The sequence below is a fragment of the Oncorhynchus masou genome, chromosome 2 (assembly GCF_036934945.1).
Source record: "Oncorhynchus masou masou isolate Uvic2021 chromosome 2, UVic_Omas_1.1, whole genome shotgun sequence".
NCBI lineage: Eukaryota > Metazoa > Chordata > Actinopteri > Salmoniformes > Salmonidae > Oncorhynchus > Oncorhynchus masou.
The window spans coordinates 30,137,082-30,281,260 of record NC_088213.1 but is presented as its reverse complement, the minus strand read 5'-3'; the positions used below and the strand labels follow the sequence as shown (position 1 = coordinate 30,281,260).

At 43.4% G+C, this 144,179-nt stretch overlaps 5 protein-coding genes and 1 long non-coding RNA gene across 8 annotated transcripts; 2 read left to right on the top strand and 4 right to left on the bottom strand.

Moving 5' to 3' along the window:
* Window positions 1-25,577: 25,577 nt before the first annotated feature.
* Window positions 25,578-29,763, top strand: LOC135553925 (uncharacterized). The gene is made up of 2 exons (XR_010457643.1): window positions 25,578-25,835; window positions 29,202-29,763. It is a non-coding gene; the product is annotated as an uncharacterized LOC135553925 (long non-coding RNA).
* A 2,493-nt stretch (window positions 29,764-32,256) lies between these two features.
* LOC135558431 (protein phosphatase 1 regulatory subunit 3E) lies at window positions 32,257-37,992 on the bottom strand. Its single transcript, XM_064992231.1, has one exon. The coding sequence runs from the start codon at window positions 37,858-37,860 to the stop codon at window positions 36,937-36,939; it is 924 nt and encodes a 307-aa protein (XP_064848303.1). The 5' UTR covers window positions 37,861-37,992; the 3' UTR covers window positions 32,257-36,936.
* A 4,500-nt stretch (window positions 37,993-42,492) lies between these two features.
* On the bottom strand, window positions 42,493-56,731 carry LOC135558439 (ATM interactor-like). The gene is made up of 4 exons (XM_064992244.1): window positions 56,396-56,731; window positions 49,663-49,788; window positions 49,092-49,291; window positions 42,493-47,579 (listed from the first exon to the last, which is right to left on the bottom strand). The coding sequence occupies exons 1-4, from the start codon at window positions 56,624-56,626 to the stop codon at window positions 45,803-45,805; spliced, it is 2,334 nt and encodes a 777-aa protein (XP_064848316.1). The 5' UTR covers window positions 56,627-56,731; the 3' UTR covers window positions 42,493-45,802.
* A 279-nt stretch (window positions 56,732-57,010) lies between these two features.
* LOC135558407 (centromere protein N-like) lies at window positions 57,011-60,562 on the bottom strand. The gene is made up of 10 exons (XM_064992191.1): window positions 60,176-60,562; window positions 59,938-59,983; window positions 59,782-59,841; window positions 59,540-59,613; window positions 59,227-59,400; window positions 59,009-59,110; window positions 58,848-58,902; window positions 58,599-58,708; window positions 58,382-58,505; window positions 57,011-57,310 (listed from the first exon to the last, which is right to left on the bottom strand). The coding sequence occupies exons 1-10, from the start codon at window positions 60,344-60,346 to the stop codon at window positions 57,222-57,224; spliced, it is 1,005 nt and encodes a 334-aa protein (XP_064848263.1). The 5' UTR covers window positions 60,347-60,562; the 3' UTR covers window positions 57,011-57,221.
* A 333-nt stretch (window positions 60,563-60,895) lies between these two features.
* Window positions 60,896-65,710, top strand: LOC135558415 (COX assembly mitochondrial protein 2 homolog). Of its 3 annotated transcripts, XM_064992211.1 has the most exons (5): window positions 60,896-61,269; window positions 61,740-61,797; window positions 61,912-62,023; window positions 65,077-65,148; window positions 65,247-65,710. In XM_064992211.1, the coding sequence occupies exons 3-5, from the start codon at window positions 61,943-61,945 to the stop codon at window positions 65,328-65,330; spliced, it is 237 nt and encodes a 78-aa protein (XP_064848283.1). In that variant the 5' UTR covers window positions 60,896-61,269; window positions 61,740-61,797; window positions 61,912-61,942; the 3' UTR covers window positions 65,331-65,710. The 3 variants fall into 3 exon arrangements, with proteins under 3 accessions (XP_064848283.1, XP_064848273.1, XP_064848292.1); XM_064992201.1 differs by lacking the exon at window positions 61,740-61,797 and having other exon boundaries at window positions 60,926-61,269; XM_064992220.1 differs by lacking the exons at window positions 60,896-61,269; window positions 61,740-61,797 and adding an exon at window positions 61,594-61,631.
* A 929-nt stretch (window positions 65,711-66,639) lies between these two features.
* Window positions 66,640-115,384, bottom strand: LOC135558399 (chromodomain Y-like protein 2). Its single transcript, XM_064992180.1, has 7 exons — window positions 115,116-115,384; window positions 102,335-103,004; window positions 86,476-86,693; window positions 75,386-75,558; window positions 74,721-74,931; window positions 74,424-74,567; window positions 66,640-69,941 (listed from the first exon to the last, which is right to left on the bottom strand). The coding sequence occupies exons 1-7, from the start codon at window positions 115,137-115,139 to the stop codon at window positions 69,783-69,785; spliced, it is 1,599 nt and encodes a 532-aa protein (XP_064848252.1). The 5' UTR covers window positions 115,140-115,384; the 3' UTR covers window positions 66,640-69,782.
* Window positions 115,385-144,179: the final 28,795 nt, after the last annotated feature.

Below are 144,179 nucleotides of genomic sequence, written 5' to 3'. Positions count from 1 at the left end.
GACAGGGATGGTGGAAAGCATCTGCCGCTGATTCCAAAGGTTGCAAGTTTGAATGTAGCGATAGAAAGTTGACGTTTGGAATAACTTCAAAATGTTAGATTTGTGAAACAAGGATGGATGTCTAACTCTGACGTGAGACTGTGAGAGCTGGTAGCTGTTTCATTGCTATTTCATGAGAACTGTCATTGTCTATCAACAATGACAAGCCACCACGGTCTGACATTCTGGATGGAAAATTACTGAGAATAATAGCAGACAATATTGTCACTCCTATTTGCCACTAGAGAGTGTGTGCCCTCAAGGCTTGGAGGGAAGCTAAAGTCATTCCGCTACCCAAGAATAGTAAAGCCCCCTTTACTGGCTCAAATAGTCGATCAATCAGCCTGTTACCAACCCTTCGTAAAAAATTGTGTTTGACCAGATACAATGCTATTTCACAGTAAACAAATTGACAACAGAATTTCAGCATGCTTATAGGAAAGGACACTAAACAAGCACAGCATTTAAACAAATGACTGATGATTGGCTGAGAGAAATTGATGATAAAATGATTGTGGGGGCTGTCTCGGTAGACTTCAGTGCAGCTTTTAACATTAGCGATCATAGTCTGCTGCTGGGAAAACGTATGTGTTATGGCTTTACACACCCTGCTATTATGTGGATAAAGAGTTACTTGTCTAACAGAACACAGAGGGTGTTCTTTAATGGACGTCTCTCAAATATAATCCAGTTAGAATCAGGAATTCTCCAGGGTAGCTGTTTAGGCAAATGCTTTTTTCAATTTTTACTAACGACATGCCACTGACATTGAGTAAAGCCAGAGTGTCTATGTAAGCGGATGACTCAACACTATACACGTCAGCTACTACAGTGACTGAAATGACTGCAACATTCAACAAAGACCTGCAGTTAGTTTCAGAGTGGGTGGCAAGGAATAAGTTAGCCCTAAATATTTCTAAAACAAAAAGCATTGTATTTGGAACAAAACCCTAAACCTTAACTAAATCTTGTAATAAATCATGTGTAAACTGAGCAAGTTAAGATGACTAAACTGCTTGGAGTAACACTAGATTGTAAACTGTCATGGTCAGAACATATTGATGCAGTAGTAGCTAAGATGGGGAGAAGTCTGTCTATAATAAAGTGATGCTCTGCCTTCTTAACAACAATATCAACAAGGCAAGTCCTACAGGCCCTAGTTTTGTCGCACCTGTCGAACTGTTCAGTCGCGTGGTCAGGTGCAACAAAAAAGGACTTAGGAAAATTGCAATTGGCTCAGAACAGGGCAGCACGGCTGGCCTTTGGATGTACACAGAGAGCTAATATTAATACTATGCATGTCAATCTCTCCTCGCTGAAAGTGGAGGAGAGATTGACTTCATTACTACTTTTATTTATAAGTATTGACATGTTGAATGACAGGCAGGCACCGAGCTGTCTGTCTAAACTACTGGCACACAGCTCGGACACCCATGCATACCCCACAAGACATGCCACAAGGGGTCTCTTCACAGTCCCCAAGTCCAGGACAGACTATGGGAGGCGCACAGTACTACAAAGAGCCATGACTACGTGGAACTGTATTCCACATCAGGTAACTGACGCAGGCAGTAAAATTAGATTTCAAAAACAGATTAAAAAAACACCTTATGGAACAGCGGGGACTGTGAAGCAACACAAACATTGGTACAGACACACACACACACACACACGATAACATACGCACTATATGTACACATAGATTTAGTACTGTAGATATGTGGTAGTGGTGGAGTAGGGGCCTGAGGGCACACTGTGTGTTGTGAAATCTGTGAAAGTATTGTAATGTTTTAAAAATTGTATAAACTGCCTTAATTTTGCTGGACCCCAGGAAGAGTAGCTGCTGCTTTTGCGGATCCATAATAAATACAAATACAAACTGTTCTGAGTGCTCTGGACCTCAAGGGAACATGGGTCTCACATATCACTGCCTTCCAGCATAGGAGTGATACCAATAACACATGCAAACACATAAACACACACACACACAATGCAATGAAATGCATGCATACACACGCACACACGTGCGCACCGTCAAACATTCTCACACGCTAAGTCACAGTAATTTCCATGTTCTTCACGCACTGTTAGTGATCAGCGCATGATGAATAATTTCATGAGCATCAAGATGGAGGAGGGAATAAAGATATGAGTGTCCGTGGTGACAGCAGTCATGTTTCGCTGAGTCACTCACGCCTCATGTTCCCAGACATCAGATGGGGGAGTGCACTGGAGATTATGTCATCAACAAGATCTAGACTAAAGCAGACGTCTCAGACTCACACGTGCGCACACACACGTGCGCACACACACTCACACACACGTGCGCACACACAAACACCACAGGAGACGTATAGCGTCACACCAGATGGTGTGCTCTGTTACAGTATGCAGAATACAGCAGGCAACGCCAACACAGCAAGCAGATAACTGCAGAGAACTGGAACACAGCAGAGCCCAATGCCTAGTCTGCAACATCAGCACAGAGAGGGAGAGCAAGGTTATCTGTGTGATCTGTTATAGTCACACACTCAGACAAACATGGTCACACTGTCTCACCTTCACACCAACACACACCTATGCCTTGACCTTAGTGACATTTCATCACTGCACAGCAACTGAGGAGTCAGAGTAACACACCGAAAAACATGATGATAAACTGTTGTCGTTGTACACTTTCAAATCAAATCAACCAAATCAAATTGTATTTGTCACTTGCGCCGAATACAACAGGTGTAGATTGTGAAAGGATTTCTTACAAGCCCTTAACCAACAATGCAGTTCAAGAAATAGAGTTAAGAAAATATTTACTAAATAAATTAAGTAACTAAGTAAAAAATTAAATAACAATAACAAGGCTACCGGTACTGAGTAAATGTGCAGTGATACAGGTTAGTAGAGGTAATTTGTACATGCAGGTAGGAGTAAAGTGACTGCATAGATAATAAACAGCAAGTAACAGCAGTGTAAAAACAAAGGGGGGGGTGTAAATAGTCCGGGTGGCCATTTGATGAATTGTTCAGGAGTCTTATGGCTTGTTAAGAAGCTGTTAAGTAGCCATACCAGGCGGTGATGCAACTGGTCAGGATGCTTTCGATTGTGCAGCTGTAGAACTTTTTGAAGATCTAGGGACCCATGCCAAATCTTTCCAATCTCCAGAGGGGGAAAAGGTGTTGTTGTGCCTTCTTCAAGACTGTCTTGATGTGTTTGGACCATGATAGTTTGTTGGTGTTGTGGACACCAAGGAACTTGAAACGCTCGACCCGTTCCACTACAGCCCCGTCGATGTGAATGGGGGCGTGTTCGGCCCTCCTTTTCCTGTAGTCCACGTTCAGCTCCTTTGTCTTGCTCACATTGCCCTGGTACCACACTGCCAGGTCTCTGACCTCCTCCATATAGGCTCTCTCATCATTGTCGGTGATCAGGCCTACCACTGTTGTGTCGTCAGCAAACTTAATGATGGTGTTGGAGTCGTGCTTGGCCACTCAGTCGTGGGTGAACAGGGAGTACAGAAGGGGACTAATTACACACCCTGAGGGGCCCCAGTGTTGAGGATCAGCGTGGCGGATGTGTTGTTGCCAACCCTTACCACCTGGGGGCGGCCCGTCATGAAGTCCAGGATCCAGTTGCAGAGGGAGGTATTTAGTTCCAGGGTCCTTAGCTTAGTGATAAGCTTTGTGGAAACTATGGTGTTGAACGCTTAACTGTAGTCAATGAACAGCATTCTCACATACAGTACCAGTCAAAAGTTTGGACACCTACTCATTCAAGGGTTTTTCTTTATTTGACTATTTTATACATATTTTATACATACATAATAATAGTGGATAAAAATCAAAACTATGAAATAACACATATGGAATCATGTAGTAACCAAAAAAGTGTTAAACAAATCAAAATATATTTTATATTTGAGATTCTTCAAATTAGCCACCCTTTGCCTTGATGACAGCTTTGCACTCTTGGCATTCTCCCTCTCTCTCTCTCTCTCTCTCTCTCTCTCTCTCTTACTCTCTCTCTTTCTCTCTCTGTCCCTCAGTGTTGGTAGAACTCTCCTGTGTACCCAGACATCAGCAGACGTTGTAAATAACTGGGCCTGGCACACTGCACTAGAGGAACAGTGCTGGAGTCACACTCATAAATAATGAATTGATCCAGACAATTCTCACATCCTCCTGGTCCTTCCAGACACACGTATGCCTGCTCATAGGTACGTAGTTGAGTGCACTTATACACGTACTGACCACTTTCGTATTGAGCGAGTCACTAGTACTTTCTGCTTTAGTATTTGCTTGTAAGCAGGAACCAGGAGGATAGAATTGTGTTCAGATTTGCCAAATGGAGGGCGAGGGAGAGCTTTGTATGCGTCTCTGTGTGTGGATTAAAGGTGGTCTAGAGGTTTTTTCCCTCTGATTGCACATGTGACATGCTGGTAGAAATGAGGGAAAAAAAGATGTTTGCGGTCCCCGGCCGCTAGGAGGTCCGCTTCTGGATGAACATTTTCTTGTTTGCTTATGGTCTTAAACAGCTCATTGAGTGTGGTCTTAGTGCCAGCATGGGTTTACGGTGGTAAATAGACGGCAATGAAAAATATAGATGAAAACTTTCTTGGTAGATAGTGTGGTGTACAGCTTATCATGAGGTACTCTACCTCAGCAATACCTCAAGACTTCCTTAATATTAGACATCTCACACCAGCTGCCATTGACAAATAGACACACACCCCCACCCCTCTCTTACCAGACGTAGCTGTTCTGTCCTGCCGATGCACAGAAAACCCAGCCAAATGTGTATTATCCATATTGTCGTTCAGCCACGACTCTGTGAAACTTAAGATACTACAGTTTTTAATGTCCTGTTGGTAGGAGAGTCTTGAACAGATATCATCCAGTTTATTCTCCAGTGATTGCACGTTGGCCAATAGAATGGATGGTAGAGGCGGGTTACCCACTCGCCGACCAATTCTATCCCCGGCCCATGTATTTCCATCTTTTCTTCACGCGAATGACGGGGCCTGGTCTTGGAGAAGCAGTATATCCTTCGCGTCGGACTCTTTAAAGAAACATTCTTCTTCCAGTTCGAGGTGAGTAATCGCTGTTCTGATAGCCATAAACTCCTTTTGGTCATAAGAGACGGTAGCAACAACATTATGTACAAAATAAGTTACAAACAATGCGGAAAAACACACAAAATAGCACAGTTGGTTAGGAGCCCGTAAAACAGCAGCCATCCCCTCCGGCGCCATTCTGTAATCTTTTTGGCAGTCTAAGAAAGCGCTGGTCTTCACATCCTATCTGAATAAGTAATATAACATTCTCCTTGGGGTATTCCATTGTGGTGCCTGTGGCTGAAGGATAATTCTAGGTATAGGGATAACCTTTGCCAGCCTGGGTGAGGGATGATGACGTCACTGATCTCTCCTTTGATTAACTTATCCTCTGATGGTCTCTAACTCCTCATGGTCTCGCTCTGGATAGGAGTGCGTGTTTGTGTGTGTGTACAGTCATATGTGCATGTACGTGTGTGCATGTGTACATGCATGCATCATGCACCCGTGTATACGTCCACTCAACTACGTACCTATGTGCAGGCGTACGTTTGTCTGGAAGGACCAGGAGGATGTGAGAATAGTCTGGATCAATTCATTATTTATGAGTGTGACTCCAGCACTGTTCCTCCAGTGCAGTGTGCCAGGCCCAGTTATTTACAACGTCTGCTGATGTCTGGGTACACAGCCGCACTGGAGAGTTCAACCAACCCTGAGGGATAGAGAGAAAAAGAGAGATAGAGAAAGAGAGAGAGAGAGAGCTGTAACAAAGAACAAAGCAAAAATATATACATGATCAATTACAAATCTTAGAATCAGCTATTAAAGATTACCAGAACCCAGTGGATTCTCCAATTATCTTGAATGAACTACAGGACAATATACAAACCCCCCAACCCAAAAAGGCCTGTGGTGTTGATGGTATCCTACATGAAGTTATGTAATATACAGACCACAAATTCCAATTGGCTATATTTAAACTCTTTAACATCATCCTCAGACCTGGCATCTTCCCCGATATTTGTAACTAAGGACTGATAACCCCAATCCACAAAAGGGGACACAAATTTGACCCATACCGTGGGATATGCGACAACAGCAACCATGGGAAAATCCTCTGCATTATCATTAGCAGCAGACTTGTACATTTCCTCAGTGAAAACAATGTACTGAGAAAATGCCAAATTGGCTTTTTACCAAATTACCATATGACAGACCACATATTCGCTCTTCACACCCTAATTGACAAACAAACACACCAAAACAAAGGCAAAGTCTTCTTATGCTTTGTTGATTTCAAAAAAGCCTTTTGCCTCAATTTGGCATGAGGGTCTGGTATAAATTGATGGAAAATGGTGTTGGGGGTAAAACATACGACATTATAAAATCCATGTACACAAACAACAAGTGTGTAGTTAAAATTGGCAAAAGACACACATTTCTTTCCACAGAGCCGTGGGGTGTGACAGGGATGCAGCTTGAGCCCCACCCTCTTCAACCTATATTGGCGAGGGCACTAGAACAGTCTGCAGCACCTGGCCTCACCCTACTAGAATCCCTACTAGAATCTGAAGTCAAATGTCTACTATTTGCTTCTACCAAGGAGGGCCTACAGCAGCACCTAGATCTTCTGCGCAGATTCTGTCAGACCTGGGCCCCGACAGTAAATCTCAGTAAGAAAATAATAGGTCCAGTTGACAGACCACAAATACAAATTCCACACAAAAAAACGATACATATCTCGGCGTAAACATCAGTGCCACAGGTAACTTCCACAAAGCTGAGAACGATCTTAGAGCCAAGGCAAGAAGGGCATTCTATGCCATCAAAAGGAACATAAATTTCAACATACCAATTAGGATTTGGCTAAAAATACTACCCACTTCCCACAATAATTCACAAAATGGGAAAAACACCAAATTGAGACTCTGCATGCAGAATTCTGCAAAGATATCCTCTGTGTACAACATAAAACACCAAATAATGCATGCAGAGCAGAATTAGGCCGATATCCGCTAATTAAATCCAGAAAAGAGCCATTAAATTCTACAATCACCTAAAAGGAAGAAATTCTCAAACCTTCCATAACAAAGCCATCACCTACAGAGAGATGAACCTGGAGAAGAGTCCCCTAAGCAAGCTGGTCCTGGGGCTTTGTTCACATACACAAACAGACCCCACAGAGCCCCAGGACAGCAACACAATTAGACCCAACCAAATCATGAGAAAACAAAAAGAGAATTACTTGACACATTGGAAAGAATTAACAAAAAAACAGAGCAAACGAGAATGCTATTTGGCCCTAAACAGAGAGTACACAGTGGCAGAATACCTGACCACTGTTACTGACCCAAACTTAAGGAAAGCTTTGACTATGTACAGAGAGCATAGCCTTGCTATTGAGAAAGGCTGCAGGAGGCAGTCCTGGCTCTCAAGAGAAGACAGGCTATGTGCACACTTCCAACAAAATGAGGTGGAAACTGAGCTGCACTTCCTAACCTCCTGCTAAATGTATGACCATACATTTTTACATTTACATTTAAGTCATTTAGCAGACGCTCTTATCCAGAGCGACTTACAAATTGGTGAATTCACCTTCTGACATCCAGTGGAACAGCCACTTTACAATAGTGCATCTAAATCATTTAAGCGGGGGGGGTGAGAAGGATTACTTATCCTATCCTAGGTATTCCTTGAAGAGGTGGGGTTTCAGGTGTCTCCGGAAGGTGGTGATTGACTCCGCTGTCCTGGCGTCGTGAGGGAGTTTGTTCCACCATTGGGGGGCCAGAGCAGCGAACAGTTTTGACTGGGCTGAGCGGGAACTGTACTTCCTCAGTGGTAGGGAGGCGAGCAGGCCAGAGGTGGATGAACGCAGTGCTCTTGTTTGGGTGTAGGGCCTGATCAGAGCCTGGAGGTACTGCGGTGCCGTTCCCCTCACAGCTCCGTAGGCAACCACCATGGTCTTGTAGCGGATGCGAGCTTCAACTGGAAGCTAGTGGAGAGAGCGGAGGAGCGGGGTGACGTGAGAGAACTTGGGAAGGTTGAACACCAGACGGGCTGCGGCGTTCTGGATGAGTTGTAGGGGTTTAATGGCACAGGCAGGGAGCCCAGCCAACAGCGAGTTGCAGTAATCCAGACGGGAGATGACAAGTGCCTGGATTAGGACCTGCGCCGCTTCCTGTGTGAGGCAGGGTCGTACTCTGCGGATGTTGTAGAGCATGAACCTACAGGAACGGGCCACCGCCATGATGTTAGTTGAGAACGACAGGGTGTTGTCCAGGATCATGCCAAGGATCTTAGCGCTCTGGGAGGAGGTCACAATGGAGTTGTCAACCGTGATGGCAAGATCATGGAACGGGCAGTCCTTCCCCGGGAGGAAGAGCAGCTCCGTCTTGCCGAGGTTCAGCTTGAGGTGGTGATCCGTCATCCACACTGATATGTCTGCCAGACATGCAGAGATGCGATTCGCCACCTGGTCATCAGAAGGGGGAAAGGAGAAGATTAATTGTGTGTCGTCTGCATAGCAATGATAGGAGAGACCATGTGAGGTTATGACAGAGCCAAGTGACTTGGTGTATAGCGAGAATAGGAGAGGGCCTAGAACAGAGCCCTGGGGGACACCAGTGGTGAGAGCGCGTGGCGAGGAGACAGATTCTCGCCACGCCACCTGGTAGGAGCGACCTGTCAGGTAGGACGCAATCCAAGCGTGGGCCGCGCCGGAGATGCCCAACTCGGAGAGGGTGGAGAGGAGGATCTGATGGTTCACAGTATCGAAGGCAGCCGATAGGTCTAGAAGGATGAGAGCAGAGGAGAGAGAGTTAGCTTTAGCAGTGCGGAGCGCCTCCGTGATACAGAGAAGAGCAGTCTCAGTTGAATGACTAGTCTTGAAACCTGACTGATTTGGATCAAGAAGGTCATTCTGAGAGAGATAGCGGGAGAGCTGGCCAAGGACGGCACGTTCAAGAGTTTTGGAGAGAAAAGAAAGAAGGGATACTGGTCTGTAGTTGTTGACATCGGAGGGATCGAGTGTAGGTTTTTTCAGAAGGGGTGCAACTCTCGCTCTCTTGAAGACGGAAGGGACGTAGCCAGCGGTCAGGGATGAGTTGATGGTCGAGGTGAGGTAAGGGAGAAGGTCTCCGGAAATGGTCTGGAGAAGAGAGGAGGGGATAGGGTCAAGCGGGCAGGTTGTTGGGCGGCCGGCCGTCACAAGAAGCGAGATTTCATCTGGAGAGAGAGGGGAGAAAGAGGTCAGAGCACAGGGTAGGGCAGTGTGAGCAGAACCAGCGGTGTCGTTTGACTTAGCAAACGAGGATCGGATGTCGTCGACCTTCTTTTCAAAATGGTTGACGAAGTCATCTGCAGAGAGGGAGGAGGGGGGAGGGGGAGGAGGATTCAGGAGGGAGGAGAAGGTGGCAAAGAGCTTCCTAGGGTTAGAGGCAGATGCTTGGAATTTAGAGTGGTAGAAAGTGGCTTTAGCAGCAGAGACAGAGGAGGAAAATGTAGAGAGGAGGGAGTGAAAGGATGCCAGGTCCGCAGGGAGGCGAGTTTTTCTCCATTTCCGCTCGGCTGCCCGGAGCCCTGTTCTGTGAGCTCGCAATGAGTCGTCGAGCCACGGAGCGGGAGGGGAGGACCGAGCCGGCCTGGAGGATAGGGGACATAGAGAGTCAAAGGATGCAGAAAGGGAAGAGAGGAGGGTTGAGGAGGCAGAATCAGGAGATAGGTTGGAGAAGGTATGAGCAGAGGGAAGAGATGATAGGATGGAAGAGGAGAGAGTAGCGGGGGAGAGAGAGCGAAGGTTGGGATGGCGCGATACCATCCGAGTAGGGGCAGTGTGGGAAGTGTTGGATGAGAGCGAGAGGGAAAAGGATACAAGGTAGTGGTCGGAGACTTGGAGGGGAGTTGCAATGAGGTTAGTGGAAGAACAGCATCTAGTAAAGATGAGGTTGAGCGTATTGCCTGCCTTGTGAGTAGGGGGGGAAGGTGAGAGGGTGAGGTCAAAAGAGGAGAGGAGTGGAAAGAAGGAGGCAGAGAGGAATGAGTCAAAGGTAGACGTGGGGAGGTTAAAGTCGCCCAGGACTGTGAGAGGTGAGCCGTCCTCAGGAAAGGAGCTTATCAAGGCATCAAGCTCATTGATGAACTCTCCGAGGGAACCTGGAGGGCGATAAATGATAAGGATGTTAAGCTTGAAAGGGCTGGTAACTGTGACAGCATGGAATTCAAAGGAGGCGATAGACAGATGGGTAAGGGGAGAAAGAGAGAATGACCACTTGGGAGAGATGAGGATCCCGGTGCCACCACCCCGCTGACCAGAAGCTCTCGGGGTGTGCGAGAACACGTGGGCGGACGAAGAGAGAGCAGTAGGAGTAGCAGTGTTATCTGTGGTGATCGATGTTTCCGTCAGTGCCAAGAAGTCGAGGGACTGGAGGGAGGCATAGGCTGAGATGAACTCTGCCTTGTTGGCCGCAGATTGGCAGTTCCAGAGGCTACCGGAGACCTGGAACTCCACGTGGGTCGTGCGCGCTGGGACCACCAGATTAGGTGGCCGCGGCCACGCGGTGTGGAGCGTTTGTATGGTCTGTGCAGAGAGGAGAGAACAGGGATAGATAGACACATAGTTGACAGGCTACAGAAGAGGCTACGCTAATGCAAAGGAGATTGGAATGACAAGTGGACTACACGTCTCGAATGTTCAGAAAGTTAAGCTTACGTAGCAAGAATCTTATTGACTAAAATGATTGAAATGATACAGAACTGCTGGAGTAGGCTAGCTGGCAGTGGCTGCGTTGTTGACTTTGTAGGCTAGCTGGCAGTGGCTGCGTTGTTGACACTACACTAATCAAGTCGTTCCGTCGAGTGTAATAGTTTCTACAGTGCTGCTATTCGGGGGCTAGCTGGCTAGCTAGCAGTGTTGATTGCGTTACGTTACGTTAAAAGAACGACAATAGCTGGCTAGCTAACCTAGAAAATCGCTCTAGACTACACAATTGTCTTAGATACAAAGACGGCTATGTAGCTAGCTAGCTACGATCAAACAAATCAAACCGTTGTACTGTAATGAAGTGAAATGAAAATGTGATACTACCTGTGGAGCGAAGCGGAATGTTGACCGGGTAGTTGAAGTTCTATTCGGTAGAGGTTGGCTAGCTGTTGGCTAGCTAGCTAGCAGTATCTCCTACGTTAAGGACGACAAATAGCTGGCTAGCTAACCTCGGTAAATTAAGATAATCACTCTAAGTCTACACACTCTAAACTACACAATTATCTTGGATACGAAGACAGCAAAGACAACTATGTAGCTAGCTAACACTACACTAATCGAGTCGTTCAGTTGAGTGTAATAGTTTCTACAGTGCTGGTGGACGGTGGACGTTAGCTAGCTGCTTAGCTAGCTGCTGGGCAGATAGCAGTGTAGACTACGTTAGGACGACGAAATACGATAATTACGCAATTATCTTTGATACAAAGACGGCTATGTAGCTAGCTAAGAAGAAATTGCTAAGATTAGACAAATCAAACCGTTGTACTATAATGAAATGTAATGAAAATGTAATATTAGAGACACGTTTCCCTCAGATTACACACAGATTACACACAGATTAGCTTGGCTTTCAAAGACTTTATAAAGGCAGGCCAGGATGGATATAGGTCTATAACAGTTTGGGTCTAGAGTGTCACCCCCTTTGAAGAGGGGATGACCGCGGCAGCTTTCCAATCTTTAGGGATCTCGGACAAAACGAAAGAGAGGTTGAACAAACAGGTAATAGGGGTTGCAACAGTGGCGGTGGATAATTTTAGAAAGAGAGGGTCCAGATTGTCTAGCCCAGCTGATTTTTACAGGTCCAGGTTTTGCAGCTCTTTCAGAACATCTGCGATCTGGATTTGGGTGAAGGAGAAGCTGGGGAGGCTCGTGCAAGTAGCTGCGGGGTGTGCGGAGCCAGGAGGAAAGCATGGCCAGCCGTAGAGAAATTATTATTGAAATTTTAGATTATCATGGATTTATCGGTGGTGACCGTGTTGCCTAGCCTCAGTGCAGTGGGCAGCTGGGAGGAGGTGTTCTTGTTCTCCATGGACTTTACAGTGTCCCAAAACGTTTTAGAGTTAGAGCTACAGGATGCAAATTTCTGTTTGGAACAGCTAGCCTTTGCTTTCCTGACTGACTGTGTGTATTGGTTCCTGACTTCCCTGAATAGTTGTATATCGCGGGAACTATTCGATGCTATTGCAGTCCGCCACAGGATGTTTTTGTGGAGTGAACCAAGGGCGATATCTGTTCTTAGTTCTACATTTTTTGAAAGGGGCATGCTTATTTAAGATGGTTAGGAAATAGTAAGTCCATCTGTCATTAAAAGAGTTGAGGTTTCTAGTACTACTTTCCCTGTACCATTTAACAGAATCAGCTGACACTGTGATCTCTTGCACAAATAATCAGTCTAAGAGTGAATAATTAAAGGAATTGTACAGTACAATCCCAAGGAAATGACTGATGTAAAGCAAGCAAAATGTCTCTCTCTATTGCTCTCTCGCTCAGAGACTGAAATAATAGAGTGAACGGGAGGAAGGAGGGCAGATGATTTGGTAGTGGAAATAGAATAAAAGAGAGAGGGGAATAGAGGGATAGATGGGAGGAAGCAGCCAGAGGTGTCCATAGAGATTGAATGGTTTATAGTGGGTGGCGTAAAAAAGCTGCCAGTAAGGAGCATGAGGAGAGGGATCAACAGTATCACTGAGAAAAAGGAGTGTGAGGGTGAGTGATAGAAAGAGAAGAATGATGGAGAATGAGGGGAGAGAAAGGGATGCAGGAGAAATTATGGTGAACAATGTGGAAAGAGAGAGGGAGAGAGTGACAAACAGAGATGGAGGAGGAATGATTGAGAAGAGGGGAGAGAGGTAGGGAAACATGATGAGATGGATTGAACTCCCAGTGAAAAGTGATGGGAGGACGGAAAATGTGAGGACAAAGAATAGATCATTCTGGGATAAAGAATATGAATAGATGTAATAGTGTCCACTCTCAAAGTGTGACAGATAAGGCAGGACCACAACTCCAGAACTGTGATGTCAAGCTAATCCAAAGAAATCATGAGAGCATCTCACCATTTTGAGCATTTCACTCAAAATGACATTTGTGGGATATCCACAGGACTTTCCTTTAATCACACAACACAGCATTCAACTATGCCAAAACTATGTTCATTTCCAAAATACATGGACTTTAGCCCTCTGAACCTCTGAACATTTTATTTGTCAGAAAGATAATCCTTTGGATACAGTAATATAAATGTTCACCTATGTTGATGCACAGATGTCATATTGCATTATCCAAAGGATTATCTTTGTGACAAATAAAAGGGACACACAGTGGTTCATCCTTTAAAAGTTGTGTCATACTGCTGCAGCATTCTGTGGCACGTCATTTAATTTTCAGTCATTTTTTCTGTTACTGCAAGTTATTGCTAGTTTGACCACCAGAGGGCATCTTTCAGAAGCATTTGATAGTATTCCGTATTGGCATTACCAGAGAATTCAAAACCTTTTTTAGTAATAACATAGTAAATGGGAATGATTTTAAGAAATTTGGCTTAATTAATTTGCTGAATATTATGGTGTTTCTATTCAAAGAAAAACGAAACCCTCTTGGTTTCCGTTAGGATGGAATGGAAAATATGGCGTTGTACAACATGACGGTCGGGAGTAGGCTACAGGATTGGAGGATTCTAAATTGTTTGCCTTCATTAGACACCTTTGTTCCAATATTTCTGTAAATCAGTGAAATTTATTCCCATAGAAATTTGTTATGGATCCATAACTAAATCAACATCTGCATTTTGAAATAATATTTTTTTATCATTATTTTATGAACGAAATGTGTTTGTTTGTTTATTAGGCTACTGTGCAGTCTACAATACATACTGTAGTAAACATGGGAAAGTGCTTGTTTCCCTACATAAGGGAGAGCAGGCCCTATCTGTACTACAGAATGTGAGGCACGCAGGAGACCGGGGTTCAAATCCCCATTGGGGAGAAAGGAGTAGGCTGTCCTTCTAAATTAGAATTTGTTCTTAACTGGTTCCATATGTGTTATTTCATAGTTGTGCTGTCTTCACTATCATTCTACAAGGTAGAAAATAGTAAAAATATAGAAAAATCCTGGAATGAGTAGGTGTGTCCAAACGTTTGACTGGTACTTGCTGGAACCGAAATTATGGCGCTGTACAACGTGACGAACGGCAGTACAGTATTGGGCTATTTAGCTAAAGAATCCCAGCAGGGCATGAGGAAGGACTAGGCTGTCCTTGTAAATAAGAATTTATTCTTAACTGATTTGCTTAGTTAAATAAAGGTTACACTAAGAGCATAACATTTCTGCACCCAAATTTTCAGAGTGAAAATTAAGTGAAAATAAAAAACTCATTGATTTATCAAGACCAGTCCCCATGCTTGCCTCAGAGCAGCACATAACGGTGCTAAAATAGTTGTAGGCTTTTGCTTCTAACTTTTATATGCTCTTTAGCAGCATTTAACAGCATTTACTAAACACTAGTGAGACTCATTTTGCCTATGGTAGGCCTACAGTATATCGAAAAATATTTTTTTCAATGACTTGACTCTCTGCCAATAATTACATTCAGAAGATTGGAGGACTCTGCATTAATATCTAATGGGCATTTTTAGGATTTGTGAGAATATCTGAGAATATCTAAGTTTTTTTTATATAATTCTAAATGAATTTATAATAATAATAATTGCTTTGTTTAAAAATTAACAATATTTTGGAGATTTCGTTTTCATTTAACCTCTTACATCTATGGGGGCGCTATTTCATTTTTGGATGAAAAACGTTCCCGTTTTAAACAAGATATTTTGTCACAAAAAGATGCTCGACTATGCATATAATTGATACCATTCGAAAGAAAACACTCTGACGTGTCCAGAAATACCAAGATATTCTCTGTGCGTGCCCTAGAACGTGAGCTTCAGGCAAAACCAAGATGAGATGGCATCCAGGAAATGACAAGGATTTTTGAGGCTCTGTTTTCCATTGTCTCCTTATATGGCTGTGAATGCGAGAGGAATGAGCCTGCCCTTTCTGTCGTTTCCCCAAGGTGTCTGCAGCATTGTGACGTATTTGTAGGCAGATCATTGGAGGATTGACCATAAGAGACCACATTTACCAGGTGTCCACCCGGTGTCCTGCGCCGAATTTGGTGCGCAAAAGTCACCTGCCAGTATTTTTCCATGCGATACAGAGAGGAAAGCAAGCTTCCACGAACTGCATATCAATGAAGAGATATGTGAAAAAACACCTTGAGGATTGATTCCAAACAACGTTTGCCATGTTTCGGTCGATATTATGTAGTTAATCCGGAAAAAGTTTTACGTTGTAGGTGACTGAATTTTCGGTTCGTTTCGGTAGCCAGACGCAATGTAGAAAACGGAACGATTTCTCCTACACACAGACGCTTTCAGGAAAAACTGCGCATTTGGTATGTAACTGAGAGTCTCCTCATTGAAAACATCAGAAGCTCTTCAAAGGTAAATGATTTTATTTATTTGGTTATCTGGTTTTTGTGAAAATGTTGCGTGCTAAATGCTACTCAAAATGCTATGCTAGCTTTGCATACTCTTACACAAATTAGTCAATTTCTATGGTTCAAAAGCATATTTTGAAAATCTGAGATGACAGTGTTGTTAAGAAAAGGCTAAGCTTGAGAGCAGACGCATTATTTTCATTTTATTTGCGATTTTCAGAAATCGTTAACGTTGCGTTATGCTAATGAGCCTGAGGCTTTAGTCACAAACCCGGATCCGGGATGGGGAGTTTCAAGAAGTTAACCTAGAGTGAGCGGGAAAAAGGCAATTCTTGAGCATGGAGTGAGACATTCTCACTCATTTGTAAATAAAGCCTGTTTGTAATTTAGAATTATTTCTGGAGAAACCTAAATTGATTATTTAGCAGATATCACTTGCTTATATTCATGACGATGATGAGTGATTGGCAAAGGCAATCTGTAATCTGCTAGCATCACGGCACAACATCAACATCGCTCTAACTACAGTCAGAAGACAGTCGAAGAAACTTGTGTGGACTTATGGAAAGGCTCGGTAAGAATTTTTTTATACAGTGCCTTGCGAAAGTATTTGGCCCCCTTGAACTTTGCGACCTTTTGCCACATTTCAGGCTTCAAACATAAAGATATAAAACTGTATTTTTTGTGAAGAATCAACAACAAGTGGGACACAATCATGAAGTGGAACGACATTTATTGGATATTTCAAACTTTTTTAACAAATCAAAAACTGAAAAATTGGTCCCACTTGTTGTTGATTCTTCACAAAAAAATACAGTTTTATATCTTTATGTTTGAAGCCTGAAATGTGGCAAAAGGTCGCAAAGTTCAAGGGGGCCGAATACTTTCGCACGGCACTGTAGATAGACAACACTCAGTATAAGACCCAGATGCAGACAGTTCGAATCACAGATGTTTATTTTCAAAACAGGGGGCAGGCAAACGAAAGGTCAAGGGCAAGCAGAGGTCAGTAATCCAGGGCAGAGGTCAGTAATCCAGGGCAGAGTTCAGTAATCCAGGGCAGAGGTCAGTAATCCAGGGCAGAGTCAGTAAAGTACAGAACGGCAGGCAGGCAGGCTCAGGGTCAGGGCAAGCAGAGGTCAGTAATCCAGGGCAGAGTCAGTAAAGTACAGAACGGCAGGCAGGCTCAGGGTCAGGGCAGGCAGAGGTCAGTAATCCAGGGCAGAGTCAGTAAGGTACAGAACGGCAGGCAGGCTCAGGGTCAGGGCAAGCAGAGGTCAGTAATCCAGGGCAGAGTCGGTAAGGTACAGAACGGCAGGCAGGCAGGCTCAGGGTCAGGGCAAGCAGAGGTCAGTAATCCAGGGCAGAGTCGGTAAGGTACAGAACGGCAGGCTCAGGGTCAGGGCAGGCAGAGGTCAGTAATCCAGGGCAGAGTCGGTAAGGTACAGAACGGCAGGCAGGGTCAGGGCAGGCAGAGGTCAGTAATCCAGGGCAGAGTCGGTAAGGTACAGAACGGCAGGCAGGGTCAGGTCAGGCAGAGGTCAGTAATCCAGGGCAGAGTCAGTAAGGTACAGAACGGCAGGCAGGGTCAGGGCAGGCAGAGGTCAGTAATCCAGGGCAGAGTCAGTAAAGTACAGAACGGCAGGCAGGGTCAGGACAGGCAAAATGGTCAAAACCGGAAGAACTAGAAAACAGGGACAAGCGCGAACAGGATTATTGGGAAAAACACATTGGTAGAATTTACGAGACAAGACAAACTGGCAACAGACAAACAGAAAACACAGGTATAGATGCACAGGGGATAATAGGGAAAATGGGCGACACCTTTAGCAGGGTGGAGACAAGCACAGGACAGGTGAACCAGATCAGGGTGAGACAGACATAATATGACATTTGAAATGTCTTTATTCTTTTGGAACTTGTGTGAGTGTAATATTTACAATTCACTTTTTATTGTTTATTTCACTTGTTTGTCCATTTCACTTGCTTTGGCAATGTAAACATATTTTTCCAATGGCAATAAAGCCCCTTGAATTAAAATGAATTGAGAGCGAGAGAGAGAGAGAGAGAGAGAGAGAGAGAGAGAGAGAGAGAAGAGAGAGAGAGAGAGAGAGAGAGAGAGAGAGAGAGAGGGGGGCGAGGTTGGGAGTCACGAATAGTGAAAAAGAGAGAGAAAACAAACATGCAGCCGATTACAAAGAAACAGGAGAAAAACAAATAAAAGTTATAAGATGCTCAAGGGGAAGAACTAACTGACTAGTGCCATAATTTACTGATGAGGGAGAAGGAGAGTGAGGGGGAGATAGTCAGCGCAATATATCCTGGTGCAATATTTACAGCCAGGCTGCTGGGGTTAGAGGTGAAGACAGCATAATTACTTGAGGCTAAACAGGTCCCAGACTCGCAGTGAAGGGTGTGTGTGTGTGTGTGTGTGTGTGTGTGTGTGTGTGTGTGTGTGTGTGTGTGTGTGTGTGTGTGTGTGTGTGTGTGTGTGTGTGTGTGTGTGTGTGTGTGTGTGTGTGTGTGTGTGTGTGTGTGTGTGTGTGTGTGTGTGTTGGTCGAGACAGGAGGAATACGAGGTAGTGGTAAAGTCATGGTACCACAATGTCTATTGCTCTAATCCAGTTCTCCACAACAACAGTCTACATAGTTAACCGTCTACACACAGAGCCAGGCAAACTTTGACATTAGCAGATGACAGAGGATTCATAGCCACACCACAGACCTAATATGTTTGGACCTGTTACGTGTCCTGACTTTGCAAGTGTTTGTGTTATATTAGTAGAATTGTGTCTCGTTGTTATTGCTTGAATGAGAGAGTATTACTGACTCACACAAATCACACAAGGACAGTTATCAAAGGCATTTCCTCTGGTATGAAACAATTTCCTTTCCTCTGGTATGAAACCATTTCCTTTCCTCTGGTATGAAACCATATCCTTTCCATCTCACAACACTGACCCTGGATTTCACACTAAAGGACATTCTGTGATTTTTTAACTCTGAATGTGGTGTTGACAACACCAGAGCTGTGAGTTTGATTTCCACATGGGCCACTGTTACTTCAGATGAAAAACATCTAAATGGCCACAAGATGAAAAAACTATTGATGATTGCAATGACAAGCCTGCTTCCTCATGTCTTGTTGTTCTCATTACAGGGGAGTTTTCACTGGCTTCAGAACTGGGCCTATCCATAAATAGAGTACTGGAATTGAATCCTGTTGAGGGGAGGATGCCTGGAATCACTAAAGGCTTAGAGTACAATGGGAACAGGAAGTACGTGTGCTCCCCTCCTCACTGAATAAGTGTGTGTGTGTGTGCGTGTGTGTGTGTGTGTGTGTGTGTGTGTGTGTGTGTGTGTGTGTGTGTGTGTGTGTGTGTGTGTGTGTGTGTGTGTGTGTGTGTGTGTGTGTGTGTGTGTGTGTGTGTGTGTGTGTGTGTGTGTGTGTGTGTGCAAGCATTATGTCTGATTGCCATGTTAGGTAACAGAGCCTGTGGTGCAGCCGAGGGAGTTACCTGTGTGTGTGTGTGTGTGTGTGTGTGTGTGTGTGTGTGTGTGTGTGTGTGTGTGTGTGTGTGTGTGTGTGTGTGTGTGTGTGTGTGTGTGTGTGTGTGTGTGTGTGTGTGTGTGTGTGTGTGTGTGTGTGTGTGTGGAGGGGGGGGGACAATAATGGAGCTCTACACAGAGGGCAGGCAGACACTCCCACTTCCCAAATAAACACCCTGACTCACTCCTCGTGATACACTTGCCTTTACAGTAGAATTATAGGAATATACAATTACTTTCAACACTATTTTACATATTGCTTAGCTGACATTCATAAATAAAGAGTGTGCTTGTTCACATCTGGCAGCTATGACACTAAATATAGTGAGTCACCTCTTGCACCTTGAATGACTGTGGTAAACTGATGAGGTTTACTGTAAACACTTTGGGGTATTAAAACAAATACTACATTTACCAATGAAGGAAAATACTTAAATGAGATGTCAGAGGCTGAGCAATAGCACAACCAATCACAATTACCAAGCTGTGAACCTTGAGGGGAAGGAGGGATGACGAGACCAGACGGAGAGGGGGTGTGAGAATGATTCAGTTTGACTGCCGTCAATCCTTATACCCATCTGTCTGTGTGTGTGTGTGTGTGTGTGTGTGTGTGTGTGTGTGTGTGTGTGTGTGTGTGTGTGTGTGTGTGTGTGTGTGTGTGTGTGTGTGTGTGTGTGTGTGTGTGTGTGTGTGTGGTTGCGGTGAGATGGCGAGACACAGAGGGGGCATCATTAGGAATGGTTAGAGAACAGCTGAGGATACCTCGTCAGTTGTACAACTGAATGCTTTCAACAGAAATGTGTCTTCCGCATTTAACACAACCCTTCTGAATCAGGAGACAGACATGCAAAGCTACTGAGAGATACTGAGCACGAAGAGGTTGAATGAGACATACAGTACATAATTGCAGTCTATTTAAAGATGGTCAGCTAGCTCAATGAGCACTCTGTAAACCAACATGTGCTTCCAAGGTCCTCTACGGACCAACTAACACATGAATGAACATCTGCTAGAGTAGCTACCATATGCACCATTCACTGAGCCTGACAAGCTTGCATGACACATACATAACCACAATGATACGAACTGAATTAGATTACCTCAACAAAACGGTGTGTCCAAATCATGTCTTGAACAGCAGACTGCCAACATACACTATACAAACAAAAGTATGTGGACACCCCTTCAAATGAGTGGATCCGGCTATTTCAGCCACACCCGTTGCTGACAGGTGTATAAAATCGAGCCCACAGCCATGCAATCTCCATAGACTAACATTTGCAGTAGAATGGCATTACTGAAGTGCTCAGTGACTTTCAACATGGCACCGTCATAGGATGCCATTGTTCCAACAAGTTTCTGCCCTGCTAGAGCTGCCCCGGGCAACTGTAAGTGCTTTTATTGTGAAGTGGAAATGTCTAGAAGCAACAACGGCTCAGCCACCAAGTGGTAGGCCACACAAGCTCACAGAACGGAACTGCCGGGTGCTGAATTGCGTAGCACACAAAAATCATCTGTCCTCGGTTGCAACACTCACTACAGAGTTCCAAACTGCCTCTAGAAGCAACGTCAGCACAAGAACTGTTCGTCGGGAGCTTCATGAACTGGGTTTCCATGGCCGAGCATCCACACACAAGCCTAAGATCACCTTGCGCAATGCCAAGCGTCGGCTGGAGTGGTGTAAAGCTTGCCGCCATTGGAGCAGTGGAAACGTGTTCTCTGGAGTGATGAATCACGCTTCACCATCTGGCAGTCCGACGGACGAATCTGGGTTTGACAGATGCCAGGAGAACGCTACCTGCCAGAATGCATAGTGCCAACTGTAAAGTTTGGTGGAGGAGGAATACTGGTCTGGGGTTGTTTTTCATGGTTCGGGCTAGGCCCATAGTTCCAATGAAGGGAAATCTTAATGCTACAGCATTCAATGACATTCTGTCACATATACTCCCTCTCCGGCCTCTAGGTCATCAGGCTGCTGATTATCCTGTCACATCGTCTCGCGCACCAGTTCCTCATGACACTCACCTGGACTCCATCACCTCCTTGCTTATCTTCCCTATATCTGTCACTTCCCTTGGTTCTTTCCTCAGGTGTTATTGACTCTGTTTCATGTTGGTGCCTTGTTTGTGTTTCATGTTTATTGTTTTGTTTATTTATAAAAACACTCACCCCCTGTACTTGCTTCCCGACTCTCAGTGCACTCGTTATACATTCTAGACAATTCTGTGCTTCCAACTTTGTGGCAACAGTTTGGGGAATGCCCTTTCCTGTTTCAGCATGACAATGCCCCCGTGCACAAAGCGAGGTCCAACACCCTTGGGATGAATTGGAATGCCGACTGCGAGTCAGGCCTAACTGCCCAACATCATTGGCCGACCTCACTAATGCTCTTGTGGCTGAATGGAAACAAGTCCCGCAGCAATGTTCCAACATCTATTGGAAAGCCTTCCCAGAAGAGTGGAGGCTGTTATAGCAGCAAAGGGAGGACCAACTCCAACTTTTGGTCATGTAGTGTACCATGACCACCTAACATGCACATACCTCCGGAGTGTGGGAGGAATCTTGACTCAGTAGTGAATCTTGACTGGGTAGCAAATGTATCTTGTGATGCAGTTGCTAAGGCTTGATGATGAGTTGATTATTTGAATCAGTGCTCGTGCTAGGACAAAAACTAAAACGTGCACCCATTTGGGTCCCCAGGACCAGGACTGCACAGGGATAGAGGTACACTCTAGATCTAGCTGTGGTGGGTTGGCCCAGTGTGCTGTAGGCAACAGAGGTACTGAAGCTAGCGCTGAGTCAGCCATAATAACATGGGATCTCAATATATACTAAGCATGAATAATTCAACCAGGAGTCATGTGTTGCCATGGGCCTGACTTGGCAGGATCATTAAACATTCACATGGATGAAAAAACACCTCCTCCTGCAGTAATCGCTCCTATTCAGGTGACTGGGGTGTAGGGTCTATGCATATTACAGTGTATTCACATTCTGGTTAAAGATGAGCAAAAATGACCGTATCAAATACATCATGTAAATACTGAGCTATATTGTATGCTTATGAAAAAAGGGGAAAACAACATTATTTTATGCTAATACAATTCCTCAGAGAAATATGTTTTTTTACCAATCGACGCCAAACCCAGCACTGGTGTGTGTGCAAAGCACCACATCCAATCCAAGTGCCAATGCCGTTTAGCAAACTCCAGGCGTTTACATTTGTTCAATGACATGAAAATCTTTGGCCACGCACATCAGTGGTGGGTGAGAATGCATGAGCAGAAAATAACCCAGTACCTACTGTAAAATATGGTGGTGGATCTTTGATGTTATGGTGGCTATTTGGTTCCACTGTTGCTGGGGCCCTTGTTAAGATCAACGGCATCATGAACTTTATCCAGTACGAGGACATTTTTGCCAAAAACCTAGTTGCCTCTGCCAGGAGGCTGAAACTTAGCCCCAAGTGGATCTTCCAGCAAGACAATAACCCCAAGCCCACATCAAAATCCACAATGAGACAGCTAATTGGCTACAAAATCAACATTTTGCAATGGCCATCTTCGTCTCCAGACTTGAAATCCATTGAAAACCTGTGGTTTGAATTGCAGAGGACAGTCCAGCAGACAAAGGATATCAAGGATCGGGAAGGATTCTGTATGGAGGAATGGTCTAAGATCCCTCCCAATGTGTTCTCCAACTAATAAAACATTTTAGAAAAAGGCTCAGTGCCATTACCCTTGCAAGGTGAGATATTGAAAGATACTGAAAACAGAGGTGTCAATCATTTTGACCCCTACCTTTTTTGAGAAAAACATTTGCATTAGTAATTGTATTAGTATAAATTCATATAATTTCCTTTTTTTATTGTTCCACACAATAGACATTAGCATTTAGTATTAGTATTAGTATTAGTATAGTATTTGAATAATTTATAATGTTTTTTTGCTCATCTTTATCAAGTGTGTCAATCATTTCAGACCCCACTCACTCTACATGCATCTGTGCTCTGCATGTTTTAGCAGTAAAGGCCTGCGAGTAACAATCATTTCAGACCCCACTCTACATGCATCTGTGCTCTGCATGTTTTAGCAGTAAAGGCCTGCGAGTAACAATCATTTCAGACCCCACTCTACATGCATCTGTGCTCTGCATGTTTTAGCAGTAAAGGCCTGCGAGTAACAATCATTTCAGACCCCACTCTACATGCATCTGTGCTCTGCATGTTTTAGCAGTAAAGGCCTGCGAGTAACAATCATTTCAGACCCCACTCTACATGCATCTGTGCTCTGCATGTTTTAGCAGTAAAGGCCTGCGAGTCACAATCATTTCAGACCCTACTCTACATACATCTGTGCTCTGCATGTTTTAGCAGTAAAGGCCCGCGAGTAACATTTGCATAACCATCTTTCAAGACAAACACTGAGAAAACCTTCCTAATTATGAGTTGCATGAAATGTATGAGCTTGACGATCATATCTTTTCACATATCTGTCTATTCAACTGCCTAGCATCTAAATATAGCACTGAGGCTGTGGTGGTGCGATAACGTCACACTGCAGGGAGGCACAATCATCAGATGGGCACATTAAGACAGTGGTTATGTCATGCAGCACATTACTTTATGTTGGATTACCGCCCCATGATGAGAGACTGATAAATGAGCGCACACGCATAGAGATACACACACGGTCACACACACAAGTCACACACACATGCGTTACACAACCACACACACACATATGTGTCACACACCCATACACCCGCGCACGTACGCACGCACACACACACACACACACACACACACACAGACTGATATAGTACTACATTTGAGCATTCCTCATATAAAAAAACGCAGAGCGATCTATCTTGGTTTAGGGCGATGTGTAATGTTTTATAAATGAAGCTATATCATTTCCAGAGCCTTTTAAAATGTATGACAAATTAACGTAAATTCATGTCACACACCAGAACCAGGATGGGAAACACCTGGAATAAGGTATACAAAGTGACCTGCTGGGCCTGTTGTGCAGCTATTAAACTATCAGATTCCCAGCAACATGACCCTGCCTAAGCACCACCCCACACTCTCCTTCCCATCTAACTGTGAGCCAGCATAGGTCACTCACCACTTTGGGGAGAAGCACAGCCTAACTAAGCATGGGGGGAAGCACAAGGGAACGTGACACGAATGTGACACATACATGATACACCAACATACAGTAACGTTATAGACCAGGCCTAGATAATGTGTCATACTGTAAGATTACACAGGATTATCTTCTTCTGACACCCTGAACGTTCAATAACAACAGTCACTATACAGTATAAACATGTACCAACACAATCCAATAGTGCACATTCACACATTCAATTAGTTATGTTTAATTAAGAATGATAGATGTTGACATTGAGGTATTGGATTGAACCAATATTGTCAATCAATGGTTCAATTGTTTTAATGAAATCCTTGGGCTCCCAAGTGGTGCAGCGGTCTAAGGCACTGCTTGTCAGTGCTAGAGGTGTCACTACAGACCCTGGTTTGATTCCAGGCTGTATCACAACCGGCTGTGATTGGGAGTCCCACAGCGTGGCACACAATTGGCTCAGCGTCGTTAGGGTTTGGCCGGGGTAGGCTGTTGTTGTAAATAAGAATTTATCTGACCTGCCTAGTTAAATAAAAAAATAAAAAATATTCATCCCATCTCCTTCTGATGTGATGAACCACATGACTGAACACTGCCAGGGTTAGAGGTAGTGTTAGGATCAACCCATTCTGTCATATCCATATAGTGGAAAGACACCTTACTGTACTTCATGCTCTGGTTCTACATCAGCTCTCTAAAAAGCTTGTTGCCAAGATGTTCGAAAGAGGAACTTGAATCTGTAATGACCTTATGTCCATGAAGTGAATGGGTGATTTTGGACGGCAGGCTCTCTGTTAATTAAATCCTCTTGAAGCAAGAGGGCACTATTTTTATGTTTGGAAAAATAACGTTCCCAAAGTAAACGGCCTATTTCTCATGACCAGATGCTAGAATATGCATATAATTGACAGATTAGGATAGCAAAACACTCTAAAGTTTCCAAAACTGTAAAAATATTGTCTGTGGGTATAACAGAACTGATATTGCAGGCGAAAGCCTGAGGATAATCCAATCAGGAAGTGCCTCTTATTTTGAAAGCTCTGTGTTCCTATGCGTGCCTGTCCTCCATTTAAAGGGATATCAACCAGCTTCCTTTTTCTGTGGCTTCCCTAAGATGTCAACAGTCTTTAGACATAGTTTCAGGCTTTTATTTTGAAAAATGAGCGTGAAGGATCACATTGCGTAAGTGGAGAGGTGGGGGCTCTCAGAGTGAGATGGTGCGCAATTGAGTGAAGTGGCCATTGTTCCTCCCGCTGTTATGGAAAAAGCTACACACTCGGTTGATATATTATCGAATATATATTTTAAAAACTACCTGAGGAATGATTATAAAAAACGTTTGACATGTTTCTGTGGACATTATGAAGAATTTCCGCCTGCGTTGTCGTGACCGCTCTTTCCTGTGGATTTCTGACCATAACGCGACAAACAAACGGTATAAAAAAATCACCTTTATGGAACAAAAGGAACATTTGCTGTGTAACTGGGAGTCTCGTGAGTGAAAACATCCGAAGATCATCAAAGGTAAACGATTAATTTGATTGCTTTTCTGATTTTCGTGACCAAGCTTCCTGATGCTAAGTGTACATAATGCTATGCTAGGATATCGATAAACTTACACAAACCCTTGGATTGCTTTCGCTGTAAAGCATAATTTCAAAATCTGAGACGACAGGGTGATTAACAAAAGGCTAAGCTGTGTTTCAAAATATTGTACTTGTGATTTCATGAATATGAATATTTTCTAGTAATATTATTTGACTGTTGCGCTATGCTATTCAGCGGTTGCAGACAAAAATTATCCCGCTACAGGGATTGGTAGCGTCAAGAAGCTTTAATATACTCCCTGCTGCTGACTCAATGTGATTTTTTGGTGATTTCTATTCGGATTCCCATTAGATGTTGAAGAAGCAGCAGCTATTCTTCCTGAGGTCCACACAAAACATAGACCATGTCCCATCTGCTCCTGCTCCTCCCCTCCGGCATACGTCACCAGAGTACTAACCACGGGTCCTGGGATTCATCATTACGCACACCTGTTAATAATTATGATTCACACCTGGACTCCATTATCTTCATCATGCTTCCCCTATATATGTCACTCTCCCATGTTCACCCACCAGTTGGTATTGTTCTTGTGTATCAGCGTTCTGCCTTATGTTATGTCATGTTCTTGGTTTTGTTGTTTCATTAAAACGTATCACCTGCTTCCGACTCACCGCCCCATCATTACAGAATACCAACTCAAAATATGGAAGCAGCACGACAACTGGACATCTCCCAGATAAACGATGAACAAGGTTACCTTCTTCGTCAACACCATGATCAGCTGGCTCAACTGGAGAAGGCTACGGAAGATGTTCTCCGCAGTCTACAGCGTCTCAACAGCGGAGGATATTCTAGAACCAGTCTACCCAACAAGTCAGCACACCAGCCCATCCAGAAACCCGCTCAGGTCAGCGATGCCCGTCTATCCCTCCCGGAGAAATATGATGAGACACCATCCAAATGCCATGGCTTCCTCCGTCAATGCTCCCTCTGTTTCGCACATCAGATGGGAGCCCCCACCACCTAGAGGTCTAAGGTTGCCATGGTCATTTATCTGCTGACTGGGCAGGCATTGGAATGGGCTACGGCCGTCTGGGAGGGTTGAGAGGAGGAGCTCGAGTCTTATGAGGGGTTCATGGCTCTGTTTTAAATGTATTTTTGATAAAATATATTTTCGATCATGAGCTTCTGCTTCAGCTCCAGCAGGGGAATCAGACAGCTGCTGAGTATGCGCTTACCTTCCGGACAGTAGCAGCTTCCAGTGGATGGAATGAGCTGGAGCTCAGCAAGTTATTTAGAGGTCTGCGCGAGAAGGTCCAGATGGAAATGGCCTGCCGAGATGACAACCTCACCCTGGACACACTCATTGTGATGGACATCTGTCTGGATATCCTCCTCCTGGAGTGTCTATATCTTCATCGCTTCTCTCCCTTGTTTAGCGAGTGTTTGTGATCAGAGCCTGAACCCATGGAGGTAGGGGTCACACGCCTTACCGCAGCTGGGGCTCTGTCTGTACAGGGAGGGCACAAGCACCAGCGGTGTCCGTTACTTCAGAATCTGGGCTCCACTAAAGCAGAAGGACGGTCACGGGATGTTACATCCCCTGGACCAGGAGTGAGTATTCCATCTACTGCTCTTCCTGTTAGACTCTTTATAGTACCCATCACTCTGGCTGACTGGCCCTCATGCCCTGTGTCTACAGCTTTAGTGGATTATGGCTCTACCTACCTGCTCTCCTCTCCTTTTCCGGTTCAAGGTCTTGACTGTCGGCCTCTAGGATCCAGAACCATCACACACATCCTCCTCACCTTGGAGCCCATTCACCAGGAAAACATCCCCTTCATCACCAGGTCACAAGATCATTCTTGGCCTACCTTGGCTTCAGCGCCATAACCCTACCATCTCATGGTCGAGGATGAGAATCACCAACAGGTCACCTGAATGCCGGAGGACCTGCTTCCCTGTCCCCTGTGGTTCCACGTCAGTTGAGAGTCCTGTGGTTGACCTCCAGCCCAACATCCGGGAGAAATATCAGGATCTAATGGAGGTATTCTCCAAGACCCGCGCTATCTGTCTCCCTCCCTCCACATCCCCTGCGTCAGCTGGTTTCTTCTTCGAAGCCAAGAAAGAGGGAGGATTACACTCTTGAATCGATTACCATGGACTCAATGACATCACCACGAAGAGTCGGTACCCTCTCCCGCTGGTGCTGTCAGCCATCGAGCAGTTCCGTGGGGCCCGGTTCTTCACCAAACTGGACCTGCGGAGTGCCTACAATCTAATTTGCAACCAGGAGGGATGAGTGGAAGACGGCGTTCAGCATGATGTCTGGTCAGTATGAGTACTTGGTTATGCCTTTTGGCTTAACGGTTTAAGGGTTCCCCAACTTTTACCACCGCTTCATCAGGAGCTTCAGCGCTGTCGCCGCCCCTCTCACCTCCCTCCTCAAGGGTGGGCCTTGTAGGTTGATTTGGTCTCCAGCAGCTGACGAGGCCTTTCGTCTCCTCAAGGGGCGTTTCACCTCTGCCCCCTTGCTAAAACACCCAGATCCCACGCTACCCTTTAAGGTTGAGGTAGAGGCATCGGAGGTGGGTGTGGAGCAGTTTTGTCACAAAGACAGGGGGACCCATTAAAATTGTATCCTTTTGCTTTCTTCTCCAATAAACTGTCAACGCAGAGGAACTACGACTTTGGTGATCGGGAGCTCTTGGCGGTGAAGTTGGCATTAGAGGACTGGAGACACTGGCTGGAGGGCGCCAAGGAACCATTCGTCACCCTCACCGACCATCTGAACCTTGACTACATACGGACAGCGAAGAGACTGAATCCGCGCAAAGCCAGATGGGCCCTCTTCTTCACCAGGTTCGACTTCACGCTGACCCATTGCCCAGGTTCTATGAACATCAAAGCTGATGCACTGTCCAGTGTCTACAATTCGTGAGAGGATTCTGTCCAGTGGGCACATTTCCTTCCTTGGGCAGAGTACGCTCAGAACACTCTATGTCACTACTCCACTGGGTTGACCCCCCTTCCAGTGTGTTTTGGGTTGCCAGCCAGCCCTGGCCCCATGGACCCCAGGCCAGACAGCGGCTCCTGCGGTAGATGGCCATCCATCATCAGAAGGAACAGGCAGACACTCACCACAGTGAGACCCCTATGTTCCATCCTGGGTATCGCGACCGACTCTCTACCATGAACCTCCCACTCCACTTGTCTGGAGAAACTGAGTCCCCAGTTTGTGAGGTGTTCAAGGTTCTCCGGGGGGTCAATGAGGTGACATGCAGGATACAATTACCCAGTCACTACCGTGTCTCACCCATGTTTTCATGTCTTCCTACTCAGGCCGGTGGTTCCTGGTACTCTAGCTGAAGCCGTACCCCACGACACACCTCCACCCCCATGGACATTGAGGCGTACGCTGTCAGAACCCTACTGGACTCCTGATGTTGTGGGGGTCAGCTCCAGTATCGGGTGGACTGGGGGGGTATGGCCCAGAGGAGCGGTATTGGGTTCCAGTGGAGGACATTCTGGACTCCAACATCTGTGATTTCCACCTTTGCCCACAGACCCGCTCCTCGGGGTCATCCCCCTGGTCGGCGTCATCCTGTGGCTGGAGCCGCACACCAGGGGGGGTGCTGTCACGTCTGCTCCTCCCCTCCAGCGTATGACGTCGCCACAGTACTAACCACCGGTCCTGGGATTCATAATTACGCACACCTGGCACTCATTACACGCACTTGTTCATCATTGATTCACACCTGGACTCCATTACCTTCATCCCCTACGCTTTATATGTCACTCTCCCATGTTCACTCAACAGTTGGTATTGTTCTTGTGTATCAGCGTTTTGCCTTATGTTAGTGTTGTGTTCTAGGTTTTATTAAAACATTTCACCTGCTTCCGACTCATGACCCCATCATTACAGGCCATGACAAAATACCGAACACTAATGGACAAGAACAGCAACACACATTTAAACTAAGAACACTATTACTAACGAATGTAACTCATTTAAAAACGGATAAATACATTATTAATCTTAAACATTCAAGTGCTTTGCCATGTAGACACTTTTAGACTGTTGCAGCTAAAGAAAAATGTTTGTCTCTTCAGTCCTCATTGTTCCTTGATGTGTTTTATTGTATTTGTTTTTAATAGATTGTACTTCTTGCCTGAAGTAGAAGAGAATAACATTGTCATTGCTCTATACAGTATTGTCTCCCAGCCTCTGTTTTGGACTTGGACGATGCAGAGATGCCTGATTGCTTTTCTTGTGGGTATATATGGGTTTTTGAGCTGAGTTAACAGGCTGAACAGATCATGTCATTACTTTCAGCACATCAATACTTCTTACAAAGAGCAGCACTGATGCAGTCACTGTCACCCACCCTGAGCCAGCTCCCCTCTGGAATACACCTCGATATGTTTAACATCAGAAGCTTCCATTAAAGAACTGTCTATCTATGATATGGCAGATATAGCTTTTTCAATAACATGATGGTCAATATCAAAGGCTGCACTGAAATCTAATTGTACAGCTCCCACAATCTTGTTATTATTATATTTTCTTTCAGCCAATCATTAGTCATTTGTGTCAGTGCAGAACATGTTGAGTGTTCTTCCCTATAAGTGTGCTGAAAGTCAGTTAAATTGTTCAGAGAAACAGCATTGTATCTGGTCAACCAAAAAAATCCATACGTTTGCTAAGAACTGGCAGCAAGCTGATTGGTCGACTGTTAGAACCAGCAAAGGGAGCTTTACCATTTTTGGGTAGCAGAATGACTTTTGCTTCCCTCTAGGTCTGTGGAAAAACACTCTCCAGACTCAGATTATAGAAGTGGCAATATACAGTAGTCTGCTACCATCCTCTGTCGCTTTAATCTAGGTTGTCAATGTAGCCCCAACTGTTTGGCTGCTCTGTTTGTCTGGTTTTCTGACTACTTGTGTTCTGATGCTGTCCACCAGACACTGCTGACTGATACACACTGAGTCAGAGCAGGCGAGGTTGGAGTATAATAACATTATCAATCATATAGTGATAGTGATGAATGTTTGGCTTGGTGGACGATTGCCATAAAACAACGTTCTAAACTCAGTTTATTCACATCAACTCAAAGGGGTGAGCTGGAGGTTACCTGTGACAAATTAAACTAATGTGTTTTTAAGCTATTTCAAAAAAGGACTATGTACCCAAACTGACCTCTACACCCATTCCACACACTCTTGGATGTCATCTAGAATCGGAACTGAGCTTTTCTAACTGCCCCTTTACATTTAGGAGAGGAGACTGCACGCACACACACACACACACACACACACACACACACACACACACACACACACACACACACACACACACACACACACACACACACACACACACACACACACACACACACACACACACACACACACACACACACACACAGGTAGAGTTGTTGTCTGGCAAGAAGCAAGACAGCTTGACTGTTTCCTCAGTGTATACCCCTTCTACCACCATTCTCCCTCTCTTCTCTCGCGTCCTCCCTCTACCCTCATCATTAGTTTGTGATTAGCATCCTATAGTCTTTCACTACTAAGATTCCATCCTGTCGAGTATTTTACTATTAAGATTCCGCCCTATAGAGTATTTCATCATTAAGATTCTGTCCTATAGAATGGTGCTCCAGAGCAATCAATTTTTTGAGAGGAAACTAGTCGATGGAGAGCGAAATGCAATCTATTGAACAGATCAGTGACTAGCTAGTGAAATGTCATGGTAATATCATATGGCTGGAACTGGAACTCTGTGTGCCCTTGCATTGCCCTATACCATGAAGACATTATAAGAATATGCCCATCCATCAGAATGGAAAAAGTCAAGGACACCAAGAGTACTTGTTCTCTGTTATACAGCCTACATGTTAGAGACAAAATTGTGCCTGAAGCCAACCCTCCTGATCACAAGAGATCCCTCAACCTGTCCTCCTGCCCCCCAAAAAAACCCATTGAACCCCACTCCCACCGAGAACACTGAGGGGCATGCCAACAGAGCTGATCAAGCTATTGTAATGAAACGTTAAGGTAAATGGTTATTATAAACTGGTTGGTTAGAGCACTGAATGCTGATTGCCTGACAGCCATGGTATATCAGACTGTATACCACGGGTATGACAAAACATGTATTTTTACAGCTCTAATTACGTCAGTAACTAGTTTATAATAGCAAGGCACCTTGGGGGTTTGTGGTATATGGCCAGTATACGATGGCTAAAAGCTGTGTCCAGGCACTCCGCGATGCGCCGTGCTTAAGAACAGCCCCTAGCCGTGGTATATTGGCCATATACCACACCCACTCGTGTCTTATCGCTTAACTATACCATATAGTTATCATATAGAAAACTACAACACGTTTTCATTACCCATCACAAAGGCCTTTATTGCCGTTGTTTTAATAAAATATAGGCTACATTACAAACTCACCATAAAAATAACAGGGGTACTTCTGCCGTGCATGCAAACAGTCAGACTACAGTGATAAACATTAGCGCCAAACAACACGCCGGACACCAAGACACATCAACACAGACAGATCATGGATTGCAGTACTAAGGTTTGCATAGGTTCAAAAGAAGAATACTGATAACCTTATAGGTCAAACCAAGGGAAATTCACTTCCTCCACTCCACATATGAGTAAAGTGAACTTGATTTAACCTATTTCAGATGTATAACATTTCACAGTGAGAGAGAAAGCTGTGTATGAAACATGGAGAACATCTTGGTAAGTAGCATTTCACAGGAATACGTGTTAAGTCGGAAGAGGCATACCAAACCAAATCATGCCTCTTTTCCTAGCTTTTCTACTTTCCTTCTCAAAGTGTACTATGAACTTTGAGTAGCTCAATATTACAATCATTAGTCACTCCTTTCAGACTTTTCAGATACTCCAAAGTGTATGTTGTCTTTAGTGGCATGCATGCAACTATTTAGCCTAAAGACCCCCTCAGGTTAGCCCCAGTACATACTGTCCAGTATGATTTGACTGCTCGACCTATTATCACATGTTGATCAACCTACCATAACATCCCTTCACAGCTTAGACCTCTTATGTGTTCATTTCAGTATGAACTCTAAACATAAGGCAATGGAACCATCTTCAGTCACACCTTATACAATAAGCCTATCATTCCTGGGACCACGCCCGCATTTTGGCATAAGGTTCAGTGGCGTATCGGAGTTTTAAAGGACATTTCCTGAAATTCTATTTTGTTCAGATCGTTTTTAGATTGGATTGCTATTGTACATGTATATTTGGAGTTACTTTGTAGTTCTGAGTTGGGTATGCATCCACTGCTTGCAATTCTGTTTTTGAAATGCTATTACACTCCATAATATGTTAGCAGAAAGACATTCAATATGTGACACATAAAAACAGATAAACATCAGCTAGTGATCATAAAATGTGGTTACATTGTGTTGACAAACCCCATACTGTCTGTTTCTGGAAGCCTTTCATCCTTCCCCTATAAAACATCTTTACCTCCATGACATATTCACAAAGTTAAATGTTTGAAATGATTAAATGATTGAAACAATTCATGAGTGAAATCATACTGTACTACATGTACACTTATTGAGAGAATATTTACAGTTAACAGAAATCATAAGCAAAAGCTACATGAGGAAAAATAACCATTATATTTCATCAGACTTAAGAACATAAAACAATCTCTGACAAGGCGTGACATCTTGTTAACCACAGTAGTCTTTGTGGAGATACAGCTGCCGTGTGTTGAACTCACTGACTGCACAGACCAGCATGTTTCTGAACACAGTGAGGCCAACCAGCTGTCAACCAATGGTCATGTCTCAACTCAAGACTGGGCTGCACAATTAATCGAATTCACGTCGAAATCACATATTGACATGTGCAATATCCATATTGCAAAATAACCATATCATATGCAATATATTTGAAACGCATCTCAGCCTTGAGTAACTTCAGGTTTTAGAGTTAACGTTTTTTTTCGCCTCTTGCGGATGCTTCGCACACACACTAAGCCTCGCCCCCTGTCACTCAAACAGCGCCGTTCCTCCCCCTCGCTGTTAGATGATTGACTATAAATTTGCATGTTGTTCCGTTTGGTCAATGCAGTCAACAAATTGTTCCAAAACAAGAACGATGCTGCTTTCCACTTGCTTCTTAATATAATTCAATATATTTCTATGATTCCAACAGTTCACCCAAATATTTTGATCTTCATCACACTTTAAATCGCAATAGCCATATTTGTTAAAAATAAAAATCGCTGTTAGATGTTTTTGCCAATATCGTGCAGCCCTAGAGGTCGGTTAATGTCATGGTGGACGTGAGACTATAAATTTGGTTATTTTGGTCCAACCAGGCTCTACGGATTTCCCATGGAGATTAGAAAGAGCCAACCGCTGGACTCTGGAAACCAAACCACTCTGCTAAATGTATGAGTCATTTGGACATGCTCAGTGGTCACATGAGTAGAAATTTTCCATTTTCAATCTCAAGGGTTGAATAGTCTGGCCAAGCTCACTCCAAGTCCTGGTTCATGTAAACACAGGCTTTTCTTACTGACCACCATAGCCAGACAACAGTAACTAACTATATTACATAACTACATCTGTTAGTCTCAGAGATGCATTCCATTTTCTAAACAGATACATCTCCAAGTTGCTGATCTCTCAGAGGCGTCCTAATAAAAACAAAATATTGATTCATTCCAAGCATTCATGTCATAGAAAACTCCCATAAATTATAACCCAAATAAATACAAACTTGAATGTAAACATGCTGTACATCCAGTACACAAATAGACAAACCATTTGTGTAATGTGGCTGTTGAGTTACATAACCTAAGTTTAGTTTGACATCCATAATGAGGTCTCTCACCTCATGTCAGGGGTGTCAAAGACAACCAGGTGAGAGGAGTTCCTTATTAGTCATTGACCTTAATTCATCAATAAACTACAAGGGTGGAGCAAAAACCAGCCGACACTCTGCCCTCAGTGGAAGGAGTTTAACACATGCATTATGTGATGCCAATGTGCCAACAAATGAGTTCAGCATGAAGAACCAATACAATAGCATCAACTGTACGATATGTACTCCTACCAAACACGGCTCTTTTCTATATCATCAGCCAAGTCTAACATTACGACTTTGAAATCAGTAAAAGTAGTTCAGATGCTGTCATCACCATAGTTCTACTGTAAAATACAACATTGCACAGTGGAAGTTATTTACAAAATACTGACAATGAAATGCTACTGTTTTACTGGACTGGGTGTGTTTAAAAAAATGGCATGAGTTTGACTATTTTGGTTCTACTGTATTTCATAAAAAAATAATGTTTTGTTTTGTTCAACCTGAATAAAAGGAGAAAAACCTGGATTTTTTTGGGAAGATCGTCAGGTCCGCACTCTAGAAACGATCTGAGGTAAATGTATCATTTTCAAGAGCAACAGTTGCATTTCAGGTCCAACAAGGAACAGAAACAAAAGTCCAACAGTATCTGTCTCTGTAATTTATCATTGTGTAATAACAGTTATAAAATGGAGTACTATCCATGTGGATACTGTATGAGTGAGGCAGTGGTGACTGACTCTGCAGTGGACCTTGGGGTTAGAGCTATCCTCAACTGTTGTTTACAAGACACCTGGTGAATTATTGTGACTGGTTGAGATCAAGAGTGTAACAACAGGAATGTTGTAAAATATCACCTGTAATGCCATTAAGTTTAGGCAGATCTGTGATTAGTGGTGCTGGAAATCAATTAGACACATGCAGACTGCACTGCAGAGAAAAATCTAGTATAAGATCCTGAACAAAATGTTCTGTACAATAGTTTTTTTGGTCAAATATACATGTCCTCTAGTTTAAAATAATGCATATAGCGTTATGCATTATTTGTCATTTGAGAGTGGTAAAGATCCACATGTTATTATGTTAAATGTTTGGGGGTTATACCAAAGCATCCTAATAGGCTAGCCTACTTCTAGACTGTAGGGCTCCACTCTGACCCACAGTCTACTCTCCTGCTATTGGTTACCATCCTCTGGAGAAAACATTATGGTGCATTTATAACCAGCGAACAAGGCTCGTGGGATGATTTCCTTTTTCTAACATCATCTTGTTGAGCAGTGTTATAGAGAGGGTTTAATAATTTCCACAACATTTAAATATTCATGTTCAAATAGTTATAAAACTGAATACACCCAATATTGATCAGGATAAAATCACAGCAGCGTTCCCCGTTAGTTATAAGGGGCATTATAAGGCATATCCAAGAAGATGAAAAGATGAGGAATTGGTAAGATAAATTACAATTTGATATTTCCTTTGTTGGTCCAGTACGAATATTGTTGTGACTGGGCCTCGGCCTGCCCCATCCGCTGGAGTTTTCAGATGAGAGAGAATCGGATTGAAATCCGGCATGAAGGGTACACAGGGGGATGCACGTGAGCACAGTCCCATGCTATCGGAAATAAACAAAGATAAGACGTGCGGGAAGCTGTCTTAGAATTTTTCATAACCATTTTCCTCCGTTTTTTTATAAGCAGTCGTTGACATTTAAGACATCGCACAAGATGTTTAATAAAATAGTCAAAGGTGGGGATGGAATCGAGCATCGCTACGTTTTAGAGAGGGATAGTGATGCTTAAATGGGGTATATTCCTGGCACGTTTTCAATGGCACGTGTCATTACATAAGAGTATAGTTGTGCCACACCAAAGGGCACAGGACTACAAAGCTCCCAACACCAAGGCTAATTATCATACAGCAGATTTACTCCCGCGCCGGACACATAATGAAGGGCTTGTCTTTCAATCCAGTCAAAATCTGTCAAACATGATGACATGAAAGAAAACCATTGTGAGCGTGGTGGGGGGAAAAAAATGTAAAAAACGACTGAGTTTACAGCTGGACACGGCGGTTGGATCATTAACACAATGTGTAGAGGCTAAAGTCGATGGTAGCCCTATTCTTCATTATGGTGAAGCAGTGCCCGTTGAGAGATTTACACACACAGTGCGCCGGTGAGAACGCCAAGGGCGCATGCAGGTTAGATGAAGTGAATCCAGCCATCCTCCCACTCACGGGGTGGAGAAATCTTAAACCTGTGGCGTCGCACTTTGTAGTTGACCCCGTTATTATTGTCCCAATACTCATCTCCACCAACGCAGTATCTTATGGCAAACTGGAATGTGCCTCCGCTCTCCAGAAACGTTGTTGGGTTGATTATCTTAAAGGAGAATTTGTCTGTCACGCCGTTGCTTGATTCTGGGACATATGATGCCAGACTGTCCATGAAGGTTATCCAGTTGTTGATTGAGAACCTCAAATAGACACTTTTCTCGAAAGCCATGTTCAAAACCCGCACGACGCCCGACAGACTGAACTCGTCGGCTTCAGCACACTCCAACAACACTTTCACTTCTTTCACTTTCTCAGTAAAGCCTGGTAGGGTCCCGGGGTTCTTGAATTGCAGCTCCATAAAAATTGACTGGCTGGTCGGTGCCCTGGGGAACTTGTCAAAGGGGTTCAGGTGGAGGGGACCCCTGTCGAATGTGGCCATTATGCGCTCCGGCACATCGGGCATGTCTGTGTCATTGAAGTGCTTCACAGAGGTGAGCTCCAGACCCAGAGAGTCGGCGAAACGGACCTTTTTCTGGCTGCAGGGACTCCGGCTGCGGGAGATCTCAAGCTTCGCTCTCTCTATGGGGGTCGGCAGAGACTTGCACCTCCGGCGCAGGTTCGGACTCTGCGGGGGTTTGAGGAAGGATTCCCGGCCTCTTGGTCTCTCATCCACCACATGGTGCATCTCGATGGGCTCGCTGGTTCCGTTCAGCTCCATCCCCTCCACGTCTTCTAGTCTCGGGTCTGCTGCCAAGCTCCCGAACAACCCAGCTATGCAGCTGTAGTTCCTCGTGAGGCAGTTCTTGGGAGGCAGCATGACCACGACAGAGCGCACAGCCTCGGTTTCCATAAAGCGGGAGAGTCGCTGGTCTTTAGTCGAAGTCGTCGTGATCAGAGGCACTGAGAAAGGAACACACCGTCAGGTGTAAGAGATAAACACACGTATAGGCGCCGTAGTACCACGTCAGACTGTGACACTGCGCATTTCTGAACCAATAAACCAAGCTTATACAAGTGCAGCGAGAACAACGCACCACAAAAACCAGACATGCCTTCCTAACGTCACTTTAGATTTCATTCACAGACATATAAATTCGTTCATTATGAAAGAATATGAAATATGGGATTCCCGTATCACTGTGGACATTTCCAGCAGTATGGCCCAGTTAATGTGTGTGTGGCTGAGCTTACAGTGCACATAAAACTAGGGGACCGAGTGAGAGACATGACATTACAGTCATCAGGTTTGTGCCTGGCTGGACCACGATGTTCCAAATAGCACGTCCCATTTCTTGCCTGACGACTCATCCTGCTATATCGATTGCTTCATGGAGAAGAAACGTGAGTGGGCGTGGCGTTTGGCCGGAGCGATGTGGATGGGCAGCTAGGCAATCTCATGTTGGCCATGAGCCAAAAACGCATAACGTCCTTTCTCAGTTTTTTTTATACCGAAACAGAGGTGAGTGCCCACTTTGTTATTGTTTCAATCAAGGACTCTAGCTTTGAGAGTATACTCTAGACACCTGTAAATAATTTACATAATGTAAATGAGTAGGCCTATGTAAAGGACGTCACACTGCTTGCGAGTACCACGGCCGTCAAGAAGCGTCAACAGTCGGTGCCACGCGAAAAGATAACTATTCGCTGGCGCAAGTGGGGACAGTTCAGGTTGAGGATTTTCCCACATCCCCGTGTGCTACAGCTACTGTAGCCATACTATGAAGCATTGGCCAATCTGAATCAGTGCTAGACTTGGGTAGGAGCTCACCGGCGCTCAGTACCAGCACCTCAAATGTTCTACTGCTCGAGCTCCTGTTCATTTTATAGAATATTAACTCAAAAGTGTTGTGGAGCTCGTGCACCTAAATATAAACAGTACTGCCACCTAAAAGTAATACCTGAACCTATTTCAATCAAAGTCAAGCACTGATCTGAATCAAATTCACTTAGGCCCATGCCCACTATTGTATAGCCTTACGTTATACAATATATATTATAATACTGTTATAATGGGCTATGTTGGATCATATTGTATAGGACAGTTTACTATAGATTACATACATTTTAGGTTTAGTCTTAATTATAGATATTCAATGAAATAGTCAGCAACATAGTGGACAGACACCATGCTGTAAATCAAGAATTGTAACAAGCAGCAAATCCAGGTCTAGAAATCGTTACATTTTCTTAGATAACATGGAAATTAGCAATAACCTGTCAACTGCAATTTGTTTTCTCACGCCCCCTCCCATTTTCCTCTTCGTTTCCCCTGCGTCACTTCTGAGCGCCTTGTTGTAGCGGAGTTGTCACGGCAACGACGTTCTATCTCTTCTCCAAACACTTCGTGGGCCAAGCACATCTTTGATTTTGTTTGAGGGCGTCTCCTGCAAAACTGTAATAAATATTTGATGACTATTCTATGTTACTGCCTATTAAGTTGAATGTAAAAAGGAGCAAATGCTTGGATGGTATTGCTGAGGAAAATGTAGAACTCGAGCCCGAACTTATTGAACTTAATGGTAAGTTGTCTCTTTTACAGCCTTGCTTGCTTCAGGTAACAGAACAAGCTTCCTACTTCCGTTGCTAACGTTAGTTTACCTAACGTTAAAGTTCGTTGCTAGGCAGAAATGTGAGGTTCTCTTGCTAGCTAGCTAGAATGTTTATGAATCCATTTAATGGACAGGTTTTGTAAACAGGGTCAACACGTTTGTTAACACTGAGTTAGTTAACATGTCATAAAGTTGACGTTAAAGGCTACATGTCTTCAGATATCTTACACATAGTTTTGCTTACAATTAATTATAGGTTGCTTGCTGTTTGTGTATCTCCACTTTTACCAACGAGCCTACAAGATGAGTGCCGAACTAGGGATGCTTTTTAACTCTCAACAGATGTCACCCTGAAAGGCTCATCTTAGAATGGACAAATTCAAGGAATGGGATCAGGCGCCTGTAGAAGTGGCTGAAGACAGAAGTGTGGCAGTTGAGTACACAGGATGGGACCAGAGCTGCCAACTACCCAATAGGGGCCATGTCGATGCCCTTTTGGATATTAGCGATGATACCTCATCCAAAGAGCAGGAGCCATTTGAGTTTATCTGTCTCTCCAGATGGGGGAAGCTGTAAGTAATGACTGTGGTTACTCTTTTATTTTTTGGCTAGATTGTGAATGATATCCAGCCATATGTCACGTTAGGCACCAGATACACACCCCAATTACATGTTTATTCACTGTTTATAACTACATTCAATCTTAGAAATCATCTTAAAAGGTAACACCTAATTTTCTCTAAGTTGCAATACACTGATTAAAATGGAATTACGTTTCCCTTAATGCTGTTGTGTTCGTTGTTGAGACAGATCCGGGGCTGGGGCAGGACTACTCCACTTGGCTGCCTGGTTCAGATCCAGAGGAGAGGAAAGAGGGTCAAGACTGGAGACACAGACCACCACTGCCACCTGTGTGTGGACCTTGTGAAGTTCTCGGATCCCCTTGACTCTGAGTCCAGCATAACCCACTCCCTGAGTCCTTCTGGGATTCCTCCCTGGACTCATGGGAGAACCCCTGCCCACAACCCTGGGAGACTTCTTGAACAGACTCTACAGTCAAACCTCTAACATCTCTTCAGAGGAGTCCCCACCAGAGTCCTTCAGAAAGCCACACAGCAACTGACACTCCAAGACAATTTGGTGGAGGACAAAGCTGGGTGTGTGAGATCAGTGACTCACTGCTGGGCTCTGCCCCCTCCCAGGGTCACAACCACTCAGCCTCAGAGTGTCCCATGACGCTGATCATCAGCAGCTTCGCCATCCTCCCACCCGTGAAGGCCTCCCAGTCCAGACACCCTAGGGTCACCAGCCAGCTCCGGAGAAGGCCGGCCCAGGGCGCAGTGCCTCAGATGGGGAGACCGCAGCGGCTGGGTCAGACGGTGTCACGCCTGCCTGGGAGAGGGGAGGTGGTGTGGAGACCGCAGCGGCTGGGTCAGACGGTGTCACGCCTGCCTGGGAGAGGGGAGGTGGTGTGGAGACCTGGGTCAGTGGCTGGGGAGAGGGGGAGGTCAGACGGTGGGTCACGCATGCCTGCCTTGGAGAGGGCTGGGTCAGGGTGGTGCCTGGGAGAGCCAGCAGTCGCCACCTGTTGTCTGCTTTCAGCATCCCCATCCCCAAGAGATGTGCCATACCCTCAGCACTGTCAGATCCTCTACCCCGCGCCACCTACCCCCTGGACAGACACCTCAGACAGGATCCCCGGACCAGCAGTGCTCACAGACTCTACTTTGGACTGAAGACCAAGATTCTGAAGCGTGCAGAGCCCCAACTGCCCATTCTGTTTGGGAACAGGGTGCCCATCCCAGCCTCTGCACAGAGACTACTCTAAACAGAGACTGTTACTTTGCACTCCATACTCTCTCCCAACCCAAAAGCTCAGTCTTTGTGGGTTTGTGATTAAAAATAAGCTTTCTTTGAAATATCTTCATATCTTTTACATGACACTGATGACGAATTGAACTTGGTCGTTTTAAACTACATGGAATTGACATGAGTTTACAGATTGCTGTTAGTTCTATTTGATTTATAGGCTATACCACCTCAGCCTCATTGTATAACCAGTTTATTCATGCATTACATGCATTTCAAAAGGTAGCATTTGGTCCACATCAGCAATGCAAAGTAGTCCAGATTGCTAGAATTCATTGTGCAGACATGTTATGGTCATTTGTTACCACTGATTATTCTGCATGAAATCATTTAACTGTTACATGAGCCTTCCATAATTACAAACCTTCCACGTACCTGGACATATGGAGTGACTCATTTTAAAATGGAGTGATACGTTCATTTGTGTGTGATTTCAGTTCTAGATTTTGCATGTGCTTTTATTGTGGTGCTCACACTTACCCAGCAACTGTGCCTACTACTCTATGATGCTGAGCTCTAGGTCAGTTTCTTGGATTCCTGAATGTTAAACTGCAGACATGATTCTCCTCAGTATGACAAAATATGATCTGAGCCATTAACAAAGCATGCTCATGCACTCTAATGGAATGAGCAGTCAGTGATTGTAGTGTTCCAACCCATGTGAAGATGTCATTGGTAGCCTACTGAATTACATGCTAGATGTGACCCACACTGTGACTCTGAGGGGCTGTGACAGCATAGGTGTGTGGGCGGCGGGATTAGTATCATATTCCAAATGACGTACACAATTACAATCCTGTATTCAAATGGACTGAGCATAATACACGTACATAGTACATTAACTTGTACTGCCACACAACCCAGGTGAAAACTACCTGACATTTACCGAAAAACAGCACATTGAGTGTGTACAATATTGATTATTGTGTTGTCAGTCAAAAGTAGTATGTGCTTTAACCAGTAATACAATATTTGACTTGGCTTTATACAGCACTGCATTACTGTCCTTTGATTTGAAGTGTACTGGAACTAAGCTAGTACAAACAACCAGCTACTACATCAACTGAAACAATCAACCCTTTATGAAGAGTTTATTATGAGCGTCTGCTGAAAAGCACCAACAAAACAAACAGCGAGAGGCAACCTTTACACATTCAGGCAACTGAAATACAACAGATAAGACCGCAAACAGAAATGCAACTGAAATAACTTACATTGGCACCAAAGACTGCATGCACTCCCTACTGAGAAAAACCAACGCGCTGAAGTCCACACCCCCATGTAGCATGGTTAGGATCAATTCCATTTCAATTCCAATTTTCTTTCAAAATGAGGAAAATTGGGAATTGGAATTTGGTTTACTTTCTCAATTGCCTGGAATTAAAATGAAATTGACTTCAACCCTGCCATGTAGTCTACTGTACATGTTTATTTTTCATTTTTAAAGCAAGGCAGTTTCTCCCCTCAGCGCTATTATAATCAAGTTGAAGAACGATAAATTAAATAGGAGTAGTGTTTTCAGTACAGCACAATACATTGTTATGAAATGTGGTTGAGTATGAAAGTCTGTTATAAACTGGAATGAAACAGTCCTGTTTCGATTACGTTAAGATGCAGTGCAAAAACTAAGCCATGTTGTGTAGTATGGGCACAGTGTCATGTAGGCTACATTCTGCCGTTTCTGGGTACACTTCTTCACATATTGATAGTGTACCACAGTAGGGCGAATGCTGCCTTGGAAACAAATACTGCATTGCATTCTTAGAACCTAGATGTGTAACACAAAACAGGACTTCTAACATATCTTGCAACAAAATGTTTTTGAAAGTAGAGGTACAGGAAACAAACATACTCAACATGCAAATTAAAAGACACTTGAGTTTGAAGTATTCTTCCAAGACACCCTCCACAAATAAATATAATGTAAATGTTAAATACATTTTGATCCTGAACTTCTTTCTACCTCTTAAAGCTGCTTAGTGCATCACTGACCAATGGAAAAATAACAAAATACAATGAAAAATACTTGGTTTAAGGCACCAACATAACAAAATCCAACATGGACAAATACTCAAAACTTGAAGAGCTCTTGTAAAGTTCACATTCAATAAAAATGTCTCAACAAATGGGTTTCTTGAAATTTGAATGGGGTGCATGTGCAAATGAGGTAAAATATTGTAATGATACCAACAGCTAGCTTTGACCAATAAGGTAGGCTTTAGAGTATAGTTCAAGAAAAGTTTGATAGAAATTGTAATATTGTCAGTTTATGTTCAGTAACGTTTAGTGGGGTTGTTATACAGTACCTTCAGAAAGTATTCACACTCATTGCCCCCCCAAATGGTGTTACAGCCTGAATTTAAATGGGATTAAATTGAGACTTGTCACTGGCCTTATCACAATACCCCATAATTTCAAAGTGGAATTAGGTTTTAGGAAATTTGAACAAATTAACATATGAAATGAAAAGCTGAAATGTCGTGTCAGTAAGTATTCAACCCCTTTGTTATGGCAAGCCTAAATATAGAGTAAAACTGTGCTTAACAAGTCACATAAGTTGCATGGACTCACACTGTGTACAATAAGTGTATAACATGATTTGTTTTTTAAACGACCACCTCATCTCTAACTTCCACACACAATTATCTGTAAGATCCCTCAGTCAAGCAGTGAATTTCAAACACAGATTCAACCACAAAGACCAGGGAGGTTTTCCAATGCCTCACAAAAAAGGGCACCTATTGGTAGACGGGTACAAATAAAGAAACCAGACATTGAACATCCCTTTGTGCATGGTGAAGTTATTAATTACACATTGGATGGTGTATTCCTAACACAGCTGCAGGAGAGGAAGGAAACCGCACAGGTACTTCAACATGAGGCCAATGACTTTAAAACAGTTAAGAGTTTAATGGCTGTGATAGGAGAAAATGGAGGATGGATCAACAACATTGTAGTTACTCCACAATCCACAATACAAAACATGCGGCAAAGCAATTCACTTTTTATTCTGAATACAAAGTGTTATGTTTGGGGTACCACTCCACATATTTTCAAGCATAGTGGTGGCTGCATCATGTCATGGGTATGCTTGTTAAGGACTGGGGAGTTTTTGAGGATAAAAAAGAAGTGTAATGGAGCTAAGCACAGGCAAGATCCTAGAGGAAAACCCGATTCAGTCTGCTTTCTACCAGATACTGGGAGATTAATTCACCTTTCAGCAGGACAATAACCTACAACATGAGGCCAAATCTACACTGGAGTTGCTTACCAAGAAGACAGAGAATGTTCCCGAATATCCGAGTTACAGTTTTGACTTAAATCTACTTGAAAAGCTAAAAAGACCTAAAAAAGGTCTTGCAATGATAAATAACCAATTTGACAGAGTTTGAAAAATTCTGAAAATAATAAATGGGCAAATGTTGCACAATCCAGGTATGGAAATCTCAAAATACTTACCCAGAAAGAGTTGTAATTGAAAGGTGATTCTAACATGTATTTACTCAGGGGGTTGAATACTTATTTAAAGCAGAAATATTCATCACATTTTCCATAACTGCTCAATTTTTTGTTCCACTTAGTCCCACTTTGTAACAACAAAATGTGGAAAAAGTCAAGGGGTATGAATACTTTCTGAAGGCACTGTATATGGTGGACATACACAATCACAACGTAATCACAGTGACTAGAGAGTAGCTAGATCCTCATAGTGTTTCTCTACAGTGTTGTATCACTTCAGCACACTGTGCTGCTAGCCAGCTAATGAATAAGTCAAAGACCATGACAGGCTAGTCTGCTAACGCGGTGACCCAGCTTATAGGTGGGTGGCCCTGTAACAATAGGGCAATTCTACAAGACTGCACTTCACAATCACATGTCAACAATGGTAGTGCGGCAACTATTTTAGAGTTTCACGAGTATATTTGTGCCACATTAAATCTGCCAGAAGCCTTTCAATAGCAGAATGATTAAGGAAAGGCTCAACAGGCATTACATACTCTCTTACGGCAAACATTAGTGCTCAAATTTTAAAATATTGTAAATGGACTAAACTGGTTTTTCAGACAAAATATATATATTTAAGTAGTAAGACGCGCAAATAAACATGTAAACAAGGATGGGAAATCATATCCATGAACTATAATAAAGTGCTTTCGAGCTAGCATGAGGGTGATGTCTGGACATGTTATCCTAGACATGCTACCCCTCTGTAGAATGTCCTAAGACTTCAAGAAGGCTCACTTCTACACCTAAACCTCCAGTAGTAGAGGGACAAAGACTGTAGAGGATGATGAGTAGGATCCCAGGACCTCCTGGACAGAAACCAGAACCCCATTGCGTGGACTGAGGAGGTGTGTGTGGGGGGGTGGTAATTCAGCTGTTGGGTTTCTCAGAGTGCTGAAAGAGAGCAAACAGCTCCTCACACGTCTGCGTCTCCACCGAGCTGAAGTGGGACTCCATGTTCCAGGCCATGTCAGCTGACAGGAAGTCGTCCATGACTGTCTGGGTCTCGTTGCTGGTCAGGAAGAGGTTTCCGAGGCCCTCAGAAGATGCGTCGGTCACCGTCTGAGTCTCCGTGCTGCTCAAGAGCCTGGCCTGGTCACCCTGGGACACGGAGGGAAGGGTGTTAGAGTTTGGTGTCGGTGTAAGCGGTCGGTGGAGGTCGGTCTGCGTCTCAGTGTCAGATGACTCTGTGCTCATGGAGAAGCTGGACTGGCGCAGAATGTTGCCCAGGGGCATGTGGCCTCCGGCTTTCAGCAGGAAGTTGAGGTCCGTCTGGGTCTGGGTGTCAAACATCTCCAGTTCCAGGTCGCTGGCCTGGCTCCGGCCCGGCCCCTCACTGTTTCCCAGGCCCTCCAGGAGGAGGAAGTCTGTCTGGGTTTGGATATCCAGGACCTCCAGGGGCGTGTCGGCCCCCAGCCCGCTCAGCTCGCTCTCCTCCGTCTGGGTCTGGATGTGGGCCGCATTCAGGAATTCCTCAAAGTCAAAATCGATGCCCGTGTGCTGTTCCTGAACAGAGCACAGACCTGACCCACAGCCTATTGAAGAATCCATCTGCGTCTGGTGACCGGACAAGATATTTTCCAGATCGTTGAACAGAGCCAAGGTGGTCTGGGTTTGGTTGTCCGCCACGCTGCCCGACTGGAGATCGTCTGTCTGCACGCCAAAGCACATGCCTCCTGCTGACTTGTCGTGGTCATAGAGACTGTTACCGGAAAGGGGGTCGTCTACACCGTGGGTTCTGAAGCTTCCGTCTGTCAGTGCCGTCTGTGTTGAGACACTGAGGGAGTAACTGTCGAAGAGGTCTGAGCACATAATGGCCTGGTCCATCTGAGCCCTCTCTCCTGACCCAGCCAGGGCAAGTCTGGTCTGGGTCTGCTTGGTAATGTAGGGGGACTGGGATGGGGAGGAATAGGGGCAGGGCAGCTGGCTGAGGGTATCTGTCTGCGCCCCGATGGTTGTGGTGGCTTTGGCCTTAGAGGGGAACGTCTGGGTCTCTACACTGACCGGCAGCAGGACCTGAGCACTCACACTAATATCTGTCTGAGAACACGATGAGACCGACGACTCACCAAAGGGGCACATGTCCGTCCCCACCCCGACCCCCATAGGCATTCTGGACAAGTATGAGATGTCTGTCTGGATGTTGGTGGAGGTATTGCTCCCCCTGGTCCCTCCTAGGTCATCGCCAGAGCCCACTGACTCCAGACTTACCTGCACCCCCATGCTGACAGGCCCCAGACTGGAGCGGGAGGCAGGCATGCTGCCCCTGAAGCACAGGGTCTTAGGGTCCAGGTGAGGCACCATGGCCCCCATGGACTGGGGCATGAGGTGGAGGGTGCTGACGGAGCCCTGGCTGTCCACAGCCAGCACCACAGACCTCAGAACCCCGCTCTCTGTGGAGGGGAGGAGGACGGGGAGATGGGCCAGCTGCATGACAGGGAAATTCACCAGAGCCACTTCGGGCTTGGGTAGAAGGAGTTTCTGGAGGTGTTTAGGGGGGTTGTTGTGGCAGACCCTGTCTGAAGGGAGGGAGTCCTCTGAGAGTTCTCGGTCTGTTTTTATGATCTGACACATGAATTCACTAGGCTTGACTTTTTCCTCTCCACTTATCTGTCTCTCCATCTTCCGCTTTTTCACTGGTGGATACCTGCAAACACCGGGCGGAGGAGAGAATACGTCAAGCAGACAAAACAGCAGTAAGTAGTTCTAAAGCTTTGACAAACACTAATTAAAGCAAGGTGAAGTGGCAGCATCGTTGTGCAGTCAAATTCAAGGTCTGTTCTCAAGCCACGTTGTGCATGCAGGCGTTTGTCCCAACATGATCTGTTACTGAATAATGACATGGTTTACTGGATAAACTGCATGACACTTGAAGATGTTGAGCCTCTCTGCCACCACCATCTTTAAATCCCCTCCAATATGTCCAACCAAATACAAGTCTTTTTTAATAGAAACCCATTTGAATGTCATGTGTAGACTAATGCTTTGAGGAGCACCCACTGCTGATTCAATGACACCACATGGAAGTGATTGCAATATGCAAGGAGGAAGGATAGCCTACCAAGTGAACGTTGGCGCCTTGCACAACGCATGTCTCAATCTGTCCATCTGGCTTGTCAAAAATCCTCTGTTTCAGTGTCTAATTATTTGTCCACTTGTCTGTACCTCCATCCTTGGTACAGTAGCTTGTTAGTCAAGCATTTTTGAGCCAACTACTGAAACAGGCAGTAAACTAGAGGAAGAGTAGGGAAGCACGATTATTTAATCTCTTGAATTCCTCCTTAGAATGGACATTAATGTCCACTATCTTAGGGAGAATCATGTAGCATAAAATCATCATTCTCCACTGAGTCATGTGCATGCAGCGATGTGTCACAGACTGGCATGTGAACATTTTGTGGCCTGTTCCAGTTGATGCAATGCTAATTTGCGAGTGAGAGCATGAGCTCAAGAAAGCCAGGCAGGAAGAGAAACAGGCTAAGTAGAGAGATCATTGAAAGACGGCGTAGCTATGCGTAGCTAATGTGATTTATGGAGGATGTTTTTTGCTGGACAATGTCTTGGACAATGCTTATATATGTCGGCTTTTGTGTATTTTAAATTGGCCAAAACCCGTCAATAACCTGTTAATGGAAACACTGCCCTCTAGTATGATATCCAGTACACACAGTGAACAAAACATGAAGAACACCGTACACCGTTGCCCTCAGAACAGCCTCATTTCGCAGGACAAGGTGTCAAAAGCATTCCACAGGGATGTTGGCCCATGTTCACTACAATGCTTCCCACAGCTGTGTCAAGTTGGCTGAATGTCCTTTGGGTGGGGAACCATTCTTGATACACACAGGAAACTATTGAGCGTGAAAATCCCAGCAACATTGCAGTTCTTAACACAAACCGGTGCACCTGAAACCTACTACCAGACCTTGTTCAAAACCACTTCAGTATTTTGTCTTGCCTATTCACCCTCTGAATGGCACACAAACACAATCCATGTCTCAATTGTCAAGGCTTAAAAATATGTTTTTTAACCCGTCTCCCCCCCTTCATCTACATTGATTGAAGTGGATTTAAAAGCTGACGTCAATAATCATAGACTGACCAGGTGAAAGCTATATCATGGAAAGAGTACATGTTCCTAATGTTTTGTACCCTCTACCTGTGTTCTGTGGGGACCTCGTGGCCGGTCCTGTAGATATGTGACAGTAGCGCTGCTCTGCTGGCGTAGGGGCAGCCACACGTGCAGCGGTAGGTCCTCCCACAATCCTCTATGTGGCGCCTCAGGTCCCACTCTGTGCTGTAGCCGTTGTTGCACTTGGAACACTTGTGCTTCTTCTCTGCATGCATTTTCATAAAGTGCTGGATAGAGCAGAATATACATCGGGCTGTGAGAGGAGGTTACTTGTTACATGAACTGGAAAAATACAATAAAGGAATGTATTATTCCCTTCTTGTTCACTAATTCCAATTTCCTAGTTATACTTCAAAAGCCTCTCTATTGAGACAATTATTAGACACACTTTCCAATAATTTATAATTCCCATCCACCATCAGGATCTCAGGGGAGATCCAAAGCAGGACCCAAAAGTGATTAGGGGAAAACCCAGGAGGAAATGTCTGTCTCAGTCTTTTCATTCATTAGACAATCCGCATGAGTCTGGCTCAGGTGGTTTCAGCCAGGCAATCTCTGGCATTATACAGATCTTAGACTGACTGTAGGGATGTGGTACCTGTTTAACCAGGGAAAACTGGGAGAAGGGTCTGTTGGGGCCTCGTGGACAGCCCTCTATGGGACAACAGTAGAGCTTCTGGGAGCCCTTCATGTCCTTCCTGATGGTGGGGTTGACAAGACCGTCCTGTGGAGAGAGAGGATGAATGATTAGACTGTGATATTAAAGGCTTAAGATTTAGTGTCATCTGTCAGCAGTGAAATAATGTAGGCTAACCAACCACATTTAGAAAGGTAGGCCATCACACAACTCTCAAGACCGCTGAGCTAAAGGCTAGGCATTAGTTATACTTTAGTTAGAGAGAGACTAAAATCCTCTCTCTGGAAAACATCCAGCCAATGGACACGCCAATTATCCTGTAGAAAACCATATTAATGTCAAATACAGAGACAAGGTGATCCAGGTGGAGGGTCCACATCTATGACTTTAAAGAGGTTCAGATGAAAGTTATTAGTTTAACAGAACATCGAGTTTGTGCTTTCCAGTGTGCTACATCACTCCACACTCCTGGCAGTCTCCAGACAGCTGTCAGCAGCACATTGTATTAACTCAATGAACAACAGCATGATGCTTATGTAAGAGTACAGCAGACACAGAGCTTGGTATGACTCACAGGCCCCAGATGGACCTCAGCATCGATCCGTGTGTACAGCCTAACCATCATTACTAGCACTGCAGTATTTCACTGGCCAAGGTCACCTAGCAGGCTACATCGACTGTGTCATTGTTACAGTACTAGTAAAATAGACGTTTTGATGGAAGTTAGGCTAATATACATAAACATCCTGCATAGTGCTAAAATGATCTGTCTTCACAGTAAACAGACACAGTATCTTATATTATTGTAAAGGTTACATCAGAGACATAGAGTTCTGTATAGGCTACTTGCAGCAGCAGATGAGCAGGTTAACATTCAGACGGTCTGTTCTAGGGCAGAGCACAGTCCCTGAGCTGCTCTCCATGACACTATTATGTCCCTTCCCAGCAGACAGACCAGGCACAGTGCATTGCCAGACGGTGATACAGACAGGCAGGACAGAGATAGCTTTGTTTCTGTCTGCTACAAGACAGCCTGGGTAGGGTCTGCTGAGCAGCATCGCTGCTAAGAAATGCAAACTGAAAACATGCGAGTTAAACATGTTAAGTGACACCTTGCATACAGCCATTACACAAGAAGTGTGACTAGTCTAACACTACAACCTGCCTAGTACAGAAGGCTATTATTTGAGTTCGATTTGTAATGTTCGGAAGTGTGTGAAATTAAATTGATTGCCGTGTTACACACACATCCAGCAGTTGGCCAGCAAATGTGATACGGCAGTTCAGCCGAGTTAAGGCACAGTGAGTGTCCAGTGACAGTGTTATAACTAGAGGTTGACCGATTAATCGGAATGGCCGATTAATAAGGGCCGATATCAAGTTTTCATAACGATCGGAAATCTGTATTTTTGGACACAGATTTGGCCAATTTAAAAAAATGTATAGGCAAGTCAGTTAAGAACACATTCTTATTTTCAATGACGGCCTGGGAATGGTGGGTTAACTGCCTGGTTCAGGGGCAGAACGACAGATTTTTACCTTATCAGCTCGGGGATTCAATCTTGCAAATATACGGTTAACTAGTCCAGCTCACTAACCACCTGCCTTACATTGCACTCCACAAGGAGCCTGCATGTTACGCGAATGCAGTAAGAAGCCAAGGTAAGTTGCTAGCCAGCATTAAACTTATCTTATAAAAACAATCAATCAATCATAAATCACCAGTTAACTACACATGGTTGATGATATTACTAGTTTATCTAGCGTGTCCTACATTGCATATAATCGATGCGGTGCGCATTTGCGAAAAAGGACTGTCGTTGCACCAACATGTACCTAACCATAAACATCAATGCTTTTCTTAAAATCAATACACAAGTATATATTTCTATACCTGCATATTTAGTTAATATTGCCTGCTAACATGAATATCTTTTAACTAGGGAAATTGTGTCAATTCTCTTGCAACAGAGTCAGGGTAGATGCAGCAGTTTGGGCCGCCTGGCTCGTTGCGAACTGTGTGAAGACTATTTCTTCCTAACAAAGACAGCCAACTGCACCAAACGGGGGATGATTTAACAAAAGCACATTTGCGAAATAAGCACAACCATTGCACGACTATACCTAACCATAAACATCAATGCCTTCCTTAAAATCAATACACAGTTTTAAACCTGCATATTTAGCTAAAAGAAATCCAGGTTAGCAGGCAATATTAATATTATTTAAATATCTCTGCGTTCGTTGAACACAGAGTCAGGGTATATGCAGCAGTTTGGGCTGCCTGGCTCGTTGCCAACTAATTCGCCAGAATTGTATGTAATTATGACATAACATTGAAGGTTGCGCAATGTAACAGGAATATTTAGACTTTTGGATGCCACCCGTTAGATAACATAGGGAACGGTTCCGTATTTCACTGAAAGAATAAACGTCTTGTTTTCGAGGTGATAGTTTCCGGATTTTACCATATTAATGACCGTATTTGTGTGTTATCATGTTATAACTAAGTCTATGATTTGATAGAGCAGTATGACTGAGCGATGGTAGGCACCAGCAGGCTCGTAAGCATTCATTCAAACAGCACTTTCGTGCATTTTGCCAGCAGCTTTTCACAATGCTTCAAGCATTTCGCTGTTTATGACTTCAAGCCTATCAACTCCAGAGATTAGGCTGGTGTAACTGATGTGAAATGGCTAGCTAGTTAGCGGGGTGCGCGCTAATAGTGTTTCAAACGTCACTCGCTCTGAGACTTGGAGTAGTTGTTCCCCTTGCTCTGCATGGGTAATGCTGCTTCAAGGGTGGCTGTTGTCGATGTGTTCCTGGTTCGAGCCCAGGTAGGAGTGAGGAGAGGGATGGAAGCTATACTGTTACACTGGCAATACTAAAGTGCCTATAAGAACATCCAATAGTCAAAGGTATATGAAATACAAATCGTATAGAGAGAAATAGTCCTATTATTCCTATAATAACCTCAACCTAAAACTTCTTACCTGGGAATATTGAAGACTCATGTTAAAAGGAACCACCTTTTAACATTTCATATGTTCTCATGTTCCGAGCAAGGAACTTAAACGTTAGCTTTTTTACATGGCACATATTACACTGTTTTTGCATCATTTAAACCAAATTGAACATGTTTAATTATTTATTTGAGGCTTAATTGATTTTATTGATGTATTATATTAAGTTAAAATAAGTGTTCATTCAGTATTGTTGTAATTGTCATTATTACAAATAAATAAATGTAATATATTTATATATTTTTTTTTAAATCTGCTGATTAATCGGTATCGGCTTTTTTTGGTCCTCCAATAATCGGTATCGGCGTTGAAAAATCATCATCGGTCGACCTCTAGTTATAACCCAAATCACCTCTCTTTCTGCATCAATGAATACAACAGAACAAGCCTGGCCAGTGCGTAACAGCAGAGGCACAGTAAGCAGACTGTGCTTTCCTGACTCTGGTTGAGTAGCGTTGGCCCATAACTACCTTTATTGTCTATTTATGAAGGTATCTTCTGGCCGGGGAGTTCTGTTTAGAGCCCCGACGCGAGTTCTGAATCTTAATACGCATGGCTTGCGATACGATTTTGGAAACATAAGTAACAAATATTTCATATCAGTGAGAGATCATTTAAAAAAACTAAAAGGTTCAATTACTACACACCTTTAAATGGTTAGTGTTCCCACACGGCCATAGCGCCATGTTACAGCCCTTGTATACGGAAGACTGATGCGACCACCTGTGCTAACTAGCTATCTAGCCTGCTCGAACATCTGTGTGTAAGGTAACTGAGGAGGAAGTGTAGTTTGAGGCCGTATGGATCTGTGCAAACCTGCTACAGAAAATGTATTCTATTGAAAGATTAGAATCTGTCTCCTCGCCACGCGCTCTCACCACTGGTGTCCCCCAGGGCTCTGTTCTAGGCCCTCTCCTATTCTCGCTATACACCAAGTCACTTGGCTCTGTCATAACCTCACATGGTCTCTCCTATCATTGCTATGCAGACGACACACAATTAATCTTCTCCTTTCCCCCTTCTGATGACCAGGTGGCGAGCATCTCTGCATGTCTGGCAGACATATCAGTGTGGATGACGGATCACCACCTCAAGCTGAACCTCGGCAAGACGGAGCTGCTCTTCCTCCCGGGGAAAGGACTGCCCGTTCCATGATCTCGCCATCACGGTTGACAACTCCATTGTGTCCTCCTCCCAGAGCGCTAAGAACCTTGGCGTGATCCTGGACAACACCCTGTCGTTCTCAACCAACATCATGGCGGTGGCCCGTTCCTGTAGGTTCATGCTCTACAACATCCGCAGAGTACGACCCTGCCTCACACAGGAAGCGGCGCAGGTCCTAATCCAGGCACTTGTCATCTCCCGTCTGGATTACTGCAACTCGCTGTTGGCTGGGCTCCCTGCCTGTGCCATTAAACCCCTACAACTCATCCAGAACGCCGCAGCCCGTCTGGTGTTCAACCTTCCCAAGTTCTCTCACGTCACCCCGCTCCTCCGCTCTCTCCACTGGCTTCCAGTTGAAGCTCGCATCCGCTACAAGACCATGGTGCTTGCCTACGGAGCTGTGAGGGGAACGGCACCGCAGTACCTCCAGGCTCTGATCAGGCCCTACACCCAAGCAAGGGCACTGCGTTCATCCACCTCTGGCCTGCTCGCCTCCCTACCATTGAGGAAGTACAGTTCCCGCTCAGCCCAGTCAAAACTGTTCGCTGCTCTGGCCCCCCAATGGTGGAACAAACTCCCTCACGACGCCAGGACAGCGGAGTCAATCACCACCTTCCGGAGACACCTGAAACCCCACCTCTTCAAGGAATACCTAGGATAGGATAAGTAATCCTTCTCACCCCCCCTTAATGATTTAGATGCACTATTGTAAAGTGGCTGTTCCACTGGATGTCAGAAGGTGAATTCACCAATTTGTAAGTCGCTCTGGATAAGAGCGTCTGCTAAATGACTTAAATGTAATTGAAATGAAAGATAAGGTCCATATGTTTTGAAAACCATATCGCAAGCGATAACTGACGTTTCTAAATAATAAAACAGAGAGTTGGGATTGTAGTCACATGCTCCCACTGGTACTTATAGCGGGGAACCTTTGTGATAAGGCAGAATGCTTTGGGTTCTCAAAAGCAAGGGTATAGTTGCCTCTACTTGCAGCCCTGTCACACAGTCAAAGACATCTAAGACTACGCTCACTTGACACCATTTTGTTCAGATTGACAGTTTCCTTCATGAACTGCTGCATAATGTATCTTCTCCTCCAGCTCTCATTCTCCTGCATTAGGCCCAGTTGAATTAGTTCAATATTGAGAACAGTTAGCACTTGAGGAGCATGAAGTGCTTTTCAGACCTAATTCAAATTCAAACATTCACCTTTTCTTTTTTTCAAAAGAGCTCAGTCTGTAGCAAGACAAAAGACAGCTAGATCCCAGCAGACAAACAGCATTCATTTGGGGGAAACTGGAATCACTAGGACTCCCACAGGGCAGCAAGACTAGGTGAGGACAGTGAATACATTTCAGTTAAAGAGGAGGACCATTGTCTCCAATACCTTTACTGTAGCGAGTATTCATATTTAGGCTAAAGACAGTGTGACATTAGTCAGACTGATTTGATTGCACATCTTGGCCTTAGCCCACCTTCTTCAGCCATATAAACATTAATTCACCGAGGGTTATTTTAATTACTCGAATTTCCACAATCTTCTAGAAAACCTAATGACTCAATAATATTACAACGTTAGGCTATGTGGGCATGGAGACAAGTATATTTACGTGCACACTAATAATTCGATATTAAACTGAGTATGACAGTCATTTAAACACCTTAGGCCGATTTAAGATAAGCAGAGTAAGGTCATAATCGAAGTAAACCGATTAAAACACCTGGTTTTCGGAGCAACCTTCGATTTAAGGCACGTAAACAGTTTAATCGGCGTTCCAGCGGTGTATTTGATCTGCGCATGTGCCAGCACCCGTAGCGCAAGCCTCCCTCATGCGTGAGTTCGGAAAAACTGAAAATGTGCATCTTTTCACATACAAACATTATATGTCCTAATTCAATATCAAATCGTATTCTCAAATTAACATGGCCACTGTGGTAGAACGTTTATTTTTACTGCCGATTTTTTGCATTTATCAAAAGTCCCATCATTAGCATAACTTCAGATGTGTTTATGTAAACCGGATTATTACTGAAATCGTTGTTCTTGCAAAGCATGTAAACGTTTTAAACGAACTATTATATTAATCTGAATATCCACAATGTTCGTGTTATTGTGCGCATCTAACCGTGTGGGTTTGAACATATAATCTATTTGTATGGCTGACATGTAAAGGCAGTACAATAAAGCAGGTTAATTTAACATTAGACAGGATAATCAGTCTCATACAGCCATGATCCTAGCCTAGGATGATAGTTCAAATGCTTTAAGCAATGTTTCACAATAGTAACCAAATAACGTTATCAGCAATATACAGTTGTAGCTAGCCAACTTCAAAGAACTGGCCTCAAACAGTGCACGATGACTTGACGTTTTCCCAATAAGCATGCCTCGAACTACCTAACGTAACTAGTTAGCGATACAAGCCTCATGCATTGAAAAATTGACGTTTTGGAATATGTCAGTAGCCTCTTTGGTTAGCTTGCAAACAGGCTAACAAGCTAGTTACCTTTACTCTGTGGGACTTCACGAGATGCATGTTCAGGGCTGGCGTGTTCGGTAGAATCTTGCCACATCCTTCTACGGTGCATAGGATATTGGTCCGCACTTCTTTGGTGAGCTCCATGATAGACGGTTTGATAATCTCCCGCGTCGGTGCAGGGGGCTCTTCGGTGCATTTTTGACTGCCCGTGGAAGCGTTATCGTTTCGGTATGCTTTCCCGGACGCAGAGGCAGCCATGTTTCTGTTGACAAGTCACCAAACCAACTGCTCTCCAGGCAGCAGAAAAGCTGCTGCAAACAAGCCAGGAAAATATGGTCCGGAAAATACAAGGACGCGGCCACTTCCGGGAGACCTTTCTTAGCAACAGACAGCCACTCCCACAATCGTCCTGGCAACATCAGAGGGCTGGCAAGTGACAATTTTGTAGCTACTTCTGTGATATATTACATATTTGCTGTACACTACTCAAGTAACACAAAGTTAAAAAATAAATACAAAAATTCATCCAATAACATTTATTAGAGTACAGATTGTAGTATATTAACTGAGAAACAATAACAAAGATTATTCTTATCACCACTTGGGCAAAGGACTCTGAAAAATGCACTAAATTCATCAACATAAGTGCAGAAATGTTTTATTTGTTCATATAAAATAAGTGAAACAAATTACATAAAACAAAACAGATTACATATGTCAATTGATTTATTCTGAAACAGAGTGAATGGGTAAACAATGTGTTCTAAAAAATATATGTTGAAACCCATAAAATGTCAACATTCAATACAAATATACACTACTTGTTCTGGTAGATCTTATAGTTAAACTTGATTTAAACTCCTTTGTCTGTGATAACAAAATAGTTTCTGCCTTTCTGTGTGATAGATGAGAGAAGAGGGGTGACTGGAGATGACGCCATACCTGTAAAACACAATCACAAGCAATTACTGAGGGGATTAGTTTTTGCCCACCCTGTTCACGGGGTGGGCCGAGTTTACACAGCGTTAAAAGTGATTGGATTCGGGGGGGGTTTAAAACTGGGCAGCTTATCTGGCATGGTAAGCAGGTGCCCCGCACGAAACAAAAGTGACGTAACACATGGAGTAATGAGTTAGGATTTCATGTTCACCTGAACAAGTGTTTACTATTGATAAATCACTAACGTCCCAAAGAAAGCTCGTTAGAAAATTTGAACATAAATTTTTATGGAAAAAAACATGTTGTACGTTTCCGAATGATCCATCATGCTGCCATGTTGACAATATGACCAGGTTGTGCATATTACTGTTAAATTTGGGCAGGGTACTCTGCCCTCACCGGCTTTAGCCGGTCATGTGACTAGCCATAGCCTGGTTCACCCCGGTTGAGTCTAATCGAATCCACTCACTCAATAGCAGACCCTCCGAAAAGCACCAAACAACTCAGCACATCTGTCTGGAGAATGAGATGGGACACAGTGAAAGTCTCTCATGGTTCCTCTGCCCCCTTGTGGCGATGGACAGGATTTAATAAAGAAGTGGAGCCATATATGAGCAGTTAACTAACTAAAACCACATCAAACAAAACATTATAATGCTGAGCATACACCTGGAAGACTTGACTTCTCAACCTGAGGGTATGGAACAGAGTGCAGAGAAAGGGCTCCCGAGAAAGAGCAAAGGGCTCCCGAGAGAGAGCAAAGGGCTCCTGAGAGAGAGCAAAGGGCTCCGAGTGACTTAATGGTCTAAGGCACTGCATCTCAGTGCTAGAGGAGTCACGACAGACCCTGGTTCGATTCCAGGCTGTATCACAACCGGCCATGATTGGGAGTCCCATAGGGAGGCGCACAATTGGCCCAGTGTCGTTAGTGTTTGGCCGGGGTAGGCCGTCATTGTAAATAATACTTAGTTCAATAAAGGTAAAACAAAAAACTAGAAGATGTGGCTCTTCCCATTGACAGAGATTAAAGGGGATATTAAACAAAACCCAGCCCCAGACATATAGATACTGTACCTGAGGACACACAGTGCCTGAGTGACTCTAGGAGGTTGGTGCTGGCAAACTCCACCACTCCTCTGAAGGGCTCTTCTCTGCCTGTCAACGTTTTGTTAGAGTTATCTCGGAACTTGGTCTCCAGCTGAGAAGAGAGCAGAATATATAGTCACACACAGCATAGCAGGCACACGAGGAGAAAGCTTTTCGTAAACAACTATAGTTCAACTTCTTGCACCTTGTAGACAGCTTTTTGCAGTTGAGGTAGTGTCCCATCGCCAAAAGCCTCACAGGCCATTTGAAGTCGGTTCTCTGTATTCTCAGCATGTTCTTTCTCTATATTGGGGTCTAAAATGAGAAAATAGTTTGTGTTTCACTGACATTCTAAGTCAATATTCTATTGATATCTAATTTGTTGTGGTTGTCACCATGATTCGGTTCATGTATACATTACAATTGTATTTTATAAGCAGACAACAAAACATACTTCTCGGGACAGGATTCTTTTCCTGAAGAGGTTTTGGATGTTTGGTGGGGAACACCTATGAATGAAGGAAAAGGTGCAGAACCTCTATAGTTAGTTCTATAGGCTTTCTTTGTTAGCAGTAAGCAGTGGGATGGTCATGATAAAGGCTTTTACAGGCCTACCTGTTGGTACTGCCTCATCAGTAGGTCTCTGATGGCGGTGAGGTTCCGTCCACTGAGGTGAGCGTCCTTCATAGAGCCATATCTTGTGGCCAGAACCAAGGCCTGTATGACAGAACTCAGTCTGTGAAACAGGAGATACAGACCCTAGAAACAGAATTCTAAGCATTGCAACATGACGTTATGAATCCCCTCAGGGGCAATGAGGAAAGCATCCTTGCCTGGTTTAAAAGAGGCTTATACTTTGAAGTCAAGCCGGTCACAAAGACATAAGGGGTCTGAAGATGGTGGACAACATATGTGGGTTTAAGGTGGTAAGGCTTTGTGAAGTTGTCCCCCCAGGCAACACGTATCCATATGGCCTCATCTGTGTGTTTCTTTATTTTAATAGACACCTTGGAAGGAAAGACAAACACAGGCATTGACTGAGATGGCACATGCAAGCACAGCAACTGAGGGACATTACAAGCCATTTTAATGAATGTTTGTTCTGTCTTTTCTACCAAGCATATAAAAGATGGAAGTCATACATACATGGCTGATGAGCTCTGTGAGGTTGGCCTTGAACTGTTCCTTGAACTGTGTCAGCTCAATAGATTGTGCATCCTCTGAAGAAAGAAGAAAAATATACTTGAAATTAACAGTAATGCTGATTAGGCTACCTCTAATACCTGGAACTCTAATATTGATTAGGATCCACATTAAAAGGAACTTTGTGTGAGTGTCAGTGAAAGCACTTATAAATGTACAGCAAGGTATTAGAGACTTTCATTCACCCTCTGCATCAAGGAGCTGGAAGCCATGCCACATTCCCTGGTTCGGATTCTCAATGATATCTGGAAAGCATTGGTGAAATGTATTATCTATTACTAAGTAAACCATTAGCTACTGAGGTGGGAATTAGTTCATTCACACGGTCAAATAACACTTACAGATCATTTCGAGTTCTGTGATGTGTTTCACTCTCAAGCCATTCTCCTGGGAAAGATACAAGTAGAATATATCAGAAAGGGTTGAACGTATAACAAAAATGTGGATTACATTCAGCCCATGATGAACTGTTAAAGTGAGTTAGATTAAGTTTTTTTTTTAGTTAACAAGTTAGAGAACATCACTAGAAAGCTAGTTAGATAGGTAACGTTAACTATATAGTCAAGCAGCTACATTCACCTCACAGAGAGCCAGTAGATGTTCCGTCAACACCCATTTTGGTTGTGTGAAGTCCAGCGAATGCAGGTCCTCCCTTGATAGATGAGCCCACTTGCCAAGCATTGTCTGGAGCATTTGATAAGGGATTCGTCGCATCAGACGTTGTAATATACGCTTTGTAGAGTCATCCATGCTTAAAATCGATGTTTAACCAATTAAATTCTTAAAACGCATTAGAAAGCAAGCTAACAGCAGACACGCAAATCCAAAACAAACCGCCGAACGAGAGTCAACCAATCGGATTCATTTGGTGGGTCAAACTTCCTGTTTCGTCATTTCCTCTTCAGATAACGTTTTCCACATATTCACATGCTTTAAAGGTGTTTAGATGATAGTAAATGTGGTTTAAGATTGTCCTAAATTAAACCAAAAACGTGTAAAAAACAAAATAAATAGAAAACTGACATCTGGGATTTTGTTTCGTAAAAATGTATTCGTCTTTCCACTGCAATATGCGATGGCGCCGTCTGCTGGAGAGGCATAGATGCACAGTGTTTAGGATGAATTACATATGATGATAATAGCTATAATGCATATATACTACAATCGTACATAAATATGGAATATAATGTGTTTTATGTTCCAGTCTTGCAATGACTGAGTTATTTGCTGTGTGCAATTGAGGGAATGCCCACCCACATGTGATCGACAATTAATTTGATTGGACCACCATCCAACGGGAGCGGGTGTTGATTTGCTACTGTAATGTCAATCAGAGTGTAGTCCTTTGCCTTTACAAAATATTGAGATAAATGTATATAGCTACCATCATGTCTTCATTTTATCAAATAAATAACTAGGTTTACAATCGAATGCTATGTCTGAATTGTTTAAACACATTTTGTACAGTAGCTAGCTAGATGTAAATACATCGACAGGTAACCTGGCAGTAATAGGAGTTAAAACAAGGGGTTGAAAGAACGTTGCATTTGCCCTTTAGTGGTATTTCTCGCTACTACTAGCCACTTGCAGCTAGCGACATTTGGTCAACTTGCGATCAACGATATATTATATTCCCGGAAGATAGATATCTCAATGATATCCCAACTGAACTGGTAATATATTTATTCAATTAGCTACCTTATTCTATTCACAGCTTTAAGGTAATTCCATATTCCAGTATATTTTGTTAGCTAAGTTACTTACAGTACTAGTAGGACTATAGCTGGAACAGTCTAACTAGCTAGCTAGTATCATTCAATTGAATAATTTTTGTTTCCTTGGCCCCTTTGCTGCATACACATTTGAGTCTATTTCTACCGGCCTCTGAATATGTAGCAAAGTCCATCTCCATACAACCACAACTTTATGACTTAATAACGACGCTGCCACTGCTAGCCTACTTGTCACAGTAGAGGCTGAATCACAGCTTTGAGATGAATCAGGATGAAAGAATGGGCTCTTATCATTGTGTCTGGTATTCTGTCCTTCATTAACCCACACAGGCAATGCTATCCATGTCTTTACCTGTATTAGTTTTAACCTGCCTACCTGTGTTTTACACATGTTTTCTCTCTCATTGCAGGTAAGTGTAAACAGAAAATGGATCATCCCCATGAGTTTGCAGGATGGAGAGGGATTGGGTGGATGGAGTATAATTTAGAGTAGACAGTCATTACACAAACCCAAATAGTTAAATAGTAATTTTCAGTATTCATTGTAGTCACAAACATGGTTGGTATTGTATGTCTTTCCAGTATTGTTGGAGTGGTAAACCCTTAACTCAGAATGCACTCTGATCTGTCGCCTCACCTGCACACGGATGACTGCAACATACTGATAAACCTGTTGAAGCAGTGTCACACGGAGGTAAGATTTTGTATACTTGCCTGAGAACCATAGACTGGGTCATTACATGTCATTTCAGCAAGCCTTTACACCCACCATCTCAGATTGTTCTGAAATCGTTTCTGTAGTTGAACCAGATAAGATTAGCATTCCTGAAACATTATTTGTTGAAATGTATTTGATCTCTGAGAAATTAAGCTAATTGATTGCTCCTAAATAGGACCTTTTAATTTATATGATTAACATAATATTCAACAAATATAGTACCCAACATTCAATTTGGATCAAACTTCTTCCTACCATTGTGTAAAGGCATAAGGAATTCAAGAAAATGGTCAAAGCCACCCACCCCACCGACCCACCACTCTTCAGGCCAATCCCACCCCAACAACCAGTATACAGTATCAGTTTTCTGTGTCTCAGAAGTAGTATGGAGCTGTGGCTTGGAGTATTGCTTCTTCACCCTTTGTATTGTATTCTCTGGGAATCAGGTGATGGTTTTTCCCCGTTTAGAGAAGTTATCTATTGAAGTCTCTTGCATTATTTACCATAAATGAGTGTGAAAGTACGAGGTTTTGCACACTAGATGCTTCTGTTCTTGCTACTGCTACCACACTTTTATCCATTTTGCTGGTCTCTTGTGGTTCTTATCAAAGACCCAGTGCAGTCAAATACGTAATTTTCCGGTGTTTTATATATATTTACACACTAAGGGTTGGAATAATACTGTGAAATTGTCGACGTTTTTCCCTCCCCACTGAGACCACTTCCAGACAGTCCTAGCTAAATTCTTGCTTGAGAGATTGCTCTTTGCTAAGAAGCTATTTTTGTTTAATTTTGACCATTTTTATGGAAAACAACCATAGTAAGTTGCTTAATTGGTACCCAGAAGTGATTTGATATGGATATAAAAACTTCTGCATTGGACCTTTAAATGGATCACAGCATTTTCTTTGAAATTTAGGGTTGAAAACCAATAGCGTTTGCTCATGGTGAAAATAAATAGTGTGGTACAGCCAGTCAGTTTGTCCTTCTTTTAACAACTTAATGCTTCAACCCAACTCTCCATGAATAGTCCAACAAATGGCAGCTTTCTGAGAGAGCTATCCGTATGTAGCAATTCTCATATGAACACGTTTCCTACAAGCCCAAAACTTGGGTTAGTGAGTAAAATGTTATGAGAACCCTAATAAAATAATACAATTATTAACCTTTGCATGGCAGTCATGTTTTTCAATACAATTATTAGAAAACATCTCTGAATGTAGTGTGATTAGTGACATTTACCATTAAACCCAACCCAATACCATTATCAATGCAAAAAATGCTATACAGTGTGTGTTTAGGACTTTTACCATTGAAGACCATGAGACCATAATATTTAAATAATTAGAACTGCTGTAGCCTAATGGTTTGCTTGTTCGCCAGGTGTGGTCTAACTAACCCAGGAAGGGAATAAATCACACGCACAGACACAAATTAAGCCCAAATGAAGGCCAAACGGAATTGCTTTAATGGAGGACAAGCTTTAATTGTGAGGATGACCATTTGGATGACCAATTTATTTTCATCATGAGCAAAATATATTGGTTTTCTACCCTAAGTTAGAAAGAAAATATTGTGATATATTTAATAAACACAAGAGACCAGCAAAATGGACAAAAGGTTGTGGTGGCATTATCAGGAACAGCGGCATCTAGTAGGCAAAACCTGGTACTTTCACACTAATTTATGGTAAATAATTCAAGCGACTTCAATGGCTAATTTCTCTGAACGGGGAAAAAAAGAACATCACAGGGAATACATTTTAAATGATGAAGAAGCAATACTCCAAGCAGCAGCTCCATACTACTTGTCAGACATAGAGAACTGATACTGTATACTGGTTGTTGGGGTGGGATTGGTGTGGAGGTCTGGGTGGATTTCTCATGAATTATGGTCCAAATCATAAGTTAGGTACTATACTGAAAAAATATATAAACGCAACATTGCACAGCCATAGGCCCTCCCACTTGGGAGCCAGGCCCAGCCAATCCGAATGAGTTTTTCACCACAAAAGGGCTTTATTACAGACAGAAATACTCCTCAGTTTCATCAGCTGTCTGGGTGGCTGGTATCAGACGATGCCGCAGGTGAAGAAGCCGGATGTGGAGGTCCTGGGCTGGCGTGGTTAAACGTGGTCTGCGGTTGTGAGGCCAGTTGGACGTACTACCAAATTCTCTAAAACGACATTGGAGGCGGCTTATGGTAGAGAAATTAACATTGAGTTCTCTGGCAACAGCTTTGGTGGACATTCCTGGACTTAGCATGCCAATTGCACACACCCTCAACTTGACATTTGTGGCATTGTTGTGTGACAAAACATCACATTTTAGAGTGGCCTTTTATTGTCCCCAAACAAGGTACACCTGTGTAATGATCATTCTATTTAATCAGCTTCTTGATATGCAACATCTGTCAGGTGAAATGGATTATCTTGCCTGGTGAGGCATCCCTTTAGAATTAAAACCAAATTGCTGGTAGTCCTCACCTCGTCCTTCAAACAAGCTCTCATGGCACGGTCCATATCATTGCAATGGCCAAAGAACTTCACTAACAGGAATGTAAACAAATACTATTTTTGTGCATATGGAAAATGTCTGTGATCTTTTATTTCACCTCATGAAACATGGGACCAACATGCTGCGTTTATATTTGTGTTCAGTATATATTTATTGAAGATTATATGAATCCTATAAATTAAAATGGCCAATTAGGGTGCAATCAATTAGCTTAATATCTCAGAGATCAAATTATATTTCAACAAAGTAATGTTTCAGGAGTGTTAATCTAATACGTTTAACTACAGAAAAAATTTCAGAACAATCTGAGATGGTGTCAAAATCCTATTTTTTGTGCTTTTTGTGGTGGAACGACTCAACAGCATCTTAAGAACATGTCCCACATAGACCTCCAACTGAAAGATCTACTGTATTGCTCTACAATGTAGCTGTTCTAAACTAATGTGTAGGAGCAGTCAAGTATAGCTACACTCTTACTTGTCAAAAAATATGGAATTAATGTCTCATCCTCAGCACAATGTCAAGAAGTTCTTTGGCCATTGCAATGATATGGACCGTGCCATGAGAGCTTGTTTGAAGGACGAGGTGAGGACTATCAGCAATTTGGTTTTAATTCTAAAGGAATGCCTCACCAGATGCCTACTATTGGTATTTTCAACAACGTTTCTCTTTCTGATCAACAGCGAATTGCAAAGAGGGAGAAAAGTAAACAACATGCTAAAGAGATGAAACAGAGGCTGAAAGACGGCCCTAAGGAAGACTTCTGAATGGCAGTAGACTGAGCCGATGCTCTAGGAAGGGCCACAGGAACTGGGTATTGGAGGACTTGGGATTTACTGGGGCCTACCATGAGAAGCCTACTTTACTGCCTGTATATCTGGCCACAAGAGGTCTCTCATAATGTTGGTTTCAGTATGTATGTTGGGTGGGTTGGATTGTCATAGACAGTGGTGGATGATAATTTCGCTACTCAGTGATCAGAGCTCATGGGGGGTGGGGGGTGTCTGTTTTGAGGACTGCTATCATGGTTGATTACATATTTAAAGGACTTATCAAAATAATTGTTTTACATTGTCTTGAGTTTCTGACTGGGGAATGACAATGATGAATTGACACTGGATTTCTATTGAATAAAGTTTACCAAAACACAGAATTGCCTTGATGTTATTTTCATTTGGGTAGTTAACCAATACTTTAGTTATATGTGAAAGCTCCCAAGCTCACATGACCTTTCATTTATTTACGAATGTGTCAGTGTCATATTCACAGCCTTATTCACCCAAGTCCTCAACAGATGCCTAAGAGGGTTGTTCATATCCAGCTCCCATTCAGCCTGAACAATCCACTGCATTTGTTATCACAGTAGAGCAGGCCGTTTTGACTCACCTGAGGGCTATTCTCAGCTGTGGTTGATTGTTATTGGTCTGGCACTTCAGTCAAACGAATAGTCTGGCTCCCACCCAGTGTGTGTGTGTGTCAGAACACAGAGGGGAAGCTTCTGGACATCCATAAGGTCAGTGGATCTTCCAGAGAAACACAATACAATGACCATCTATACAGCAGTTAGTACTAGGAATAACATGCACTTTGTAAATGTTAAGTGATCATTAGATCTTAATTATGCAGAATGAAACGCTACAGAGACAGAGCCATGGTTGGTATTGCCTAAATCCTGAATGAATGCCACTAGGTAATTGTGTGGAACATTGTAATATTTCATTCAGAGCAAACATCCCCCCTCCTTTTCCTGTCCGGATGACTCACAGCGGTTTAGCATTAGGCCCCCAGTCATTTCTGGAAAGCAAAGTGAAATGCTGAAGAGGGTTATAGTGAGAGTGCCATAGAGGAGCAACCCATTCATGTTTATTTTATGTGGTGTGTTTCAATGGAGAGGAGCCCAAGGACAGATGGATGCTCTTTTAGTTTGGCCTACAATATTTTTATCTGATCCAAATGATGTGTGCTTTTATCCAAACAAGGACATTGATACTATACAAATGCAGCAAACAAAAATATAGTTTGTAGGTGTGATAACTAAGTAGGAACAAAAGTTTTTAAACACACAAAAACACAATGTTTAAATTAATGTCATAGTTTATTCAAAGCAGCTTGACCCCAAACTCTCACAACGTATGGATACAGCATCCTACAGACAAAAGATACAACTTCTAAGGCACCCCGAGGTGTGATTTTAGACTAGAGAAAGAGATGATAGGAGTTTACAAACCAAACCTAAACACATGGCTTACAGGGCCGGTCATAATATTCAAGGGTAAGTTCTCAACAAATTAATTATACATGTTTTACTTCAAATTATTCAAATGCATCATTCAAACACAATGTTTCTCTATTTGGGTTCTGGGAGAGCAGCCTGGTCTCAGACTATACATAACAAAGTAAATGTAAATCAAGATACAAAGTAGTATGATATTTTACGTTTTTTTATGGTTAGAATAGACATATGGTTACTTAAGGCAAAAATGAGTTGGTTTGGGGTGGATGGGTTGGTGTATAACGTGAACATCTAGCAACCTAAAGGTTGCGAGTTCGAATCTCATCATGACCAAGTTTAGCATTTTAGCTAATTAGTAACTATACTTGCAAATGTTTAGCTAGTTTGCAACTACTTAGTACGTTAGCTAACCCTTCCCTATCCTTAACCCTTTAACCTAATTCCTAAACATAACCCTAACCTTAATACTAACCCCTAACCCCAGCTAACATTAGCCAGATAGCTAATGTTACCCACCTAGCTAGAATTGGTAAAATATCATACGTTTAGCAAATCGTAATATATTGTACATTTTGCAAATTTGTAGCATATCATACGAAACGGTTGATGGACATCCACAAATGAATACATACCATACGGAAGTAACAAATCATACTAAATGGAGTGTATGAATTTACGTACAGCATAATACAAAATGCTCTGAGACCAGGTTGGGGAGAGGTACAGGCAAAACTCAAATCTTGAATATATTAATATACATTTAATCTTACACTATACTTTAGCAATACACTGATCAACACGCAAATAATAAATTAATTAGGGAAATTGTTATTCAAATATAATTGGGAATGGTTGATTAGAAATTGATAGAGCTTTGATTTGTCAGTGCTGTCAATAGCAATATTACATGTAACCATTTTTTGTGTGTCTTTGTTGTGTCACCACTATCACACAGGGCAGATCTAGGGAAAAAAGCAATTTACTGAGAATATCTGGAACAGAAGATAAGAGAGAAAGAGATGCCTCTGGAGAAAGGGGAACATTATGGCACTGCCACCCCAAGGGGAACTTGAGCACTAACTTTAAATAAATACAAATAATGATTGTGCAAGATTTCTACCATTGCTTACTATGGCAATACAAAACATACCCTGAAATGTAAAGTATTTTGACAGGCAACACACGTATCTGCAATATTGTACATGCATATAGTTACACCATATAACACCTACATGGTTCATATATGTGTACAACTGCAAATATCCACCACTTCCTGAATGATACAAAACAATTTCCACAAAACTACATTTCATTATTGGGTAAACCAAAAATAGATATCCATACATACAATATATGTAGATATACATTTCCCATTTCCTGAAGCCATCATCACATGCAGGTATTATCTGCTTCAGCTGCACTACTACTGCATCTTCACAACACAGACAGCCAACAGACGAAAGTGCAGTGATTACTTTGGAACAAAACATCTTTCTGTGCTTTACAAAAATACACAATGTCTCACTAATAACCAATTGCAAGGTAATATCAAAATAATTATCTGTCCAAATATAATAGCTACACGTTTCACAATGTAATATACATGCCTTTATAATCAACGGGGTATCAAACCCTGGTCGTCTTCACGATTTAAGACTGCAATAGCCCTCTGAGCTAAAGGCCGGGCATTAGCTTTGGGAGCCAAAAGAAGTCTTCAGGTCTCAGGCAAGGTTAGTCAACACAGAAGAGTAGATAAGCAAACCACTCCCGCTATACCTTTGCACTGTAATACATGTCATATATGTACCTTGAAGATAATGATGACGCTGCACATGTTGCTGCTGATATAATAATGATGACACACATGTCTCACCCTCATTCTCTCTCTCTCTCCTCCCTTTCCCAGGGAGAGGTCTCCTGTTGATCTATCGACAGTCTCCACATTCTAATGAAAAGATGCAATCAGACAGCTCTGGTTCTCTATGGGAGTGTTGGTCGTGGTCAAAGAGGGCCCTTCTACACATTCACATTCAATCAGAGGTCAAACACCTTTACTGACAAACCAAATACAAGCAATTGAATAAACACTTCCAAAAGAGCATCGCAAAACGACCGATATAAATCCAGAAAGAGTTCACTGTCAACACTGCCCATTCACAGTGACTTCCCACTTATGGGTGTGTATCATTGGGCATGACCTACTTCTAACTCTTCCCCAGTGGCCCTCCTATTACACCACACCTAATTCAATGGACAGGTTTCACTTCAATTATTATTTACTTCTTTGGCCAGGGTTACTGCATTGTAAAGTGAGAAGATATATGTTCCACTCTGACCTCAAGCATAGCTTTGATTTTCACTACACCTCAGAGCCTAGGAGGACACTTCACCTCAAAACAGAAAGACTAAAGCAAGATACAAAAAAAAAAAAAACAGCAGACTAATAGAAAATATATACACATGGTATGCTTTTTTTGTATTTAGGATCAAATCGAAATACATTTTCAAATAAATAACTGAACAATGACATTAGCCATCAGATGAGCTCTTTTGCCTCCATGCACTCATACCACCGCTGTGCCTCCATTTTCCTGAAGAGCCTTGTTCACTGTCATGACTTCCTGTTCCAGGTCAATGCTTCCTCTGGAAGGGGTTAACTGAACTCCAAGCAGGCCAGTATGAATGCAGAATGAATCCTACAGATGAATCCTCTCCAGAAGTTGATGCTTTGCTCATCTTACAGGCAGGGACGTTGAGGGATGACCAAAGTAAAGCAAACATTGATGGTGGTGCTCTGCAGGCCCAGATGTTGACGAGAGGAGATAAGGCCTCGGAGACTGGCAAACTGCGTTCTGCTGGTTGTTAAAGAAGACTGTTGGTAATTGAAGATCAAAGCCCTATATCTTCAGGGATGTTGCTCAGTAGGTAACTGAAGACCAGATCTCGTGGACCATAGATAGTTCTGCAGGTGTGTGGAGGTGAGAGGTCAGTTATCATACACCTTGCTCTGCAGGTAGCTGAAGAGCGCCTCCAGTCCCTTTGTGGAGCACCATAGCTGTTTGAGCATTTGACACTCTTTCTCATTCACCTCCTCCAGGACCGACTTCAGAATGCTCCGCACCAGGCATTTAGACTCTTCCAGAACCTTTCACACACAGGGACAAACAGAGAGTAAGAGGTGGGCCTGCTTCATAGATAGAGGCCCTTCATTTTCACACCCTTGATCTAGCAGCATTGTACTGTATTAGTTACAGAACCCAAGCACATACATACAGTGGGGCAAAAAAGTATTTAGTCAGCCACCAATTGTGCAAGTTTTCCCACTTAAAAAGATGAGAGAGGCCTGTAATTTTCATCATAGGTACACTTCAACTATGACAGACAAAATGAGAAAAAAAATCCAGAAAATCACATTGTAGGATTTTTTAATGAATTTATTTGAAAATTATGGTGGAAAATAAGTATTTGGTCACCTACAAACAAGCAAGATTTCTGGCTCTCACAGACCTGTAACTTCTTCTTTAAGAGGCTCCTCTGTCCTCCACTCGTTACCTGTATTAATGGCACCTGTTTGAACTTGTTATCAGTATAAAAAACACCTGTCCACAACCTCAAACAGTCACACTCCAAACTCCACTATGGCCAAGACCAAAGAGCTGCCAAAGGACACCAGAAACAAAATTGTAGACCTGCACCAGGCTGGGAAGACTGAATCTGCAATAGGTAAGCAGCTTGGTTTGAAGAAATCAACTGTGTGAGCAATTATTAGGAAATGGAAGACATACAAGACCACTGATAATCTCCCTCGATCTGGGGCTCCACGCAAGATCTCACCCCGTGGGGTCAAAATGATCACAAGAACGGTGAGCAAAAATCCCAGAACCACACTGGGGGACTTAGTGAATGACCTGCAGAGAGCTGGGACCAAAGTAACAAAGCCTACCATCAGTAACGCACTACGTCGCCAGGGACTCAAATCCTGCAATGTCAGACGTGTCCCCCTGCTTAAGCCAGTACATGTCCAGGCCCATCTGAAGTTTGCTAAAGAGCATTTGGATGATCCAGAAGAAGATTGGGAGAATGCCATATGGTCAGATGAAACCAAAATATAACTTTTTGGTAAAATCTCAACTCGTCGTGTTTGGAGGACAAAGAATGCTGAGTTGCATCCAAAGAACACCATACCTACTGTGAAGCATGGGGGTGGAAACATCATGCTTTGGGGCTGTTTTTCTGCAAAGGGACCAGGACGACTGATCCGTGTAAAGGAAAGAATGAATGGGGCCATGTATCGTGAGATTTTGAGTGAAAACCTCCTTCCATCAGCAAGGGCATTGAAGATGAAATGTGGCTGGGTCTTTCAGCATGACAATGATCCCGAACACACCACCCGGGCAACGAAGGAGTGGCTTCGTAAGAAGCATTTCAAGGTCCTGGAGTGGCCTAGCCAGTCTCCAGATCTCAACCCCATAGAAAATCTTTGGAGGGAGTTGAAAGTCTGTGTTGCCCAGCAGCAGCCCCAAAACATCACTGCTCAAGAGGAGATCTGCATGGAGGAATGGGTCAAAATACCAGCAACAGTGTGTGAAAACCTTGTTTGACCTCTGTCATTGCCAACAAAGGGTATATAACAAAGTATTGAGATAAAGTTTTCTTATTGACCAAATACTTATGTTCCACCATAATTTGCAAATAAATTCATTAAAAAATCCTACAATGTGATTTTCTGGAATTTTATTTCTAATTTTGTCTGTCATAGTTGAAGTGTATAACAAAAATTACAGGCATCTCTCATATTTTTAAGTGGGAGAACTCGCACAATTGGTGGCTGACTAAATCTTTTTTTTGCCCCACTGTACATACAAACAATTACTTAAAAATCATACAATGTGATTTTCTGGATTTTTGTTTTAGATTCCGTCTCTCACAGTTGAAGTGTACCTATGATAAAAATTATAGACCTCTACATGCTTTGTAAGTAGGAAAACCTGCAAAATTGGCAGTGTATCAAAAACTTGTTCTCCCCACTGTACATACATACATACATACATACATACATACATATATATATATATATATAATACATACCAGTTCAAAAGTTTGGGATCACTTAGAAATATCCTTGTTTTTGAAAGAAAAGCACGTTTTGTCCGTTAAACTAACATCAAATTGATCAGAAATACAGTGTAGATATTGTTAATGTTGTAAATGACTATTGTAGCTGGAAACGGCTGATTTCTAATGGAATATCTACATAGGCGTACAGTGGCCCATTATCAGCAACCATCACTCTTATGTTCCAATGGCATGTGTTAGCTAATCCAAGTTTATCGTTTTAAAAGGCTAATTGATCATTAGAAAACCCTTTCAATTATGTTAGTACAGCTGAAAACTGTTGTCCTGATTAAAGAACCAATAAAAATGGCCCCGGTGCGCAACTGAGCAAGAGGACAAGTACATTAGAGTGTCTCGTTTGAGAAACAGATGCCTCACAAGTCCTCAACTGGCAGCTTCATTGAATAGTACCCGCAAAACACCAGTTATCTCAACGTCAACAGTGAAGTGGCGACTCCGGGATGTTGGCCTTCCAGACAGAGTTGTAAAGAAAAAGCCATATCTCAAACTGGCCAATAAAAAAAAAGAAAAAAGATTAAGCTGGGCAAAGAAAACAGACACTGGACAGAGGCACTCTGCCTAGAAGGCCAGCATCCCGGAGTCACCTCTTCACTGTTGACGTTGAGACTGGTGTATTGCGGGTACTCCTTAACGAAGCTACAATAGTAATTTACAACATTAACAATGTCTACACTGTATTTCTGATCAATTTGATGTTATGACCCCAAACTTTTGAACGGTTTATATACAGTTGGTCGGAAGTTTACATACACCTTAGCCAAATACATATAAACTCAGTTATTCACAATTCCTGACATTTAATCCTAGTAAAAATTCCCTGTCTCAGGTCCGTTAGGATCACCACTTTATTTTAAAAATGTGAAATGTCAGAATAATAGTGGAGAGAATTATTTATTTCAGCTTTTATTTATTTCATAACATACCCAGTGGATCAGAAGTTTACATACACTAAATTAGTATTTGGTAGCATTGCCTTTAAATTGTTTAATTTGGGCCAAATGTTTCAGGTAGCCTTCCACAAGCTTCCCACAATAAGTTGGGTGAATACTGGCCCATTCCTCCTGACAGAGCTGGTGTAACTGAGTCAAGTTTGTAGGCCTCCTTGCTCGCACACGCTTTTCCAGTTCTGGCCACAAATTGTCTATGGAATTGAGGTCAGGGCTTTGTGATGGCCACTCCAATACCTTGACTTTGTTGTCTTTAAGCCATTTTGCCACTACTTTGGAAGTATGCTTAGTCATTGTCCATTTGGAAGACCCATTTGCGACCAAGCTTTAACTTCCTGACTGATGCCTTGAGGTGTTGCTTCAATACATCCACATAATTTTCCTGCCTCATGACGCCATCTATTTTGTGAAGTGCACCAGTCCCTTTTGCAGCAAAGCACCCCCACAACATGATGCTGCCACCCCTGTGCTTCACGGTTGGGATGGTGTCTTCGGCTTGCCAGCCTCCCCCTTGTTCCTCCAAACATAACTATGGTCATTATGGCCAAACAGTTCAATTTTTGTTTCATCAGACCAGAAGACATTTCTCCAAAAAGTACAATCTTTGTCCCCATGTGCAGTTGCAAACTGTAGTCTGGCTTTTTTTATGGTGGTTTTGGAGCAGTGGCTTCTTCCTTGCTGAGCGGCCTTTCAGGTTATGTCGATATAGGACTCGTTTTACTGTGGATATTGATACTTTTGTACCTGTTTCCTCCAGCATCTTCACAAGGTCCTTTGCTGTTGTTCTGGGAATGGTTTGCACTTTTTGCACTAAAGTATGTTCATCTCTAGGAGACAGAACGCGTCTCCTTCCTGAGCGGTATGACGGCTGTGTGGTCCCATGATGTGTACTTGAGTACTATTGTTTGTACAGATGAACGTGGTACCTTCAGGCGTTTGGAAATTGCACCCAAGGATGAACCAGACTTGTGGAGGTCTATAATGTTTTTCTAGACCTTTGCTGATTGGCTGATTTCTTTTGATTTTCCCATGATGTCAAGCAAAGAGGCACAGAGTTTGAAGGAAGGCCTTGAAATACATCCACAGGTACACCTCCAATTGACTCCAATGATATCAATTAGCCAATGATATCAATCAGAAGCTTCTAAAGCCATGACATAATATTCTGAAATTTTCCAAGCTGTTTAATGGCACAGACAACTTAGTAAATGTAAACTTCTGACCCACTGGAATTGTGAACAGTGAATTATAAGTGAAATAATCTGTCTGTAAACAATTGCTGGTAAAATTCCTTGTGTCTTGCACAAAGTAGATGTCCTAACCGACTTGCCAAAACTATAGTTTGTTAACAAGAAATGTGTGGAGTGGTTGAAAAATGAGTTTTACAACAACCGAATATTGCACGTTTCTCTTATTTGTGGTTAGATAATATTATCTAAGAGTTTTATTCAATTTACAGACCAATGCTCCTGGCAGGCTCCTAGCGCAAGTCCTGGGATATATAAATTCAGCTCTACATGACTATCTCTGTCAGAAAAGCTTACCATAGCACTGCAGGTGGACATCTCTTTCACACGCAGCATCACTTCCTGGTTGAACGTGGTTGGCCAGAAGACCTGGGACACCAGGCCCCGGCTGCAGGCTTCCTGTGCCGTGAGCTTCCTCCCGCAGAACAGCATCTCATTGGTCTGTCAGGGTGAGAGGCGGGGACAGGGAGATATATATTTTTAAAGTGTACAACAATGTAATGTAGATGTAAAACATTGAATAATTAGTTGAATCATGTTTTACTGCAGGGCTTGAACAAAAACCTGCACAGTGGACCAGGCAACAAGACTCACCAGAGCCACTCCCAGGATCTGGGGGAAGGTGTAGGAGGAGCAGCCGGAGGGGGTGAGGCGGAGGGCAGCACAGGGCGTTTGGAACCATGCCCGCTCGCTGGCCCACACCACGTCACATAGGGGCAGGATAGCGGCCCCCAGGCCCAGGGCAGGCCCGTTGATGGCCACCACGATGGGCTTCTTAAAGTGGATAAACGCCAGCACAAAGTCCCTGGGAGAGGAGACACAAAACAGTGAGTATAAACTATACAGTACAATATGATTGTGTCTTTGTGCTTATCCTGCTTTAGGCAAATCAGGGCAAGCAGCTTTTCTTAGTTTAAAGTATGAAAAATGATCTGCCAGTGCACTAAGATCATTTGTCTTGGTAAGACATCTTATTAAGATCAAATATCTTGAAATAAGATAATTTTTACCCCACTTGTATCAAGCTTTTTTTATAGGTTAAAATAATCAAAAAATTATCTTCCAGTGCGCTAACATAATTTACCTTGGTAAGACATGAAGTCAATGCACTCTAATGGTAGAGATGTCTAGGTACGTGTGTAGGTGTATGTAAGTGTGTGCTGTGTTCTCTGTTCCTGCTGTAGCCTTCTTTAGGTGGATAATGGCAATTGTGTGTTATTTCTGTGTATGTGTAGTTATAGTTTATGTTCCTCTCTTACCGTACAGCGTCAGCAATGCGACTGCTCTCTTTCCTGCGGTCTGTGGAGAGGCGTCCTATCAGGTAGGACGGGTCCAGGCCACTACAGAAGATACTCCCCACAGCACTGAGCAGCAACAGCTTACTGTCATCAGCTGCTGCGTTCCCCAGAGCCCGACACACCTCCTTCATTATCTACACAGAGAGAGAGGGAGGAGAGAAAGTGAGAGGGGGAGTTAGGGTTGGGAGAGAGAGATAGAGGGGGAGGAAGAGAGAGTTCAATCTTCTATCAGACCAGAGCCCTGCTGTACATTACCCCCATGATCTACAGACAAGTTAAGAGTGCGTACACGCAACAGGCCACGCAAGAGTAGCTGTAGGATACCTTCTTTATCTACAGCTAGAGACAGGTAAAACCGGTTATATCTAACTGAGCAATCAGATCGATATATAATGAACAAAAATAAACGCAACATGCAATCATTTCAAAGATTTTACTGAGTTACAGTTAATATAAGGAAATCAGTCATTTGAAATAAATTCATTAGGCCTTAATCTATGGATTTTACATGACTTGGTCACAGACACGTGTCATGACGTTAGCCTGGGGATAGGTTTATGACAGTCATAAATACCTCTCCCCCCTTTTTCCTCTCTCTAACCTACTGATGTAACATTTGAAAATCCTTTGGTTAACATAGATTCTGGGAACATCAGAAGGTGGGGGTAAATGAACTATATTCTGGTAATCCGACCAATTGAACATATGCGGTGGTACTTAATGAATATGATGTCAGTTCGGTTGTCATTTGAGACATTCTCATCAATGATAAGATGACATAAACTCTACAGTGGAAAGTCTGCACATTATAGTTATCGGATTCATATGGAATTGTTGTTCAATTTAAATGTTTGAATATAAAATTATTGGTGAAAAGATTAGATGTAATATTAGCTTCCAAGTCAGAGATGAGATTTCATAAGGTTAGGGCTCTGCTTAATCAGTGGCCCGCCCCTGTGAAGAGACAAGGGTTATAATACTTTTCAAACACACCCTTCTCGCTCCACTATATAAAGCCTTGACGAAAATGTAACCTCGTGTACCAAGTACGTGAGCTTTGCGTTAAAAGGACTAACATGTCAACTACAGAACTAAGCCAACCTCAGCGTGAGCTTTGGTTGAGAATGGTATGAACTTTGAACTCTTATTCACTACAGAAGTGATGCCTCCTAGCCGTTGAGTTAGCAACAGCAGCTGCAAACGTGGGCTAGGAAAGAACAGACAGAGTATTTTATAGAATAGCATGTCATATCACTTAATCCGGCATAGCCAAAGACACGACACACCTTAAAATAAAAGTAGGGGCGTTGATCAGAAAACCAGTCAGTATCTGGTGTGACCACCATTTGCATCATGTAACAGAGTTTATCTGGCTGTTGATTGTGGCCTGTGGAACGTTGTCCCACTCCTCTTCAATTGCTTTATAATGTTGCTGGATATTGGTGGGAACTGAAACATGTTGTCGTGCACGTCAATCCAGAGCATCCCAGGAATGGCACGACAATGGGTCTCAAGTTCTCGTCACGTTAACTCAGTACATTCAAATTGCCATCGATAAAATGTAATGGTGTTTGTTGTCTGTAGCTTATGCCTGCCCATACCATAACCCCACAATGGGACACTGTTCACAACGTCACATCAGACAACCGCTCGCCCACAAGTCGCCATGGTCTGCAGTTGAGGCCAGTTTCTCTAAAATGATGTTGGAGGTGGCTTATGGTAGATAAATGAACATTACATTCTCTGGCAACAGCTTTGGTGGACATTACTGCAGTCAGCATGCCAATTGCACACACCCTCAAAACTTGACATCTGTGGTATTGTGTTGTGTGACAAAACTACACATTTTAGAGTGGCCTTTTATTGTCCCCAGCACAAGGTGCACCTGTGTAATGATCATGCCGTTTAATCAGCTTCTTGATATGCAACACCTGTCAGGTGGATTGATTATCTTGGCAAAGGAGAAATGCTCATTAAAATGAATGTAAACAAATGTGTGCACAACATTTGAGAGAAATAAGCATTTTGTGCATTGGTTTCATGAATGTTAACATTAGAAGCCTCCTCCCTAAGTTTGTTTTATTCACTGCTTTAGCACACTGCCAACCTGCCATGTCTGAATCCTGGCATAGGAAGGCCACAAAAAATCCTGACATTTCCATCTCTAACTATAACATTTTCCGACAAGATAGAACTGCCAAAGGGGGCGGAGTTGCAATCTACTGCAGAGATAGCCTGCAGAGTTCTGTCATACTATCCAGGTCTGTGCCCAAACAATTTGAGCTTCTACTTCTAAAAATCCACCTTTCCAGAAACAAGTCTCACCTTTCCAGAAACCGTTGCCGCTTGCTAAAGACCACCTTCAGCCCCCAGCTGTGCCTTGGACACCATATGTGAATTGATTGCCCCCCATCTATCTTCAGAGCTCGTACTGTTAGGTGACCTAAACTGGAACATGCTTAACTCCCTGGCAGTCCTACAATCTAAACTAGATGCCCTCAATCTCACACAAATTATCAATGAACCTACCAGGTACAACCCCAAATCTGTAAACACGGGCACCCTCATAGATATCATCCTGACCAACCTGCCCTTAAATCACCTCTGCTGTCTTCAATCAGTATCTCAGCAGTCACTGCCTCAGTGAATGCGTCCATAATGGGTCTGCGGTCAAACGACCAACCCTCATCATTGTCAAACGCTCCCCAAAACACTTCAGCGAGCAGGCCTTTCTAATTGACCTGGCTCGGGTATCCTGGAAGGATATTGACCTCATTCCGTCAGTAGAGGATGCCTGGTTATTCTTTAAAAGTGCTTTCCTCACCATCTTAAATAAGCATGCCCCATTCAAAAAATGTAGATCCAGGAACAGATATAGCCCTTGGTTCACTCCAGACCTAACTGCCCTTGACCAGCACAAAAACATCCTGTGGCATACTGCTTTAGCATCGAATAGCCCCCGCGATATGCAACTTTTCAGGGAAGTTAGGAAGCAATATACACAGGCAGTTAGGAAAGCAAAGGCTAGTTTTTTCAAACAGAAATTTGCATCCTGTAGCACAAACTCCAAAAAGTTCTGGGACACTGTAAAGTCCATGGAGAATAAGAGCACCTCCTCCCAGCTGCCCACTGACTGGATAACCTTCCAGTAGGACAACCATCTCTACAGCCCTCCACCAATCAGGCCTTCATGGTAGAGTGGTCAGATGAAAGCCATTCCTCAGTAAAAAGGCACATGACCGCCCGCTTGGAGTTTGCCAAAAGGCACATGAAGGACTCTCAGACCATGAGAAACAAGATTCTCTGATCTGAAGAAACTAAGATTGAACTCTTTGGCCTGAATGCCAAGCATCACTTCTGGGGGAAACCTGGCACCATCCCTATGGTTAATCGTGGTGGCAGCATCATGTTGTGGGGATGTTTTTCAGCGGCATGGACTGGGAGACTAGTCAGGATTGAGGGAAAGCTGAATGGAGTACAGAGAGATCCTTGATGAACACCTGCCCCAGAGCACCCAGGACCTCAGACTGGGGCGAAGGTTCACCTTTCAACAAGACAATGACCCTAAGCACACAGCCAAAACCACGCATGAGTGGCTTCGGGACAAGTCTCTGAATGTCCTTGAGTGGCCTCGCCAGAGCCGGACTTAAATCCGATCGAACATCTCTGGAGAGACCTGAAAATAGCTGTGCAGCGACGCATCCAACCTGACAGAGCTGGAGAGGATCTGCAGATAAGAATGGGAGAATCTCCCCAAATACAGGTGTGCCAATCTTGTAGCGTCATACCCAAAAAGACTCGAGGCTGTAATCGCTGCCAAAGGTGCTTCAACAGAGTAAAGGGTCTGAATACCTATGTAAATGTGAAATTTCCTGTTTTTTTATAATACATTTGCAGAAATGTCTAAAAACCTGTTTTTTCTTTGTCATTATGGGGTATTGTGTGTAGATTTATGGGTGAAAAAAACTATTTAATCCATTTTAGAATAAGGCTGTAATGTAACAAAATATGGAATAAGTCAAGCGGTCTGAATACTTTGTGAATGTAATGTATTTATCCTGATGATTCAACCCTATACGCTAATCACTGTAACCCTGAATAAAGAGTTGCAGTCCGCTTTAGAATGGGTGGCCAGTAATAAACTATTCCTGAACATCTCTAAAACTAAGAGCATTGTATTTGGTATAAATCATTCCATACGTTTTAGACCTCAGCTGAATCTGATAAAGAATAATGGGTCTGCTGAGCAAGACTAAATTACTTGGTTTTACCTTGGATTGTACACTGTCATGGTCAAAACATTTTGGTTGTAAAGATGGGGAGAGGTCTGTCAGTGATAATGCAATGCTCTGCTTTTTTGGATCCCCACTCCACAAAGCTCGCCCTGCCGGCTCTAGTTTTATCTTATCTTCCTTATTGCTCAGTCATATGGTCAGGTGCTGCAAAGAATGACCTAGAAAAACTGCAGCTGCCCAGAACAGAGCAGCATGTCCTGTTCTTCACTGTAATCAGAGGACTAATATCAATACTATGCATGCCAGTCTCTCTTGGCTACAAGTAGGGGAGAGACTGACTGCAACACTTATTTTTATAAGAAACACTGTGCTTAAAAATCCAAATTGTTTGCATGGTCAACATACACACTGCTCTGATACACACACTTACCCCACCAGACATGCCACTAGGGGTCTTATCACAGTCCCCAAATCCAGAACAAACGCAAGAAAACATACAGTATTATATAGAGCCATGATTGCATGGAACTCCCTTTCATCTCAGATTGCTCAAGTGAATAGCAAACCTGGTATAAAAAGGCAGCACTTCATGGCACAACGCCTCTCCCCTATTTGACCTAGATATTGTGTGTGTATGTACTGATGTAGGCTGTGTGTGATGTTTTAAATGTATGAAGTTCTGTCCTTGAGCTGTTCTGTCTATTAATGCCTTTATTATGACATGTTTTGTGTGGACCCCAGGAAGAGTAGCTGCTGCATTCGCAACAGCAAGTGGGGATCCTAATAAAATACCAATTCAAATAGCAAAGAAGTGGTCAGCTTGTATGAAGACTTGAGGAAGGGCTGAAAGGGAGTTGTCACAAACAGAAATCATGAAAAACACTGCTTTATTAGATGTCAAAAGGGGTTTCCTTTGTAGCAGCTATAGTGAGGTCCCATTTCCAGTATTATGTCTTTCATAACTCCGATATCCCTCTGAGGGAGTTAAGTTGTACTAGCAGGAGGGTTACCTGCCTTTAGCATGCTAACTCTGTGTCCCCTGGTGGATAGCTCTCTGTGGAGGGGTGCTTAGCCCGCTGACCTCAATTCACATAGACGCTGCATGGAGGGGAAAGACACACGGCCCAGAAGCCAAGCCTAGGGCAGCGCACACACATGAACACAAGCACAGTGCGAACACACATGCACACAGCACACACACAGACATGCATATATGCACACCCACACGCAAAGGACGCACAAGCACACGCTGACAATTTAACACACACGTATTGCATACACATGCATTTTGCTTTTACAATATATATGCATGGTTCACCTTTATTCATTCTATACTATACACACACAGTCTGTCCCTGATGCGGTGTAGTTTTCCTTCTCAGGGAGCTGACATGTAACACGGTTCTAGTCCAATTTGTTGTGGATGCCCCCCGCTGCTTCCTGGAAATGGCTCCCAGGCAGGGCCTGTGTACAGGGCGGGCTTCTGAATGACACTGTTTGGCTGCAGTGTCTTCACCACCGCTACAGACAGCCTACCATGCCAGCCCCGCCCCCTTCCAGTTGTGTCAGTATCACTCTCCTGCCCTGTCCGTCTGTCCGCAGGTTTAATTGAGCCGGATAAATGAATCTGACATCGGCACACACACCCAGGAGCAGGCACACACACACACCACATCCGGCTGAAGTTCAGGAGGGTTTACGCAGTGTGTAGGAGATGTTAATTTGAGTTGACTGGGAGACTGGTTCATTTGGGTCAGGGGGTAATCAGTAGGATTGGACTATACCAGTATCGCGACACTCGTTAGTGTTCGTGGAAAGGAAACAAAACACGAAGCGGATTTAACTTCTTTAGGGAAACAGCCCTAATATTGGAAACAAACATTATTGTGTTGTCATCCAGAGCCACATCTATTTATTTAACTACAGCACACTATTTTACATACAGCAGGTTTTTAAAGGACCAAAGACTTTGATCTGCTTCGTGTTTTCATTTTTGCCATGGGAAAAAATATTGAGATACCGGTATTGTCCCTGCCCTAGTAATCAGATTACATGGGTTAAGGTCAGCGAGTGGGGTGATGGCAGGGTTATGGAGGCTCCAGACAACCTCGGGGTTCATAGAATAATGGTCTCCCCAGTGGGGGTTCCACATAAATACTGCATAGACCGAGACTCAAATAAACGCAATGATTGACTAGTGCTCTATGAGATCAATACATACATGCATGATATACAGTGCATTCGGTAAGCATTCAGACCCCTTGACTTTTTATACATTTTGTTAGGTTACAGCCTTATTCTAAAATTGATAAATACATTTTTTTCCTCATCAATCTACACACAATACCCCATAATGAGAAAAAACATTTATTGTAATTTTTTTTTGCTTGGTAAAAGGAAAGAGTGTCCAAGAGGTGGGGAGAGGGTAAGAGAGTGATTGAGGGAGCGAGCACATTAACACAGAGAAGACGAGAGGTGCTAAGAGTGAGACAGCTGTCTCTAAGTAACATCTGCATGTGATCAATCAAATTTGATTTGATTTACAATACAAACATATCATTATGTCATGGCCTACTGGGATGCACAGGGATGTGTCAGACTCATACATGACAGCATACAACTGCTTGCCATTAATAGCTTGATGCCTGGGGAAATAAGCAAATCAGCTGTCAGTCAAACGCACACAAAGACACAAAATCTTCTCTTGGGAGATGTCGGAAGGAGGACCACAGCTCAGAAATGTATGGAATTATATCATAGAAGAGCAGTATGAAAATACAGCACTTGAGAGTGGATGAGTAAGACTTATTCCACACTTAAGCAGAAGGATTTTGTGCAAGGGGATCTTGCATATCACAAGAGCTCCTCTGGTAGCTCATGGCAGTTTTCTACAGTAAAAGTCGGCAATGACATAAGCTCTTTTGAGGGTGTGAAAATGTAAATTGAACGAACATTGGCCCTAGTTGTTGCAGCCATGTTGTGAGTTAGCCAGGACAAAGCTTCCAGTACCATGGACAGTCAGAGCAGTAGAGGAACTAATTGGTCAATTAATACCAGCTTTTCAGCAGTGGTAATGATCAGTTAAGGACCCGCTGATAACTGGGCACCAATGTCATGTGAGAGGCAGTGGGGCTTCTCCCGTATCGACTCTCAACATTTCTTCACCGCCACTAACGCTACGTAATGGATCTGCGTTTGAGCCACCCAGTACAGTTGTTTGAAGTGAAGAAAGTACTGCGGAGAACCACTGTGAAGGCATACTTTGACAAAAGACATCTTTTACACAAACTGTCACGCCTTGGTCTTAGTATTGTGTGTTTTAGTTTATTAGTTAGTCAGACCAGGGTGTGACATGGGGTTATTATGTATTGTATTTCCGTATTGGGGTTTGTAGTGTTTGGGTTGGTAGTTGATTAGGGGTGTGTGTGTGTGTTAATTAGGTTGGCTGCCTGAGGCGGTTCTCAATCAGAGTCAGGTGCTTCTCGTTGTCGCTGATTGGGAACCGTATTTAGGTAGCCTGTATTTCGCTTTGCATTTCGTGGGTGATTGTCCCTGTCTCTGTGTAGGTTGCACCAGTCAGGCTGTATTAGGTTTCGTTCTGTTTGTTGTTTTTTGTATTTATTTAGTTATTCGTGTTAGTTCGTTCGTTTTGTCTTCTTTAAATAAACATGAGTAACTTACACGCTGCATTTCGGTCCGACTCTCCTTCAACAACAAAAGAACGCCGTTACAGAATCACCCACCACTCTCGGACCGAGCAGCGTGTCAACAGGCAGGAACAGCGTAATCAGGAGCAGCGTGTTAACAGGCAGCGACAGCTGGAGCAGCAAAGGGAGGAGGAATTATTCGAAGAATGGACATGGGAAGACGTGCTGAATGGTAAAGGTTGCTATACTTGGGAGGAGATATTGGCCGGAAGAAATCGCCTCCCATGGCAACAGGTGGAGGCACTAAGGAGAGCAGAGGCAGCCGGAGATAGGAGCCGACGATACGAGGGAACACGGTTGGCAAGGAAGCCCGAAAAGCAGCCCCAAAATTTTTTTGGGGGGGGCCTATCAGGGAGTATGGCTGCGTCAGGTAGGAGACCTGCGCAATCTCCCTGTGCTTACCGGGAGGCTAGAGAGACCGGACAGGCACCGTGTTATGCAGAGGTGCGCACGGTGTCCCCAGTGCGGGTGCATAGCCCGGTACGGTATATTTCAGCTCCGCATATCGGCCGGGCTAGATTGAGCGTCGAGCCAAATGCTATGAAGCCGGCTCTACGCATCCGTTCTCCAGTGCGTCTCCTTGGGCCGGTTTCCATGGCACCAGCCTTACGCTCTGTTTCTCCGGTTAGCCTACATAGCCCAGTGCGGGCTATTTCTCCTCACAGCACTGGCAGGGCAACCGAGAGTATTCAACCAGGTAAGGTTGGGCAGGCTCGGTGCTCAAGAGCTCCAGTGCGCCTGCACGGTCCGGTCTATCCAGAACCACCTCCACACCCCAGCCCTCCAGTAGCAGCTCCCCGCACTAGGCTTCCTGTGCGTGTCCTCGGCCAAATACCACCAGTGCCAGCACCACGCATCAGGCCTACAGTGCGCCTCGCCTGTTCAGCGCAGCCAGCGCTTTCTCCCTCTCCTGCGCTGTCGGAGTCTCCCGTCTGTTCAGCGGTTCTAGAGCCTTCCTCCTCTACAGCGCTGCCGGAGCCTCCTGTCTGTATACAGCAGCCTGAGCTGCTAGTCTGCATGGAGTTGCCAGTCTGCATGGACCTGCCAATCTGCAAGAAGCCGCCAGAGCTGTCAATCTGCATGGAGCAGCCAGAGCCGTCAGTCAGCATGAAGCAGCCAGATCTGCCAGTCAGCCAGACTCTTCCAGATCTGCCAGTCAGCCAGACCTTTCCAGTCAGCCAGACTCTTCCAGATCTGCCAGTCAGCCAGACCATTCCAGTCAGCCAGACTCTTCCAGATCTGCCAGTCAACCAGACTCTTCCAGATCTGCCAGTCAGCCAGACTCTTCCAGATCTGCCAGTCAACCAGACTCTTCCAGATCTGCCAGTCAGCCAGACTCTTCCAGATCTGCCAGTCAACCAGACTCTTCCAGATCTGCCAGTCAGCCAGACTCTTCCAGATCTGCCAGTCAACCAGACTCTTCCAGATCTGCCAGTCAGCCAGACTCTTCCAGATCTGCCAGTCAACCAGACTCTTCCAGATCTGCCAGTCAACCAGACTCTTCCAGATCTGCCAGTCAGCCAGACTCTTCCAGATCTGCCAGTCAACCAGACCCTTCCAGATCCGCCAGTCAGCCAGGATCTGCCAGATCTGCTAGTCAGCCAGGATCCTCCAGTCAGCCAGGATCTGCCAGATCTGCCTGTCAGCCAGGATCCGCCAGTCAGGATCTGCAGATCTGATCAGCCAGATCTGCCAGTCAGCCAGGATCTGCCAGTCGGCCAGGATCTGCCAGTCGGCCAGGATCTGCCAGTCGGCCAGGATCCGCCAGTCGGCCAGGATCCGCCAGTCAGCCAGGATCCGCCAGTCAGCCAGGATCCGCCAGTCAGCCAGGATCCGCCAGTCAGCCAGGATCCGCCAGTCAGCCAGGATCCGCCAGTCAGCCAGGATCCGCCAGTCAGCCTGGATCTGCCGGATTCTACTTCCTGGCTGGGCTTTTTTCTCAGTACTGGGCTTTTTCTCAATGCTGGGCTGCCTCTCAGTGCTGAGCTGCCCCTCTGTCCCGAGCTGCCCCTCTGTCCCGAGCTGTCCCTCAGTCCCGAGCTGCCTCAGTCCCGAGCTGCCCCTCAGTCACGAGCTGCTCTTCTATTATGTAGGGTTCTGGGTGAGGACTATTCGGCCATGGTCGGCGGTTAGGGTGGATTATCCATGGACGCGAAGGGGAGGAACATTGACATTTATGAAGTGGGGTCCACGTCCGGAGCCGGAACCGCCACCATGGACAGACGCCCACCCGGACCCTCCCTATGGTTTTGAGGTGCGTTCAGGAGTCCGCACCTTAGGGGGGGGGGTTCTGTCACGCCTTGGTCTTAGTATTGTGTGTTTTAGTTTATTAGTTAGTCAGACCAGGGTGTGACATGGGGTTATTATGTATTGTATTTCCGTATTGGGGTTTGTAGTGTTTGGGTTGGTAGTTGATTAGGGGTGTGTGTGTGTGTTAATTAGGTTGGCTGCCTGAGGCGGTTCTCAATCAGAGTCAGGTGCTTCTCGTTGTCGCTGATTGGGAACCGTATTTAGGTAGCCTGTATTTCGCTTTGCATTTCGTGGGTGATTGTCCCTGTCTCTGTGTAGGTTGCACCAGTCAGGCTGTATTAGGTTTCGTTCTGTTTGTTGTTTTTTTGTATTTATTTAGTTATTCGTGTTAGTTTGTTCGTTTTGTCTTCTTTAAATAAACATGAGTAACTTACACGCTGCATTTCGGTCCGACTCTCCTTCAACAACAAAAGAACGCCGTTACACAAACACAATCCATTCCCATTCTCAGTGTGTAATACAAATAGAAAACAACTCTTCTATGCAGAGTTTTATGTCAAGGCAATAAAAGGCTTTTGGCAGCAAAATGTAACACCATCGGAGAGGTATTCATTTCTCTGTCAGAATCTTCCTATTGAGATATCCTTAGAAATCACATAACACAATAGTCTGCTGTGGTCCGTACTTCAGTCGAGTCACATTGTTACTCATTTACAATGTGAGGCAATGCATAGTGACATATACATTATGTAGTGCTCCGGTACAACAGTACATACAAGGGAAGAAAATACTAGGTACTGAATTATTCAAAAAGGCAATGCATAGCTTATGAGTCCTATTTCTGTGTCAAAGAATCTACCTCTGGTGTTAGTGCGTTGTTGTCAGACGTCTGGCTGGAGAGCAGCACGTGCGTGAAGCCCTCCTCCTTCCTGACGACAATGTCACGGAATCGACAGTTGGTCTCGTTCTGCCGCACGTTGTACCTCAGCCGCTTGTCAAACACGTAGCCTTTGTCCTCTCCAAGCTTCCTCTTCACAGAGCTGTGCAGATTCACCTCACCGTTGGAGAGTGTGGAGCCTGTTGGAACATATGGAGTTGAGTGAGTGATGGGCAGAGTGCGTGATGGGCAGAGTGCGTGATGGGCAGAGTGCGTGATGGGCAGAGTGCGTGATGGGCAGAGTGCGTGATGGGCAGAGTGCGTGATGGGCAGAGTGCGTGATGGGCAGAGTGCGTGATGGGCAGAGTGCGTGATGGGCAGAGTGCGTGATGGGCGTGATGGGCTGAGTGCGTGATGGGCAGAGTGCGTGATGGGCAGAGTGCGTGATGGGCAGAGTGCGTGATGGGCTGAGTGCGTGATGAGCTGAGGATCCATCAGGAGTCAGAGCAGTGCACCCTAATTTAGAGACTTTCCTGGAAAACGACATGGTGCATCTCAAGTAGAGGTCGACCGACTATGATTTTTCAACACCGATACCGTTAATTAGAGGACCAAAAGAAGCCGATACCGAGTAATTGGACGATTCTTATATATATATATTTGTAATAATGAAAATTACAACAATACTGAATGAACAATGAACACTTATTTTAACTTAATATAATACATCAATAAAATCTATTTAGTCTCAAATAAATAATGAAACATGTTCAATTTGGTTTAAATAATGCAGTTGGAAGTGTTGGAGAAGAAAGTAAAAGTGTAATATGTGCCATGTAAGAAAGCTAACGTTTAAGTTCCTTGCTCAGAACATATGAAAGCTGGTGGTTCCTTTTAACATGAGTCGTCAATATTCCAAGGTGAGAAGTTTTAGGATGTAGTTATTATAGGACTATTTCTCTCTCTACCATTTGTATTTCATATACCTTTGAGTATTGGATGTTCTAATAGGTACTTTAGTATTGCCAGCCTATCTCGGGAGTTGATAGGCTTGAAGACATAAACAGCGCAATGCTTGAAGCATTGTGAAGAGCTGCTGGCAAAACGCACAAAAGTGCTGTTTGAATGAATGCTTACGAGCCTGCTGCTGCCTACCATCGCTCAGTCAGACTGCTCTATCAAATCATAGACTTAATTATAATATAATAAACACACAGAAATCCGAGCATTCGGTCATTAATATTGTCAAATCCGGAAACGATCATTTTGAAAACAAAATGTTTATTCTTTCAGTGAAATACGGAACCGTTCTGTATTTAATCTAAAGGCTGGCATCCATAAGTCTAAATATTGCTGTTAACATTGAAGGTTGTGCAATCTATGTCATAATTAAGTAAAATTCTGGCAAATTAGTTCGCAAAGAGCCAGGCGGCCCAAACTGCTGCATATACCCTGACTCTGCGTGCAATGAATGCAGAGAAGTGACACAATTGCCTGCTATCCTGAATTTCTTTTAACTAAATATGGAGGTTTAAAAAAATACTTCTGTGTATTGATTTTAAGAAAGGCATCAATGTTTATGGTTAGGTACATTCGTGCAACAATTGTGCATTTTTCGCAAATGCACTTTTTTTAAATCATCCCCCGTTGGCAAAGTTGGCTGTCTTTGTTAGGAAGAAATAGTCTTCACACAGTTCGCAACGAGCCAGGCGGCCCAAACTGCTGCATCTACCCTGACTCTGTTGCACAGAACGCAAGAGAAGTGACACAATTTCCCTAGTTAAAAGAAATTCATGTCAGCAGGCAATATTAACTAAATATGCAGGTTTAAAAATATGACAAACATGACAAGCCAGATAAACTAGTAAAATCATCAACCATGTGTAATTAACTAGTGATTACGTTACGATTGATTGTTTTTTACAAGATAAGTTTAATGCTAGCTAGCACCTTACCGTGGCTCCTTGCTGTACTTGCATAACAGGTAGTCAGCCTGCCACGCAGTCTCCTCATGGATTGCAATATCATCGGCCATAATCAGTGTCCAAAAATGCTGATTACCGACTGTTATGAAAACTTGAAATCGGCCCTAATTAAATCGGCCATTCCGACCTCTAATCTCAAGGGGTTGAGCCTCTTCACTGGAAGACTTATTCAGAGACAGCTTTTGTGCACATAGTAGTACTGAAAGTGCCAGCTCAGCTTGTGACACAATAGACATGCAAATCATATTTTAATATTTAACTTCTGTTGAGCTGGGATGTGCATTACTGATATCAAAGCAAAAAAACTTGGTCATCTATTAGAGGTCGACCGATTAATCGGAATGGCCGATTAATTAGGGGCGATTTCAAGTTTTCATAAACAATCGGAAATCCGTATTTTTGAGCGCCGATTTGCCGTTTATTTTTAATTTTTTTTACAACTTTATTTAATCTTTATTTAACTAGGCAAGTCAGTTAAGAATACATTCTTATTTTCAATGACGGCCTAGGAACGGTAGGGTTAACTGCGTCGTTCAGGGGCAGAAAGACAGATTTTCACCTTGTCAGCTCGGGGTATTCAATCTTGCAACCTTACAGTTAACTAGTCCAACGCAATAACGACCTGCCTCTCTCTCGTTGCACTCCACAAGGAGACTGCATGTTACGCAAATGCAGTAAGCCAAGGTAAGTTGCTAGCTAGCATTAAACTTATCTTATAAAAAACAATCAATCATAATCACTAGTTAACTACACATGGTTGATGATATTACTAGATATTATCTAGTGTGTCCTGCGTTGCATACAATATGACTGAGCATACAAGTATCTAAGTATCTGACTGAGCGGTGGTAGGCAGAAGCAGGCGCGTAAACATTCATTTAAACAGCACTTTTGTGCGTTTTGCCAGCAGCTCTTTGTTGTGCGTCAAGCATTGCGCTGTTTATGACTTCAAACCTATCAACTCCCGAGATGAGGCTGGTGTGACCGTATCTCAGAAAGCTTTACAAAGTGAAATGGCTGCCTAGTTAGCGCGCGCAAATAGCATTTCAAACTTCACTCGCTCTGAGCCTTGGGGTGGTTGTTTCCCTTGCTCTGCATGGGTAACGCTGCTTCGATGTGGTGGCTGTTGTCGTTGTGTTGCTGGTTCGAGCAAAGGGAGGAGCGAGGAGACGGAAGGAAGCTATACTGTTACACTGGCAATACTAAAGTGCCTATAAGAACATCCAATAGTCAAAGGTTAATGAAATACAAATGGTATAGAGGGAAATAGTTCTATAATAACTACAATCTAAAACTTCTTACCTGGGAATATTGAAGACTCATGTTAAAAGGAACCACCAGCTTTCATATGTTCTCATGTTCTGAGCAAGGAAGTGAAACGTTATCTTTCTTACATGGCACATATTGCACTTTTACGTTCTTGTCCAACACTTTGTTTTTGCATTATTTAAACCAAATTGAACATGTTTCATTATCAACTTGAGGCTAAATTGATTTTATTGATGTATTATATTAAATTAAAATAAGTGTTCATTCAGTATTGTTGTAATTATAATTATCATTATTACAAATACATTAAACAAAAGATGTATTTTTTTTAATCGGCCGATTAATCGGTATCAGCTTTTTTGGCCCTCCAATAATCGGTATCGGTATTGAAAAATCATAATCGGTTGACCTCTATCATCTATATTGTTCTGTTTGCATGTCTATTCTGACTCTTTCTTAAAATACTCCCTTGAAAGAGTGAGAAGGCTATATCAATTTTCTTTGTCATCAGGCAACATCCCCATTTTGCATGCTGCTCCCTTGTCAACGTATCATAACTATTGAATCAGACCCCATCTCGATTCTAAGTCAATGAAAGAGGAATGACTGCAAATGAGCAGAGAGAATGGATTCACACCAAGGCCCCAGTCTGGGCTAAACTATGGCTGTGACAACATTCAAATTAAAGACCATGATCCTCAAGAGAGAGACAATGTGAGTAATTTTGTTTACAGGTCTACATAGAACAATTACTGAGCACTGCTGATCACAGAAGACCAAACAGGGACCAACATTTAGTTACTGACCAAGGCAAACACAACTTGACCCATTGAGAGATTAGCAACTACAATGATCATTTATTCTATTCCTACAAATATATTTTATCACAACAAATGTTTCAGCACAACTATTCTATGATCTGATTTGACCATGGGAAAAAGAGCTAGTGTAATGAGGTGTGTACTGGCGGCAGAGAAGTCAGGCGCAGGAGAGCGAAAACTGATTACAACGGTGTCATTTAATCAACATAAACCACCGTCAACAGAACAATACATGAAATGGGTCAAACAAAACCCTGTAATCACCAGCATACCATGCACAAGCACTACAAAAAACAATTACGGACAAGGACATGGGGGGAATAGAGGGTTAAATACACAACATGTAATTGATGGAATTGGAACCAGGTGTGATGGAAGACCAGACAAAACCAATGGAAAATCAAAAGTGGATCGGCAATGGATCGGTGACGTCGACCGCCGAACGCCGCCCGAACAAGGAGAGGGACCAACTTCGGCGGAAGTTGTGACAGCTAGTGTAAATGCTGGCAAACCGTGTTCAAACCTTGGCTTGATCCCTCAGGGGTAGGTAGGCCTTTCAGAGTCCCCAGACCCCAGCCAGATGTTAGACTCCAAGGCTAGCTGTAAGCGTGACAGACATTTCTCCTCGGTTATCTTAGACATTATAGGTTATAACTCCACCAATAAACTATTACACTCGTTGCGATGGGACCATATTGAGGCAAATGTTTCTATGAAGGCAAAGTGACACTAATGAATCCGTATAGTGGAAGTATATAGATTGATGACATTAAAACGTCAACCCTGTCCTGCTTTCACGATAGACAGAGGTAGAGACGATAATGCAAAGCATAAGGGACTGGAGCTAATTTGTGACCGACCACCTCGATCTTATGTGGCAAAATTTGAAATGGTGTTTTTTACGTTGGACAAAAGTAGTGATTCACAGCTACAAAATGGTACATACACTGCAGATGAGGAACAACCGGAACGTTATTCTGCTTTGAAAGTTAAACTTGTAACCTCACTTTTTGAGGAAATGTCCCTTGAATGTTTTGGTACACCTTCTGTAGAGCTCTTCTTTGTCTACACCTATTCATCATCGTTCACACCCTCTTAACCTTTAGCCCCGCCCATCTCTTTAGAGATTCACATGCGAGGCCATGTGCTAAACAGAGTGAGTAAGGTATTGTAGTAGAGACCCAAAGATTTCAAGACTAAAAGTGGTGAATGTAGTAGCTTACAATAAGGAAAAACTCCAGGTAACAATACACTATGTAGTCCTTTGCCTATATACTAATCTGCCTTTGGTGCAGGTCATGTTGTTGTTCACATTACCGTCTTTGGTAAACACACACAATATCAAACACAAAGGTGTAAACAGTACAGTGAAATGGTTACTTGTATATTTGCATAGTAGCAATTTCAAAACAGAAAGTGTTCAGATAAAAATGTTGTATAAATATGTTATAATTATTAGATGATGCTTACCGAGACACACCTAAATTGATGGGTTATGTGAAAGAAATGCTTTAACCTCTGCACGTAGCTAAAGCTAAACTAATGGTGACTAACCCTATTCCGTACAAATTTGTGCAACCACGACATTCAAACAAGGCTGCAATGAAAACTAATGGGACTGTAGTAACTGTGTTGACATCAAAATCTGGGGTGTGAACTGCATTTCTATTCAAGCGTCGATTGACATGGTAATGACTCTATAGAGAAAAGTTTTTAAAAACTGACCCCTCCGACGCTGTACGTTAAATTGTGACGTGTCATGACATAACGTACAGCACACATAAAGCAACTAATTCTGTCTTACACCATCTCTCCACCAGGTGTAGCACTTCCCTCACCATTTAAAAACAAGAAAGGGACAGGGACAGGGTAAGGGGAATACCTAGTCAATTTTTGCATCATCACTGCAAGCTATCAAACCCGATTCAAAATCGCCCCAAACCTTCGAATAGGTATGTAATGACACATTATATAAACTCTTCATAGTGTTTTATTTACATTTTAGAGGTGATAAGGTGATAAGTTGGACAGATCAAGTGAAAAAAGCCGTTTCCCCACACGACATCTCACCTTCTCACTATCACGCAGCAGGTTTCGCTTCCCCACCCGCCCCTTTTTTATAAACAGACGGAGCTCATTGCCTTCTTGAATCATGCTGAGATGGGCATCATGAAAGTCTCGTCATTGATTTTGTTGGAAAGGGGAGAAGTTGTTCTTTACAATGGTATTGGTATTACAGTTGATCTGGAAGTATTACGTTTTTTGGGGCGTTAAAATAAGGTAAATTGTACGGACAGCGCAATGTACAAAAGTGAGTTAGTTCACGTTAGGTTCATTGTTAGCTATTTAGCTAACATTAGGCTATAACTAGCAATGCAAAACGCTTTCTGAGATACAAATAATATTACTACACAGATCATACACGCAACATTAGCCAGCGAGCCAGCAAGCTAATGTTCGCTAGCTAACAGTTCACTTGCAATGAAAACAACTTTTTTGACAAAATTAGAAAAGTATAATATCTGAAAATGTAGCTAGACTCTTACCCGTAAACATGGATGAATTCTTCAAAGCATTCTGGGAATCCCTTCAGCTGACTAAATAAGTTGTCCTGTGTTTCTGTTTTGTTTGTACAACTCATTTGGTCCGCGTTGTGTCAAGTCACTCCAGTTCACACTGACCGTGTGCAGAAAGTACAATACAGTGCCACTGAGGACAATACAGTGCCACTGACACTGCCTGCAACGGAAAAATGCGGTCTCTCCTTCACTGCAGCCGAGGTGAGTAAAACATTTAAACGTGTTAACCCTCGCAAGGCTGCAGGCCCAGACGGCATCCCCAGCCGCGCCCTCAGAGCATGCGCAGACCAGCTGGCTGGTGTGTTTACGGACATATTCAATCAATCCCTATACCAGTCTGCTGTTTCCACATGCTTCAAGAGGGCCACCATCGTTCCTGTTCCCAAGAAAGCTAAGGTAACTGAGCTAAACGACTACCGCCCCGCCCCGTAGCTCTCACTTCCGTCATCATGAAGTGCTTTGAGAGACTAGTCAAGGACCATATCACCTCCACCCTACCTGACACCCTAGACCCACTCCAATTTGCTTACCGCTCAAATAGGTCCACAGACGATGCAATCTCAACCACACTGCACACTGCCCTAACCCATCTGGACAAGAGGAATACCTATGTGAGAATGCTGTTCATCGACTACAGCTCGGCATTCAACACCATAGTACCCTCCAAGCTCGTCATCAAGCTCGAGACCCTGGGTCTCGACCCCGCCCTGTGCAACTGGGTACTGGACTTCCTGACGGGCCGCCCCAGGTGGTGAGGGTAGGTAACAACATCTCCTCCCCGCTGATCCTCAACACTGGGGCCCCACAAGGGTGCGTTCTGAGCCCTCTCCTGTACTCCCTGTTCACCCACAACTGCGTGGCCACGCACGCCTCCAACTCAATCATCAAGTTTGCGGACGACACAACAGTGGTAGGCTTGATTACCAACAATGACGAGACGGCCTACAGGGAGGAGGTGAGGGCCCTCGGAGTGTGGTGTCAGGAAAATAACCTCACACTCAACGTCAACAAAACTAAGGAGATGATTGTGGACTTCAGGAAACAGCAGAGGGAACACCCCCCTATCCACATCGATGGAACAGTAGTGGAGAGAGTAGCAAGTTTTAAGTTCCTCGGCATACATATCACAGACAAACTGAATTGGTCCACTCACACAGACAGCATCGTGAAGAAGGCGCAGCAGCGCCTCTTCAACCTCAGGAGGCTGAAGAAATTCGGCTTGTCACCAAAAGCACTCACAAACTTCTACAGATGCACAATCGAGAGCATCCTGGCGGGCTGTATCACCGCCTGGTACAGCAACTGCTCCGCCCTCAACCGTAAGGCTCTCCAGAGGGTAGTGAGGTCTGCACAACGCATCATCGGGGCAAACTACCTGCCCTCCAGGACACCTACACCACCCGATGTTACAGGAAGGCCATAAAGATCATCAAGGACATCTACCACCCAAGCCACTGCCTGTTCACCCCGCTATCATCCAGAAGGCGAGGTCAGTACAGGTGCATCAAAGCTGGGACCGAGAGACTGAAAAACAGCTTCTATCTCAAGGCCATCAGACTGTTAAACAGCCACCACTAACATTGAGTGGCTGCTGCCTACACACTGACACTGACTCAGCTCCAGCCACTTTAATAATGGGAATTGATGGGAAATGATGTAAATATATCACTAGCCACTTTAAACAATGCTACCTTATATAATGTTACTTACCCTACATTATTCATCTCATATGCATACGTATATACTGTACTCTATATCATCGACTGCATCCTTATGTAATACATGTATCACTAGCCACTTTAACTATGCCACTTTGTTTACATACTCATCTCACATGTATATACTGTACTCGATACCATCTACTGTATCTTGCCTATGCTGCTCTGTACCATCACTCATTCATATATCCTTATGTACATATTCTTTATCCCCTTACACTGTGTATAAGACAGTAGATTAGGAATTGTTAGTTAGATTACTTGTTGGTTATTACTGCATTGTCGGAACTAGAAGCACAAGCATTTCGCTACACTCGCATTAACATCTGCTAACCATGTGTATGTGACAAATAAAATTTGATTTGATTTGATTTGAAGTAGTCCATCACAACTTTTTCCCACTGATCTTTGTCGATAGCACTTGATAGATTCAGGGCAGAAATGTTGTTTTGAGCAGTAGCAATTAGAGGTCGACCGATTATGATTTTCAACGCCGATACCGATAATTAGAGGACCAAAAAAAGCTGAAACCGATTAAATCGGACGATTTTTATATATATCTATTTATAACAATAATGACAATTACAACAATACTGAACTAACACTTTTATTTTAACTTAATATAATACATAAATAACATCAATTTAGTCTCAAATAAATAATGAAAAATGTTCAATTTGGTTAAATAATACAAAAACAGTGTTGAAGAAAGTAAAAGTGCAATATGTGCCATATAAAAAAGCTAACGTTTAAGTTCCTTGCTCAGAACATGAGAACATATGAAAGCTGGTGGTTCCTTTTAACATGAGTCGTCAATATTCCCAGGTAAGAAGTTTTAGGTTGTAGTTATTATAGGACTATTTCTCTCTATACTATTTGTATTTCATATACCTTTGACTATTGGATGTTCTAATAGGTACTTTAGTATTGCCAGCCTAATCTCTGGAATTTATAGGCTTGAAGTCATAAACAGTGCAATGCCTGAAGCTCAGCAAAGAGCTGCTGGCAAATGCAGGAAAGTGCTGTTTGAATTAATGCTTACGAGCCTCCTGCTGCCTACCACCACTCAGTCAGACTGCTTTATCAAATCATAGACTAATTATAATAACACACAGAAATACGAGCCTTAGGTCATTAATATGGTCAAATCTGGAAACTATCATTTCGAAAACAAAACGTTTATTCTTTCAGTGAAATACGGAACCGTTCCATATTTTATCTAATGGGTGGCATCCCCAAGTCTAAATATTGCTGTTACATTGCACAACCTTCAATGTTATGTCATAATTATGTACAATTATGGCAAATTAATTCCGGTGTTTGTTCGGAAGAAATGGTCTTCACACAGTTCGCAATGAGCCAGGCGGCCCAAACTGCTGCATATACCCTGACTCTGCTTGCACAGAACGCAAGAGAAGTGACACAATTACCCTAGCTAAAATAATGTCAGCAGGCAATATAATGTCAGCAGGCAATATTAACTAAATATGCAGGTTTAAAAATATATGCTAGTGTATTGATTTTAAGAAAGGCATTGATGTTTATGGTTAGGTACACATTGGTGCAACGACAATGCTTTTTTCACGAATGCGCTTGTTAACTTCTTGGTGAAAGGGGGATGAAATGCATGCCCAAATTCAACTGCCTGCTACTCATCCCCAGAAGATAAGATATGCATATTATTAGTATATTTGGATAGAAAACACTCTGAAGTTTCTAAAACTGTTTGAATCATATCTGTGAGTATAACATGATTTATATTTTTATTTCTGAGTTTTGTGTCGCGCCTGCAGGGTTGAAATATGTTTTCTGTCTTTGTTTACGGAGGTGCTACCCTCAGATAACAGAATCGTTTGCTTTCGCCGGAAAGCCTTTTTGAAATCTGACATGTTGGCTGGATTCACGTATAGCTTTAATTGGGTTCTTACATGTGTGATTTCATGAAAGTTTGATATTTATCGTAATTTATTTGAATTTGGCGCACTGCATTTTCACTGGCTTTTGGCCAGGTGGGACGCTAGCATCCCACATATCCCAGGAAGGTTAAATCACCGTTCGGCGAAGTAAGCTGTGATTCAATGATAAATTAACAGGCACTGCATCGATTATATGCAACCCAAGACAAGCTAGATAAACCAGTAATATCATCAACCATGTGTAGTTAACTAGTGATTATGTGAAGATTGATTGTTTTTATAAGATAAGTTTAATGCTAGCTAGCACCTTACCTTGGCTGCTTGCTACACTCGCATAACAGGTAGTCAGCCTGCCACGCAGTCTCCTCGTGGAGTACAATGTAATCGGCCACAATCGTTGTCCAAGAATGCCGATTACCGACCGTTATGAAAACTTGAAATCGGCCCTAACTAATTGGCCATTCCGATTAATCGGTCGACCTCTAGTTTGAATGAATGCTTACGAGCATGCTGCTGCCTTCCAACGGTCAGTCAGACTGCTCTATCAAATATCAAATCATAGACTTAATTATAATATAATAAACACACAGAAATACGAGCCTTAGGTCGTTAATATGGTCAAATCCAGAAACTATCATTTTGAAAACAAAATGTTTATTCTTTCAGTGAAATACGGAACCATCTAAATATTGCTGTTACATTGCAGAACCTTTAATGTTATGTCATAATTATGGAGCCAGGCGGCCCAAACTGCTGCATATACCCTGACGCTGCTTTTATTGATCGCAAGAGAAGTGACACATTTTCCCTAGTTAATATTAACTGGCTAACATGAATTTCTTTTAACTAAATATGCAGGTTTAAAAAATATATACTTGTGAATTGAGTTTAAGAAAGGAATTGATGTTTATGGTTAGGTACATTTGTTTAACGATTGTGCTTTTTTCACGAATGCTCTTTTGTTAAATTGTCACCCTTTTGGCGAAGTTGAAGAAGGCTGTGATTCGATGATAAATTAACAGGCAACGCATTGATTATATGCAATGCAAGACAAGCTAGTAATATCATCAACCATGTGTAGTTAACTAGTGATTATGCTAAGATTGATTGTTTTTTATAAGATAAGTTTAATGCTAGCTAACAACTTACCGTGGCTTCTTGCTGCACTCGCGTAATAGGTACCTGCCACACAGTCTCCTCGTGGATTGCAATGTAATCGGCCATAATCGGCGTCGAAAAATGCAGATTACCGATTGTTATGAAAACTTGAAATCAGCCCTAATTAAAAAAATCGGCCCTAATTAATAGGTCGACTTCTAGTAGCAACACTTTTTCAGTTTTCCAAGGATTATCTTCACATACTGAGCAGCTCATGTTATAGACAGAAGCATGCTCCATGGCAGACCAATCCAAACTCATCTCTCGGCATGTCAAGCCCAGCCATTATCTCAGCCAATCATGGCTAGCGGGCAGGTTCCTGCCTTTTTCTGTGGCTAAACCAACTAGGCTCGTAATTTAGCTATTGTATTTCTATCTACACATGGCTTACAAGTTTGTTATTAAGACACATGAAAGATCACATAATCCAGAAGGCATTTCTGTCAAAAAAGGAATTTTATAAAAATAAAATGATTACATTCAAATGCCTCTCCTGTGAAGTAGTGAGGTATGACATAAGCCTAGCTTCCTGAAACAGGTCACATTTATGAGCCCATTGCTGTGTCTTTCAGCTGGGATCTAAGTGACTCTGGATTGGAAAACAATAATCATCTGTGGAAAGACACAACGGGTTTCTGTGGAAACACAGATTTTTTTATGCTTTTTACAAGGGTTTCAGACAAATATGTGCCCTGCAAAAATCACTGTTCAAGTGTAATACAAGCATGCCTGCTTTTTGCTTTTCTTCGTATGTTTGACGCAAATCGAATCTTCCATTCCTCTCAATTTTCTTTGAAAAAGCTGTTGCTTTAGTTAAGAACAAATTCTTATTTTCAATGACGGCCTAGGAACAGTGGGTTAACTGCCTGTTCAGGGGCAAAACGACAGATTTGTAACTTGTCCGCTTGGGGATTTGAACTTGCAACCTTTCGGTTACTAGTCCAACGCTCTAACCACTAGGCTACCCTAGTATAAACAATGTATACGAAATGCTTCAGTCTGGTTTTAGATCCCATCATAGCACTGAGACTGCACCTGTGAAGGTGCTAAATGACAATTTAATGGCATCAGACCAAGGCTCTGCATCTGTCCTCGTGCTCCTAGACTTTAAGTGCTGCTTTTGATACCATCGATCACCACATTCTTTTGGAGAGATTGGAAACCCAAATTGGTCTACACTGACAAGTTCTGGCCTGGTTTAGATCTTATCTGTCGGAAAGATATCAGTTTGTCTCTGTGAATGGTTTATCCTCTGACATATCAACTGTAAATTTCGGTGTTCCTCAAGGTTCCGTTTTAGGACCACGATTGTTTTCACTATATATTTTACCTCTTGGTGTCATTCGAAAACACAATGTTAACTTTCACTGCTATGCGGATGACACACAGCTGTACATTTCAATGAAACATGGTGAAGCCCTAAAATCACCCTCGCTAGAAGCATGTGTTTCAGACATAAGGAAGTGGATGGCTGCAAACTTTCTACTTTTAAACTCGGACAAAACAGAGATGTTTGTTCTAGGTCCCAAGAAACAAAGAGATCTTTTGTTGAATCTGACAATTAATATTGACGGTTGTACAGTCGTCTCAAATAAAACTGTGAAGGACCTCTGCGTTAATCTGGACCCTGATCTCTCTTTTGACGAACACATCAAGACTGTTTCAAGGACAGCTTTATTCCATCTACGCAACATTACAAAAATCAGAAACTTTCTGTCCAAAAACGATGCAGAAAAATGAATGCATGCTTCTGTTACTTCTAGGTTAGACTACTGCAATGCTCAACTTTCCGGCTACCTGGATAAAGCACTAAATAAACTTCAGTTAGTGCTAAATACGGCTGCTAGAATCCTGACTAGAACCCCACAAATGTGATCATATTACTCCAGTGCTAGCCTCCCTAGACTGGCTTCCTCCTGTTAAGGCAAGGGCTGATTTCAAGGTTTTACTGCTAACCTACAAAGCATTACATGGGCTTGCTCCTACCTATCTTTCTGATTTGGTCCTGCCGTACATACCTAGACGTACGCTACAGTCACAAGACGCAGGCCTCCTAATTGTCCCTAGAATTTCTAAGCAAACAGATGGAGGCAGGGTTTTCTCCTATAGAGCTCCATTTTTATGGAATGGTCTGCCTAACCATGTGAGAGACGCAGACTCAGTCTCAACCTTTAAGTCTTTACTGAAGACTCATCTCTTCAGTGGGTCATATGATTGAGTGTAGTCTGGCCAAGGAGTGTGAAGGTGAACGGAAAGGCACTGGAGCAACGAACCGCCCTTGCTGTCTCTGCCTGGCCGGTTCCCCTGTCTCCACAGGGATTCTCTGCCTCTAACCCTATTACAGGGGCTGAGTCACTGGCTTACTGGTGCTCTTTCATGCCCTCCCTAGGAGGGGTGAGTCACTTAAGTGGGTTGAGTCACTGATGTGATCTTCCTGTCTGGGTTGTCGCCCCTCTTGGGTTGTGCCATGGCGGAGATCTTTGTGGGCTATACTCGGCCTTGTTTCAGGATGGTAAGTTGGTGGTTGAAGATATCCCGCTAGTGGTGTGGGGGCTGTGCTTTGGCAAAATGGGTGGGGTTATATCCTTCCTGGGGCCACAGTGTCTCCTGACCCCTCCTGTCTTAGCCTCCAGTGTTTATGCTGCAGTAGTTTATGTGTTGGGGGGCTAAGGTCATTTTGTTATATCTGGAGTACTTCTCCTGTCTTATCCGGTGTCCTGTGTGAATTTAAGTATGCTCTCTCTAATTCTCTCTTTCTCTCGGAGGACCTGAGCCCTAGGACCATGCCTCAGGACTACCTGGCATGATGAGTCCTTGCTGTCCCCAGTCCACCTCGCCGTGCTGCTGCTCCAGTTTCAACTGTTCTGCCTGCGGCTATGGAATCCTGACCTGTTCACCGGACGTGTTACCTGTCCCAGACATGCTGTTTTCAACTCTCTAGAGACAGCAGGAGTGGTAGAGATACTCTTAATGATCGGCCATGAAAAGCCAACTGACATTTACTCCTGAGGTGCTGATTTGCTGCACCCTCGACAACTACTGTGTTCATTATTATTTGACCATGCTGGTCATTTATGAACATTTGAACATCTTGGCCATGTTCTGTTATAATCTCCACCCGGCACAGCCAGAAGAGGACTGGTCCACCCCTCATAGCCTGGTTCCTCTCTAGGTTTCTTCCTAGGTTTAGGCCTTTCTAGGGAGTTTTTCCTAGCCACTGCACTTCTACACCTGCATTGCTTGCTGTTTGGGGTTTTAGGCTGGGTTTCTGTACAGCACTTTGAGATATCAGCTGATGTACGAAGGGCTATATAAATACATTTGATTTGATCAATGGAGTGACTTTCCATGTCTTGTTCTAGTCAGATAAGCAAACATTATTCAACCTCTTTACAGCTCTACCGTGGCAAAGGGCTCCAGCTTATCCTGAGTGCTAATAGAGAACTAACAGCAACAATAAAATGCTTTACAGAACATGATTCACACCTAACATAAATATGAGGTGTACAATAGTACTGTGATGTAAAGTGTAACACGTTGTGGTAATGTGACCATTAACTGCTTTCAGTATATCATCAGTATGCTGTAATGTGTTAAATTTGCCACCTGGCACTGATTTGCTTGAGTATTGGACTAAAACAAAATCATAAAATACTACCACTGACAAACGTCCAGTCTATCCAGACAAATGTAGAAGAATCTAACTATCAATGTGATGACAAACAGCCTCCACACATTGTGATTTGACCCTGGCAGAGGTGGAAAGGACTTTATAAATATAATCATTAACTCAATGAGGCTAGTCTTGGACTGTGACCCGGGAGTGAAATTCACTGTCCTTATCACCACTCTCAGTAGTACAATGCTGAACCATAAGGACCTCAGAGCATGCATTCAACTATAGGTTACGGAGGCATCCTCTGGCTGTCTCATCTACATCTGGTACAATGCAGAAATACAACCTGGTTTACCAAATCCACTATGGCATGTAGCTAACTGTCCAGGATACAACGTGTTTCCATTTCAAATGAATATTCCCATCCCGCTAGAATCACTGTAATTCAATAGAGAACAAAACTATATTGAATCGGAATTGAGTGAAAATGAAAAATGACAACAACAATATAACAATGTAATTTCCACTGGGTTAATATGTAAGCTAACGTTGGCTGGCATATTGGCAAGACCAGCATCACCTCAAGCTGTGATGTAAATGTTCCGTCTATCCCTCTGTCTATCAATCCTACTAGACATCCTAGAGATCACTGCACATGTTCATTCAATCAATGGCTAGGGGCACAAATGTTTTCTGGCCAGGTCACTTGTCCAGGACAAACTCATGACCCTGCTATCTATAATAAGGTGTATATATACCATTCAGAGCGCGGCACTTACCTAGTTCATTGACCAGTGGTGTCCTGGTGGTCTCCACACCCCCCATCACCCTCTCTACCGTGTCATGGGTCAGTCTGTGTGTCCTGGCTGCTGCCCTGTACAGGACAGGGTCCATCTCTCCGTTCTGTAGTCCGTTATGAGGGGCCCTTACCGGGGGCACAAACTGCAGTCCCCCCGGAGCAGCCTTGTACGGCATAGCTTTGGTCATCCTGTGTGGAGAGACACGCTTCCCACCCCCTCCTCCTCCTCCGCTCACCTTCTTCTGCTTCTGAGAAGCTCCAGTACCAACCCCCAAACCCACGCCCTCCCTTACTCCTGCCCCAGGATTAACCCCGGCCCCTGGACTAACACCAGTCCTTTTCTTCTTACGTGCCTCTGCTCGTGCTCTCGGGGTGTCTGGGGCAGGAGGACGGGCGGATAGGAGGTGTGGTCCAACTCCCCCTGGTGGCCCTCCTGGCCTCCCTGGTCCCCCAGCCGTCCCGGGGGGCAGCTTGGGGGGTTTGGGTTGTTTGTGTTGGGTGTGCAGATGCAGGCCGTGGATGAACTCCTCACAGTGCAGCAGGTGGTGCTCGGGCTCCCAGGTGTCCTCCTTGCTGCCGTAACCCTTCCACCGGATCAGGTACTCCCACTTGCCCTTCTTGTTGCGCCGCTTGTCCATGATCCGCTCCACCTCGAGGGAGAAAATCAAGAAGGAGTCAGTATTTCAAACGACATGATCACAATTCAATGACATTATCCTTGCCTAATAAATACCTATCAGTTCCTTGGTGATTCATTCAAAAATGTGCACATGATACCATTTGTAATGATTTCAAATCAGATTCAAAAAGTACCACCTGTCACCATGATATTCTCTAGTAAGTATGTGTAATCGGGATGTAAATAAAGTCTGACCAGGTTAGAGCTCCACTTTGAATATCTCCTCTTTAATGTTCGCATAACCAGTCTATCAGTGATTCTGTTCTGGAATTGCTGTGCTGATAGGCAAGCTCTCATCATGCGTTAGAGAGAGCGGTTATGGGAGATGTAGGAGAGGAACAATGGGAGCAGCACTGTGATCACACCAATACAGATGAACCAGATATCTGTTCTGTGGATGATGAGAGAGGATTGATCAGCAAGTCAGAGTGGTACATTTCAAGTTTTCTAATCTCAATAATGTAAAACGTGGAGCTGACAGACTGAGCATTTTGGCATAAGGGTAATTCTAGAACTTTCTGACGGCCCCACTTTTGATTGGAACGAAACCTTCCATGCATGTTTGCCCATGGTAGGAGTGGTCAGAAAGTGACTTGCTTGACATAATTGCCAAAACATTCAGGAGATAAAAGGTGCTCAAAGTTGACCCTTTTTGCATACCCACCCTACCATGAGACATCCATGTTTTCATCACTGAAAAAAGATAAACAGCTGGGTTTGATGTCATTTGAAAGCTTACAAACAGTGTTGTCAAACTATTTAATAATCACTTATAGAGGTGAAAGCCATGCCGTGCCTATAAACAAGTGAGAAGCTTGACTCCAAACTGCTGTCTGAAAGCAATGGGCACTTTCTCATTCACTCGAGAGATTTCATTGTTTTAGAAACATGGAAAAAAAATGGTGATTATAATGCCTACACTACAGTCTAGTTTGTTCATTGTGTAACAGACAGGGTGCTTTTGACATATTCTCAAATGCACAATAATTAGACTCAGGAGAGCTGGTAATGATGGAGACAATGTTTGGCAGCACTGAACAAGTCCATTACCAACGAGGAAGTGTTCAATGTTCAGCGACTATATCGGGAATACACAAATAATACAAAGCACAAACCTTAAAAGTATAGACTGACACAGACAGACTAAATAAGAACAGCACACACACAAACAGAAAGACCAACAATAGAAGTAATTCCATCCTGGCTCCGACACAGAAGGACTGGTACAGGAATGCAAATGTACTGATAAAGAGTAGATGTCAGTGGAATAGTACACACACACACACACACACACACACACACACACACACACACACACACACACACACACACACACACACACACACACACACACACACACACACACACACACACACACACACACACACACACACACACACTTCCCTGACTAAACAGAAGGATCTCCGAAGGGGAAGAATCTGTTTCAAAGCTGACCAAATCATTTGGTTTTGCTATATAGACACTTACTGTATAAGCTACAAAGAGATCCACAAAGCACTTCTTCTTCCTCAGCTCTATATTAACACTACTCAAGCAGGCCAATAGTACCAACTCCAGAGAGCTGGGAACGACAGGGCTGCATACCCCATCTCCATTCCAAAATAGAGTCCAACTTAACATCTCAGACTATTCTAGCACAGATAAAGACACACTGTATATTCGAACTTCATGAACAACTTAGACATTATATGCAAATGTTGTGGACACCTCTTCAAATTAGTGGATTTGGCTATTTCAGCCACACCTGTTCCTGACAGGTGTATCAAACCTAGCACACAGCCATGCAATCTCCATAGACAAACATTGCGCAGCCATGCAATCCATAGACTAACATTGGCAGAAGGATGGCCTTGCTGTAGAACTCAGTGACTTCCAATGTGGCACCGTCATAGGATACCACCTTTCCCAACAAGTCAGTTCATCAAATTTCTGCCCTCTAGAGCTGCCCCGGTTAACTGTTATTGTGAAGTGAAAACGTTTTAGAGCAACAATGGCTCAGACGTAAAGTGGTAGGCCACACAAGCTCACAGAATAGGACTGGCGAGTGCTGGAGCACACAGCGCGCAAAAATCGTCTGTCCTCAGTTGCAACACTCACTACCGAGTTCCAAACTGCCTCTGGAACCAATGTCAGCACAATAACTGTTCGTTGGGATCTCATGAAATGGGTTTCCATGGCCGAGCAGCCGCACACAAGCCCAAGATCACCACCGCAATGCCAAGTGACGTCTGGAGTGGTGTAAAGCTCGCCGCCATTGGATTCTGGGGCAGTGGAAACGGGTTCTCTGGAGTGATAAATCACACTTCACCATCTGGCAGTCCGATGGACGAATCTGGGTTTGCTGATGCCAGGAGAACGCTACCTGCCCCAATGCATAGTGTCAACTGTAAAGTTTGGCGGAGGAGGAATAATGGACTAGGGATGTTTTTCATGGTCTAGGCCCCTTAGTTCCAGTGAAGGGAAATCTTAACGCTACAGCATACAATGGCATTCTAGACTATTTTTTGCCTCCAACTTTGTGGCAATAGTTTGGAGAAGGCCTTTTCCTGTTTCAGCATGACAATGCCCACATGCACAAAGTGAAGTCCATACAGAAATGGTTACTCGAGATCAGTGTGGAAGAACTTGACTGGCCTGCACAGAGCCCTGAACCTCAACCCCATCAAACACCTTTGGGATGAATTGAAATCTGACTGCGAGTCAGCCTTCTCGCCTAACATCAGTGCCCGACCTCACTAATGCTCTAGTGGCTGAATGGAAGCAAGTCCCCACAGCAATGTTCCAACATCTAGTGGAAAGCCTTCCCAGAAGAGTTGTTATAGCTGCAAAAGGAGGGACCAACTCCATATTAATGCCCATGACTCTGGAATGAGATGTCCAATGAGCAGGTGTCCACATACTTTTGGTCATGTAGTGTATGTTTCTCGGCTTCCGGGGAGAATTGATTCTTAAAAGTACATTTGTAACGTCTTGCTGGTGGGAGATACAGTAGGACCCACTGTGGGAAGAAGATAAGAACCCATAGGCTGACATGTAGGCTGTTATCATGGAGAACCCTTAAACATGACTGTGGATATTCATAGTCACACACACACACACTGAGCGTGACATTTGACAGAGCCATTATGAATGACCACAGAATACAAATAGTCAAGGGGGAGCTTTCTCCATTCTACACACAGACACCCGGATGCATAATAAATGTTATGTTCTCTGGGTCAAGGGTTATGACCCTTTCAGTGGTCTATATTATTCTGTATAACATTCTGTTTTCGGAGTATGTTCATGTATGTGTAGATGTGCGTGTGGTACAGGTGTTCTCCTGTTGCATGTCCACCCCCAGAGACCAAGCAGACAGAAACAAGCCTAATTGGTTGGCAGCAGCTCTCTCACGCCCTCCACCACATCATCTCAGGAGGGACCTTCTCCTGTTCTCATGGAGGCAGTTGACAATGGCACTGGAGAAACTAGCAGCAGACCTCACTGAGGTTCTCTGTAGCCATTCATGCTTTATTCCAATAACCATCATTACATGCTGCAGAAAAGCTATCTTTATTATCACATTAAGGAAGCCAAACACTGTAGAATTCAAGTGTGTTCATAGACATAACTCTATCTAGGGTGTCCTCTTCAATCATCTGTGATGGGCTCTTTGTTTGCAAATAAATATACACTGATTGTCAGCTATTAACCTGAACTGTTGACCTAGGTTGTTCTCTGACAATACAACAAAGATAGAAACCAAATTAGTATTGGAAAGGGGGCGGTTTTATAGAGAACAGAGTCTGTTTTATAATGCAATCCATTTCTTGATCCAGTCCTCCATTCATCACACAACCTCACATCTTGCCAAGAGTTGTTTTTCTTCAGCAGTTAACCTTGTACCAGATGGAAGTGCCCTGACATTTAGCCCCAGCCTTTCCTTGGTGTTTAGTTGTCTCATACACAATGCTGCGGATGAGCTGCTGTGGGAAGACAAGCAGACTCCCACACTAAGGAGCATGCAGACATCAGTCTGGCTACTATACTTTACCCTCCCCACTAGTTATGTAGCGGCCTGCCTCCAGTTCAAATGCTTTTCTCCTTTCCTTTAGAAAACATCCTCCCACCCACATGACTTCAATGGAGCTTGACTTAGCCCTAGCATCGAAGGTGGGAGGGGCAGCATGTGTGTGTTGGTGTGTGCCTGTGTGTGTACAGAGGAGAGTTTAATGAAATGCCTTTTTAAAAGAAAAAAGGAGTAACAAAAAGTAGTGATTTACTCCCACACAGGAGAGAGCAAGCAGCGCAGAGCTCCACATGACATACACATCTGTGTAACACACACACACAGCAAGTCAGAATGGCCGTCTGCCTCCCAGCAAGCCCATTAACACATAGTAGGACACTGAGCCCAAATTACCATCTGCCCATTACCAGACAGTGATGGGATGAGCAACAGGGACATAAATACAGAGCCGCTCCACATTGAAACTATGCTGGCCTGTGTATAAAAATATGTATATAGAAATTATTCAGACCCCTTCACTTTTTACACAATTTGTTACCTTACAGCCTTATTCTAAAATGTATTATAACATCCCTTCCCCCCTCAATTTACACACAATACCCCATAATGACGAAGAAAAGTATTTTAGAAATGTTTTGCAAATGTATTAAAAATAGAAAACTGAAATATGACATTGACATAAGTATTCAGACCCTTTACTCAGTACTTTGTTGAAGCACCTTTGGTAGTGATTACAGCCTCGATTCTTGGGTATGACACTGCAAGCTTGGCACACCTGTATTTGGGAAGTTTCTCCCATTCTTCTATGCATATCTTCTCAAGCTCTGCAGAGCTATTTTCAGGTCTCCCCAGAGATGTTTGATCAGGTTCAAGTCTGGGATCTGGCTGGGTCACTGAAGGACATTCAGAGATTTGCCACTCCTGCATTGTCTTGGCTGTGTGCTTTGGGTTGTTGTCCCGTTGGAAGGTGAACCTTCGACCCAGTCTGAGGTCCTGAACGCTCTGGAGCAGGTTTTCATCAAGGATCTCTCTGTACTTTGCTCAGTTCATCTTTCCCCCGATCCTGACTAGTCTCCCAGTCCCTGCCGCTGAAAAACATCCCCACAGCATAATGCTGCCATCACAATGCTTCACCGTAGGGATGGTATTGGCTAGGTGATGAGCGGTGCCTGGTTTCCTCCGGATGTGACGCTTGGCATTCAGGCCAAAGAGTTCAATCTTGGTTTCATCAGACCAGAGAATCTTGTTTCTCAAGGTCATAAAGTCCTTTAGGTGGCTTTTTGGCAAACTCCAAGCAGACTGTCATGTGCCATTTACTGAGGAGTGGTGGAGAGCTGCACAGATGGTTTTCCTTCTGGAAGGTTCTCCCATCTCCAGGAGCTCTGGACACAATTCTGTCTCGGAGCTCTACGGACAATTCCTTCGACCTCATGGCTGAGTTTTTGCTCTGACATGCACTGTCAACTGTGGGACCTTTATATAGACAGGTGTGCGCCTTTCCAAATCATGTCCAATCAATTGAATTTACCACAGATGGACTCCAAGTTGTAGAAACATCTCAAGGATGATCAATGGAAACAGGATGTACCTGAGCTCAATTTCGAGTCTTATAGCAAAGGGTCTGAATGCTTATGTAAATAAGGTATGCTTTTTAAAAATTTTAATACATTTGCAAAAATGTCTATGTTTTCGCTTTGTCATTCTGGGAATTTGTGTATCGATTGATGAGGATTTTTTTCTATTTATTCCATTTCAGAATAAGGCTGTAACATAACAAAATGTGGAAAAAGTCAAGGGATCTGAATACTTCCCACTGTATCATATTGAGCCTGGTGTGTCCAGCTTGCTCATTACCAGAGAGAGGAGATATACTAAAGAGACTTGTGCTGTGGAGAGTCTTCACCTCATTCCCTGGAGCCAGCTGCTCCTTCCAGCACCATGGTGGCCCTGGCCAATCTGCTCCTTTCAGCACCATGGTGGCCCTGGCCAATCTGCTCCTTTCAGCACCATGGTGGCCCTGGCCAGTCTGCTCCTTTCAGCACCATGGTGGCCCTGGCCAGTCTGCTCCTTTCAGCACCATGGTGGCCCTGGCCAGTCTGCTCCTTTCAGCACCATGGTGGCCCTGGCCAGTCTGCTCCTTTCAGCACCATGGTGGCCCTGGCCAGTCTGCTCCTTTCAGCACCATGGTGGCCCTGGCCAGTCTGCTCCCTTTCAGCACCATGGTGGCCCTGGCCAGTCTGCTCCTTTCAGCACCATGGTGGCCCTGGCCAGTCTGCTCCTTTCAGCACCATGGTGGCCCTGGCCAGTCTGCTCCTTTCAGCACCATGGTGGCCCTGGCCAGTCTGCTCCTTTCAGCACCATGGTGGCCCTGGCCAGTCTGCTCCTTTCAGCATCATGGTGGCCCTGGCCAGTCTGCTCCTTTCAGCACCATGGTGGCCCTGGCCAGTCTGCTCCTTTCAGCGCCATGGTGGCCCTGGCCAGTCTGCTCCTTTCAGCACCATGGTGGCCCTGGCCAGTCTGCTCCTTTCAGCGCCATGGTGGCCCTGGCCAGTCTGCTCCTTTCAGCGCCATGGTGGCCCTGGCCAGTCTGCTCCTTTCAGTCTGCTCCTTTCAGCGCCATGGTGGCCCTGGCCAGTCTGCTCCTTTCAGCGCCATGGTGGCCCTGGCCAGTCTGCTCCTTTCAGCGCCATGGTGGCCCTGGCCAGTCTGCTCCTTTCAGAGTCTGCTCCTTTCAGCGCCATGGTGGCCCTGGCCAGTCTGCTCCTTTCAGAGTCTGCTCCTTTCAGCGCCATGGTGGCCCTGGCCAGTCTGCTCCTTTCAGCGCCATGGTGGCCCTGGCCAGTCTGCTCCTTTCAGCACCATGGTGGCCCTGGCCAGTCTGCTCCTTTCAGCGCCATGGTGGCCCTGGCCAGTCTGCTCCTTTCAGCGCCATGGTGGCCCTGGCCAGTCTGCTCCTTTCAGCGCCATGGTGGCCCTGGCCAGTCTGCTCCTTTCAGCGCCATGGTGGCCCTGGCCAGTCTGCTCCTTTCAGCACCATGGTGGCCCTGGCCAGTCTGCTCATTTCAGCGCCATGGTGGCCCTGGCCAGTCTGCTCCTTCTGACAATGACCACCCCCAAGGGGGACAATCAGCAGCGCACACACACACACCCATGCATGCACATACACATACTCAGACACACACACACACACAGTTGGGCTGGTGTAATGAGACCGTAACATCCTCTTTCTCACTATGACATAACGGCCATTGTTAGTGGCCGGACCTGACATGTCACCCTGCTGGGTTCTTACTCCCAAATTGATTATTTCTGTATGCCTGTTCACCAACTATTCAATAGGAGTCACAAGCCAAGAAACACTGATGATGTGCACATTTGCAGACAAGTGGACATAAACATAGAAACAAAAAAGAAACATACACAACTTCCATTCCCTTTGCATTCCAACTAGGCTATCAGGAGAATGTTTAATGTTAAAGGCTTTAGGTGTGAATGTGGAGCTGTTGAGCTCCAGCGGTGACGAATGCTCCTGCCACCCGAGGTGCTGTGCACATTAGTATGACTTAACAACCTAAGATGGACGAGCAGCAGGGGTGTCATGAAGAGACGATTATGATGCTTACCGCCCCGCGCACTGTCACACTAACCAGATCAAAGCCGACTTCAGAGAGAGAGAGGAGGGGGAAAACACTCTCCTTCCTCAGGTTAGTAAAACACACAAGGGGAGTGGGTTGGAGGGGTTCAACAACACACACAATGCATGACTATGAGCTGGCATGGAATCAGTGGAGGTGGAGATGCCTATCCTGAGCTGCCAAAAGCCTCAGGCTCCAGTTCACAGTACCCAGAGCCTGGGTATAGCAGGAACACACAGAGCCTGGGTATAGCAGGAACACACAGAGCCTGGGTATAGCAGGAACACACAGAGCCTGGGTATAGCAGGAACACCCAGAGCCTGGGTATAGCAGGAACACACAGAGCCTATAGCAGGAACACACAGAGCCTGGGTATAGCAGGAACACCCAGAGCCTGGGTATAGCAGGAACACACAGAGCCTGGGTATAGCAGGAACACCCAGAGCCTGGGTATAGCAGGAACACCCAGAGCCTGGGTATAGCAGGAACACACAGAGCCTGGGTATAGCAGGAACACCCAGAGCCTGGGTATAGCAGGAACACACAGAGCCTGGGTATAGCAGGAACACACAGAGCCTGGGTATAGCAGGAACACACAGAGCCTGGGTATAGCAGGAACACACAGAGGTCAGCCAGGGCTGAGTACTGCAGTTTAAACGGGTTCATTTAGTCCTTCTAAATAAAAATGGACATTTCTGTTTGTTGGTAGTGAACACATAATTTATGAAATAAGCCAAATCTCAATTTAAGCAATGGTCAAAGAACACATTGTGAGTATACTGTCTCCAAGACAGCTTCAGTGTATTTGGCGACCCATTAAGTGCTGTGTATCGCCCATGCAATGCATAGTTTATTGCCCTCATGGCCCAAGTTTCCCCCTGCGAGGTCAACTCGTTTCCTCCAGTCTCTCTCCACCGCTCCCAATGGCTAGTTACAACTACTTTTGTTTTGAACAAGAACTTGTGGTCGTGTGTTGTGCTGATAAAGGGTGGAGGGTGGTGCGGTCTGCACAACGTATCACTGGGGGCAAACTACCTGCCCTCCATGACACCTACAGCACCCCATGTCATAGGAAGGCCAAAAAGATCATCAAGGACAACAAAAACCCGAGACACTGCCTGTTCACCCCGCTACCATCCAGAAGTGGAGGTCAGTACAGGTGTATCAAAGATGGGACAGAGAGATTGAGAAATACCTTCTATCTCAAAGCCATCAGACTGCTAAACAGCAATCACTAACTTAGAGATGTTGCTGCTGAGACTGAGACCCAATCACTGGACACTTTAATAAATGGATCACTAGTCACTTTAAATAATGCCACTTTAATCATGTTTACATATCTTACATCACATGTATATACTGTATCTTATATCATCTACTGCACCTTGCCTGTGCCGCTCGGCCATCGCTCATCCATATACTTATATGTGTATATTCTCATTCACCCCTTTAGATTTGTGTGTGTTAGGTAATTGATGGCAATTTGTATTACTTGTTAGATGTGTGTGTATTAGGGAATTGTTAGAATACTTAGATATTAGATATTACTGCACTGTCGGAATTAGAAGCACAAGCATTTCGCTACATTCACATTAACATCTGCTAACCATGTGCATGTGACCAATAAAATTTGATTTGAACTTGAACAATACTTAAATCACTTGTTGACTAATCAAAATGTTCTAATTTAGCTCACTCCATGACCACTTTCATGACATTTTCTGGAGGCGTACAAATGTGATTTATTTCTATAACAGAATATTCATATTTCACTACATCATATCATGCATTTCTTGATAACATAACACAAACTCCTAAATATAGCCTATCCATTGCTAATCCATAGGATTACTGCTGCTCAGTCACACAACAGAGGATTTAGCAGAACTGCAGGTGTTCTGAGACATTGGAGCATCTAGTGTAGGTGGCCACTTGAATAGACCAGACCATCTCAATCAATATGAGATAAGGAGAGGGAGAACATAAAATGAGTGTGTGTGAGTGAGTGAGGAAGAAAGTGTGTGGGGGGGGAAAGAGAGATGCAAAGAGAGATTAATGTTTGAGTGATGGTGCATAAGAACGTAGCATAATTGTACAATCATAGGCCTATCATATTTCATATTCCTCTGAAAACTTTATGAAATTAAGTTGAGACATGATCTTGAAATATCAATAATTCTGAGCTCTTCAATGTTTCAAATTTGATTCAGATAATTTTGATTCAACTTGCATGGCATTTAACTGGGTGTATAGGCCTAGATGTTGTAGTTCCTAATTGGAAAGTAAAAACTATAGTTCAAATTCCTCTTCTGCAAATCATAGCTTCTTAATGCTTCTAAACTAAGTGTATCATAGTCCTACAGTTTGTTAGGTAGCCTAAACACACCTTCACGTGTAACACACGTACAGGCCTACATTTCCTGAATCCAATTCATGAGTCATACAGAGGGACACTATTGAAGTCTTCCTCTCATACTTGTATTACCACATGTGATTGAACCAGTTCACCTCATCTCAGTTCACCTCACTTACTGGAATACACAGATCTATGTGCAAAGAAGTCATGTCCAGAAAGAACACGTGCTAACTGTCAATTTCAATAAGTGATCGTTTTGACCGTCAGAAAGTGCATTTACGTTGTAGCCAATTCATATGCCATATGAAATGTGACCTGGGCTTGTTAGGTTATATAGAGCAACAAACCTCCCATCAATTAAATGCATTTGTCATTACAAAATATATTTTTTAAGGTCAATCTTTCACGGTGCAACGATTAAAATGACTGAATATGGATTCAAACACCTGAAGAGGAGTATTTGGTGGAAAGTGGATATGCACATTTCCAACTACGTCAGCAAACACAGGAAATGTAGGCCTTATGACAATGTTATGCCTAATGACTAAAAATAATGTGTTATTACTAATGGCTCAGGTGGTAGAGCATGACGGTTGCTACACCAGGATTGTGGGTTCAATTCCCAAGGGGTCCAGTATGAAAATGTATTTACTCACTCCTGTAAGTCCCTCTGGATAAGAGCATCTGCTAAATGACTCAAATGTAATGAATAAGAATTCTAATCAATCACTACAGCCTAACAAACACAGTCAGGCGGGGATCATTTCAGAAGATATTTAACTGACCAAACCATTTCTCAAAGCAATAGTGAAATAATGTAACAGAGAATTCCAAGCCAATAAATCAGAGGAGAGCACACATTTTAGTTATGGCAACAAACCGCAGGAAATAGCTCACAGCTGAGAACAAGCACTAATGTCAACCTGGTCAACAGTTGATGGTACATGCCACTCAATAGGTCAAGTACAAGGCAACTTATTTACCTATCTGGTGATGACCAGGCAATCCAACTAGTTTATGACCTTGTAGTGCAACTGGTATAGGCCACCGTGAAAAGAAAGTGAAACATGGTCGCATGACATCACTCCTCCAATAAAGAAAAGTTGGAGTCAGCAACATTGTCAACAATAGGCCTACAATAAGCACAAGACTAGCATGGAAGACTGACCAAGTTGTTGGCAGCAATAAATCCAATCCATCCCCATAAAAGTCATGCTATCCCATTGGGCCAAAACTGGTTGAATCAACGATGTTTCCACATCATTTCAACTCCCCAAAAAGCAATGTGATGACGTTGAATTAACGTGGAAAACTGATTGGATTTGCAAAAAGTCATCAACTCGAGGGCATCTTTTTTTAGCACAACTTTTAACCTAAATCCAACAAAAAAAAGACACTATGTCATTGATTTCACTTTAGATGAAAACTCAACCAAATGTAGGCCTAAATCAAAACTAGACGTTGAACTGGCGTCTGTGCCCAGTGGGATGTGCGCGTAATCATCGAGACCTTCTAGGCTATTCCATCCATCCATCCATCACTCAACATTTGGCAAACTTTGCGCCCCGGAATTGTTGAGGCGCACATTTTGGCACGACAAAATGCATCATCTGGTTAAACCACAATAACTCCATCGAAGCTTCTCCACTACATTGTTGTCACCTCCACTAAATGTTTGCTAGGCTAATAGTACATTGCCTATGCTCTGGCATTCGCACCTTCCTAACCATCACCCGTCTGGAGCAATTTAACGTGTCCGTTTAGTGCTCCTGTCACTTTATCGTGACTTTCAACAAGCGCGACCGATAGGGAGTTTATATTTTATGATCCTATCGCGAACTCGAACACTCACAACTCTATACAATTCACCCCATACAAAAGTCGCCGAGGCACATCGAAAAAAAAGACGAGCCTCATCTTCTCGAGAGGGTTGGTTAGTTTCGACTGTCAAATGGTTTAGGACTTCGTTTTTTCTCCATTAACGAGGACCTCCCCTTACTTCCTAATTCCAGTATTCGTCAATATTACTGAGTATTTCTTTTAGACATGGTTTCACAGTACCTCGTAAAGGTCTCCCGAAGCCATCCTGTGGTGCGGACTTCGGCGGCGCGGCGTTCTTGCTTGCCTTGTTTGCTTTTTTGGATCCTATTCGCTCGGTGTTTTGGCGAAAGACCCGATAGACGGGTATTAGCGAGCAGCCTTGTTATTCTGAGCCAGCCGCAGTAGCAGATCATCAGACAGTGTCAATCGAGCACGGCGCTCTGCGATGGATCGCTCTTCACTTAAAACAAACAACCAAGGGGAGATTGGGGCGGTGCTGTTTATTCAGTGCCGAGTGGGTGACTGAAATTAGTCAACGTATGAACGTAATCATGTGTGAAATGCGCTCCAGTCCCTTGTGCTGTCTGCGCTGTAGAGGTAGCCCAATCTCCATGAACCAAATGGCTGATGAATAGACGTCTACTGTTGAGGGACACCAAATGATGAGTCCAATTTGCTTTCCTTTCCTGACTGTCCAGTTGAATTGAGACGATAATTTGAAGAACTAATTGGTTTTATAATCAATTTCACCTAGCACATATATTATTGTGAGTAATGCGATGTAGTACATTTGATTAGAGAACTGCCATTGCTCATTATAGTAGACATATTGCCCTCTTCCATTTTACTGCAATTTTTCACATTCAATGTTAAATTGACACGATGACCCTGACACTCACTGTAATGACTGTTCTCCATGTAATAACATAGTTGTTAACATTTATTTACCCTAAATGAGACAGGCTTACTTTTCCAATAGTGAATGGGTTACATTTACTCACCAGGTATAAATTAAATGCAGAATAACATGTGCCTGCTCCTCTGAATACCTTCCTGTTTTAGTTGGTGCCTAAACACAACTGGTTATTAATTTAATTAAGAATACGATTATCACTGCTTTTTCAATACTGACATAGTGTGGACTCACATTTTTTAAATTTATTTTTAAACATAATCCTGCAGAACCTGGTGCATTCCACATCCAGGCTTGCCCAGCTTTGACTTGATAAATGGGCAATAGCCACAATGCAATGCAAAGACGACTGAAGACAGTGATAAGCAACAGTATGGTACTTTCAACAGTTGTGTATGTCACATCGGACAATTATTGACAGTTTACAGTTTAGTGGAAAGTGGATGACGGAAATAGATAGATCATTTTGATATTATTGCTCTATATTGATTGTAATCCGAGGGCCCTTTAGATACTCCTTACATACTTGGTGTCCTGTGATACCCATTTACTTGGCTGTGGTTTGCTTTCACATTAAACTCTTACTAAACGCTCAACACACATTTAGCCCCTACTCACCAGATATTTAGAGATACTTGGTTTCTCTCGAAGTAAGGCTGTGTGTGTGTGTGTGTGTGTGTGTGTGTGTGTGTGTGTGTGTGTGTGGGGGGGGGGGGCTAACCACAAACCACACCCTTCAACCCCACCCCCAACACATGGCCTCTAAGCCAACACAGCAGCACGGTTGACGTTAAATTAGGGCTTGTGGAACTTCCCGTGACCCCACTTACTGTCCCCTGTCTGCGTCTCTCCCTCCTACTGCAGTTCATACAGCCTTGTTCTGAATCGTGGGTTTTCCCTGGCCATTTAATGACAGGCGGCAAAATAAACCCTGGAGTTTCCTCAATGTTGTCAGAGGTTGACACCATTTCTAACGGTATAACAAACCCTCTCTTGGAGTATGAAACAAGTGCTGAACATTTGTGAGAATGATTTGTAGGGATGTTACTGATATGTTAAAACATTGACCTCAGACACGTTTTGCCTTTAAAATCAGGGACATCTCTGGCAGTAAGGGAATGAGGATATGACAGAGGAGGAGGTGTAGTCTGAGTAGATTCCAGTTTGCTGTATGAGATCCCTTTTCCATTTGCTGAAAACCAAACTGTTTGGACTGTTTAGCCGGAGGTGCACCAACACCAAGTCTATCATATACTTCCAGCGGCTCTGCATTTCATTGTATTTGGCATGACTAGGCATAGTGTTATGTGTAAAGCAAGGCCAAAACTGAGAGAGGGTGAGAGAAGAATAAGAAATTACGTCCCTTAAAAAGTTGAATTCTCTGTATTTCTAGTTGTGAAACCACTATACGTTATTGGTATGATGGACACAAACGTCTCCCGTCTACAAAACTGCTGTAGACCTGTCATGTACAGTACTACTAAGATATAGTGGGGTTATAAGTGCTCCTGATAAGTGCTACAATGCCGTATGACTGCATAATAACCCATCGTACCTGTTGACCTTAAGTAACATGTTCCTGCTGCTTTGGCAAACGCCCATGTTTAGCCATGGATATTTACAGACCGTGACAAAGGGTTTATGCCCTTCACTGTTAGAATGACAACACAATTATCAGACACAACGGAAGGTGTGCCCTTTTGAACACATGATGTCAGCTCTCTGTTTGCACTTTCACCTCATACCTTACTACCAAATCATTTGTCACAGAGAGCAAAAAGGAGGAAGGGACAGAACTGAAATGACTCTACTCTACTTTGGATATTCAGCAGTGAATGTAAGCCTCGGTGTCCTACCTTCTATATGTCACCAGACAAAGCCAGCAGGAAAGTAGTGGGTGTGTGTGTGGTTTGTGATCACTTCTAAATGTCATACATGCCAGTGTTTGTCTAATACAAAAAGCAACCCGTGTGAATCCCACAGCAATGGTCATTTTCCGTAGCCTGTTTAGATTTTAAAACCCCATTTCACACTTCATCTATTCTAGAAAATATGTACTTGTATGTTTTGCCATCAAGCCGTTCAAGTCAGTGTGCTTATGTGGCTTGCTTCTTAGACAGAGGTTTTAACTATGCCTTTTGCCTCTGAGGTGTTCATACTATCAACAAATCAGCTAAAAAAGCCTCTATCTCCTGTATGTCAGTGAATCCCCCTGTAGTTTACACATCAAGGTTCAGCCTGTCTTTTCCAGCCCTTGAAGCCATTATAAACCAATAGTATTTTGTGTTTGAGCCACAGTCCTCACAGACATATTTGACCTTGTATCAGTTGGGAGTGATTACTCATTATTTGGCGATATTTAAGACATTGTCTTTCTCAAACTATCTGTCCTCCAAACAGACTTCACTCAGGTAATTGTTTGATTTGTGTCTTTTATCAACAATGTCAGGCAGTTTCTTAAGTCCACTGTTGTTCCATTGCATCAGCAAGATGGTGTCACCTCTACGCAACACATTTATCAGAACTATCATATATTGTTGTTGATGCCTTTCATAAACAACTGATGTGTGCAGAACACTTGCTCAGAGCAGTGAACATATGGCACATGATACAGTTCAATTCAGATGTTTACATACACTTAGGTTGGAGTCATTAAAACTAATTTTTCAACAACTCCACAAATTTATTGTTAACAAATTATAGTTTTGCCAAGTCGGTTAAAACATCTACTTTGTGCATGACACGAGTAATTTTTCCAACAATTGTTTGCAGACAGATTATTTCACTTATAATTCACGGTATCACAATTCCAGTGGGTCAGAAGTATACATACACTAAATTGACTGTGCCTTTAAACAGCTTGGAAAATTCCAGAAAATTATGTCATTGGGGGTGGCAGCATCATGTTGTGTAGGTGCTTTTCTGCAGGAGGGGTTGGTGCACTTCACATAATAGATGGCATCATGAGGAAGGAAAAGGATGTGAATATATGAATATATTGAAGCAACATCTCAAGACATCAGTCAGGAAGTTAAATCTTGGTCGCAAATGACCCCAAGCATACTTCTAAATTTGTGGAAAAGGACTTAAGGACAACGAAGTCAAGGTATTGGAGTGGCCATCACAAACTATTGACATCATCCTATAGAAAACTGGTGGGCAGAAGTGAAAAAGCATGTGTGAGCAAGGAGGCCTACAAACCTGACTCAGTTACACCAGCTCTGTCAGGAGGAATGGGACAAAATTCACTCAATTTATTGTGGGAAGCTTGTGGAAGGCTACCTGAAATGTTTGAACCAAGTTAAACATTTTAAAAGCAATGCTACCAAGTACTATTTGAGTGTATGTAAACTTCTGATCCACTGGGAATGTGATGAAATGTGACACATTTCACATTCTTAAAATAAAGTGGTGATCCTAACTAACCTAAGACAGGGAATTTTTACTAGGGTTAAATGTCAGGAATTGTGAAAAACTGAGTTTAAATGTATTTGGCTAAGGTGTATGTAAACTTCCGACTTCAACTGTACATATCTCAGAATAATCTGAAGTCACTCAGAGACTCAACTGTGTAATGGCACACCTGTTATCCTGTGACACAACACCTGAGGTGTTTGAGAAAGGTACACAGCATAGAACCTTGAGAGGGTTTGGAAGGCTTATTGAGAGTGTGTGTGTGTGTGTGTGTGTGTGTGTGTGTGTGTGTGTGTGTGTGTGTGTGTGTGTGTGTGTGTGTGTGTGTGTGTGTGTGTGTGTGTGTGTGTGTGTGTGTGTGTGTGTGTGTGTGTGTGTGTGTGTGTGTGTGTGTGTGTGTGCGTGTGTGAGAAGGCATCAACAATGAACAGTGTATGATATCCTATCAACCCTATAGGCCAGAAGATGATTGGGCAGAATCCCAAAATTGACCTCCAATCACACGGACTAAGAGAATGTAATGTCCCCTCTACTTTTATTACATCCTGTTCCAGGCTCTTCAACCAAGGAAGAGAGGCAGGGGGTATGCACCATACTATCCCTGATACCTCAGTTCTGATGCATGGGACAGGGCTGGCCCTAGCCTTTTGGGGGCCCCTCACCTTGAGTACAACATATTTTATTGGACCCCCTTTTGACGGCAGAGAGAAAACAAACATTTTAGAATTTGTTTCCTGCAATTCTAATTTTTTTTCATGGGGCGTAGAGATAATGATGCAGTTTACCCCTTTACACTCACACCCATAGACAGGTTGAACATGGCAGATTTGGGCACTGATAAGCGCCTAAATTGAAACGTATTGGTCTGCACAGTAATATACTATAAATTAAGTCAGAGCTCAGACTCTGTGGTTCACAGCGCTGTATGGGTTTTGACTGACAGCTGTTCTGAACATGCACACATTTGTGACAAGAAGTTTCCCCCATCCCTCCCGGTAATTATCTGAGTGAGGGAAGTGCTGTAAATTAAGAGTACTGTATTTTGAAAGATCAGACATTGACGATTAAGTAAATACCACTTTAATGTCATACAAGCAAGCCAAATGTGCACTCCACATTTTGTCATCATTAAACTCATGTCATATACAGTCATAAAACTCATGTCAAACGTTTATAATCACTACGTTTGATGTACAATTACAAGATGACGTAGCGTCATACTCTGGGTGTTCCGAACAGAATAAGCCTATTGTGAAGAAAACACAAGCAAAGCACGCATAACTCCTTTCTATACACACCAGCATTACAATCTTTCTCTAAAGTTCCTTGTGAAAACCTAACATTGCAAGATCATATTTTATAACTCAGCTCGTCATGTTGGTAATAGAAGACGCTTTCAAATGATGCCCACCTGACCCAGATTGTGATTTATAATGGACCGTTTTTGGATTGCGTAAACAACAGTAATTGTGTGTTGGCGGGGAAGCAGGGCTGTGTTCCAAACAAAACAACTACAAGTGTGCTTGCTCTCGTTCCTCAACGGCACAGCTAGGAGAGCTCAAAAAAGAACCTTATAGTTGGAGACTCTTCTTTGAGGCATAAAGTGCATTGAAATTACTTAGGAACTGTTAACACTTTGGAGAGATGTGTGGCTACTTGGAGACACCAGTTTCCTCTTACTCAAACCCGTATCACTTTCGTTGTCTTATGTTGCAGCTACCCCACATTTTTCATATTCTTATCATGTTACTGAATGTATTCAGAGTATTTTCACATTTCGTTATCATACAAATGTGACAAATGTGTACAGTAAATGTAAAATGCACAGTGTAATCAACAGTGTAATGTTTGGAGTCGGTCTTGTGTCAGGTGAACTGTTGTGTCCTCAACTGGTCTAATAATATTCCCATAATCTCCAAACTGTTCCCATTCAATTGCTACCATGCTTAAGCATTAAAGGCAAGTTAAAATCAAGTTTGCTGCAATTCTACACATTTTTCCATGGGCCGGAGAGAATATTTAGCAGTTTTATAGCTATTTTAGATTTTTCCAAGACGTATGCCATATATCTGAGTGAGAGTGACTAACAAAATCAAAGGGGGCCCCCTGGAGGTCAGGGCCCCTGACCCTGATTACTACAAGTTTAGACAGCTGGGTAGACTAATTGAATGACTGTCAGTGACTGACATAATAAGAGAAAAGCTTCTGATACACACCCACATTTTGAAATTGCACCTTGTGTATTCTACTATTCTAATTCTCAACGTTAAGTTGAGACCCAGACTGAGTTTTACCTACCTCATCCCCATACTGTTTTTATTTATTCACTTTTCTGCTCTTTTGCACACCAATATCTCTACCTGTACATGACCATCTGATCATTTATCACTCCAGTGTTAATCTGCAAAATTGTAATTATTTGCCTACCTCCTCATTCCTTTTGCACACAATGTATATAGACTCTCTTTTTTTCTACTGGGTTATTGACTTGTTTATTGTTTACTCCATGTGTAACTCTGTGTTGTCTGTTCACACTGCTATGCTTTATATTGGCCAGGTCGCAGTTGCAAATGAGAACTTGTTCTCAACTAGCCCACCTGGTTAAATAAAGGTGAAATAAAATTAAAAATAACTAAATAAAGTTCCTAAAAAAGGATGTATTGTTGGGGGTTGGGGGCTTGCCTAGCGGCCATGGGGCCCTAAGCAGTTGCTAATGTCTAGGGACTGCCCTGACACAGTGTAATGTGTTTCAGCTCTAACAGGGTTAAAGCATAGTCATGTGGCAGGTAGCCAGGAGAGAGGAGCAGGGAGCACTGCATATGAATAAATAAAGCCTTCTAGAGAGAGAGAGAGGAAGAGTGTGAGTTAGTGAGGGTAGAGAAACAAGAGAGATAGTGAGGAAAAGAGAAAGAGAGACAGACAGAGTAAGCAATAGAGACAATGACAAATAGTTAGGGAGAAATAGCAGGAGGTAGACAGAGAAAGACAGAAAGAGTGAGAGAGACAAATTATTAAAGGACAAATGAAAAATGGCTGCCACGAGGAGTGTTCCAGAATTGGGGTTAAACAACATCCTGAGTCGTTCTGGAGCAGCCTATGCTGGGGAATTACTTTTATTCATCATTGCCAATGTCTGGGGTAGGGATGTTCTCATTGCAGAAGAGCAGAATTAGGTTTCTTTCTAAAGCAATGCAAAATACAAACATAGAGCTGTCCCATTTCAATGCATTAGGAGAAAAAGGAAACTGGATTGGGTGAGCAACGCTCGCATAATGATCACCCTTGTTTGAGACCTGCAGATTTGCATTAGCAAATGCCCAGACTTTAGCTAACATGCTAACACAGTCATATGGCAAATATACAACATAGTTTCAAACCTGATTGTTCACATACATTTTTGTTAGCATCACCAAATATGCTCTGTGTGTTTGACAACAGCCCTACAGCACCATGTAAACACAGTTGTATAAACTAGCCCCTAACACTGATCTTAGGCCAGTGTTTGTATTTTCCCCTTTCCTCAAAGGTTACGATTCAAAGAGTTTAAGCTGACCTAGATCCTACATCAGTTCCTAAGGGCAACATCTAGTTGGAATTATGTAAACACTACCAGGAAATGCCAACTTCCTCATTGAGTGCAGGAGTGTGTGCTGTGTACATACAGTCTCTGAACAGTATTGGGGCTATGTCACAAAGCAGCATCAATGAATTAGCCAGCTTTAACCACTTTATATTTCTGATTATCTAGATTTTCTAAATGTTCCATATTCAAATATTATTATCCAACCTTTAATTCAACATTAATCTGGGAATTATTAAAATCCAGTTTCATGGACCCTGATGAACCCAACTCCTGGCCCCCAAAAAATCAGCCTTTGTGGAGAGTCTCTATTCAAAGTTTGTAAAAGTTAGATGGCTAGCGTATTGATCCTATTGTGCAACACAGAAATACAACCCCTTTGGTCCCCTTGGTGCAGAAATACAATCTTTGTCACAGCCCAGAGCACATCACACTCAGCACTGCACACTGGAGCTGATGTTGTGATCTTTAGCCAGGGGAGGATAATGTGCAGGAACAGAAAGAGACCACAAGAGCATCTAGCTGGATCAGATGAAAATGGACATTTAGGAAAAAATGATATCAGTTCAAAGCAACTCCAGAGTCTATTTGAAGTTTGTATAGATGTTTGGTAGGAAATGTGTACCTACTTGTACACTGGATAGGTCCTGAGAACACAGGACTGGACATAATACAGGAGTGTACATATGTACATATTTGACTTTATTAATTTTACTATGTGAGTTCCATTCCCAGGTGAAGAGATGTTGAATACTAATTGCTGTATCAAGGAACATGCACAATGTAATCATGTACATATGTCAATGCATGTCAAATATGTAAGTTTTAAACATTTTATGTTAAAAGCACTGTGTGTGTAACTAGTTCCACAGCCTTTTTTAGGTAAGATGCAAAAATAATAATTTCTAGTTGAATTAACATGAGACAAATTGAGCAAACACAGCATTTTAAGTTGACAGAATTTTGGCCTAAGTTTTTCTCATGTTGGAGCTAAGTTTGGACCAACTAAAAATGTCACATTCAGGTGACACTTTGACTAAAGAGTTGAGTAAAGAAAGAAAAGGCTGTGGAATCAGTTACTTGGTTACCTCGACTAACCGGTGACTCTGTTCCAGTACCCCCTGTATACCCCCTGTATACCCCCTGTATACCCCCTGTATAGAGCCTTGCTATTGTTATTTTACTGCTGCTCTTTAATTATTTGTTCCTTTTATTTCTTATTTTTGTAGGTATTTTTTCTTAAAACTGCATTGTTGGTTAAGGGCTTGTAAGTACGCATTCTATTCGGCGCGTGTGACAAATCAAATTTGATTTGATTTATTAAGTTGAAACCACTAGATTATTTTTCAAAGCGTGGTCACGCTGCACTATCCAGTATGAGAACTTTTATAACAGTGAGGAATGGAAAATATTGCCTGGCTACCCAGACTCCTTTCTCCCACAAAACTCTACGCCATGCCTACAGACGTTAGTTCCTTCTCCACATTGAGTCTGGATCTGAGTACCTCCCTGACCCTCATGGACAGTCTGATTTGTCCAGAAATCGGTGGGTTGGGCCAGAGCCAGAACACATGAGTAAAGCGGCATTGGCTTTGATATGCTGATTGGTTGGAGACGATCTAATCACTGATTACTTTGTTTTATACAACTCCCCTCGTCACCACAAACGACTTGGTGGTAGCAGCATCATGATGTGGGGATGTGTTTCAGCAGCAGGGACTGGGAGACTAGTCAGAATCGGGGGAAAGATGAACAGAGCAAAGTACAGAGAGACCCTTTATGAAAACCTGCACCAGAGCGCTCAGGACCTCAGACGGGGGCAAAGGTTCACCTTCCAACTGAACAACGAAGCTAAGCACACAGCCAAGACAATGAAGGAGTGGCTTCGGGACAAGTCTCTGAATGTGGGTATTGTGTGTAAATTGATGTGGAAAAAAACGTTTTAATACATTTTAGAATAAGGCTATAACCTAACAAAATGTGGAAAAAATCAAGGGGTCTGAATACTCTCTGAAGGCACTGTATATAGCGAATGACAGAGCAACGGAAGAATTGTATGTAAGTCGTCAGGCAGGAAAATAAGCAGCAGCAAACTTATGTTAAAATGAACAAAGACTTTTACAAAATAATAAACAGGACAATGAACCGACAGAAACATAAACTAGCTAATCATCAAATAATAAGTAAATGAAGTCTGAGCCAAGATTTATAGCCATACTTTAATAACGCCGGACAGCAACAATGTAGCAACCTGTCCCCTGACTGGCCGAGTTAAGGCTATAGATTTTCATCAAGGCCTTAACTTGGAAGATACCATTTTGCACTCATAGGCTTTAATGCACATTGCATTTATTGGTAATGAAGTTAGTTACACAATTACCATGAATACACACTTCTCAACTACAGTGTTTAAATCATGCTTAAAGCATGACATATAGCGGGGTACAGGGCCGTGTAGACCTTTCAGGGTGCATGTGCTCAAAATATAAATGAAATACTTTCATAAATCATATCTCAAAATTCATAACATAATACATTTTTGTTGTTGTTGCATGGGAAAAAGGCGCAACTGGGCGCACAGAGCTCTGTAGGCTCCAGGGCAGATCAACAGGTGGCACCAATGGAAGGGGTGGGGTGTGGCAAACTTGATGATGACATTCCGGCAGTCGGTTCCGAACAAAAATGACCCCAATTTTTTAATGATTTATTATACTAATTATACCATCACCCAAAAGCCACACAAAAGGACACTTTGGAGACTGGAACGGCAAATGTCAAAGGGGCATGTGCTCTGCACAGGTAGAGCCCTATCTTTCCATCTGCCTGTGACACAATCACCCCTAGGGTTAGAGACAAGGCCTAGCATCACGCAAACCATGTGATAATTGGCGCTTTGGAACAATTCTGAACGCAGCTCTGTTTGATTCACTTACCCGCAAGCAAGACAGAAATAAATTCCCAAAATGTCAACTCTTCAGCTGGAAAGAGTTCTAAACCTAAGTTCTAAACACAATCTCTCGCGATCTCATTACCCCAAAACATGTGCACTTGTTAGTGATTACATTTAAATTAACAAAAGGCATGATAAGACAAATTGACCTAGCAGAGCAACAAACAAATGCTTGGCGCCAAAACCAATTGAATGACTACGTAAGAGTACAAACTTAGAAAATATTGTTTTTGTATTTAGAGTTTTCTGACATCGGCCTACATACTGTCATCGGCAGCTAGCTGTTCAATGGTTTGGCAATGAGACACAGATAGAGAGTTGACATGTCTGCCCTTGAACAAACACAGTGGTTTGGCCACAATGAGACACAGATAGAGACTTGACATGTCTGCCCTTGAACAAACACAGTGGTTTGGCCACAATGGGACACAGATAGAGACTTGACATGTCTGCCCTTGAACAAACACAGTGGTTTGCTGAATACAAAATATAACTTATATTCTCCCTTTAACTGAATAAATATGAAATCAATAATTCATCTCTTTTGATGTATTTTATTGCTCGTGTCTGCACCTTGACTTGTAAGCGGACTGGCTTCATGACGTCTGTATGGTTGCTCTGCTGTAGTTAAGGTAGCTCTGGAGAACCCAAGGCCATACAACCATATGTTCTCATTTGTACAATTGACCACAGTGGGGTCAATATGTACAGCTTTCCCGACCCTCAGTCCAACTGTAAATAATCATCGCCAGGGCCGACCCTACGGCCGTGATTAACTACACAGCGTTGCCTAGTCCCGCTAGTTTCACCCATCATGTGGGTGCTTGCAAGCCGACAGCATTGTACGAAGTGCTAGGTATCAACAGCCAATCCAGTAGGGTCTGGAAGCTATGGTGAGCTACTTCTATGATTGGTAAACAAACTGAAAGGAGGCATACTGCCACCAGGAGTGTGTTTTTGAACAGGTATAAAGCCAAGGTTGGTGATTTAATGCCACCTGCAGTTATTGAATGTTTGCTCACGAGCATAGTTCATTGGCTGATCCCTCCTCATGACCCAGATTTAATTATTTGAGCCTTCCTTAACCCATTGGAAGTCCCACCCAGTTTACTACTTCAAATTTGTGAAAGTCCCCAATGGCACTGCCCATGATAAAACAGGCTTTTAAATCCTCTATCTAGCCACTAAGCGACATATGTGACTGCTTAGGGTCCCGTGGTCACTAACAGGCCCCCAAACCCAATTTAAAAAACAAATATGTTTGTCTTAACTTACTCTTGAGAGTTAGAATACTAGAATACACAAGGTGCTATTTAAACGTGGTTGTGCATCAGAACTTTTTCTCTTGTTATGTTATGTAAACATGTTACATATACAGTGGGGAGAACAAGTATTTGATACACTGCCGATTTTGCAGGTTTTCCTACTTACAAAGCATGTAGAGGTCTGTCATTTTTTATCATAGGTACACTTCAACTGTGAGAGACGGAATCTAAAACAAAAATCCAGAAAATCACATTGTATGATTTTTAAGTAATTAATTAGCATTTTTTTTGCATGACATAAGTATTTGATACATCAGAAAAGCAGAACTTAATATTTGGTACAGAAACCTTTGTTTGCAATTACAGAGATCATACATTTCCTGTAGTTCTTGACCAGGTTTGCACACACTGCAGCAGGGATTTTGGCCCACTCCTCCATACAGACCTTCTCCAGATCCTTCAGGTTTCGGGGCTGTCGCTGGGCAATACGGACTTTCAGCTCCCTCCAAAGATGTTCTATTGGGTTCAGGTCTGGAGACTGGCCACTCCAAGACCTTGAGATGCTTCTTACGGAGCCACTCAGTTGCCCTGGCTGTCATCTTCAATGCTCTTACTGAGGGAAGGAGGTTGTTGGCCAAGATCTCGCGATACATGGCCCCATCCATCCTCTCCTCAATACGGTGCAGTCGTCCTGTCCCCTTTGCAGAAAGCATCCCCAAAGAATTAAGTTTCCACCTCCATGCTTCACGGTTGAGATGGTATTCTTGGGGTTGTACTCATCCTTCTTCTTCCTCCAAACATGACGAGTGGAGTTTAGTCCAAAAAGCTCTATTTTGTCTCATCAGACCACATGACCTTCTCCCATTCCTCCTTTGGACCATCCAGATGGTCATTGGCAAACTTCAGACGGGCCTGGACATGCGCTGGCTTGAGCAGGGGGACCTTGCTTGCGCTGCAGGATTTTAATCCATGACGGCGTAGTGTGTTACTAATGGTTTTCTTTGAGACTGTGGTCCCAGCTCTCTTCAGGTCATTGACCAGGTCCTGTTGTGTAGTTCTGGGCTGATCCCTCACCTTCCTCATGATCATTGATGCCTTACGAGGTGAGATCTTGCATGGAGCCCCAGACCGAGGGTGATTGACTGTCATCTTGAACTTCTTCCATTTTCTAATAATTGCGCCAACAGTTGTTGCCTTCTAACCAAGCTGCTTGCCTATTGTCCTGTAACCCATCCCAGCCTTGTGCAGGTCTACAATTTTACCCCTGATGTCCTTACACAGCTCTCTGGTCTTGGCCATTGTGGAGAGGTTGGAGTCTGTTTGATTGAGTGTGTGGACAGATGTCTTTTATACAGGTAACAAGTTCAAACAGGTGCAGTTAATACAGGTAATGAGTGGAGAACAGGAGGGCTTCTTAAAGAAAAACTAACAGGTCTGTGAGAGCCGGAATTCTTACTGGTTCGTAGGTGATCAAATACTTATGTCATGCAATAAAATGCAAATTAATTACTTAAAAATCATACAATGTGATTTTCTGGTGTACTTATGATAAAAAATTACGGACCTCTATATGCTTTGTAAGTAGGAAAACCTGCAATATCGGCAGTGCATCAAATACTTGTTCTCCCCACTGTATATATTTTTTTGATTGGTAAGTTAGTCTAGCCAGCTATCTAAACTTGTAGTTATCATGGTCAAATTACCATCCGGACATGCAGAGCACTTGCCCAGGGGTCCTGACTTCCAAGGGCCCACATAGAGTGCTCACTCACATCATATTAACATAAGTAATGACAAAATGTGTAGAATTGCAGCAACCTTGCTTTAAAACGGCAAAAGAAAATCTATGCCCAATGGGAAAAAAATTAGAATTGCAGGAAAAATTATTCTCCACAATTAAGTTGGGCCCACTAAACCTTTGACTGGGAGGTGGGGGGCCCCCCCAACAAAATGTTGCTTAGGGCCCACAAAAGGCTAGGGCTGGCCCTCATCACTGCATACAGTATTGTTCTCGAAACCCCAGAAACTCAACTTTCACATCACCCCCAAATAATTTTATAAATACAAAAGATGTGCTTATTGTGCCCTCTTTTAACACAGATTCCCACTGAGGTGTTTTAAATTGTAAAACATACGTTGTCTCAAAGCTGTTACAAATAAAAACGAAGGAAAAAACTGCCAAAAATAAGTGTATATTTTCTATTTGTGCATTTATTTTTGGATAAAAATTAAGTTGAGTGTTCAAGGTTTCCAATCGCAATCAAAGAACAATTGTTTCTAGATATGCATTTCACAGTTGACCAAATCACCTCAGCTAAGGGATTTGGAATGACTCATGAGAAGGCCTATAGTTAGGGCTAATGTTAGCAGAGGCAATTGTAAGACAGGGCTTGTCCTGCAGTCTTGGTCAAATGCAGGCCATTTCACTTTTAGACATGCTGCAATCAAAGCCCCCCTCCCCCACCCATTATTTCTTTAGACAATCTAAAATATTTAAGCAATACTGATAATAGTGAACATTCATCTTACCCCAAGGATACTACTTGCTGAATAGAATGTGACTTTAGGCAGACAATGTCCTTCAGCTCAAATGTGTGCCTGATTTGCATTTAATTGTGTAAACATTTACATGGCTGATTAAACTCCTAATCTAATTTTGCTGTTCATGTCCTGCAAAATATCACACATCACTTTTCTATGCCTTGGGAAACTTCACTGGGTGTTTTCTTTGGGGGGTGGGGAGGGGCGGGGGGGGGGGGCTTTTAAGACCTCCTTATATTGGAGGTATTTAAAGAGGGCTTGTGGCAATAGATGAGATGAGAGGATAGATATGGACATAAAGATGGAGAGGAGAGGGGAGGACACCTAGACGAGATGAGAGGATCCTAGAGCATAGATGGACAATACGATTGAAAGGTTGGATGAAGGCTAGAGAAGCCTGACAACACTAGGGAAGAGGATAGTTTGAGAGAAGAGAGAGAGGATAGGGAAGTAGGGAGGACGAGAGGACACAGAAGAGGAGGAGAGGAGGGGAGGAAACCTTAGAAGTCATGAAACATTCAGGCTTTTACGGCTGTTTGTCTTCATCTCTAGTTCATCTCGAAGGCAATTAATGGCCAGTTCATAATGCATGAATTCACTCTGAGTCCTCATCTAGCTCTTCAAATAAAAGGACTATACAGACTCCATTGACCAGTAAATAAAACAGATATGCCACTGTCATGACGATGGCCTGGGGGTTAGGTTTATGACAGTAATAAATACCTCTTCCCCCTTTTTTCCTCTCTCTACCCTACTGAGGTTACATTTGCAAAACCCTTGGTTAACATAGAGATTCTGGGAACATCAGAAGGTGGGGGGAAATTAATATTCTGGTAATCCGAAGAATTGAACATATGCGGTGGTACTTAATGAATATGATGTCAGTTCGGTTGTCATCTGAGACATTCTCATCAATTATAAGATGACAAACTCTACAGTGGAAAGTCTACACATCAGAGTTATCGGATTCACATGGAATTGTTGTTCAATTTAAATGTTTGAATATGAAATTATTCGTGATGGGATGAAATGTGATTTTAGCTTCTAAAATGTGAGATTAGGGTCTTCATAAGATATGGCTCTGCTCAATCAGTGGCTCGCCCCTGTGAAGGGACATGGGCAATAAAAAAATTCAAACACGCCCTCCTCTACCTTCCTATATATGCCCTTGACGACAATATAACTTCCTGTTCCGATGATGTGAGGACGACGGTCCGATGTCAGATTGTTTCATATAATAACTACAGAACGAAGCCAACATCAGCGTGAGCTTGGTTGCGAATGGTATGAACTTTGAACTCTTATTCACTACAGAAGTGATACCTCCTAGCCGTTGAGTTAGCAACAGCAGATGCAACGAGGGTTAGGAATGAACAGACAGAGTATCCCGTCTATCACCCAACGACGTTACTACAACGTATCCAATTGACAACCAGAGACATTCTTCAAAGGACTCGGTTTGGCAACACGGCCTTCCATCTACCACCAACCTACCGAAGCGCAGCTCAGAGTAAATATTTATTGCATTTTCCTTTTCCAAATGGGTGGTCATTTAGAATGCATCAGATACTGTATTTACGATAGCACAGCTTCTCCCTGTGTCCCTCAGTCTTCCCGCTCTTTCACTCAAACCCAGCCCTTTTTCTTTGTGTAACAAGCATGTCATATCTGTTCCGCCCGCTAGAGACGTTTTCATTTATGATGTAATTTGTAATCAAGGTATGATTTAATTATGTGTATGTGCAATTCTGTGTGATTAGTTAGGTATTTAGTAAATAAATGATTAAACCCAATTTTGTATTGCTGATTCAAATTGTTAGCCAGGGTTCGTGCAGATAACCAAGAATTTGCAACTTTCAGATGAGACTGAATTAAGATGAGGATTAATATTGACTGCTATTGATGTAAAATATTACTAGGCCTTTAAGAGTTTATTCGGAAGATAACAGCTCTATAAATATTATTTTGTGGTGCCCGACTCTAGTTAATTACATTTACATGATTAGCTCAATCAGGTGATATTAATTACGGAGAAATTATTTTATAGAATAGCATGTCATACCACTTAATCCGGCATAGCCAAAGACACAACACCACACTGTACCAGTACTCACCTAACTTTTCACAAGCATGTCATTGTAGGAGAGATCTTACAAGACCCTGGTGTTGTGACGCACATAACCCAATGAATTAATTAAGATTATATCATTATGATAATAATGCATATTTTAATAGTGAGTCCACTGTTAAATGGTCTGTACTTTTCATATAAAAAGGTTTTGCCCAAGAAGCTTATAAAACGGTTAGCCCGGTCGTGTAATCTGATGGTCCGAGTGGTGTCCATAGGCCTGCAGGGTTTTTGTTCAGGTACTAAATCAGCCAGCACTCAAATAATAGAAGGCAACAAATGGATTGAGCATCTATTTCAATCAGAACCCAACCGTATTTCCCAATCAAACTTTAATCACCAGCTAACCCGGCAGCACGTTTCTGCCAAAATACATTTTGTATGTAAACGCCTGGGCGGGTAATTAATTGAAGGGCAATAATATTTTTCATATATTCTGTAGTGCGGAGGTCCTGCCAGCCAGGTCATCTCCAGTGCTGAGGCTGAGAAAACAAACCCCCATCAACACATCTCCTCAAACACTGTCTGGTGTCAAACTTGGGGTGTAAAGCTGGTGTGAAGTGGCGTAAAGCTCGCCGATATTGTACACTGGAACAGTGGAAATGCGTTCTCTGGGCTGATAAATCACGGTTTATCATCTGCCAGTCTGACTGCCGAATCTGGGTTTGGCGGATACGCTACCTGCACCAATGCGTAGTGCCAACTGTAAAGTTTGATGGTCTGGGGCTGATTTGCTGCCCCTTAGTTCCAGTGAAGGGAAATCTTAACGCTACAGCGTACAATGACATTCTAGATGATTCTGTTCTTCCAACTTTGTGGCAACAGTTTGGGGAAGGCCCTTTCCTCTTTCAGCATGACAATGCAAACATACCCATCCCACAACAGGACTTGAGACTTGAGGTGAATGAGAGGAGGACATTAAGGACCCTCCTTTACTTAAGGACAAGTTGACTGACATGGTACATCACAACACTGTTCAGTTGGTCACTCACTAGATGGCGGTGTTGTATTATAGAAAAAACGTTGCTACACTGCTACCTCTCCTACAGACCACCACATTAAACTGTTGGTAGATGTTTCCCTGTCTACATGCACAGATTTCGTATCAGTTAACCATCCCCCAATCGTAACCATAACTATAGGAGGTAGAAATGTAAATCTGACCTTAGATCAGTGAAGAAGTACAACTTCATCCCACTACGATACGCTTTCAATCATTTCTCTAACAGACCAGCATTTCTATGATGGACATTCAACATTCTTAATCACATGTTAATGCAGCAGCAGGAACATTAGTCCAGCTGAATCAGGTGACGTCATTATTAATCAGAACATGCTTCTCATCTAATGGTCTTGAGACTAACCTGTACCCCCGCACATTGACTTGGTACCGGTACCCCCTGTATATAGCCTCGTTATTGTTTCGTAATTTTCTTGTGTTACTTTTAGACCATTATTTTTTCACTGTAGTTTATTTATTAAATATATTCTTAACTCTGTTTGTTGAACTGCATTGTTGGTTAAGGGCTTGTTTGTCAGCATTTCACGGTAAGGTCTAAACCTGTTTAATTTGGCGCATTTGATTTGAGACAGATGCATCCCCTCCTCCGCATCTGATTGAATGATTGCCGGTGTCATGTCCTAATTGGAAATCACATGACATCTTATTTGCAGTTGGGTGAATTAGCTTGTAGATAGGAGAAATTAGACCTAAAGAGTGATGTGTGTTTTTCCACTCCTCTCACAAGCCACTCTAATCTGTTATGAAGATGAAACTCCCTTTTCAGTTTGTAATTAAACTTGTAGCTAAACTTGTAATGCAATGACATCTAGATATTAGAATATAACAAATGATTTTCTATTTCATAACGTAGTAAATTATGAGGTGTTTGGTGGCTCCATCATCATAGGAGCTTAGTGAATGAGATGACTGTTTCTCTTCTCACCCTGCAGAGGGCAGACAAATCCTTCACAAAGAATTTATGGAGCCAAATTTGTCACTCTATCTACATCCTTGCTAACATATTGTGCACACACTGATTCCATCTAACGAATTTAGTACAATGTGACTCGTGAATTTGTTGACCAGTACTTAAGAGCACGGGAATATTTAAATAATTTGAGCACATTCTTTATTTGTTGGTCATCTGTATTCAGCAGCAACAGCCTCCTGATTTAAATGTGGATAATGTGTCACCTCCTTAACCATGAACTACGACCTGAACTGAGATGGGGAACAGTAAAATAATACAATAAAACAATATTATGATTCTATTTCCAATTAGCGACTGGCGTCACTGCTGTTGCACCAGGGTTCAGGGCTGCTGTAGCCACCTCACCTTTCCTGGCCCCTCCTCTCCACAACACTAAATATTAATTATTCAGCTACAATTAGCAAGATGTCAATAGTAATTGCCACCAGTGCACTGCTCCTCTGACATTCAAACAGCATAATTGTGAAACCGTGTTTATGCCTCGCACATGCTAATCTCACCCGGTTTTAATCAAGGCAAGCTACTGAGTACACAGACACAAAGAAACTTGTATGCACGTGCAAGTGCTCACACAAACTTGTTTTTCTATCCTCGTGGGGACATAACATTGATTTCCATACAAAATCCTATTTTCCCTCACTCCTAACCCTTACCCTTACCCTTACCTTAACCCCTAAACATAACCCAACCCCTAAACTTGTGACGTGGGAAATGTCCCCACGAGGGAGAATTTTCTTTGTTTTACAATCCTTGTGGGGACTTTTGGGGATCTGCACACACACACACACGCACGCACGCACGCACACACACACACACACACACACACACACACACACACACACACACACACACACACACACACACACACACACACACACACACACACACACACACACACACACACACACACACACACACACACACACACACACACACACACACACACACACACACACACACACACACACACACACACACACAAACACACACAGAGACAGAGAGACACACACACACAGACAGAGAGACACACACACAGACAGAGAGACACACACAGAGACACAGAGACACACAGAGACAGACAGACACACAACGCATGCCCGCCCACACTGCATTTATGAGAGAACAAGTAGATCTACAGTATTAGATGAAAGATAGAACAAATGTAACATTATCTAACACGGAAATAATCCAAGGAAGCATTTCCTGCTGCATTATTTCTTCTGTGGTATTTTCTGGCAGATCCACCCCTACCCACTTCTTCTGTAGTTTACTGGCTGATCCACTCCTACTCACTTCTTCTGCAGTTTACTGACAGTTCCACCCCTACCCACTTATTCTGTAGTTTACTGGCAGTTCCACCCCTACCCAATTCTTCTGTAGTTTACTGGCAGTTCCACCCCTACCCATTTCTTCTGTAGTTTACTGGCAGTTCCACCCCTACCCACTTCTTCTGCAGTTTACTGGCAGTTCCACCCCTACCCACTTCTTCTGTAGTTTACTGGCAGTTCCACCCCTACCCACTTCTTCTGCAGTTTACTGACAGTTCCACCCCTACCCACTTCTTCTGCAGTTTACTGGCAGTTCCAATCCTTCCCACTTCTTGTGCAGTTTAATGGCTGATCCACACCTACCCACTTCTTCTGTAGTTCACTGGCAGTTCCACCCCTACCCACTTCTTCTGTAGTTTACTGGCAGTTCCACCCCTACCCACTTCTTCTGTAGTTTACTGACAGTTCCACCCCTACCCACTTCTTCTGCAGTTTACTGGCAGTTCCACCCCTACCCACTTCTTCTATAGTTTACTGGCAGTTCCACCCCTACCCACTTCTTCTGTAGTTTACTGGCTGATCCACACCTACCCACTTCTTCTGCAGTTTACTGGCAGTTCCACCGCTACCCACTTCTTCTGCAGTTTACTGGCAGTTCCACCCCTACCCACTTATTCTGTAGTTTACTGGCAGTTCCACTCTACCCACTTCTTCTGTAGTTTACTGGTAGTTCCACCCCTACCCACTTCTTCTGTAGTTTACTGGCTGATCCACACCTACCCACTTCTTCTGCAGTTTACTGGCAGTTCCACCCTACCCACTTCTTCTGCAGTTTACTGGCAGTTCCACCCCTACCCACTTCTTCTTCAGTTCACTGGCAGTTCCACTCCTACCCACTTCTTCTGTAGTTTACTGGCAGTTCCACCCCAACCCACTTCTTCTGTAGTTTACTGGCAGTTCCACCCCTAAGCACTTATTCTGCAGTTTACTGGCAGTTCCACCCTTACCCACTTCTTCTGTGGTATTTACTGGCAGTTCCACCCCTACCCACTTCTTCTGCATTTACCTAGCAGTTCCACCCCTACCCACTTCTTCTGCAGTTTACTGGTAGTTCCACCCCTACCCACTTATTCTGCAGTTTACTGGCAGTTCCACCCCTACCCACTTATTCTGCAGTTTACTGGCAGTTCCACCCTTACCCACTTCTTCTGTGGTATTTACTGGCAGTTCCACCCCTACCCACTTCTTCTGCAGTTACCTAGCAGTACCACCCCTACCAGCTTATTCTGCAGTTTACTGGCAGTTCCACCCTTACCCACTTCTTCTGTGGTATTTACTGGCAGTTCCACCCCTACCCACTTCTTCTGCAGTTACCTAGCAGTTCCAGCTTATTCTGCAGTTTACTGGCAGTTCCACCCTTACCCACTTCTTCTGTGGTATTTACTGGCAGTTCCACCCCTACCCACTTCTTCTGTAGTTCACTGGCAGTTCCACCCCTACCCACTTCTTCTGCAGTTACCTAGCAGTTCCACCCCTACCCACTTCTTCTGCAGTTACTTAGCAGTTCCACCCCTACCCACTTCTTCTGCAGTTACCTAGCAGTTCCACCCCTACCCACTTCTTCTGCAGTTACCTAGCAGTTCCACCCCTACCCACTTCTTCTGTAGTTTTACTGGCAGTTCCACCCCTACCCACTTCTTCTGCAGTTACCTAGCAGTTCCACCCCTAACACTTCTTCTGTAGTTTACTGGCAGTTCCACCCCTACCCACTTCTTCTGCAGTTTACTGGCAGTTCCACCCCTACCCACTTATTCTCCAGTTTACTGGCAGATCCAGCCCTCTCTCTCTCTCTCTCTCTCTCTCTCTCTCCCCTCTCTCTCTCTCTCGCGCTCTCTGGCTGATGTCTACCATTCATCCCCATTAGTGATCCTGTGTCTTCTCCTCACCCCTAATTCCTTTACATTGGCCTAAGTGACTGTTACTTACCTGCCTCTGTCGTCCCTTCGTCCATAATTCCCTTCCATTGGCCTAACTGTTATTTACTGAGCTGGAAGCCTGGGCCTGCTCTGTGGTTTTCCTCATAATGTTCTGAATGATAAGGATGGGCGTAGTGTCTGCTACTGAGAGACATTTGTTTGATTAGACTATTGAACTATGTACTTGAATTATGCCTTTTGTACACAGACTTTAGACTGACACATGCACAGTTGTGTTTGAGTTTCCACTGAATGTGCCTCTGTGTGTGCAACACAGCCAACAGTATGATGACCTCTGCGTATTTACATGTGACTATTCTATTTCATGGTAGGCCTGTGTGTATTTATAAACCAGCTCTATTTATCTCCTCACCTCAATCGATCTCTGTCTGTTAAGGTAGTCTAGAATAGGGGATCATTTATTGTACTTTGTCCCTCTGTCATGAACAACAGCCTCATCTCCTGTGGTTTGATGCCTCAGCAGGCAACATACTGGTGCCTCCATGCTCCTGGCAGATAACCATCAACAACATTATAGTGAAAACATTTTTTTCCCGTTTCGATCACATGTTTTAGAAGTGTTTGAAATAGATATCCATTAAAATATCAATAATAAAAGGTTTACTTTGACAATATAGATTCACCATATAAATTGATATTGAACATCTTTGTAAACCATTTTGAAACGATGTTCATAGACTCAGCACTGAGACCCAGTATACAATATTGCCTGTGAACATCTCTGTTACTCTGAGTGATTTGCTAGGTGGTGTGCTGGTTTGATTTATTTAAGATTTAATTTGATTTTTTTCAGGACACCCCTCATCCCCTCGTACCCCTCCTCCATCCCACATTGGCCCACTCCCCTTTGGCTGACACATGGAAAAGTCCCACACTCCAAAAACATGATCTGCATTCAATATGGGTTTTGTATTAGGTTGAAAACTCCGGGGCTGGACTTGGAAAGACTAACCTTGGACTAAGAGGAAGGAAATGGCAGATGGATTTGAGGTGAAGTTATTAAATGACAAGAGGAGAGATGTGTGTTTATAAAGTGTTCGCTTTTACATGTGTGTGAAACATGTGATTTACACACACTGTATGAGAGGAGCGGTATGGAAATTATGGAACACATTTTCTTTCTTTGTGGTTTCTTCTCTCATCTCTTCTTCTTGCGATTCCCTTTCATTATTCCTGTCCCTGTCTTGTCTGTGTAAGTTAATAGTTAGAGAAATGGAGTTGGATTTCTTGATGATGTCTATTTAATCTCTTTTTGATTAATTTGTTTATCAGGCCTGTAACAAAACCTCCACATGCTTGGTTAGTCAAATTATCGAACCTCTGCGTTGCTCAGAGGACAACACCGAGCAGCCAACCATTATTAACATGCAAGAAAATTACATCCAAGCCCAGTGATCAATACTGATTATCTTCTCCATATAACTGAAGTGGTGACGATGTGGGATAGAGAATACATAAACTACAAGCTGGAGTGTAACATATGCTGTATTTACACAATTCTAAGTAACGCTTTAGGGCTTTGTCCAAATAGCATTATCATACAGCATAGCACGCACACACACACACACACACACACACACACACACACACACACACACACACACACACACACACACACACACACACACACACACACACACACACACACACACACACACACACACACACACACACACACACACACACACACACACACACACACGCACACGCACACATGCACACACACCTTTAAACTGTACTGAGGACAACATTTCTGTCTGGTGTTAATACCTAATGGTCAGAGTCAGAGATACATCCAGAGCATTATATAATATCACATTGCACAAGGCGTAAGCCCTGATCGCCAGGTGCCAGATTTCTATGCCAGTGGTGAGAAATCCTGTTTGGTTCAATGACCGTACTGATGAACATGGGAGAAGAGGGACAGCCCAGGGTCGTCCCGTCATGACTTTGGCATGTCTTGCTTATGTAAGGGAACCGCCACAGAGTAGCCAATGAGCGTAATGTGGGCACTGTGGGCATTAACAGTAAGCAGATGTGCATGGTGGAAAAACACTGTTGTGTCAGTTTAAGTCAGGATATCATTTGATGCTTAGGCATGACTGTCAATTCATCTTGCCTATAGTCACATGTTAAGTCCGCAAAGTGAGCATGGCTGTTTGTCATTTCATCGTTGAAGATTACAGGCCTCACTCTTGTCAACTACTCACATAAGTCTCAGACTGTGGCCCTTTATCCAGGACCATTCCCTCTCAGTCTTAAGTGTACAACAGGGTTACGTTAGGAGTGTCCTCACTGGTGCAACATGAAACAACTATAAACCAAGTGGGATGGACGACAATGGTCAATGGCCTGTCCTCCATACAGAAGCCAAGGTGGGTAGGTCAAGTAGGTAAATGAGGGGATCATCCAGTGGATGAGAGGGGCAGCCTGTGTGACTGGAGAGTTAATGGGAACCAGATGTCAGCCATAGCTGAAGGCCCTAATATCCCCCCCTCTGAGATCAGGCAAACATTAACCTCTTGAAACTCTAGGGGCGCAATTTCATTTTTGGATGAAAAACGTTCCCGTTTTAAACAAGATATTTTGTCACAAAAAGATGCTCGACTATGCATATAATTGATAGCTTTGGAAAGAAAACACTCTGAATTTTCCAGAACTGCAAAGATATTGTCTGTGGGGGCCCTAGAACGGGAGCTACAGGCAAAACCAAGATGAAACGGCAACCAGGAAACCAGCAGGATTTTTGAGGCTCCGTTTTCCATTGTCTCCTTATATGGCTGTGAATGCGAGAGGAATGAGCCTGCCCTTTCTGTCGTTTCCCCAAGGTGTCTGCAGCATTGTGACGTATTTGTAAGCATATCATTGGAAGATTGACCATAAGAGACTACATTTTCCAGGTGTCCGCCGGTGTCCTCCGTCGAAATTGGTGCGTCTTTTTCAGCTGCTGGTATTTTTCCATGCGATTCTGAGGGGAAAGCAGGCTTCCACGAACTGCATATCAATGAAGAGATATGTGAAAAAACACTTTGAGGATTGATTCCAAACAACGTTTGCCATGTTTCGGTCGATATTATGGAGTTAATTAGGAAAAAGTTTGACGTTTTGGTGACTGAATTTTCGGTTCGTTTCGGTAGCCAGATGTGATGTACAAAACGGAGCGATTTCTCCTACACAAAGATTCTTTCAGGAAAAACTGAAAATTTGCTATGTAACTGAGAGTCTCCTCATTGAAAACATCTGAAGCTCTTCAAAGGTAAATGATTTTATTTATTTGGTTATCTGGTTTTTGTGAAAATGTTGCATGCTAAATGCTACTCAAAATGCTAAGCTAGCTTAGCATACTCTTACACAAATTAGTGATTTGCTATGGTTCAAAAGCATATTTTGAAAATCTGAGATGACAGTGTTGTTAAGAAAAGGCTAAGCTTGAGAGCAGGCGCATTATTTTCATTTTATTTGCGATTTTCAGAAATCGTTAACGTTGCGTTATGCTAATGAGCCTGAGGCTTTATTCACGATCCCGGATCCGGGATGGGGAGTATCAAGAATTAACACCTCATCATGCAGTGTTAATGTGGCTCAAATAGAATGACTAACACGGAGACACGAAGACAGGCAGGCTAACAGCAGCCATGGCACTCAGGCCTGGGTTAGTGTACTGTGTGTAGGCACAGGAGTTGGTCCTGGTCATATGACTAAGGCCCAGAGTTATTTCCAGTCAACTCACATTGTCAGTAAAAACCTGGAACTAGCTGTTTTCCCTTTTCAGGATGTTCAACAAGTAAATATAGGCCTTGCACTCTATACAACAGAGTAAGATTCTCTTGGCCTTGCTTGACCTCTGTTGAACTACTGACCCCATTCACTTTATGTTAGTATTGTCACTGACAGGCTTACCATAAAATGTCATAACAGCTATTAGAAATAAATAGATTATGAATGGGAATCAATTCCATAATAGTGTATCTAATAAAACCAAGGCGACCACAATATATCTCTTTGAGGTAAGGTTTATTTTTATTAAGGAAAGTAAGTTTTATGACCGCACACTCCTCTGGCCAATGCCTGTGGGCATACACGCACACAAATAATTATGGGATGTGTCATGAGGGATGTGGGATGTGTCATGAGCAGTTTAACAGCTGATCTCTGATCCCTTCAATCCCAGCCAGTTAGGACTTAGAGAAAGAGAGAGGGTCATTGATAAGGCAACACTGAATCAGTTTCCTCTGGAATCAACACATGCCCAGATCACTTAGCCACACTGCCTCACCCAATGTGATACGGAATCGCTGTTATTTTTAATTTTTAGAACACATTCAAGAACCTCCAGAAGCTAGCCAGCTAACGAGCCACAAGCTATTTAGTCATTGTTAGCCACTGCTAGCGGCTTTTACCTTCAGCACAGCCAGATAGTTTTTATTTTTTATTTTTTTATTTTATTTTTAGCCTGGATAATACTCGCCAGTCTAGCTTCCCTGCCCATCTACCGCTGCCCCCTGGACAATGTGATCACTTGGCTACATAGCTGATGCCTGCTGGACTGTCCATTAATCATGGTACTCCATTCTGCTTGTTTATGTTTACTGTATGCCTCGCTGTATGTCTCTCTCAAATGTCAATATGCCTTGTATACTGTTGTTCAGGTTAGTTATCATTGTTTTAGTTTACAATGGAGCCCCTAGTTCCACTCTTCATACCACTGATACCTCCTTTGTCCCACCTCCCACACATGCGGTGACCTCACCCATTACAACCAGCATGTCCAGAGATACAACCTCTCTTATCATCACCCAGGGCCTGGGCTTACCTCCGCTGTACTCGCACCCCACCATACCCCTGTCTGCGCATTATGCCCTGAATATATTCTACCATGCCCATAAATCTGCTCCTTTTATTCTTTGTCCTCAACGCTCTAGGCGACCAGTTTTGATAGCCTTTAGCCGCACCCTCATATTACTCCTCCTCTGTTCCGCGGGTGATGTGGATGTAAACCCAGGCCCTGCATGTCCCCAGGCACCCTCATTTGTTGACTTCTGTGATCGAAAAAGCCTTGGTTTCATGCATGTCAACATCAGACGCCTCCTCCCTAAGTTTGTTTTACTCACTGCTTTAGCACACTCTGCTAACCCTGATGTCCTTGCCGTGTCTGAATCCTGGCTCAGGAAGGCCACCAAAAATTCTGAGATTTCCATACCCAACTATAACATTTTCCGTCAAGATAGAACTGCCAAATGGGGAGGAGTTGCAGTCTACTGCAACTAAAACACTTCTGTGAGCAGGCCTTTCTCATCGACCTGGCCCGGGTATCCTGGATGGACATTGACCTCATCTCGTCAGTTGAGGATGCCTGGTCATTCTTTAAATGTAACTTCCTCACCATTTTAGATAAGCATGCTCCGTTCAAAAAATGCAGAACTAAGAACAGATATGGCCCTTGGTTCACTACAGACCTGACTGCCCTCGACCAGCACAAAAACATCCTGTGGCGGACTGCAATAGCATCGAATAGTCCACGCGATATGCAACTGTTCAGGGAAGTCAGGAACCAATACACGCAGTCAGTCAGGAAAGCAAAGACCAGCTTCTTCAGGCAGAAATTTGCATCCTGTAGCTCTAACTCCAAAAAGTTCTGGAACACTGTGAAGTCCATGGAGAACAAGAGCACCTCCTCCCAGCTGCCCACTGCACTGAGGCTCGGTAACACGGTCACCACCAAAAAATCCATGATTATCGAAAACTTCAACAAGCATTTCTCAACGGCTGGCCATGGCTTCCTCCTGGCTACCCAACCTCGGCCAACAGCTCCGCCCCCCGCAGCTACTCGCCCAAGCCTCTCCAGGTTCTCCTTTACCCAAATCCAGATAGCAGATGTTCTGAAAGAGCTGCAAAACCTGGACCCGTGCAAATCAGCTGGGCTTAACAAGCTGGACCCTCTCTTTCTGAAACTATCCGCCGCCATTGTCGCAACCCCTATTACCAGCCTGTTCAACCTCTCTTTCATATCGTCTGAGATCCCCAAGGATTGGAAAGCTGCCGCAGTCATCCCCCTCTTCAAAGGGGGAGACACCCTGGACCCAAACTGTTACAGACCTATATCCATCCTGCCCTGCCTTTCTAAGGTCTTCGAATGCCAAGTCAACAAACAGGTCACTGACCATCTCGAATCCCACCGTACCTTCTCCGCTGTGCAATCTGGTTTCCGAGCCGGTCACGGATGCACCTCAGCCACGCTCAAGGTACTAAACGATATCATAACCGCCATCGATAAAAGACAGTACTGTGCAGCCGTCTTCATCGACCTTGCCAAGGCTTTCGACTCTGTCAATCACCATATTCTTATCGGCAGACTCAGTAGCCTTGGTTTCTCTGATGACTGCCTTGCCTGGTTCACCAACTACTTTGCAGACAGAGTTCAGTGTGTCAAATCGGAGGGCATGCTGTCCGGTCCTCTGGCAGTCTCTATGTGGGTGCCACAGGGTTCAATTCTCGGGCCGACTCTTTTCTCTGTATATATCAATGATGTTGCTCTTGCTGCGTGCAATTCCCTGATCCACCACTACGCAGACGACACCATTCTGTATACTTCCGTCCTGTCCTTGGACACTATGCTATCTAACCTCCAAACGATCTTCAATGCCATACAACACTCCTTCCGTGGCCTCCAACTGCTCTTAAACGCTAGTAAAACCAAATGCATGCTTTTCAACCGTTCGCTGCCTGCACCCGCACGCCCGACTAGCATCACCACCCTGGATGGTTCCAACCTAGAATATGTGGACATCTATAAGTACCTAGGTGTCTGGCTAGACTGTAAACTCTCCTTCCAGACTCATATCAAACATCTCCAATCTAAAATCAAATCTAGAGTTGGCTTTCTATTCCGCAACAAAGCCTCCTTCACTCACGCCGCCAAACTTACCCTAGTAAAACTGACAATCCTACCGATCCTCGACTTCGGCGATGTCATCTACAAAATAGCTTCGAACACTCTACTCAGCAAACTGGATGCAGTTTATCACAGTTCCATCCGTTTTGTTATAAAAACACCTTATACCACCCACCACTGCGACCTGTATGCTCTAGTCGGCTGGCCCTCGCGGCTGGCCCTCGCTCCAGGTCATCTACAAGTCCATGCTAGGTAAAGTTCCGCCTTATCTCAGTTCACTGGTCATGATGGCAACACCCACCCATAGCACGTACTCCAGCAGATGTATCTCACTGATCATCCCTAAAGCCAACACCTCATTT

Excerpts from the sequence above, each read along its gene's own strand:
- LOC135558431 (XM_064992231.1), bottom strand. The coding sequence starts at position 37,860 with ATGGAAACCGAGGCTGTGCGCTCTGTCGTGGTCATGCTGCCTCCCAAG.
- LOC135558439 (XM_064992244.1), bottom strand. The coding sequence starts at position 56,626 with ATGGCTGCCTCTGCGTCCGGGAAAGCATACCGAAACGATAACGCTTCC. Across the intron at positions 49,292-49,662 it reads AGTTTTCCCTGGTTAAACAG|CACTTTATGAAAATGCATGC; the intron begins GTACCACATCCC and ends TGCTCTATCCAG. Across the intron at positions 47,580-49,091 it reads GAGGTCCCCACAGAACACAG|GTATCCACCAGTGAAAAAGC; the intron begins GTAGAGGGTACA and ends CGGTGTTTGCAG.
- LOC135558407 (XM_064992191.1), bottom strand. The coding sequence starts at position 60,346 with ATGGATGACTCTACAAAGCGTATATTACAACGTCTGATGCGACGAATC. Across the intron at positions 59,842-59,937 it reads CACAGAACTCGAAATGATCT|ATATCATTGAGAATCCGAAC; the intron begins GTAAGTGTTATT and ends AATGCTTTCCAG. Across the intron at positions 59,111-59,226 it reads ATAAGCCTCTTTTAAACCAG|GCCTTGGTTCTGGCCACAAG; the intron begins GCAAGGATGCTT and ends TCTGTCATACAG.
- LOC135558415 (XM_064992211.1), top strand. The coding sequence starts at position 61,943 with ATGCACTCTGATCTGTCGCCTCACCTGCACACGGATGACTGCAACATA. Across the intron at positions 62,024-65,076 it reads TGAAGCAGTGTCACACGGAG|CACAATGTCAAGAAGTTCTT; the intron begins GTAAGATTTTGT and ends TCTCATCCTCAG. Across the intron at positions 65,149-65,246 it reads GAGCTTGTTTGAAGGACGAG|CGAATTGCAAAGAGGGAGAA; the intron begins GTGAGGACTATC and ends TCTGATCAACAG.
- LOC135558399 (XM_064992180.1), bottom strand. The coding sequence starts at position 115,139 with ATGGCTTCGGGAGACCTTTACGAG. Across the intron at positions 103,005-115,115 it reads CTTCGGGAGACCTTTACGAG|GTGGAGCGGATCATGGACAA; the intron begins GTACTGTGAAAC and ends TTCTCCCTCGAG. Across the intron at positions 75,559-86,475 it reads ACAACGCACTAACACCAGAG|ATAATGAAGGAGGTGTGTCG; the intron begins GTAGATTCTTTG and ends CTCTCTGTGTAG.